At 36.0% G+C, this 121,896-nt stretch overlaps 12 protein-coding genes and 1 long non-coding RNA gene across 21 annotated transcripts in view; 1 reads left to right on the top strand and 12 right to left on the bottom strand.

Moving 5' to 3' along the window:
• Positions 1-4,761: 4,761 nt before the first annotated feature.
• Positions 4,762-13,056, bottom strand: LOC120327142 (HHIP-like protein 2). Its single transcript, XM_039393544.2, has 12 exons — positions 12,918-13,056; positions 12,449-12,611; positions 11,927-12,233; positions 11,332-11,419; positions 10,842-10,949; positions 10,617-10,743; positions 10,341-10,540; positions 10,066-10,241; positions 9,388-9,537; positions 6,728-6,854; positions 5,987-6,129; positions 4,762-5,059 (listed from the first exon to the last, which is right to left on the bottom strand). Exons 1-12 carry the CDS (start codon positions 13,013-13,015, stop codon positions 4,887-4,889), a joined length of 1,860 nt encoding a protein of 619 aa, XP_039249478.2. The 5' UTR covers positions 13,016-13,056; the 3' UTR covers positions 4,762-4,886.
• Positions 13,057-14,794: 1,738 nt separating this feature from the next.
• LOC120325794 (HHIP-like protein 2) lies at positions 14,795-18,580 on the bottom strand. The gene is made up of 8 exons (XM_039391960.2): positions 18,477-18,580; positions 17,680-17,806; positions 17,177-17,364; positions 16,781-16,959; positions 16,098-16,247; positions 15,753-15,882; positions 15,428-15,570; positions 14,795-15,159 (listed from the first exon to the last, which is right to left on the bottom strand). The coding sequence occupies exons 1-8, from the start codon at positions 18,557-18,559 to the stop codon at positions 14,981-14,983; spliced, it is 1,179 nt and encodes a 392-aa protein (XP_039247894.2). The 5' UTR covers positions 18,560-18,580; the 3' UTR covers positions 14,795-14,980.
• A 119-nt stretch (positions 18,581-18,699) lies between these two features.
• On the bottom strand, positions 18,700-20,354 carry LOC144421948 (HHIP-like protein 1). Its single transcript, XM_078111566.1, has 4 exons — positions 20,146-20,354; positions 19,661-19,826; positions 18,908-19,211; positions 18,700-18,809 (listed from the first exon to the last, which is right to left on the bottom strand). The coding sequence occupies exons 1-4, from the start codon at positions 20,241-20,243 to the stop codon at positions 18,700-18,702; spliced, it is 678 nt and encodes a 225-aa protein (XP_077967692.1). The 5' UTR covers positions 20,244-20,354.
• A 2,367-nt stretch (positions 20,355-22,721) lies between these two features.
• LOC120326703 (HHIP-like protein 2) lies at positions 22,722-30,206 on the bottom strand. Of its 2 annotated transcripts, none has more exons than XM_039393040.2 (12): positions 30,046-30,206; positions 29,562-29,727; positions 28,818-29,121; positions 28,587-28,680; positions 28,295-28,402; positions 26,571-26,697; positions 26,157-26,344; positions 25,361-25,539; positions 24,881-25,030; positions 24,492-24,621; positions 24,168-24,310; positions 22,722-23,767 (listed from the first exon to the last, which is right to left on the bottom strand). In XM_039393040.2, exons 1-12 carry the CDS (start codon positions 30,141-30,143, stop codon positions 23,589-23,591), a joined length of 1,866 nt encoding a protein of 621 aa, XP_039248974.2. In that variant the 5' UTR covers positions 30,144-30,206; the 3' UTR covers positions 22,722-23,588. The 2 variants fall into 2 exon arrangements, with proteins under 2 accessions (XP_039248974.2, XP_039248973.2); XM_039393039.2 differs by having other exon boundaries at positions 29,562-29,742; positions 30,046-30,158.
• A 4,770-nt stretch (positions 30,207-34,976) lies between these two features.
• On the bottom strand, positions 34,977-36,142 carry LOC120325813 (uncharacterized). The gene is made up of 3 exons (XM_039391976.2): positions 35,824-36,142; positions 35,539-35,744; positions 34,977-35,290 (listed from the first exon to the last, which is right to left on the bottom strand). The coding sequence occupies exons 1-3, from the start codon at positions 36,040-36,042 to the stop codon at positions 35,167-35,169; spliced, it is 549 nt and encodes a 182-aa protein (XP_039247910.2). The 5' UTR covers positions 36,043-36,142; the 3' UTR covers positions 34,977-35,166.
• Positions 36,143-38,137: 1,995 nt separating this feature from the next.
• On the top strand, positions 38,138-56,965 carry LOC120325812 (uncharacterized). Of its 3 annotated transcripts, none has more exons than XM_078112250.1 (3): positions 38,138-38,580; positions 55,819-56,024; positions 56,825-56,965. In XM_078112250.1, exons 1-3 carry the CDS (start codon positions 38,293-38,295, stop codon positions 56,949-56,951), a joined length of 621 nt encoding a protein of 206 aa, XP_077968376.1. In that variant the 5' UTR covers positions 38,138-38,292; the 3' UTR covers positions 56,952-56,965. The 3 variants fall into 3 exon arrangements, with proteins under 3 accessions (XP_077968376.1, XP_039247909.2, XP_077968375.1); XM_039391975.2 differs by lacking the exons at positions 55,819-56,024; positions 56,825-56,965 and adding exons at positions 39,057-39,262; positions 40,060-40,354 and having other exon boundaries at positions 38,222-38,580; XM_078112249.1 differs by lacking the exon at positions 38,138-38,580 and adding an exon at positions 54,797-55,083.
• Positions 39,763-46,713, bottom strand: LOC144422255 (glycoprotein 3-alpha-L-fucosyltransferase A-like). 3 transcript variants are annotated; one of them, XR_013475244.1, is made up of 5 exons: positions 46,442-46,713; positions 45,727-45,825; positions 45,301-45,374; positions 44,926-45,045; positions 43,049-43,185 (listed from the first exon to the last, which is right to left on the bottom strand). XR_013475244.1 is itself a non-coding variant. In XM_078112251.1 (4 exons), the coding sequence occupies exons 2-4, from the start codon at positions 44,934-44,936 to the stop codon at positions 41,444-41,446; spliced, it is 588 nt and encodes a 195-aa protein (XP_077968377.1). In that variant the 5' UTR covers positions 44,937-45,045; positions 45,301-45,317; the 3' UTR covers positions 39,763-41,443. The 3 variants fall into 3 exon arrangements, 2 of the variants coding, with proteins under 2 accessions (XP_077968377.1, XP_077968378.1); XM_078112251.1 differs by lacking the exons at positions 45,727-45,825; positions 46,442-46,713 and adding an exon at positions 39,763-41,486 and having other exon boundaries at positions 42,652-43,185; positions 45,301-45,317; XM_078112252.1 differs by lacking the exon at positions 43,049-43,185 and having other exon boundaries at positions 44,938-45,117.
• LOC144422256 (uncharacterized) lies at positions 51,752-52,924 on the bottom strand. Its single transcript, XM_078112253.1, has 3 exons — positions 52,601-52,924; positions 52,315-52,520; positions 51,752-52,066 (listed from the first exon to the last, which is right to left on the bottom strand). The coding sequence occupies exons 1-3, from the start codon at positions 52,817-52,819 to the stop codon at positions 51,943-51,945; spliced, it is 549 nt and encodes a 182-aa protein (XP_077968379.1). The 5' UTR covers positions 52,820-52,924; the 3' UTR covers positions 51,752-51,942.
• LOC120325811 (4-galactosyl-N-acetylglucosaminide 3-alpha-L-fucosyltransferase FUT5-like) lies at positions 56,528-66,658 on the bottom strand. Its single transcript, XM_039391974.2, has 6 exons — positions 66,186-66,658; positions 62,855-62,953; positions 62,419-62,492; positions 62,043-62,162; positions 59,304-59,837; positions 56,528-58,200 (listed from the first exon to the last, which is right to left on the bottom strand). Exons 1-6 carry the CDS (start codon positions 66,615-66,617, stop codon positions 57,972-57,974), a joined length of 1,488 nt encoding a protein of 495 aa, XP_039247908.2. The 5' UTR covers positions 66,618-66,658; the 3' UTR covers positions 56,528-57,971.
• Positions 66,659-71,369: 4,711 nt separating this feature from the next.
• On the bottom strand, positions 71,370-84,196 carry LOC120326461 (glycoprotein 3-alpha-L-fucosyltransferase A-like). 3 transcript variants are annotated; one of them, XM_039392759.2, is made up of 7 exons: positions 83,919-84,196; positions 83,186-83,352; positions 79,308-79,406; positions 78,534-78,607; positions 76,873-76,992; positions 72,717-73,253; positions 71,370-72,411 (listed from the first exon to the last, which is right to left on the bottom strand). In XM_039392759.2, the coding sequence occupies exons 2-7, from the start codon at positions 83,213-83,215 to the stop codon at positions 72,180-72,182; spliced, it is 1,092 nt and encodes a 363-aa protein (XP_039248693.2). In that variant the 5' UTR covers positions 83,216-83,352; positions 83,919-84,196; the 3' UTR covers positions 71,370-72,179. The 3 variants fall into 3 exon arrangements, with proteins under 3 accessions (XP_039248693.2, XP_039248692.2, XP_039248694.2); XM_039392758.2 differs by having other exon boundaries at positions 83,186-84,196; XM_039392760.2 differs by lacking the exons at positions 83,186-83,352; positions 83,919-84,196 and adding an exon at positions 81,612-81,809.
• A 4,358-nt stretch (positions 84,197-88,554) lies between these two features.
• Positions 88,555-99,834, bottom strand: LOC120326252 (4-galactosyl-N-acetylglucosaminide 3-alpha-L-fucosyltransferase FUT5-like). 2 transcript variants are annotated; one of them, XM_039392509.2, is made up of 6 exons: positions 99,537-99,834; positions 96,007-96,105; positions 92,186-92,259; positions 91,671-91,790; positions 89,521-90,060; positions 88,555-89,266 (listed from the first exon to the last, which is right to left on the bottom strand). In XM_039392509.2, exons 1-6 carry the CDS (start codon positions 99,774-99,776, stop codon positions 89,035-89,037), a joined length of 1,305 nt encoding a protein of 434 aa, XP_039248443.2. In that variant the 5' UTR covers positions 99,777-99,834; the 3' UTR covers positions 88,555-89,034. The 2 variants fall into 2 exon arrangements, with proteins under 2 accessions (XP_039248443.2, XP_039248445.2); XM_039392511.2 differs by having other exon boundaries at positions 89,098-89,306.
• A 5,045-nt stretch (positions 99,835-104,879) lies between these two features.
• Positions 104,880-112,960, bottom strand: LOC120325793 (HHIP-like protein 1). The gene is made up of 11 exons (XM_078111563.1): positions 112,843-112,960; positions 112,128-112,215; positions 111,765-111,872; positions 111,409-111,539; positions 109,228-109,399; positions 108,587-108,759; positions 107,273-107,413; positions 106,862-106,991; positions 105,912-105,967; positions 105,387-105,560; positions 104,880-105,244 (listed from the first exon to the last, which is right to left on the bottom strand). The coding sequence occupies exons 1-11, from the start codon at positions 112,958-112,960 to the stop codon at positions 104,880-104,882; spliced, it is 1,656 nt and encodes a 551-aa protein (XP_077967689.1).
• Positions 112,961-120,807: 7,847 nt separating this feature from the next.
• Positions 120,808-121,896, bottom strand: part of LOC144421872 (uncharacterized) — a 1,851-nt gene continuing 762 nt past the window's right edge. Inside the window, exons 2-3 of the long non-coding RNA XR_013475003.1 lie at positions 121,787-121,896; positions 120,808-121,589 (exon numbers count right to left, since the gene is read on the bottom strand). The exon at positions 121,787-121,896 is cut by the window's right edge and continues 71 nt beyond it. This is a non-coding gene — a long non-coding RNA (uncharacterized LOC144421872). The remainder of the gene's footprint in view (positions 121,590-121,786) is intronic.

Genomic DNA, 121,896 nt, shown 5'->3' with positions numbered 1-121,896 from the left:
TTTATTGAAAAGAATCAAACTTCAGCGATTTGTCTTCTTACCAACAAAATATTTCAGTTCTGAAGGAATACAACATTATGCGCCATTATGATCAGTTGACGCGCGTATTTCAAAATTTAATTCATACAAAAGTCAAACACACATGTTCAAAAAAATGTGAAATGTGTAACAAAACAAGCCATAAGTAGCCATTCATACAATGCCAGATGAGCAAGTAACCTAATTAGTCACTATCAGTTGCAAATTACTTGTTGAAACGTAGTAGTATATATATATTTACGGTTGAAAGTCGTGCTTGTTATCTATTTCCCGGGAATTCTATCAGCTAAATATTATAATTATTGATTTTATTACATAACAAACCGCGATGCTAGGTGTATCTAAAATCAAGCTTAGAGCCTATTTTGGTGCCTATTTCTCAAAATTTTCTTAAGCGCCCTGAACCCCAGCCGTGTCGTCTCGCACTTTTCCTCGCTCCCCTTTTCTGGCCCTACAATTTTATTCTGCTGTGGATTTTGGCTCGCCGTCAATAAACTTGGGGAGCCCCTCATATACATCGTTTCTTAAATACATACCATTTTTTTAAGAAAAAATAAAATAAAAAGCTGGGGAACATACTGGGTTAGGGTTGGGCCATAATTCCAGGAACAAATACTACGGGAGTCACTTGGCTAGTCCCCGAACTCGTAATATAACTAAAGTGAAGAAAATATGTATAAAATTATGGCCTAACCCTATCCTGGTACACATACTACGTTCCAGTGTCCGCCATCGTGGTTCACATACCTCGGGAATCCCCCCTTTTTACCAACAGCATTCAGCGGTCGGGAATGGTTGCACATTTTTACCAAAGGACCGAAAAGGCCGGTACAACGAATCAATAAGGTTTTCACAATAAGTAAATTCCGTCACCAAATTCAATTATTAAATAAGATTTCAGATATGCTACTGTGTCCATATACAAGGACTACATTACCTATTGTTTGGTTTGAAGAAACTAGATGAACTGTTTATGAGAAATTTTTATGAAACAATGCAATAATTTGACATCTTTGTGCGAACATCCAATATGATCACGATGTTTTCCAGCCATTCGATTGGAGTAGTGTATTCAATAACTAGATATCAATTCTCGATATATGTACAGATAAAACGACCAAGTTCAAGAGCCTGATTTCATATTAAAATACTTAACATTCAACGATAACTTGACCACACTTATATTTTCCATATGACGTCAGATTTATTCAATGAGACATTCATTTGAATCATGAGGCCGTCCGTATTCACCGAGTGAGAAATTTCCATTGGTACTCCAAGTTTTATACCTGGTGCGGAAATTAAAGTAAGTAAAATACGTCGCATTTATGTCAGGAAAGAAAGTGAAAAGAATATACTGTCGTTAGGGACCCATAAACCTAATAACAGATTACATTATTTTAGATGTCTTCCTAGCCATCTGGCATCTACATAGATTGAGAATACTCCATCTTCGGATGATGAGTCAAAAAAACGAAAAACTGCATATATTTTTTCAGCCTTTTAGCAGATTTCGCGAGTCATGTAGAGATATGGATAGTTCTCACACATTAACAATTTATAGTAACTTTATGTCTTACATGAGCTACATTTTTAGCTATTATATTTATAGCGATACCATGTCAGGCCAATTTTCATCAGAGTAGGTCAAATAAGAAGTGGTTCACGCTGAAATAACACTGCTTTCGCAAAACGAAATGAAGGACAAATGTCGGTCACCCTAACACGAAACGGCGCATATGGAAACTTCGAATCCAATTAGGAGTGAAATCTTGATATGCCCTGGAAGTAAATCTGATTGCAAGGAAAAGCGCACGTCGAAATCAAATAAGTACGCTTGTAATGTGACAGAATAAATTGTAAAGTAGCATCAAGCTTTTATGACCCAACTAAAGTTGTAGGCTACTGTTTCCTAACTTTCCTACACCTCCCAAAACACACTGTAGCAAAACCTGTTGAGAGAAATGAACAGATCAGTTGTATTGTCCTATCCTAAACGCTTTAACAGCCTGCTGGAAAGTATCTTTGCTGTAGCGGTTCACATACTGTTAGATGGTTTTATACCGTTTTTTTTTCATATCAATATTTTCACTTAAGCCACCCCTGTTCTCTGGTAACGTTGTGTGACGGGTGACTCTAAGTCTAAGATGAACGCAATTATGTGGCGTCATCAAACTTTTTTAATGAATTCCAAGATATATTTTATTGTCTGACTATTCTTTTTCGAGTTAATGTTGGTTATATTTATTCTACGCAACTATCTGTCCACACCCTGTTCTCATCCTTTTACTCTACGTCTATATAGCATATATGTCCCAACACACATTATGTCACATTACAGTTCAAATTTCTTGAAAAGAACATGATGAACTGACTACGTCTAAGGAACAATACATTAAGTTAATATCGGTATAAGCCTGATAATTCGTTTGGAACTATCCTAGAATAGGACTGTATGACTTATGGTTATCGCGCCCACTGATAAAAAATATAGTAAGAGCGATAACACTAAAAATTGCAGAATTCCTTTTTATAATGGAGAACAAATTCAAAGATATACAATTTTTCGGACCCAGGACAAATTGGAAGGAAATACTAAACGGGTATTCGTCGACGTAACATTTTGAACAACGATGACTTCTCTCCAGCCACCACAAATGGTAGACCGGACACAATGCCAAAACCGCCTGAAAAACACCCATTTTTAACCCTGTTAATCCAATATAAGCGGATGTGATGAATCGGGAGCTTCACGGTGGAAGTCATGCTGCGTCTTGTACGCGGTATGTACGGAGGCTGGGTGGCGGAAGTTGTACTGTGCCCCGTATGGCATAGACGGGAGGCTTGGGTGAAAGGTATGCTGTGTTACACATAGCATATACAGGAGACCGGGGCGGACGTCTGTGCTCTGTTGGTGCATGGCACGTACCAAATCCTCCAGAAGATGACTATTGTACGCAGTAGCATGCTTACGAAGCGATATACCGTTATGGATCGGATATGACGTGTCTTTAAGATACTGATCCGCAATTTGAAAAAAATACAAAAAAAATAACATAGCAGCCCCCCAAGCAAACGTATGAATGTTGCGTACGCGACAATATGCTTATGAAGCGTAATACCGTAATGGCTCGGGCATGACGTATTGTTAATGTTATGATACCTACCCCCCCCCCCCCCCCCCCCCTTGAATCTTTGTTTTATACTGCACTGTGAGGTTGCAAAAGCGTCGTTTAATTAAAATTGCAATATTGCCTCGGATTCGGTTTATTTCGTGGGTTGCGAAGTTTGTTCAAATAGTCGTAATAATTTTAGTTTTGTCATATTTAGTATTGGCTACTTATTTTTTGTTATTATACATGAATGGTATTTCATCGTTCTCCTATTGCTCATCTACAGTGAATCCGTTTTGTAATAAATTAGTTTCATCGCCGGTCTCCCCGTTTCTATGCTGTAGTAACCTTCTACTTGTTACTGGATATGAATGAATACAGTTAGTTTTCTTAGGATCACGTTGCCTCTATAAGTCTATACAACATTGGTTGTGCAGTTTCTAGAAGCTGGTAGATGGCGCGGGTACGAGTAAGACTACTAAACAGATACGTGATTTTCGCTAGATTCTGTATATAATATTCATGTGACATAAATTATTTATTACTTCAAAAGGTATGTCAGGAATTACTACGACGTCATTGCCGGCCCAAAGCCATGAGCTTCTAATTCACGCCGTTTAAGTTTATTATATCTCCAAGTTTCCAAAGTTCGTAATCATTTAAGACTCTGTACATGCTTAAAATGTACATGCTCCGTGAAACAACCATCTGTTTAGTGTGAAATTTTCTTAGAGGTAACACTGCCCAGTGTCCGCCGCCCAATGAAATTTAAAATCACGCACGGTTCGCCTGTCTGACACATTTATGTTAGAAGCAAACAATAGAATGAACTGAAACAAGTCGTCGTGTAATACGAGGATACATTTCTTTCCCGAATAAACATTAGCTGAATTGCGCCAGAACACTTGGTAAAAATGAGACACTGCTTAATCTAATATTTACCATCCAATAGAATGTTACTGCTATTCGATGGCAGGTTATACCTCGTTCTCAAGTCACACAGGTGAATATTTTCGGAAATCGTATTCCCTGGTATACAGTATAGAGTAAAGATATTTCAACTCCGGATGTTGCGTGTAATATCTGAGACACGACATTTCTTTGTGCGTTTTGACCTATTTCGCGAGTCCGGTTGAAATATATTTAGCTGCCGCGCACTTTATTTCTCAATTAATTCATCGCCGATTTGAGAAATTGGACACAAGTTGCAAAATTAATTGCAACTATTCATGACCTGCAAATTTATTTATCATATTGTGATAGTGGCGTTTATTTATTATCGAGGTCATGTTAGATGAATGAATCAAGAAATGAATCAAACTAAAACTCCTTGTAGTGGTTTAGCAAACTTATCATCTGTGATGGATCAGTTAATTTTATTCCGTAAATCGTATTCCCTGGTATACAGTATAGAGTAAAGATATTTCAACTCCGGATGTTGCGTGTAATATCTGAGACACGACATTTCTTTGTGCGTTTTGACCTATTTCGCGAGTCCGGTTGAAATATATTTAGCTGCCGCGCACTTTATTTCTCAATTAATTCATCGCCGATTTGAGAAATTGGACACAAGTTGCAAAATTAATTGCAACTATTCATGACTTGCAAATTTATTTATCATATTGTGATAGTGGCGTTTATTTATTATCGAGGTCATGTTAGATGAATGAATCAAGAAATGAATCAAACTAAAACTCCTTGTAGTGGTTTAGCAAACTTATCATCTGTGATGGATCAGTTAATTTTATATTGTATAGTTGACGTCCCTGCTCCTAAAATGACCCCTTTCGCTTTGGGATTCGGACATATATCAGGATCCCCTCTTCGTGATGGGTCTATCAGCCTGTAAATTCTTCCGGCGGTATTTCCTGGCGAGAAGTCATCTGTACCGATTATGTAAAGTTCGCCTGAAAAAAATTGCATTCTCGATAGATCCATTGTTTCAACGTTTGAATTCAATAGAAATCGTTTCACGCGCGCGGGCGGACTAGAGAGGAATTAAGCATAAAATGACGTAAAAGGCAAAGAAATGATGCAATATATGTATATAGAGGTCCTATACAACTTGAATCGCCATGCAGAGGTATTTCTAAGATATATAATTTAAAACAATCGTACTTGTTCTGAAGACAGATATATAATCATCATATTAGCTTAATATTCAATTGATTTATACTATATGATTTATTCTTCTTTTTAAAAACCTCATATAAATCGTATATTTTCTCACTTTGTTTGGATTTACATAAATTACGTGATCTGTTACGTTAACAATATATGCTGATTATCCCAAATAGTTATTCAACGCGTAAAATTTTTTGACGTTCAGTAAGCATCGTTTATCAACTGTGAAGTTCATTTATTTGGACAAATAGATTCAATTACTAAGCGCAGTATCGCTGGTATCGTATGGGACTGACGCGGGAATGTGACTGAGGACATAGTTGGTCAAATCGAAACGAAAGTCGCGAATGTCAGGTTTGACGGAATAAAAACAGTGCTGTCATGAGTTAAAACAAAACAGTGAAATTTGGAATAAAAATTTGTGAAAACATACAAGTAACTTTTGGCTTCCTGGCGTCTATATCTATTTCTATTTATTGAAAATTGAAATCAATTGGTCCATTAGTTACCAAGAAAACCATTTTTTTCGCACCAGTTCAAGCAAAAATGTGCAATTGCCAAAATATTTCATCTATGTTTAAAAAAAAAGCTTTTTTTCTTCTGATAAAATCTTTCAATTAATTTACGGGGCACATTCGATAAATACAGCGAAAAAGCGAGTTTGAAAATGTGGTAGAAATCTAGGTAAACTAGGTACATTATAAAATTACCATTTTCATCTTCCCCAAATGACAATATAAAGTTGGCGCGAGTACTTTGCAATCCACCATTTTTGCAAATATTTGCGGATCCAATACATATGGTTTCATTCATCCATTTCCCTTGAGAATCTTCTTCTAACTGGAAAATTTTCCTGAAGGGAATGCCAGTTGAGATTAATAAAATCAAAACTAATTGATTGTTGAGAGGTAGAACTAACGGATCTTTTGACCCTTTACTGATTTATTCAAAAATGTGTTTTGAAGTTTGCAATCTCATTGTCGAATGTTGCTCCGAACGACTGAATCACGTTAACGTATAACAGAGTCTGTTTGTTTGAGGAAATTTTGCTGCTCTACACGCCCTCTACCGCCCAATTAGAATTTTTGATGCTCCCGAAGTATGTGCACCAAGATGTCGCTCAAACTGAACATAGTATGTGTACCAGGTAAGAGTTTCAGGTTGTGCGCCATCTTGGTGCTCATACTTTGGGAGTACCGAATTTTTTTCAAAACCCGATATAGATTGTACGGCTGGTGTGGAGACAAATTAGGAAAAATTTGAGTTTGTGAGTGTAAATTTTTCTAATATACGTAGATGTTTCAGCCAAGCCGTATTTAATCAGCATAAATCGATTATTTTATCATCACTTACTCACAGTAACTGGACATTGGCGCATATTATATTGCTAAGCACTGGTTTGTATATATCATAAAAGAACATTAAAATGTTATAGAATATATCAGACGAACCCGAGCAGATCTCCAAATATATATTTTCCCTTCATGTTTGGCATCTGACATCCTCGGTATACTTGTCCTCCCATAACTGATATTCCAACTGTATGGTCATAGACATGGATAGGTGGTTCGTAATTTTCTAAGAATGAGGTGCAATAAAAAGAAAACTAAAAACAAACTTACTCACAAGTAGATGTTTCCATTTTTTTTGTTTTGATCGATAGCTTATAAGGCGTTCCGGAAGTATGTGTACCAAGTTGACACAAAACTTGAACCCTAACCTGGTACACATACTATTTTCAGGTTGAGCGCCATCTTGGTACACATACTTCGGAAGCACCGCTATAATATGAACAAGAGAGCACTGCTCAAATTTAGGGAGACAAAGGTCAGATAACTAATCATATGACATTTTCTACCAAGATTTCAACCCGTCACCTGATTATTCAAATCAAAATTACAAATACACTACCATAGCAATCCACGCCAGTAGTGGAAAGGTCGTAGATGAGCATTGGGTTTTGTTAGAAAAATGGCAAGGTCTATTGTAAAAATGTGTTTTTATGAAATAAAATTTATATAACTGCAACTTTAAGCAGCAGAAATTTAAGGAACGAATTAATTGCCTTCTAGCGACTTCTTTCATAATTTATTACTGGAATTCAAAGCTGATCGGTCCATCATTTGCAGAACAACCGATTACTTAACATTTCTGCGATAAAAATTGATAATAAGACCGGCCTTATTTCAATCTAACATTATGTGAACAGTGGTATGCCAGGATGCAGTTACTACGCTTGTTATACATAAAAAATAAATTCAGTTTTTGCAACTAACGTACAACGGAGATTTACTTGTGTAGGTGCACGAACCAAAGGGGGACCGTAAAATATTTTCGGAGGTATAGGCTACTTTCTACAATAACTAGATCAGGGATCACCAACCTTTATGAAGTCGTGGGCTACTGCCCGGGTACCGACTGAGCAAGAGCTACAGGTTTGATGAACCCTTCTGGCTTTTTAACCATTGCTATCAATCGTATTTAGCCACGAGGAGACAATGGTAATGTTAAAGATTTTTCATGAAATTATCAACAATTATAACAAAAAAGGCAACGAGAATATCGGTCAGAGACCGAAGACTTATCGATCGAAAGTTAGGAGATTCCTCAAAACAACGCTCTCACTCCATAGTGACACCTTGTGTCCCATCACTAATTAATTAATAACTCGCTAATTATACGGCATAATTCGCCCAAAATCAATAGGCTTCTGGTCCGGGATATGATGAATGCGCATGCAAAATCTGCTTCGTGAGATATCGCGTGTATCTAACAGACAGACAGACAGACAGACGAATACCTATCAACATACTTACCGATTAAAATCGATAAATCATAAAATCGATAGATAATGAGTTAATATCAGCGACGCTTATATTTTCAAATCATAGGAAATCATAATGTACCTTCTTTTTTAACATATACCCCACAAAAATCCAAGATAAAATAGACTTGGAAGTTATGCTATCAAATGTTACATTTATCAAACACATTTAATGAATCCTAAACATCTTGTTTTCAACCTGGACCACATCTGGTCTATTTTCATGTCAGTTATTGGGAAACCTGGTGTCGCATACTCTCCACCAGCGTGTTTTGCTCGGGTGTGTAACTTGATACTGCAACGCTGAGTTTGTCTTGTACGTTTCACGCCATCGGCAAGGTTGTTCTGTGTTTGTTCTTGATGAAGTTCATGTCAGAAAAGGCTAATTCACAAAGATAGATAGAACCAAGCAACCGTGCAATCTTCAAAGATGTACACTGTACACCGCTGTACTTTTCTGAGTCAACTAAGCCCCAGAAGTTTGGCACCTCCTAAAAGGCTTTGTAGTCTGCAGTGCCACAATTTCATGATATATCTGTCCAGTATCAAGGCTGAAATTTGATTAGCAATGTATGTTCATGAAAGAACTAGAAATGAATGACGTGCTTGACTCAATGTAACACAGTGTATGTGATATCATAACAGGAATCGTATTAAATGACGCGTAATATTACTGTGGTCACATATAGATAAAGGTTGATCGTTTTCTAGTTGTCCTATAAGTGTGGTTTGAACTTAAAACAAAAATAGCAAAAATAGAACGAGAACATCGGTCAGAGACCAAAGACTTATCGATCGAGAGTTAGGGGATCTCCCAGAACAGCGCTCTTACTCCATAGTGACACCTTGTGTCCCATCTAATTATACGACATAATTCATCCAGAATCAATAGGCTTCTGGTCTGACATATGATGAATGCACATGCAAAATCTGGAGCAGATTCAATCTCGCTTTCGTGAGATATCGCGTGCATCTAACAGACAAATACCTATTAACATACTTACCGATTAAAATCGATAAGTAATGAATAGATGCAGCTTACTGATGAACGCCGTTACAGCGACTTGGTACCCGCGGGTGTTTTAATAAAGTCATAAAGAGATCTCATCCCAAAACCTACTTAGAGAATCTTCTTATGATCCAGTCACCGAGTATACAAATTATCTTTGTTACTAAGAAGCTGAAAAGTAGATGTAGGATATTATTCGCGTATATATTACCGGCTGTAGCACATTACAACCCCTAACGATTGAATGGAAATATATATGCCAAAATACTATTTCTTACCTATGTTAATATTGTCACAGTCTCGATTTCCAAAGCAGGAATATCCTTCGTAATATTTCCAACCATAATTTGCACCTTTCTTTAAAATATTGACTTCTTCGTAATCGGCATCCCCAACATCACCACATATCACACGACCTCTGTTTTTACCTTGAGCCAGAACAAGAACGAGTTATGAAACGCAGATACCTACATGTTAAGCACCAATGCACATGAGAGCAGTACAGCAGCATGGGGATTTTCCTAGCCATAGTCAACGAATGAATCGGTGCGAAGTGATAGCCAGTCGTAGGCGGATGCTTTTCTTATTTAGTGAACAATCATTCCAATTAAGTAATAATGAAGTCAAACATGTATGATCCAGCAGACAGAATGACGCGGTGATGTGAAAATAGAAACGAAGCACCAAAGTGTCGCGACGAGTATAATTTAAGGAACATTGCATTAGAGATAGACATTTAGTCAGTACTGCAAGTCATAATGATAATAGACAATATAATATATAAATATAGATATTTGAATCTAAATAAAATGTACCAAACGGGCTTTACTGAACGAAATCTTTCCAGAATGTCGTAGTATTCATTTGAATTATACTGAATTCTAATAAAAACTGTTCTCTATGGATGAGATTTTTATGAAACTGCCTATTTCAGTTTCACGGTTTTTACAACAAACCTGTTTCATCGCCCTTGTCCATTCCACACCTCCACATATTTTTAACTCCCAGTGCATATATTTCTGGAGAATATTCTGCGTCATTGACAAAAGGATTGTCAGGGGGAATAGAGTAAGGACGACCCCGTGGTCTATCGTCAACATTTATTCGCAGAACTTTACCAAGTAGAGTTTTTCTGGAATGGAAATAAGCTTTCTATAAGCAATATTATTGGCGGATTGGTGGATATTTCGTTTCCTAACTTTTTTAGTGTATAATAATGTAGAGTACGAACTTGTTCTGACTGCTTCCATATTTTCCGTAAGGATCCTCTTCGGTCGATGTGTCGCCAACGCCATCACCATTGAAAATATATAAATATCCGTCTAAACCAAAACGCAAATGAGCCCCTTGGTTATTGGGCGATGGTTCTGGAACATTTAATATATCTCTCTGAGATTTCGGGTCAATTCGATTCATGTCAACATCAGATACCTTGAGCAATAAAAGTGAAACTCCAATAACTCTATAGCTATAAAATAATTGATGCCACTTTTTGTAAAATACATACCTTGAACTCGCTTATTGTGAGACTAGGATTTGTATCCGTGACAATAAGATAGTGGGCATAAAACAGTCCATTGCTTTTATAGTTCGGATGAAAAACAAAGTCAAACATGCCTCGCGAATCGAAGGTTCTGATAAAATAAATAATATAATGCAAAAATTAATTTGTGGAAATGTTTTAATGCTAATTAACAATTCTTCTTAGCAAGTTGTTTAAAACTTAACTTACTGATCATCAGCTAGCTTCAAATCACGCATATTGAAAAACGGATGGGAAATTTTGGATTTATCTGGCAAGTATATCCAGACTGCACCTCCTTGTTCTTGTACAAAAAGCCTGTAAAACAAAAAAAACTGAATATGCAGTTTTGGAGAATAAATTTTATAATGAATATAAAACAAAATGTTTAGGTTTATATGTTTTTTTTTGTACATTTATTTCTGCAAAGATATGATACCGTGTCCGCTGTAATCAAGCACCCCGCATGTTGAACCATTTATTCTTCATTTTGCTCAACGTATTTCAATGTACTGTTATAAATGCTTCAAATCTCGAATGATTCTCTAAAATTTTGAAAACTGAAATGATCGAAACGTATTAAATTATCACGCGAAATTGGACGAAAGTTCAGAAATCTTATTTAAAATATCGTATGTAGTCATTTTCACTGAGTTGGCATATCGGATTAAAATGGAATTACCGACCACAATCTGTTTACCTTTGAGTTCCATCGTTTGCACTTCTCACTTGAATCGGATTGGATAATCCGTTTGCAATCTCTTCAACGCATAATTTCGTGCACGATTCTTAATTTTATGCAAATAAAACAGTTCATTTCCAGTAAATATTATTGTCCTCGTTCGACAGGAATTTTTTTATTAACGAACTTATTTATCGGACGTTAAGTTGTCGAAGGAAAATAAAAATAATGTCAGCCGTACTTCCTACCATGGAAATACTCGTCTTGTGCATTTTATAAGTTGATGACAACGTTAGTTTTCATATTTGCCTAACTTTGATGAAATTGGGGACAAAACATTTCTGCGATTTGCAGGAAACCGTATCAAACTACAAAAACGTTAGAATTCGATGTTTTTTGAGTGATACGCGAGAAAATTGAATTCATCATATTCAGGTATTAACTAGCGAACAGTATTTGCATATACTTGAGCATCCAAATAATTATATTTATTAATATTGAAACTGAATCCTACAATTGTAAGTTTCCGATTTTTGCAAATTATTCCACTTTGGGGAAATGTCCTACGAATATTAAACACGGCTTGCTGGGTATTATAATAGGTCCTACTTACTTTTATCGTTAGACTGATCATTTGTTTTGTAAAATTCAACCGTGCCGATATTTTTCATTAACTCTTCGCTATTTGCAACATCAGGATAACAATATTGAGCATCGGGAATTAGTACAGTTGAACAAAATGTAGACGAATCTTCATTTTTCGAAAGTTTAATCAAATTTGCATCATCCGTAACCATTGGAATGAGGAACGAACATTCTTGCATGAGAGATTCACAGTATGATTGACAGAGACCAGGAAACGAGTTGGCTATTTGATCATCTTCTGCGTTGTAGATGTGAACTGCGTAGGGCGAACATTTCTAAAATTTATATGCAATATATGATCGTGAATTAGTTAGCCTACTTTAAGTCATAAACATTGCATATTATACAGCCCTGTATTTACCACTTTACCTGTGTATAGTAATATGTCAATACTTCGAATAGTAAGCGACATCATTTGGTACAGCTGATTGTTGGCTTACATATATGGCAGACAGTGAATTCGCTTTCAGTTTAATTTTACTTTTCTTACTTGACACAAGAGGGATGTTAGAAACTTTCCACATGTAGACAGCTGGCTTTCAGTCATAGCATTTGTTATTTCATTGTATTTCGTTGCAATTTCGGAATCATCCTTTAATGTACAACATCCGAACGCCTCATATTCCTTGCAAATGTTTAAATTCTTTGCTGGTCTAAAAAAAATTGGGGTCTTGAATTAGTACTGTGTAAATATTTTTATCGTAATGGCGGCAGTGGCTCTTTATATTGGCACTATACTGAATTCTATAAGTTGAGCAAGCTGTTATAGACAGAAATATATAATTTGTAACAAATACCAACAGTTAGTAAGTTCCGACACGAAAGTGAATCTGCTCTCTTTCGCAATACTAAATAGATCCATGTACCTATCAATAGCATTTCATACAAATTTGCTGTTTATCCTATAAAAAACGACATATTTTGCAAAGTGTTATCAAGAAGAAATATAGGTAACCTACTTAAATGGAGGCTTAAAATCCAAGCACTGGGGGTGGGATACGGTTTCTCGGGCAAAATTGAAGACCAAAACCAGAATAGCGCTCACTACAAATTTCATAATTGTTGCTGCAACCTATGTCCGCTAAGTCAGCCACAAACCACGATTTCGCCACACCTTCGGTTTATATACATATATGCGGTTGCCAGACGGATTAGGAACGGTAAAATGGCCATGAGCTATATAATATATGACGAAGCAATATTATTCAAATAGTAGGTCGGACGCTGTTTATGCGCGGAGTCTCATCCTATAGCAGTAAGGTATACAACATTTGAAGAGGATTTCCACGAGCGAGAGTCGTAGAAAGGTACCTTGAGGCGCATTAAGTAACTTGTTTGGACACAGAATGCTTGATATCTCAATAATTAAGAATGACGCACATCTGTGTGTTAGGCCAGTAAGGTCTTGAACATGTATCCCGTCTCTTTTATACCGTTTAACTATTATGCAGATACTGTTACATTTTTGAGGCAAATAAACATACATACATACATAGATTACAAAGAAAACTAGTGAATAATATGAAGTTATTTAGCGGAAGAAATATAATGATAATTTATACCAAACCTGCAGTGAAAAAGACAGTCTCCCCACCACCTAATTTACCAATCTGCTTCACTTATATTGAATCCTGATGTCTCATGAACTACACCAATTTAGGTATTTGATCTCAATGATATATATATATATATACTTTTTGGCACGCCATTATTTTCATTCTGCAGTTTGCAACATTTTCCCCCTGCGTTGAGTTATATATATTAGTTACTCACATTGGTAGAGTGTAGATGCCAGTTGAAGAACGTTTCGTTTTTTAATATATCCAATATTATTCTAAACAAGCAATGCTTGAAAATATGGACACGGACGCCAAAACGAAGTAGTATCCAATCTTTTACAGAACCGGAGTCTGACTACCAGATCACAAGGATGGGATCACGGTGCGCAGTTTTTAATTTTGATGACATTATCAAACAAAACTACAAACGAATCCCAGCATATAGCCTACAGATACTTAACAATAGTCTTCTGGCGACAACAACAGGCTTTAACAATTAAAATTTTTTATCGGTCTGGTAGATGATCGATTTTTTGCCGACGACAACATAATAATTTATCCACAATTTCCCCAGAAATCATATCCTGGACGAAGCTGTAACTGTGGAGCATCGTAACTTACGAGTACCGGTACCCGGACTCTTCTAACTTTACCATGTCCTGTGTTTACTTTTGCAGTGCGTTGTCGGTATCGAAAAAACATCCGACTTTCGCGTAGTAGGAGCAAAATCAACTCGAAAGACAGCTTCACGCTTGGCCGAATGAAAACGTGTTTTCATGAATAAAAATGGAACAGCGAAATTTTTGGGTGTAATATCAAACTGCATAAGATTAATTAATAGGAAAATTTGGGAACAAATAAAAAAAAATCTTCAACCACTAAACATCGATCTTAAGATCGATAAGTAATAACAAAACGATCCATATGTACACTTCGACTATCAAAGTAAGAGATGAGATCATTGTGGTCCGCAGAGTCGTTGTCAATAATTGGTTTACGTATTGCATTGCCATACTGTCATTATAGTATCTTCATTTCGAGAACAGTTTCGGTTTGAATTATCAACCGTTTTTTTTGTGAGCACACTGTTGGTATTTTGAAATGCATTCATGGCTTACGTCATTTTGGACCCCACAATTCGATGAAGGCTTAAAAAAGCGACATATATACAAGTATATATTAGAAATTATAGGCTGCTTACAATTAAAGATCAAAAATAGTTATTCTATCTGATGTTTACATGCAGGAAAATTAAACCAGAGTCAAATGTATTTTAAAATTTATTCGGAGATTTTATTTGCAAGCATTACAAACCCCATTGCATGATCACAATATTTGCACAAGAAAAATTTACTGATACTAAGGCATATACTAGTCTAAAGTTATATACAATAACTAGCGGAGTAGTTGTTCTTACAATTACTCCACAATTTTATGCTTTGCATGTATACAATACAAAACGTTCAGTTAAACTGTCTTTTGTATGGAATTGCTGCTGTTCCTTTGGCAACTTCGGTCTCCACTGGGGTAGGAGTTTTGCAGGCACTTGGTTCTCCTCTTCTTGACGGATCGACAAGTTTATAGATACTTCCTCCCGGCAAACCAAGTCTTGGGTTGTGAGTACTCAACACGTAGATCTCGCCTGTCATTGTCGAATATCAAGTTAGAATAGCAATATTTGAGATGTTGTTCGGAAAGAAAATGAAACCACAGTTACTAAACTACCGCTAGAATCTCTAACTTCCAAAATTATGAGCTTTTCGAGACTGGGACAGAAGAGCCCTATACTATGGCTATGTTGAATTAGAGGTCGTGAAAGTTAGATAAAATACAGTTGAAAACTCTAATATACATTTAATGATTAGACAGATAATTCACACAAGGTACGTTTGAGATAATAACAATGATACCTTGTTCATCTTCTCCAAAAGCTAAAATATATTTTGCAAATTGATTTTGTATTCCTCCATTTTTGCAAACATCATCACTTCCCATGCAAATATTTTGTCGCCTCCATTCACCATTTTTTTCTTCCCGGAGAAGAAACAACTTGCTATTATGGCAATACATACTTTCAGGATTACTCAGGGAAAATTGTATGTTATAACAATAATTGAATTCAATCAACGGCTTTCCCAATGCCGTTAATATGAATCCTGGTGCTCATAGATGAAGTGTGACAGGTGGAATGTTATCCAAATTATTTATTAGTACGTTTCTAATATGTTAACTCACCCATAGTGGTAATCTCCAAATATATATTTTCCTTCCAAATTAGGATTTTGGCATCCTCTGTAAACATATCCTCCAGTTATAGATTTTCCAACGGAGTGGGAATACGCGTGGATTGGTGGAATATAGTTTTCTGCAAACATTTTCTATGGTAAGTAAACTTACATATGTTGAAGTTGAAATCTTTGGTCCGTTTACCAGTTACTAATTATTCTCATATATTTGATTCTTGATTTGCATGTTGTAAAACCTTTCAATGATTCGACGTTAATATATAAGTTAATGAGTTTACAATGATGAAATATTAACCCAAACCAGCACGCCTGCGTGTTGAATTGTGATACTTACTAACAAAGCTTTCATTGCATATATTCGAATCATAACAATCAAATCCTTCGTACGCTCTCCATCCGTAGTTGCCACCTTTTTTGATTATGTCTACTTCCTCGTACTGACTTTGACCAACATCACCACAAAATATTCTTCCCTTGTTGAAACCTTTATTAATCGTTAAACACATTGAAATCGGTACACCCATGGTCGATAAAAATATTTAATCCCGTAATTGTCAACCAAACTTGGAATAAATAAAATTGTGGTTGAAAATATATATATTCACTTATAAATTTGCGACATGTGGATACAACAACCTGACTCTCCACAAATATTATATATTTACTGCTATGAATGCAAAATACACCGATCAGGCTGTGAGTTTAGGGAGATATAACTAATTCCTACAAATAGTATATATATAGATACAACATCGTAGAAATGTGTCATAAAATTATAGAAAGTGTTGTTTATGGCGGTGGCTTATTTTTGAATAAAATCCCAAACGGGGTCGAGTATAGTACTTCAAGTATGCATGGTGTATATGGAACCAACAATTTTTGCATATGTCATCAATTCTTGGTTATTAGAGATATTGTATATCTGGTACAGCTCAGCTGTTTAGCCTAAACATTATTTGCGATCAAGTTCGGCAAGTAATTTGCATTTCATTCCATTTCGGCAAGAACAAGTCTAACCTGTTGCATTTCCCCTGTCCATACTACATCTCCACATATTTCGTACCCCTAAAGCGTAAATTTCGGGTAGATAATCTTTGTCATTAACAAAAGGATTATTAGCAGGAATTGCGTAAGGTAAATCATTTGGTCCTTTATTGTTGACGTCTATACGCAGAACTTTGCCAAGCATTGTTTTTCTGAAATGTAGGTTAAAATATTGAGATTCTAAAATCAACCAGAAAACAAATATTTGCGCGAATGAAGTAATATAATATATTCATTTAACGTAAATATATCCCCTCCAAAAGAGTCGTTAAGGGAAACAGAATAAGAGTACCTATACATGATTGTAAATCGGGTATAAAGTTAATTGAATAAAGTAAAAGTAAATTAAATCTGTCCATGATTGCTCACTTATTTTGTCCGTTGCCATATTTTCCGAAGCGATCGCCGGCTCCTCCTCCATCTCCAGTAAAAATATAAAGATAGCCGTCTACTCCGAATATTAACTGTCCTCCATTGTGATTAAAAGCTGGTTCTTGCACCGTTAAAAGAGTCCTCTCTGTATCTAGATTTGCTTTGTTCATATTTGTGGCCGAAACCTGTTAATGATTGTATGATAGAGTCCATGATGATCAGATTAACAGTTTGATTTTTATTGTATTATCGCTAATTTGTTTCAGGTAATAGGGACATAGTAATACAATATTATTTAGTATGTCAGCATCTTTTATGTTATACTGCAACAACAGAAACCCGTAGGGCAATTAAGAAAGATTTCGATTTTTTTTTTCGTGGAATAGCTGTACTTTTTCCGAATGTAGTTACAGTTAATTTGCTAAAGTATTCTTTGTTCCTTTTATTTATATAATTTTTACCACACAAAGTTTGTGTATGATTGACAGAACTATGCCTACCTTCATTTCACTGATTTTTATATTGTGATAACCTTCGATTAAAATAGTGTAAAAAAGATAAAACAATCCATTTTCTTTATATTTCGGATGGAACGCGATATCCAACATTCCTCTTTCGTCATAGCCACTGTAATAAAGACAATGCAGTTGGTACTTGATAAAGATATTTGCTACTTTACATATTATCTATATATTATAAGTCTTAATATAATTTATTACTTAAGACGGTAATTTCACAAACGATAAAGATTCTGTCATTATAAAGTTGTTATTTATTAGCGTGTACACCAGATTCTAATGTAGATTTTTCTCCAAATTTTATCACAATTTGTTTATTTGTATTCATTTATGTATTATAGCACTTTAAAGATTGGATAACGCGATAAACTATGTCCTACACAAACGCCATAGATATAAAGCATGCCATGTTGATTATAAAAAACTTCGCCTGATTATAAGAGCGATTAAAAATTTGGGTTATGTGGTTTCATTTTTTAAGCTCGTTGGTGTTGTCGAACATCGTTTTCGTCTATGTGTGGGAAACATTTTCGACGATCAGAAATTGTCACAAATTTACCTCACAATCACGCGATATAATGGAATAAATACAGAATACAATAACAAATTACACTACAATAATGGTATAAGATTACTTAGTGCAGCTTAAACACATTTATAAAACTTTTAAACGTGTTTTAGCTGTTTTATTACCAATTCGGAACTCTATTCATGATTATGTTCCTGGAACACAGCGAAAGCGAAGCGCGGCAAAAAAGTTGATATTCTTGCATACTCACTATTCTCGTACAAGAATTTTGTCACGTAAATTCAAGAAAGGGGTCGAGAGACGAGAATTATCAGGAAGATATACCCAGACCATACCAATTTGTTCCACCACGAACCACCTAAAAGAATATACAGTATAATAATAATAAAAATATGGCAAACAGCGATATTTAGTGTCCAATCTGTGAATAGGGTTGAGGACGGAATTAGATATATTGTCGGTTTATATTCTAACTAACATATACCTTTGTGTTCCGTTCCATCGTTCGCATGCTTCATAGAAACAGGGTTGTTCAATCCGTTTGCTACTTCTTCTACGCACATTGTTAAGCACGATGTTTTTCCTGAAAATGAATTGAATTCTGATCGGAAATTATAAACAAACTACTAAAACAGAATAGAACTTTTCAATGCAGTAACCTGTTGTTTTATATAGGTATACCTTTATTAAAGAGATCCGTCTGACGGTAAAAATTCTCTGTACCGAGTCCATTAAATAATTTAGGATCTTTGGTAAGTTGTGGATAGCAGTAATCGATATCTACTGGCTTCACGGTATTACAAAATTCCGATGAATTTTCTTTTTTCGCAAGATCCAACAGTCTTTTCTTTTTTGTTAACATTGGAACTAGAAGCGAACATTCTTTCAACAAGTTAGTGCAATACGGTTTGCATAGTCCTGGAAATGTCTTCGCTTGCGGTCCATCCTCAGCATCGTATATATGCGCTGCATATGGTGAGCATCTCTGGACGAATTAAAAACAGTCCGTTGCCTGTCTATACCGTTTTCGCGAAGAAAAAGTCATCAAATGAAGCCCTCATAGTGATTTGGAAGTTTCAATTATATGTCCTCCAATAGCGTATCCCGCTAGTTAGCAATTTGGGAGAATTTCTGTTTAAAGACGACACCAATTTTATTTCTAAAAAGTCGTCACCCCGACAAAAATATCAGAACGAACACACGTCTTATTTATTATTCAAATTCAACAGATCAATTGTTATTCAGTATGCCGACAACAAGATAACTAAATTCAATTACGGGTAATCACACACACACACGCACGCACTCATGTTTTAAATGAGTTAAATAATAACTATTCGAAAACCAATTGAAAGTCCAAATATCACTCGTTCAACATATACCTTGAGCTTACCTCTAATGAAGCATTCAAATGAAATATCGCTATTTACTGACCTGGCATAACAAGGAAATAAGGTATTTGCCGCACGAAGCAAATTGTGCTAATGTCATGTTGCTGACAAGAGATGCATTTTCGGTTGAAATTTGCGAATCATCAGTTTCGTCACAACATCCGAAATTTTCATATTCTTTGCAAAATTTTATTGATTCTGCTGCAGGTCTGAATAAATTTTTTCTCAATTACATAAAAAAAAGCAGGAATGTAATTTTATGTATTTTTGACATAAAATGATTTTAATATAATGCAATAATAAATAAGATATATTTTAAGGACAATTCAGTAGTACAGTTTACCCAAAATACATAAAAACGGAACACCTATATTTTTATCTTAAGATGGTAATAGTGTAAAACCATCTTTGGTATATGCTTTGATATATCACCGACATATGGTTTTACATAAGTTAGTTTAGAAGTCTAATTTTCAACTAATACATTTTAAATTTCTTGAACTGAAATGCTTTTAAAATACCACTTACTTGAATGGTGATTTGAAATCCAAGCATTGTGGATGGGCTTCTGCACCAAATATAAGTGCAAAAATAAAAAGGATAAAACTGGTTGTCGACTGCATCATAAACTATTCTCTATTTGTTTTCAACGGGCACTTACATAAACCTGAACTAGGTTAGATATACCCTTTGGCGTTCAAAATCCGATATCTTTTTTTTCCGAATTCAACCACTGAACTGGAAATACATAGAACGATCTTCTCTCCACTAAACTGGAAATACATAGAACGATCTTCTCTCTCGTTTCGCGTTGTCGCAGCGCGGGAAAATTCGATCGCCGCCATCTTGGCATTTATGTTTCCAAAGTTTCTTCGTGTTGTCTCTTGTTTTGGCCAGTTTTCATCTATTTTACTACCCAGTGCGCCACATATGGATCCATTAAACGCAATTTGATTCGAGTTGGGAATTAATAGCCTGATGTGGATCTCGTTCTTGGAAAAATTCGGTTGTTCAGGCGATAAACAAGAACCCTGGGGGACCCCATGGATCACAGGTAAGACAGAGGAGCAGTATGAGCCGATTTCTACATATTGTGTTCTACTTGTTAAATAGATAGTAAGGAGGTGAAACCGAACTGTGATTTATTTAGTATGTCATGCTTTTTGAGAAAGTTCATAAGCCTTCTATGAATTAGAAGTTCAAATGCCTTTACCAATAGCAGATAGAATGAATATAGGTCTGTAATTTGAAATATTTTTTCTTATTACTGACTCTTCTAGCTTTGCCAGGTTCTGTGACGATGATGAATCGTGGGCTAGTGCTAACGTGAAATAAAATACCAGATGATTTGACTCACAACTGTAATATCAAATATTTTATGGTACTTTATACTTTTGCAGCAACTTACTTAGTCTACAGTGTGTTGCCAGCAGTATCGATAAATTATCCGACTTTCGCGTAACAAGAGTTCGCAAAATCAAAACAGAAGACAGCATCACGCTTGGCCAAATAAAAAACGTGTTTCCATAAATAAAAATTTTGGTGTATTATCAAATTTCATAGGATTAATAGAAAATTCAGTAACAAATAAAAATAATAAAATCTTTAACCACCTAAAATTTCGAAGCAATTGGTCCAGTAGCGAGTTCAGAAAAGCGATTTTTTCAAGTAGAAGAAATACTAGTACTAATAATACGATACGATGAAAAACAACAACACATTAACGAAACGATCCATATGTACACTTCGACTATCAAAGTATGAGATAAGATCATTGCAGCCCGCAGTGTCGTTGTCAATTATTGGTTTGAGCACTCATGCCCATTGGTTTGAATCACTAACCGCTGTGTTGTGACTTCCCTGTTGGTATTTTGAATGTATTCATGGCTTACGTCATTTTGAACCACACAATTCGAAAACGGTTAAAAACGCGACACAACAGTATGATCAAGTATACGCTGCTTACAATTGAAAGACCAAAAAATTCATTCTATCTAATGTTTACATACAAGAAACATTCAACCAGAGTCAAATGGATTTTAAAATTTATTCCGAGATTGTATTTGCAAGCTTTACAAAGAATTCAGCATAGGTTAGCATGTAGGTGATATTCACCAGTAACTTTTGTTTCAGTTATCAGCAAAATAACATCTGACAAACAACCAGCATTTTCTAAATCGACTGAAAATTATTATAGATACCACAAACAACTTGCTCTAAAAACCAAATCCCATTGCATGATCACAATATTTGCACGTAAACACTTTACTGATCCCTGTCCAACACATTTTTTGGCGTCCAAGGTTTCTAAGCTGATTTAGGTAAACTTTAGGGTGCTGAGTACGAAAATCATACTAGTTTTTTCTCATCAGATCAATTTGTTGAAATATTTGCTATTTTATATCTTTTTAGTGCTTGGGTAGTGTGTGCGCCAAGATGGCGCACAACCTAATAACCCTAACCTGGTATATATATATACTATATTCAGGTTATATATTGTATGCAAGCAATGTGTTGAGCATCTTCCACAGTGGACAAAAAGGATAGAAAGTCACTCCGCTTTGGTATTCCAATGGTCTCGAAAAAATATTTTAATGACTGCTACTTCTGTGCAGTAAACACGAAGGGAATCAATAGGGAGAACAGGAGATCGCTAGTTTATCCAAACTTCGAGTCTGCAATGAGGCAAATTCCTCAATGCAATGAAATTCATTTTTCAGTGTGTGTAGGCTTGCTCGAATTGGAATTGTCTGGCTCTGAAGAAGACCAAACCTCCGTTTTGTCCCCTGATAGTAGTGAATGCGCTGTTTCAGATGTCGGTTTTTCCTCTTCTTCACTTCTATAGTCTTTTTCTCATTGATAACTTAATGATCGGACTAGAGATTTCAACTTTTCCAAAAAATCTCTTGAATTTCCAGCTTCTTATTGAACTCTTGTCATTATTTTTACTCAAGAAAACGACTTAGTATATTGCAACGACGTTGCCGCCTTTTTATAAACAGTGTTTTTCTTCACAATTCTGGCTCCTCCTAGGGCTGAACGTTCCAAAATTGAGTTTCCTTCTCTTCACATAAAGCTTAGCAGTTTGTGAATGCTCTCGAGAAACAGGTTCAAGTATATATATTTGCAGGAAATTTCCAGGTCTAACCGCAGAAAAACTAAAAGCTGAAATTTTTGATGGAACCCAGATTCGAATGTTAATGAAGGACGAAACTTTCTGTAATTTTATGAATCCATGGACGTCGTTGACAAATGTGGTAAAAAAATTTTGGGGAAAATCACAGGCCAAAATCAGCCCAATTACAAAGAGCTTGTTTAAAAACTACTCACAAGTCTCCGTCAACGTGGTGCAAATATAAGCATCAAGTTGCATATTTTGCACAGCCATCTTGCCCGTTTTCCAGAAAATCTAAGTTATATGAATGATGGGCAAGGGGAGCCCTTTCATCAAGATATAAGCGGCATGAAAGTTTGCTATCAAGGTCGTTGTGATGCCATCATGCTTGCAGACAACTGTTAGTCTATCAAGCGCAATGATTCCGTGGCCTCCCATTTTAGAAAATCAGTAAAACGTCTATTTATAGCTGAGGACATCTATTAGTTAGCATTTATAACAACTTCCAGCTTTAATTGTAAATATTTTAGTGAGATTTCATGAATATGTTCAATAAAATTACAGAAAAATGTTGTGCCTATCTTTATTGTAGCTTTCGGCATCCTGCAGAGAGGTATATACCATAGAAGAAAAAATAGACCTGATAGTGAAAAGGTAACAGCATTTCTGGATCAGCGCCCTCAATTTGCCCAAAACGGTTAAAACATCTTAGGCACCATGAAAAAAAGTTTTTGGCGCCCAGTGTAATGCATACTAGTACTAGTCTAAAGTTATACAGTATACAATAACTAGCGCAATAATTGTCCTTACAATTACTCTACAATTTTACGCTTTGCATGAATACAATACAAAACGTTCAGTTAAACTGTCTTTTGTATGGAATTGCTGCTGTTCCTTCGGCAACTTTGGTCTCCACTGGGTTAGGAGTTTTGCAGGCACTTGGATCTCCTCTTCTTGACGGATCGACAAATTTATAGATTCTTCCTCCCGGCAAACCAGGTATTGGGTTGTGTGTACTCAACATGTAGATCTCGCCTACAAATATCAAGTTTGAATAGCAATATTTGATAAATATGCTTTATGGAAAGCAAATGGAACCACAGTTACCAGACTATGGGTTGCACCTTTAAATTTTCGATTCCAAGCTTTTCGAGAAGAGCTCTATATGTATATGTTAAATGAGAGAAAGTTAATGTTAGCTTAGTCATTGTGATATAAGATAAAAAAAACTATGAAATGTGAGCCATATTTCGTTCATGTCAGCTTTTGAGATACTTACATAATTTTTACCTAGATATTATGAGACTAAGTTTTTTTCACAAAAAAAAAATTCTCTAATTTCTAATTAACAAGTCTATTCTGTATTTCTGTGATATGCAGAAAATGACAATAATAATTCAAAAATAATATAGTTTTGAAATAATAACAATGATACCTTGTTCATCTTCTCCAAAAGATAGAATATATTTTGCAAATTGATTTTGTATTCCTCCATTTTTGCAAACATCATCACTTCCCATGCATATATTTTGTCGCCTCCATTTACCATTTTTTCCTTCCCGGAGAAGAAACAACTTCCTATTATGGCAATATATACATGTCAGACATATTCAGGAAAAATTGTGTGTTATAACAATAATTGAATTCAATCAACGGCTTTCCCAATCCCGTGAATATGAATTCCGGTGCTCACAGATGAAATGTGGCAAGTGAAATGATATCCAAATAATATTAGTACGTTTCAAATATAGTTACTCACCCATACTGAAAATCTCCGAATATATATTTTCCTTCTAAATTTGGATTTTGGCATCCTCTGTAAACATATCCTCCAGTTATAGATTTTCCAACGGAGTGGGGATACGCGTGGATTGGTGGAATATAGTTTTCTGTAAACATTTCTATGATAAGTAACTTTACATAAGTTGGAGTTTAAATCTTTGGTCCGTTTACGAGGTTACTTCAAGAAATATATTGAGAACTCTTTCCATGTATTTGATTCTTGATTTGCATGTTGTAAAACCTTCAATGATTCGATGTTAATTTTAGGACCAAATGGGTAAAACCGCAATAAAATTTAATGAGTTTACAATGATAAAATTGCAAGCAAACACAAGAAACGCTTGCGTGTGGAATTGTGATACTTACTAACAAAGTTTTTATTGCATATATTCGGATCGTAACATTTAAATCCTTCGTACGCTCTCCATCCGTAGTTGCCACCTTTTTTGATTATGTCTACTTCCTCGTATTGACTTTGACCAACATCACCACAAAATATTCTTCCCTTGTTGAAACCTTCAATTGTGAAATACATTGCAACATGAAAAGAATAAAATTGTGGTTGAAAATTTACATATATATTTACTTATAAATTTGTGACATGTGGATACAACAACCTGACTCTGAATATTATAAAATCCCAAACGGGGTCTGTTATAGTATTTCAAGTATATATGTATGGTGGATGTGGGAACAACAAATTTAGCATATGTCATCAATTCTTGATTGTTAGATATATTGTATATCTGGTACAGCTCAGCTGTTTAGCCAATTTTCATACATTATTTGCGATCAAATTCGGCAGTAATTTTCATTTCATTCCATTTCTGCAAGAACAAATCTAACCTGTTGCATTTCCCCTGTCCATACCACATCTCCACATATTTCGTACCCCTAAAGCATAAATTTCGGGTAGATAATCTTTGTCATTAACAAAAGGATTATCAGCAGGAATTGCGTAAGGTAAATCATTTGGTCCTTTATTGTTGACGTCGACGCGAAGAACTTTACCAAGCATTGTTTTTCTGAAATGTAGGTTACAATATTCAGATAATAAAATCAAACAAAAATAGAAATATTTGCTTGAATGAATTAACATAATATATATCCATATAACAAAAATACATTTCTTCCAAAAGAATCGTTAGAGAAAAAAGAATATAAGTACCCCGCCTATACGTGCTGGTTGTAAATTGGGTATATATATTAGGTTTGAAATAACTCGGGCTCATTTCGGAGCTAGTCAACAAACCATTTATTTAACATCGACTAACTCTCAGAGATATTTGACTTGAGACTTGAGGCCGAGCATTTGAAATAGCAAAATAATTAAAACATGATTATGACTTTATTGATGTTGTATCCAAATAATAGAAAGTTATCAGCCTGTCCAAAAATAACTCGTATAAGCCGTGTTGACCCCGAAAATCAATGCGACCAATATTTATTCATTTCAGTGTTGTTAATGAAATATACTGTATTTATTGGTTAGGTATACGGGGTTTAATGACTTTTACCAACCTTAGTCTCTATTCAATGTTCAAAATAGATAGTCTACAATTTGAATGGGTCTCTTTTAATATAAATAATTCAGCATTGGTTTCGACAGAAATTAATATTAAATCTGTCCATAATTGCTCACTTATTTTGTCCGTTGCCATATTTTCCAAAGCGATCACCGCCTCCTCCTCCATCTCCAGTAAAAATATAAAGATAACCGTCTACCCCGAATATTAACTGCCCTCCATTGTGATTAAAAGCTGGTTCTTGCACCGTTAAAAGAGTCCTCTCTGTATCTAGATTTGCTTTGTTCATATTTGTGTCCGAAACCTGTTAATGATTGTATGATTGTATGAGTCCATGATGATCAGATCAGCAGTTTGTTCTTTAGTATATAATCGCTAATTTGTTTCATTAGGTAATAGGATTTTTCGTGGAACAGCCGGACTTTTCCAAATGTAATTTCAGTTAATTTTCTAAAGTATTCTCTGTCTTTTTCAACAATATGATTTTTACTGAAAATATTTTTGTGTATGATAGACAGAATTATGCCTACCTTCATTTCACTGATTTTTATATTGTGATAACCTTTAATTAAAATAGTGTAAAAAAGATAGAACAATCCATTTTCTTTATAATTCGGATGGAACGCGATATCCAACATTCCTCTTTCGTCATAGCCACTGTAATAAAAGCAATGCAGTTGGTACCTGATGAAGATATTCGCTGCTTTACATAATACCTAATAATATGATTTAAAAATAAGGTATACTTTATATCCATAGCGTTTGTGCAGAACATAGCTTATGGCGTTATCTAACCTCTAAAATGCTATATTAAATTACATATAATTTAATTTACTATCTACACTAGAATCTGTTGTACGTGCTAATAAATAGCAACTTCATAATAACATAATCGTTTGTCATATTGTCGTTTTGGATATAAAAAACTTTGCCTGAGTATAAGAGCGTTAAAAAATTTCGGTTATATAATTTCATTTTTGAAGTTCGTTGGTGTTTTCGAACATCGTTTTTGTCTATGTGTGGAAAACACTTTTGACGATCAGAAATTGTAACAAATATACCTCGCAATCTCACGATATATTTGAATAAATACTAGAAATCAACAGAATACACTACACTAATGCATAAAATTACGTAGTGCAGCTGAAACACGTTTATAAAACTTATAAACGCGTTTCAGCTGTTTTATTACCAATTTGTAACTAGGGATTTGTTCAAAAAGAATTGTTTTAAAACAACTGTTTTAAATAAAGTTTTTTTTTTGCCTGTTTTGTTCAAAATGGCTGTACTATTCGATTTTTATGTATTAAATAGGTTGAAGAAAAATGGATGTAAAAACTTGCCGAGCGCTTCTTATTTGCAATACCTTCTTCAAAACGCCACAAATAACGATAGAGGCACATCATGCACACCTTTTCAGGCTGTGCTCAGTGGTTGGCGCAGTAGGATGCAACCAATAACGTAACGCCATTACGTGAACGACCCTGCGACGAAACCACCTTGCGAAAATTGAAATGCGATCTAATAAATGAGTTTGTATAATCTTGAAAAACTCTTTCACTTCAACCTTAAAAACAAAGCTTGCTAAGCATAAATTAACCGAACAGTATTAACTGTAATAATGCCTTCATTTTATGAGAAAAATGTCAATACATGAACTCGAAATCCACATCATGGCGTCATAACAGATTACTTGAGGCGTCTTTGCATCAGAGGACTCTTACAATTAACATAGGCCAGGCTAGCGTGACTCATCCGCCGTCGATGTAGGCATATTCTTCATTATCACAACCCACTCGTTTTGCCGAAGGCGGCCATTCCTCTAATTGATAATAGGCTTGTGAGCTAATTTTCTCGATTTTTCTTACTCAAAACTTCTCTTTGTTATCTCGGATAAACATTCCGGTTAAAATCTTTTGACTTTTGTGAAGATACGAAAATCGCGATAATGTACGCAATAGCAGTAAACGTCAAAATAGGATTTTTTACTTACATTTTTAAAATTATAATTCTGGCTGCGTGTACAGCTGCCCGAATACAACATTTTGGAGTAATTTCGCGGCGATGCAAGGGGTATTTCAATAAAAAATACAGATAAAATTTGATTTAAAACAAGCCCTTGTTTTAAAACACGATTTTTTTTAGAATTGATAAAAAAACAAAACCCTATTTGTAACTCTGTTCATGATTATGTTCCAGGGGCACAGCGAAAGCATAACGCTATACAACAATGCTAAGATATTTTCATACTTACTATTCTCGTACAAGAACTCTGTCACGTAAATTCAAGAAAGGCGTCGAGAGTCGAGATTTATCAGAAAGATAGACCCAGACAATACCAACTTGCTCTACCACGAACCACCTAAAAGAATACAGGTATTTCAAAATAAGGTCGGAAATGCAAGCAAATGTAATCATATTCAAAAGTTATAAAAACTCTGAATTTTCTTAGTTAAATACAGGAAACAACGGAATTTTGTGTCCAATCTGCGGATAGGAAATAGAACAGAGTTAGAGATGCAGTTGGTTCATATTTTAAATTATACCTTTGTGTTCCATCATTCGCGTGCTTCATAGAAACAGGGTTGTTCAATCCGTTTGCTACTTCTTCTACGCAAATTTTTAAGCACGATGTTCTCTCTGCAAAGAAATTGAATCCTGATTGAAAATTATAAACAACAAAACTAATCAATTACTATATCCGTATATCCCATTAATACTACAAAAACAAAACAGAACTTTTCAATGCAGCAAACTGTTGTTTTATATTTGTATACCTTCATTAAAGGGATTCGTCTGACGGTAAAAATTCTCAGTACCGAGTCCATTGAATAATTTAGGATCCCTGGTAAGTTGTGGATAGCAGTAATCGATATCTACTGGTTTCACGGTATTACAAAATTCCGAGGAATCTTCTTTTTTTGCAAGATCTAACAGTCTTTTCTTTTTTGTTAGCATTGGAACAAGGAACCAACATTTTTTCATCAAGTTAGTGCAATACGGTTTGCATAGACCTGGAAATGTCTTTGCTTGCGGTCCATCCTCAGCATCGTATATATGCGCTGCATATGGTGAGCATTTCTGGACGAAAAAAAACAATCGTTGCCTGTCTATACGGGGTTTCGTAAAGAAAATGTCAGCAAGTGAAGCCGTCGTCGAGATTTGGAAGTTTATCCTCTAACAGCGTATCACACTAGTTAGCAGTTTGAAAGAATTTCTGTTTAAGAATTTTTAGAAGACTCTAATTTTATTTTTATAAAGCCATCACCTCGACAAAAATATCAGAACTAACACACGTCCTATTTATTAATATAACTCAACAGATCATTATTATTCAGTATGACGACAACGAGATAACTAAATTCAAACACGGAAAATCACACACACACACACGTACGCAGGTACATTTGAATAAGTTAATAACTATTCGAAAACCAATTGAAGGTTCAAATATCACTTGTTCAACATATACCTTAAAGTTACCTCGAAAGCAATCAAATGAAATAGCGCCATTTACTAACCTGGCATAACAGGGACCTGAGGTATATGGCACACGAAGCAAATCGTACTAATGTCATGTTGCTGAATATGGATTTATATTCGGTTAAAATTTGCGAATCATCATTTGCGTCACAACATCCGAAGTTTTCATATTCTTTGCAAAACTCCAACGATCCTGCTGCAGGTCTGCATGAATTTTTTCTCAATTACATAAGAAAGTTAGGAATGTAATTTTATGTATACAGGACATATACATAATGACCTTATTATAATACAATATTAAATAAGATATATTTTAAAGATAATATAGTAGTTTAATTAACCCAAAATACATAAAAAACGTGCCAACGAAACACCTATATTTTTATCTTTAGATGGTAAAAGTTTGGAACCATTTTTGTTGTACGCCGTTTATATGGCACAGACAAACGGTTATACATAAGTTAGTTCGAAATTTCAATTCTTTAGCTAATTCATTTTAAATATTTTTAAAATATTACTTACTTGAATGGTGGTTTGAAATCCAAGCATTGTGGATGGCTTTCTGCACCGATTATAAATGCAAAAATAAGAAGGATAAAACTTGCTGGCGACTGCATCATGAACTATTCTTTATTTATTTGCAACGGTCACTTACATAAACTTGAACTAGGTTAGATATAGCCTTTGGCGTTCAAAATCCGATACCTGTTTATGTCGGATGCAACCAATCTCCTGTCACGTGATGGATTTTGCAGCGTCATGAAATAAGATTGAAGTTACATGTCAATTTTTGTACTCGAATTTTCTACTGAATAGAAATATTAATATGTCTACTTTTTATGTTCTTCAATCTTTATGCAACATATCTAGAGATCTGTTAAATACCTTCTTGGGCAATTTAAATTCAAGCAAAATAAATACATATGATTTAGTGTGCTGTATAAATTATAAATAAAGATACCACAATTTTGCTATGCTGATAAATCGTAATATAAACCTTGATCCAAGGTCCGTACTATTATGCAGAACATTATATGACCGCAAGTGTACAGGCAAACGTAATAGTGCCGACTAGCGGATTCGAACATTGAATTTTATTTTCTATCTGGAACTCTACATCCACAATGCTCTGAGGTTAATTTTGGCTTCGTTTAATTCATATTCATTTCAGTAGATCAGTGGTTCTTAAACTTTTTCGAGCGCGACCCAAATCTGAGTTTTATGAATACTCGCGACCCAATCCTAAATAACGCAAAATGTGTTTTTAATGTTAGTACAGTTTGACTCAAATACAGACAACTATTTATTAGAAACAGTCCATTGACTCAGTGAGATTGATGAAACTGAAATTTCAATACACAGCTCTATTTTACTTAACGCAATACGCAGGTTGTCACGGGTATCGAGGCGATTGCGAGCTTAGTTTTGATAACCGTCAGTGCCAAATATCCTCGCTCGCACAAGTGCCTTGTCGCGAATTGTAGCAGAAAAGGCGTCCGCTGTCCGTCGCAAACACGACATCTTAGCTGGCCTTCGGTATCTCTCGCAATATACAACTTTTTACTCATCAAATGTGCACACACTGCTTCGTTCGCGGTAAATGGTGCCTTGAGATGAAGTCACATTTTCTCTAGATATTGAATAATCTAATGTCGAGAAGCGAGCTTTTTCATTGCGTCGTCTATTACAATTTACATTACCAAAAAGACACCCATTTTTGGTTATTTTAATCCACTAAGACACCATTCCACGCGGTCAACACAACGACAAGCGACGTGCATGGTTACCGATACCGTAAAAATAATACGCGTGACTGGCATATCAGAATTGTGATGTAACAATGAGCTCAAGACAGTTCTTTCCGTGAATGAAATTTTATTTTTTATTATTTTTAAATACAGGAGTTTAGAAGCTAAATTGAAACATTGGGAAAGCTGAAAATTCTTCCTTCTCCTCTTAGATTGCCCTTGCATTGACGACCTCGTCGCGACCCATTTTAAACCTTCCGCGACCCATGTTTGGGTCGCGACCCATACTTTAAGAACCACTGCAGTAGATGATCATAGAGCACTGCTTTAAATTTATTTTAAGGTCAACGAATCCGAAAAATACATCCTCAGAAGGCAAACAAGTTAGTTTTCTAAACATTTGCTAAAGACTGTTTGGAACAGTGCTTCCCAGCCTGTGGGTTGCGAAGTATTTCTAAATGTTAAATATAGTTTACAATTAGATCGGGAAATTGTGCCATTATCTTCAAGTAACAACTACGAAACGATGTAACAGTTGGAATTATTCGTTGCGTCTCGTTAATAAATTCAGTACACCCCTACCTGTAGTAAACTGTAGGTAGACTTTTAGGCAGATTAGTAATTTGTTGAATTCGTGTAGTCAGTAGCAAAGACACCGATATATGTAATTGGTGAACTGTCCAATGAGTTGCTTTTTAAATACTGGCTAAACAGAGTTAGTACACTTTATTTCAACACCCTAACTTTGTTTGATATATATTTGTAAGCCACAAAATGAATAATTTTTTGAAAGAAAAGGTACGAAGTAGATGAAAAAATGAAAGAAAGTCCGAAAAGTAGTGAGAAAATATGACTCTGATTACAATAAATGTGGTTTCATTAAGGCATGAAATAACTTTGAGCCAAAAGCACAATGTATTGGGCGTTGATGCTACGTTGCGTGTGAGCTTGTCTCCTCAATACAATATGCAAGTTTCGCATTAATAGTAAATTTCTTGGGGATAAATTGTTTCTTTATTCATATATCAACATCTCATTGTGGGTATCACAAAAATGGCAATAAAATTGGGCCGCGAACTGAAAAAGGTTGGGAATCACGGGTCTAGATTATTTACTGATTTTTTAGATTGCGCGATTGTGGGCCTACGCCTATAGACACCCATAAACATCAGACCACTACTATATCTTGACACACCGATTATTTGCCATTGTATGGACAATTAAGATATTTGAGCTAGTTTCCCGCGGCTGTTCTTAACCTTGTTCTACTTGCCCCACTTGTCACACGTGTCCCACTTGCAATTCAGTAAAGCGTGTTTCCTTCCCTCTATTCCTGATTCAATCACTTTAATTATACAAATCACAGCGCATTGAAAAGCAAATTAGAATTTATTACCATTAATTTAGAACGAGTTACGTGTGAGAGTTTTTAATTTCTAATTTTGAATAAAGCGCGCCAACACCGTTTTTGTAAATTTAGAATTGTCGAACCAGATAAGTACGACTGGTGAATTTTGTATTCTATGGAAGATATTGGGGATGGGGAGAAATATTATTTTGACCACGTAGAAATGCCATTATTGCCGATTTATTCAAGTGTTTAGTATCAGTGTTTTATTTCAAAGCTGAGTTACGTAAATTCTCAACACTGAGTATTCAAGAGATTACGATTTTGCGGAGTTTTTAATTATTATTATTTAATACGAAAGTACCACGAACACGATATAAAATTAAAAGCATAAAAAATTCAACTATCAGCTTCACAAATATCGCATTCCGGGATCAGTAATACTGTTCGCTTAAAATTGGGACCTCAAATTACAAACTGTGATAAAATCCTACAAAAAAATTAACAAGCAGCATAAAATTAATTTGTGTTGTGAATGCACTCCTTAAAAATCAAATTTCTGTCCAAAAAAATAAAGGACAAACTACAATATCTGCCGTTGCATGAGAATTAATATGAACTAGTAAATGAAAAGTGCTTTAATATAGTTTATCATCATTAATTGGGATGTCAAGCCGCCGGAAGGATCGCGGTGACAAAAATATTTACTGCGGCCTTGGATTATGACAAAATTAGGAAATAAAAAAACGCGAAATAAAAAGTTTTCAGTCTTCAAGTAAATTCCGAAAAATAAAATTGTTGCGGCGATCGTTTCAGCGGCCGACATCCCAATTACGGTTGTTTGAAATGACAATACTCATTATTCGGTGTTGTGTTCGTTGAAAATATTCGAATAACTTGACTAAAAAAACTGTTTGCCCACCACTAATTACGGCGCATGTTAATTATCATTGAATGCCAATTAAAAATCAATTTGTCCAACATTAAAATTCAAGTAATAGTTTCACATTTAATGCATTTGATCGTTGCTACATGCGGGCGTGATTTTGTACTTATGAACGATTTTGACGCTACTGACATTCGCGAGTTGAACCTCCCTCCAAAATTAATTTTTACGATTTCTAATGTTCCATTTTCAAATGCGGGTACTGCTGACTACGGTCGATATTTGAAATAGGACTTGCAAAATATTCTCCATAAACCGCCAGGCAAAGAAAAAGAGGCGGGCTACACGTAACTGTGGAATTTTGCTGTGAACGACGCATTCTTTTCAGTTTATTAAACGCCTTACCTTACGTCGTCGTGAATTGTACTTTGTGTGCTCTGTTTTAATTTCACCACCAAAAATTTTGGCTGCGTCCATGTCGGTACCTATCCGATATCAACCCGGCTATATTCCGGCACTTATAAACTATGTTATAATTTGTTACCCATGTCATCAATAACCAAAACTTTTGTGCTTGCTATTACCAGAAAGCCTATGTTGAATGAAAGTGCGACCCGCGGTTTTACTCAGTTATCTTTATCTGGCCCTCCCGGGGAAAGTGGTACACGTGAGGCAAGTAGGACAAGTGGGACACGTGGTACAAGTGCGACATGGTTGAAGTGGGACATGCGGTACGAGTGGGACAGGTGGTGGAAGTGGGACATGTGGTACAAGTGGGGGTGTCTCAAAAATGTCGTGTCCCACTTGTCCTACGTGTCCCACTTGTGTCACTTGTCCCACGTGTACCACTTGTCCCACGTGTCCCACTTGTGTCACGTGTACCACTTGTCCCACGTGTCCCACTTGTACCACTTGTCCCACGTGTCCCACTGTACCACGTGTCCCACTCATCCCACTTGTACCACGTGTCAAGTGGGAAACGTAGTACAACGTTTCTCGTGGTTCTCATATTCCCATATTCAGGGAACAAACAATTGAGCGGTTTTTTTTTTACTTGCTATTCCGTGGAAAGAGATTATGTTATTCCAATTTATCTTTATAATACTCTCTCAGTCAAGCATCCTTGTGGCAACAGACACATGCGGATCCGAAATAGGAACAAGGAAAAAGAACAAAAGAACTTACAGTTCAGTACACAATACATCCGGATTTTTTATACCTAAATGAAGTAAGTGACTGGACAAAAGGTTTGCTATATAATTATACTATGTCTTGTCGGTTTTCTTCTTTTCTGGGAAGTATAACAATCCTATTCTACGAGATGCTTTTTCGATGACACTAAATGGCGGCTTGTTTGAAAAGTTTTTGCGTATTTTCATAAGGCCCTCGAAGGATGTAACACAAAACTTCGACATAAAGGCACGAAACATGTATTTTTGCATCTATCAATTGTCACAGCAATAGAAACGCATTGGATGCAATAGAACATTTATTTATAAACCATTACGGATATTGTTATATATAAGCAAGATATTAAAATCACCCAAATTTGATTTCTTTTCACAATTTCACAATAATATAACGGAAAGGTTAAGATATAAATTAACGCTTTGTTTCTATCATGTCAATTATTTTCATAGTTTATCGACATGTTTCTTTCTTTATCCAGACATCCAAATTGGTCCAGGACATGGAATACCATTGTTCGATTTCAGAACAAATTTATATTCGCATTCGTCGGAGCGTATTGCTTCACATTCTTCGGGGATTTCACTCGGATTCATTCTGCAAAAACATAATCGCGATACGTTAGAGTTTAAACAAAATATGATATTGTAGTATGAACTTGTAGTAATAGGAATCCTGTTTCACATTTTTGCTTTCTGAACTCCAATTTGCGAAGGTTACTATCGCACATGACGCTTGTCGGCGTCATTGTTTGTAAACTAAAGAATTTACTGTTACATATGTGCTTAGTAGAAAGTATTCATATATATTACATGGCTCAGTGATTTAATTTTAACATCACTCACCTGGTACAGCACGTTTTGGAAACTGTGTCAACAACTCGATAGACTATAAACATTTGAGATGCCAGATCTCTGTTTTCTGTTGTAATTTCGGTGAAACCAAACGGACATGATGTTGGATACACATTATCAATATTTATAAAATAGGATTCGGCTTCATCAGATCTTGCCTTTCCATTTTCCACTTCCAGCGAGCAGTTCAGGACAGTCTGCGAAAATTAACAAAAAAAAATCATCAAACTTTCTCATTTTCCAAACAATTATTAATATCATTGTAATGATACATACCTTGTAAGTCTCCGGACCGCAACTGCAATCAACGCACGGCCCATCTTTCCACTTTTCACCAGCTCGGTAAAACATTGTAGATCTCATTGTAGCGGTTTTTACAGTATGTTTACACCAATCGTCTTCGAATATGTCGTATTCGCAACTGGCGTTTATGCGAACAAAAATCGCGAATGAGATTATAGTTACGAAAACTGCGTTCTTGATGCAACTTTCCATTGTACTTGAAGTAAAAAAATCTAATACGTGCGAATTAATACAATGCAATTTGATATTACGACAAACGCTTCTTTTGACTGGTTTATACAGGACTGTTTGAAGTTATGTTTCGTTTGATGTGAACGCAGGTCTTTTATATATTTTCCGTGGCACAAAAATATGCGACGCGACGGTGTTTACGTTTGTTATTAGAACGAAAGTGACGATTTTTGTTTTCGAGACAGCCCGTCGTGAACACTCTGTTTTCGTTTTCCCGAGAATCAGTAAGAGTATTAATTAATGACCAAGATAAATTAGCTCAATTCGAATTTGTGAACACCGGAAAGATATTTTTAGAGCACAATATTTGGTATTTTAGGAAAAAGCGTCATCTTATGAGACCACAGAGCAATTGGGATTTTCAATGCGGAGAGAGTGAGCCACTTATGCTGCTTTAGTTTCAATTCATTACGTATGACTCTCGTACATCACATACGGCTAAACTATGGCCAGCACTTTTATTGCTGAAGTGATACCAAAAGTATTAAAAATATATCTCAGATCATTATTTTAAAAAAGAATTGCGGAGCCAATCAGGTCTATGTGGGGTTCAGTTGGAAGCGACAAGTACCATATTGTGCTAGGACGGACAAATTTGAAATATCATTTCCTCTACTTGATTTGCATTTAATCATACCAGCTTGCACTTCATTTGCTTTAAACACTTTCATGCAAACTTGTTCAAATGTGTAAGTCAAGTCAAATCATTTTCACAGAAAAATGTCAAGTGTGCAATTTTCAAAACAATCTAGTTATGTTATCGTTGTTATTGTTACCATGGTGGAAACTGAAATTCTAATTTATCACAAAATTAATATTTTTCTGGTGAAATTGAAACAATTATTCAAAACATAGACAGTGATTTATATGTGATATCATTCAGATGACGTCAAGAATTCTTGCAAATATTTTGCGACAAGCTTTACATGAAAACCTAACAAATAATTATGATCTATTTTAAGTTAGACACACTAATAATAAAGTACGATGTTTCTATTCTAAGTATGCACGAATAATGCCTCAGGTCTTTGTAGGACTTTCCCACTATATGATACATCTTCCATGAAGCTGCAATAAAAAGATTTCAGTTTAACATTAATTGAAGTTGGCAGTAATTTAATGCGCTTCCATTTGCATTTACACTTGAGCTAAGTCGAATAGTCGCTGAGGTCTGTTCAACCGAATTACATGATTGACAAATGGAAATACCGTACTCGGTTAATTTTGTTCTACTAATAATCTGATAAGGATGTTTATTCCATGTTTCCATGGAGCCCTAAGGGCCAGCTTAACTGTAACTCATTGCTAGCCAGTTAAGTGTTATTCAAGCCTTGCTTTGCAAAAACAAATACTATATAAAAAAAAAGACACAACGATTGAAGTATTAATTATTTCTTTCTTTCTATACCGAGTTATGAATTAATGCTATTAGGATAGCTGTGAAATAGTAACTATGAAATGACATTCATCGACCATAGTCATTCGTTCAAAGTCGTCCACCCGTAATAGTTAAAGCTTGGAATGATCAATCGGTTGACCGATTTTAGATGGTTCGGTCACTATTCATTTTAACCGGCATCTCAGGTACAAATCATCTTTATATTGTACAATTGATTAAAAAATGATTAGTTTATCGCGTGTTTATCTCCTGTGGCTTTCAATTCAAAAGAATATCGCTAACTGTATTGCTAAGCACTAAAACACAAAAAAAAAACAATTGAAGTACCAGTATTGCTGGTTAATAAAATTTGACAATGATAAATTCTAAATCACTTCCTGGTCAGAATATATCGTTCACGATTCTATTGCAAGAGCGTCTATTCAGTGCCTGTCCCGTTGAATACACTATTATCTGACGGTACACCTCGGCAGAAGAGCGACCAGGAAACTATCGGGAACTATATATAATTTCGAACAACACGGGGATAAGATCACGTTTGCTTGGAACCATTGGGACGCTACGAGCTTAAATTATACCTTGTCACGATTCGGTAAACCGAATTGGATCTTTCCAATTTTTGCAGAATGTAGGATTAAATTGATTCGTGTGTGAGAAGCAGTTGCGAACTAAAATTAGAATTCAGCAGAACATTGTTTACTAATGTGTTTGTGATTTTTTTATTAGCGTCGTCATAGGCACTTTCTCTTGTCTACGATTAATTTTTCTGTCGATGTGACGTAACAAATGGAAAAGTATAAATCTGCGTTGCAATGCATAACGTCTACATAATTGAGTTGGGTGCTACGGTTGATTGTATGATACAGTGTTCATTTTCATCAAAAATATCCAGAATGAAAAACTCCATCTTGATTTCTGTTTGGATTGTTACATTTGCTTGTGTCAACGCAGCATGCAATCACGGAGAAACTCAACTGGGTCAAGGGTGTTTGCATACTACAAAAACTGATTCAATGACGTTCACGCAGTTTCATCATGTAGGACAAAAATGGAACAGTGGTCCCTGCCTTGAATGTAGCTGCGATCCAGTAACGTATGAGGTGCGTATTTACAATTTTACATCAATATCAAAATGTCACGGTACTAACAGTGCTATAGTTTTATAACGTCGCGAAAGATTAGCATTCAAATCGACATATGCCATACGGGAAGGTTCGATATGTAATATTTATGTCTGACTTCCGCCAACTTTTACCGTTGCATTTGTTTATAAAAAAAATATTATATCATACAAAATGCCTCAGGATTTGTGGTGTTCTAAATCTAAACAACGATGCATGTGTATCGCAATAAGCGTAAGGACAAAATGAACTTTGGGAATGAAATTTTTAACTATTGCTAATCTAAGAAGAGAACTTAATATCGACCTTCCAGAGTCCCGAATCACGTAACTGTCATCATAAGATAGAACAACCATTATTTACATCGACGAAACAAGGATACTTTTATACTTGTGGAAGGGGACAATTATAGATACAACATGCATCTCATGTTTATCAATTTAATCGTTTTTCAGACTTATTTAAACTGCACTCTTCCTGTACAAAATACATTGCCAACAACCAAGGAAACGAAAACTTATTTTATAAATCTTGAAAATATCTACCCAACATCTTGTCCATTTGGCTTCACAACTGTAACTGATAAAAACAAAGATGAACGGTCTGAAGTGTTCGTTGTTTATCGAATCGTGGACTCTGTTGCATGGTCATGCTGTAACAAGTAAGTTGAATAAAATTGTAAATTACACTTTATGCAACTTCATAGTGCATTTTAATGAAATTTTCACTTGCGCATTGTTTTTCAAATTCCATAAAAGGTTGCAAAAAATATACATTTTTTTTATAAATTCACTGATAAACTATATTTAATCATAATGGCGATCGACTTTTTACTTTTGTTGTACGTTATCGATGAAACGAATTTCTGTTCTGAATCACTTGGAAAAGGCCAGGGTGACGTTTTGTGAAATCAGTGATTGTAATGCAGATTCCGTGGACTACAGTACTTCGCGGATTGCCGTACGCACGCGTTTACCAAAGTCGCTTGAAGCAACCCATATCACAAACTCTTTGGGTCGACCAACCACATTAAAATTCTTGCCCCTTACTTGCTAAGGCTATCAAGTTGCTCATATGGTTACAATAGAATCCAGTGTTTAAAGCTGCCACTTGAGTTCTCTTTCATCCAAGATTCCCTTATCTGCCTTAAATCACATACTGTATAATTACATAATTTATTTATTATAGTTTAAAGCGAAATTGAAGTCAATGCATTGTAAATTAATTGAACTCATGTCAAAACATATTTAAATAAGCTTCTCATAAACTTCATTGTTGAATCTTAAAAAGTACTGTTTGCCAATGGCCACATTAATAACGTAATTGCTATTTCTAGCATCTTAAAAAGTACTGTTTGTACCAATGGCCATATTAATAACGTAATTGCTATTTCTAGCATCTTAAAATGTACTGTTTTTACCAATGGCCACATTAATAACGTAAACATTCTATTTCTAGCATGGAAAATCCAACCATACCTGACGAGTGCGAAGCTATACTTCTGCCAAATGGGTGCCAACATGAATTTGTCTTAAAAGCTGACAATAGTTTGCCATGTCCTGGACCAGTCAGCGCAGTTGGGTAGAATAAATGAAATCGTTCGGAGGTTGAATTATAAGATTTAAAATGATCACTCACTCGGTCTGAAATGATTTATTTTATTTTGTTCACGTGTATATATGTATCTTTCCTACTGACGTCCTTCGAGTGCAAATCAATAGTCAATAAAAAATCAATCAAACCAATAAAAAAATCATCAATTAAAGATCTAATAAGAAAAAAAGCTACGCAGTTAATAAAAGAAGGCCACTTTGGCGGCATCTCACCGGCATCGCATTACACAGATATCGGGTGTAAGCTCCAGCCATGACTAAAACGGTCAGAACAATGCAAATAAGCCTATATTTAAACACTTATTTTCTACTTTTAATCCAAAACAATAGGGCACCACAGACATTTAATATTGTCACGTATAACGAGGTAAGAATTGAGTAAGAAAGTAAACACTTCCAAATAATCGTTTTGTCATTCGGAGCATCATTACATGTTTATATATTGAGTACATAGGAAACTTGTAATAACGATGAATATCTTTTGTTTTATTTAATGTCATCGTTAATAAAATCGTGCATAGAAATATGAAATCGTGGAAGTTTACTACAACTATTCTCATTGTCGTACATGAAGCAATAAATTTTGCGAACAGTGGAAGATATAATATATTTTACTTTGAGTATTGGAAAAGATGATAATGTGTTTCTATTAAATTTATGATGTGGGGTCTTCAATGCTTTCCCATGGGCACCTGCTGAAATACATCGATCCCGTCAATATTTCCCCGTCATATAAGCCACGTCGATTCGAGGCTTAAGAAACTTAGGGGACAATTGCATGTACCTGCCAGAAGACTCCAATCCTGCCTTATACACGAGTCAATATTACAACCTCGATAAAGACAGCTTGAGTTTTTGCATAGTGCATAGGGAGCCAGCAATTTCATCAGTGTCTCCGCCTCATCGCATTATTATAAGCCTTTGTAGAAAGCAAATAGAAATATTTGAATTATTTTCTCAACTCAAATCCTAATTATTCATCATTTTCAAGCAGAGTGTTCAAATCACCCCAATTTTGTAGCCAATTTGCCTGGTCTGTAACTTTACCTAGAAAAACACTCGGGATTATCTTCTCCGTAATACCAGTCTATTAAGTGTTCAACAGTTCTAGGGGCTACTCAGTCTGTAAATAAGGGCCTAACTGGGTTCGTCTTATTATATTTTGGACTGTAACTGTCATCATAGTTGATTCCATGCAAAGCTCTGCATATGGAACACCATTCTCTTACTCATCCGTACTGTGGCATGTCACTCGGCTCCATCGTCAACCACCTGAAAATAGGAAAATCAGGTGTCAAACTTACCTATATTAAAGACGTATACGTCTAACACCCTACAAGGCTACAATTGAACAGATAAGTATACGTATATACTAACGGCTAACTGATTAGAAACATGATTTTATGATGAGCTTCCATATGACTTTACGGTACGTTCTGGACGATAGATTTAAATGAGATAGATAAATGAGTAAATTGATGCGACAAGCCGAAGATATTTGCGCGCCTTTTATAACACAGTATCACAGTCAATTCTGACACTTCAAAAAACTTTTCTGAGTTTTTAACATATTGAAATAGTTTACTCTGGAGAATAAAGCGATGCGAATCCAAAAATGTAGTCAAATTTCGGTACTCCTGAAGTATGCGCACCAAGATGTCGCATAACCTGAACCTTAACCTGGTACACAACCTGAGTTCAGGTTGTGCGCCATCTTGGTGCGAATACTTCAGTAACGGAATTTACAACTGCATTGTAAATTAAGCAGGTAAAATTAAAGAATTCGTCTAATGAACCCTAAATTCAAAAATACTACTTAAATAAAACAAATATAGAAAATGTTGAAAAACGGCGAAAGTTGTATTCAATTATATTTCAAAATAATCGCGCGATAAGAACCACGAAAACCATTATGTTAATGGCTCGCATCGAATCATCAATATCTGATTAATCTCAGCAGCTTGTGGCAAGTAACAAAACTCTAAATAAATCCGGCCACAAAACATATCATGAATCGGCGGCCACCTGGACTTTCATCAAATTTTCCGTTGATAAAATTCATTACGGATGAACGGATAATTTAGTCAATTTATATATCAAAATTCACAAATAATAATGTTCTAAATACGGTCCTCCAGAAGTGTGTGTACCAATATGAAGGTAACTAATTTTGTTCGCCTACTTCACATCAAGTTGGGTGAAGGGACTGAAACCTACGGACAGGGGGTATGGTATATTCACTTGGCTAACACAGACAGCCCCCGAACTCGTAATAGTACCAAATATCAGAATAAAATTATGGCCTAACTCTAACCTGGTACACATACCGCGGGAGTACCCTAAATACACTATAGTTTTAAGCTTAGTTTTTTTCTCACCATCTCGTGCGTTAGAAAAACAATGTAGTAGAAATTATTTATTGATCGTAATAACTTACTTAAGATACTCTAGATATGCCGTGTCGTTCTTATCTAGATAATTGAGATAATCTGCTAAATCTTTCATAGAAGCAAAATCTTCAGCAAATATAAATGATCCTGGTGGGGCCACTGCTTCGTAATCCTTTTTATTTGCTCCCCATACAACAGGTACAGTCAATGTTCTGATGGCATTATTGAAAAACTTCTCAGTAATGTAGTCTTTGCAGTGATGAGAATTTTCAAACGAAAAATAGAATTTGTATTTTCTCACTTCAACGAAGAATTCCGGCTCGCCTCGGCCTTTACCATTAGCAAATTTACCACCTTTAAAGCATCCACCAAATCCTTCTAGCTTGAATCCCAATCCGATAAGCTCCTTAAGCATTTTTATTCGAGTGCGTGCTCCAGGAGTGTAGCCACAGTTTGAGACAATTGCTACAGATAGTTTGGTTTTCATAGCGAGCAGTTCTTCGGGTGTACGAGTGTTTTCCTCCAAGATTCTTGCCACATTATATCCGTGTTCATAACTTTGATAGAAATCCGAATCCCGCCTGTAAAAATTTGAAAATACGCAACTTGGGTGCTTCAAATTTACTTAGCTATAGATACATGAAATTAGGGATTTATTCTACACCCTGATGCGGTGATTTCGTTTTCAAAAAAATAAAATTCGATTGAGTAAATATTAATCATTTATTGAAAAGAATACCGTAACATTTCACATAATAATGCATAGGCCTTTCTTTGGAAGGCGTTATTTTGCAAACATGTTTATACAGGGCGATCCACGATGGGTTAAATATTATAATAAACTCTTGTTGATTAAACTCTTGTCGATGGAGTAGGAAAATTATGAATACTGACAAATATCACGTTTTCACCGCATGAAAACATGAGATATTTTTATTTTTGAGAAGTGCCTTTCAATAAAAAAGTATAATGTAAATATTTACAAATATAGCGCAATTTTGTGATCGCGAATTCGTAGGTAAACGCAATATGAAACAATCTTTAGACTCTAGACTAGAGGCTCTCACACCACATTCGTAGATGTGTGTTTACAGATACGCAAGCTTGTCCATGGGACATATCTTTCTGTCCCATCCCACTTCAGCCCTTAGCAATTTATGCCTGTCCTATCCCATCCCATGGCATTCCCATTGGAAAATATTAAATGTATGACAATTTGGGTTTGATGTCTACTAAATATGACTACATGCACAAAGAGACATGTAAATGTACAAAATTGATTGGTTATGTTAGGTTTAAAATTCAGAAGTATTGTCTAACTACTCTAATTCAGGACCACGAACCTCACTGCCAAAAGTATACTTGGAAGTTTGCAATGATCGGAGAAACGCTTTGCCATCCTGGAAAACGACGCTAAACCTCTAAATCACAAAGTTATTCGAGTGTGTCTTCAGTGACAGGTACCCGCCTCCAACTCACAGAAACCCCCTTCCTCTGGCCAGATCGCAATGAAATTTCCTGGGTTATGTGGACACTATCCAAGACCTACGTGCCAAGATTCCCATGAAAGCTAAAATTGTGTTCGAGCTCGAGAATGTATTATTATTACCTATCACTTGTCACTTAGGTAGAATTTTTTTCTCCCACATGTCAGTCACGCTCCAGTGATTTTAGGTCATATCTCGAGAATGGTAATAGATGGGGATGTCATATTTGGGCCACACAAGGTATATACAGTGAAGATAATGACAAAATAATTTCGTCACGGTTGAGTGAACACAGACCCTAAAATTGATAGAAATCGACTTCCATTAAGAGTGATCAGTTTATGACGTATTATTTAAACTACTTAATGGACTAAAGGGACTGGGCGCAACGACACGGTGCAACCATCAAATTCATTATATAACATCCGCTTTTTTATACTCAAATCTTTTCCTTACATTTCCCTCGCGGGTAGCGTAGCGACCTTCGCCTGGATTATGTTTATGAGCAAGATAAAATTGATTAACAATGAAGTTCAATATATTTGATCGATTTTTGAGACTTTAGACATGTTGATAAATTTATTGTTGATAATGTTCATGTAGCTGTTGAGCCACCGCGAAGTTTTGTGGGCTTTTGGAAAAAATGCGACACGGCAGAAATGGAAAGCTGACTCCCCACAAACGACATATGACAAAGATACATAAAGTAGTTTTGTGTCTATTAATTTGTGTGTTGATCTCCTGCAACATAGATATGACTAGAAACAAAACAAAAAACATATCTAACAGATTTCATATAAATTTTAGATTTGGCAATATCTAAAGGGACCTAACCTGTATGTCATGGTCCCATTAAAATGAAAATTGTCCTCGAACTGTAAGGAATGTCCTCTGACGACGCGCAGGGTTGCAGTCGATTCCAGGTCTCAGTATATGTAAAGTTGACTAAGGTTTCTGAAGAGAAATCCGTAAACGAATAAACATCACTGTATAATATTTTTGTAGCTATTTTGGGAAGAATGGAACCTGAACGATATATTTATAACTCAGTAAGGAAGGTTTTGAAACTTGTTAGTATTGGAAATATGAAACACATATCCCGTGTTAAAATGGCATTAGATGAAACACATAAGCATAAGTTGATCCTTCTCTAAGCCTACTGGCTTTCAGGATATTGAATTTCAACTAGCATTCAAATTTTGGACCTACCTCGTAGATGGCATGTTGTTAGCTCTAATTGCATCAAAGTGAAACACAACTGCCCCAGTTTGCTCGTCATTTATCTGCATTTGTGTACACAAATAGGATTGGGGTAAATAGTATCTCGCAGTCATTGATATTTTTTTTATATTACGAGTATATATCTATGATTTCCACCACTGAGAATTGTATATAATTCGAACACAAATTTAAACGATATTTCAGTTAAAATAATGCTACATAAACACATGCATTTGATTCAGTTCTGATATTTAAATTCAGTGAACATGGCAACATATTTCTATTACCACTAACTATGCTAAAAGATCAAAACCTTTTCAACTGTTTATGCGCAAAAATGTACAACCTGAAATTTTTGAAATAAATACATCAAGGTAAAAATATAATTTAAGACAGAACTTGAAAAGAATTCACCTTGTTTCTGTCATAAGTTACTTCACAATTCCCGCATTTATTAGCGTCGATGGGATGTGGATCCTTCACACCAAACATTGGAATCCAGACAAGTATTATCTAAAATAAATATTTGGTTAAAAAAATGACTATGCATCGGTTCTACTTTTCATTGCGAGTTCGATGACACGTTCACGCAATGAAGGCATGGCCCAGAAGTTTACCACACTGGAATTACACGTTGTACATACAGAATGTAAAAGTGAAATCACGAATGTCATTTCATAGTGCAAGTAGACGTAATTTAATATTTATGCTGCTTAACGAGCAGGGGCATCCTTCCCCTTGAAGTTCATTTTATTCCAAAATGTTAGATCCATATGTAAAGTAACTATAGCCAATCGTGTCCCGATGTTTAGTGACATTTTTGACAACATACATTTATATAATATTATTTTGTTGAGTATATCATTTTACTAGATGTTAGGATTATAATATTTCAATAAGGTAATCTAACTTTCATGTCAGTAATTTCATCTTTCTAATCCACGAAATGCATTTTTCAATCGAATAAGATTCCAAATACTAGCCGGTTAAAGTAGAAATTTACTTTTTGAATTTACTAAAAGGAATCTAATACGGAAGGCGACCTTGTAAGTGGATTATTTTGTAGTAATTTGGCTCATTTATTTTTGCTTTGAGCTACATATGAACGTAATAACAAGGAGTCACTAACCTTTCTGTCAGTCGAAGCCTTCAGCCTACGAATCAGCTCTGATTGTATGTACATCGAGTCATTATTAGTTGTTGTAAATGAAGAACGTATGGTAGTTGTTTGTGTGTGTGTTGCATCCTTTGTAACTTCCGGTGATTCATTTGAATTATAATCGCCACCTTTCATATCCAAAATATCATCTATCTCTTTTTTAATAGAGGGAATACCTCCGTTGAAGTCAATTTCAAGTTCGCGGAAAGAACTCTTTATATTCCATTTGTTCATGTTCAGTCTGCTGGTTGCTGAAGGATTGGTGGTATTTAATGGGTGTCTCAAAAATGTCGTGTCCCACTTGTCCCACGTGTCCCACTTGTCCCACGTGTCCCACTTGTCCCACGTGTCCCACTTGTCCCACGTGTCCGACTTGTCCCACGTGTCCCACTTGTCCCACGTGTCCCACTTGCTCCACTTGTCCCACTTGTCCCACATGTCCCACTTGTCTCACTTGTCCTACTTATCCCACTTATCCCACTTGTCCCACGTGTCCCACCTTTCCCACTTGTCCCACGTGTAACACTTGTCCCACTTGTCCCACGTGTACTACTTGTACCACTTGTCCCACGTGTCCCACTTGTACCCTTTGTACCATGTGTACCACTTGTACCATGTGTACCACTTGCACAACGTGTACCACTTGTACCACTTGTACCATGTGTACCACTTGTACCACTTGTACCATGTGTACCACTTGTACCACATGTACCACTTGTACCATGTGTACCACTTGTACCACGTGTACCACTTGTACAACTTTTGTCACTTGTACCACTTGTACCACGTGTACCACTTGTACCACGTGTCACACTTGAACCACGTTTCCCACTTGTACAACATTTCCCACTTGTACCACATGTCCCACTTGTCGCTAATACTGCGTGCATTTTGCTAAAATGGTCGATTGTTTTGGTATTATGGTTGGTTAGCGTTGGAAACCATACCATCACTTAAATAAAAAAAATAATTGCGCGTTGGATTTATCTTTTTATCCATTTCTTTATATTGCTGCCGAAAGTTTCAGTGTTATCATTATACAAAGTTGAAAACGCGACGCGGATTGTAAAGGTAAATTAATTATGATGATAAATTAATGAATCCAATCGACTTTCATTGTACTAAAATAGATTTTACGTCGTGGGATAATAACGGTTATATCTTAAAAATAATCCGAGTGGCAGAATTGCAATTGAACGGATCGTAGTTACAGGTACAGATTTCTCTAATCCGCAAAATTGCAAAAATACGGATTCCTAATGGCGATAACGAATTAACAAGATTGCAAAGATACCTATCAAAATAAAATATAATTAGACAGTTTATCTCATGTGTTTATGACCACATATTACATTTGTTTTTTTAGAGTATCAATGTATTTAAAAGTCGTAACGCGAGTTAAGTTAGACATAATTAAGTTAATTGCCATGGATTGAAAATTATACGCCACAGACAAGTCTCACTCACAAGTCGTTTTTTTTTAACGAGCGAATAATCACGACGACTGTTTTATGAGGGAAACGAAATATATATATCAAAATATCTGGTGAATGAGAAGTATGATAAACGGAATCATATGGACAAAATATTCGGCGAATGAGATATATGTGAACAAAACTTTTTTTTTCTTATGACGGATCAGGTCATCAGGATGACATTACCGAAATCCAGCCCAATGCCTCCATGACCGATAATGCCAACGGAAGTATAAGACTCATTCTTCTTTGAAAAATGGATCGTCTTTACCAAACTAATATGGTAAGCTTCCTTACATCAAATCCGCGATTTAGGATGGTATTACTTATATTTTTTTTAAATCCGCCAAATTTCGAAACAAATACATCGGCCAATTTAGCTGGTACATGGGTAGTTACAACAACCATTCGATGACCATGAGGCGATTTGCAAGCACAAGCTTTTTACACAGCGGTGCTGGCGTATCGGGCACTGATAAGATGAAATTCAGCTACCATTTGTGGTGACTGATGAGTTGGCTCCATGTTGTGCATCCTGTAGATTTGTCATTTGATGTCGCACGCTCTATATCATCCATCTAACGTTGATTTCCAGTTTTTGGATAGAGCGTACACATCTGCCGAACCATATCGGTCTATGGTTATAAAAATCCAGTCTTTAAATTTCCGGTAGACAGTTCTGAGTATTGAAGATATATCTGTTTGATTCACATATCTGTTTTCTCTATCCATAGTATATTTGAGAGTGATGGGTTTCAATTTAAGAATACTGTACATTTTCAGAATTGCCAATTTGTTTTCGCCTGAATAGGAATTGTCAAAAATTGATTGTGGGGGAACATCTAGTTTTTTGCCGCAGATTTTTTCCAGAGTCAGCCTAATTTTCTTATGTATTACTAGGTATTTTGGGCATTCAAGAAATATGTGTTTCGTTGTATCATTATTGTTCGCGCAAAATTTACAATTTAGTTTTAATGGTCGATATAGTTTGCATCTCGGCGGACAATTCTGTAACGCCACTTTCTATTTCCAAACAAAAACCCATCCAAGGCTATGAGGTATGCAGATTGTCGTTCGATATTCGTAAAGTGTTTTTTCAATGTGCGGTCCAAGAGATGTGTGGAGTGCCAATCACGTGCTACGTGTAATTTTGGTGGGTCATACGTTTTTAATCTGAATCTATCATATATGGACCTTAAGGTTGTAGTAGTCCGTTCGCCCGGTGTGAAATCTAAATTTTTGTGCATTTTTCCGTCCATGTGGGACTTCAGGTGAAGATGGCGCGGCTTCTGTTCCACTTGGTCTTGACGTAATAATTGGTCTCGTCGTCTCTTCCGTTCGTTCATTTTGTTTCCCAAAGTTGCAGTGCTTCTGTATGTGGTCTGGTTTTTTGCATGTTCGACAAACAATTTCGTTTCGTGGTGGACGTCACAATCCACAATCCTTGCGCTTGTTCGCAACAACACGTTTGCTGGTCGCGGGTCGCACTTTCATTCAGCAAAATAGAATTTCTGGTAATAGCAAGCACGAAATTTTTGTTTATTGATAACATGGGTGACAAATTATGACCTGGTCTATCAGTGCCGGAATATAGCCGGGTTGATATCAGATAAATACCGACATGGGCACAGCTAAAAAATTTCCAACGGGGGATGGGGGGTCAATTCACGACGACGTAAGGCGTTTAATAAGCTGAAAAGGATGCGTCGTTCACAGCGAAAATCCAAATACGTTTAGTACGCCTCTCTTTACCTGGCGGTTTATAATGAATATTTCGCAAGCCCTATTTCAAATATCGACCATTAATCCGTAGTCAGTTGTACCCACATTTGAAAATGAAAACATTAGAAGTCGTGAAAACTAATTTGGGAGAGTAGTATAACTCGCGGATGTCAGTAGCGTCATAATCGTACAAAAACAAAGTACAAAAACACGCTCGCATGTAGCGCCGATCAAAGGCATTAAATGTGAAACTATTACTCGGATGCCGCTCGGAAATACGGCAATAATGGCATTTCTACGTGGTCAAAATAATATTTCTTCCAGTCCCAAATATCTCGTAAAATTTCCATGGAATACAATAATTACCAGTCGTACTTATCTGGTTCGACAATTCTAAATTTACGAAAAACGATATGGGCGTGCTTTATGCAAGATTAGAAATTAAAAATATGATAGGTGCAAAAAGAAAACAAAAATAAAAATACTTGCATTTATCGGTTCAACCTGTTAGCGATAGCCGTCGGTTAATTCTTACCTGTACCTGATTTGCTTTACAATGCGCTCTGATTTGTATAATAAAAGTGATTGAGTCAGGAACCGAGGGAAGAAAATACGCTTTACTGAATTGCATTCAATAATAGTTACAAATTCGTATTTATCAGCGATAACCAAAAAAAAAATATGGTGAATACGAAAAAAGTCTGGCGAGGTTTATAGCGCTACAGTGATAACGCACAGAGTAACACGGCCGATACCTCCTCCCCCGACCGATATCGGCAATAAAAATCGATGGGACAAGTGGGGCACGCGGGACACGTGGGGCCCGTGAAAAAGTGGGACAAGTGGGTTAAGTGTGACATGTGGGACAAGTGGTACAAGTGGTACACGTGGTACAAGTGGTACACGTGGCACAAGGGATACAAGTGGTACACATGGTACAAGTGGGACACGTGGGACAGGTGGGACTCGTGGGACACGTGGGGCAAGTGGGACACGTGGGACACGTGGGGCAAGTGGGACAAGTGGTACACGTGGGACATGTGGGACGAGTGGGAAAAGTGGGACACGTCGGGCAAGTGGTACAAGTGGTACACGTGGGACAAGTGGTACAAGTGTTACAAGTGGGACAGGTGGGACACGTGGGACAAGGGATACAAGTGGTACAAGTGGGACAGGTGGGACAAGTGGTACACGTGGCAAAAGGGATACAAGTGGGACATGTGGGACAAGTGGGACAAGTGGCACAAGCGGAACAAGTGGGACACGTAGGACAAGTGAGACACGTGGGACAAGTGGGACACGTGGGACACGTGGGACAAGTGGGACACGTGGGACACGTGGGACAAGTGGGACAAGTGGGAAACGACATTTTTGAGACACCGGTATTTAATGTCTACCATCTGTTCACCATTGTAATCTCCATGTAATGTCCCACTTGTATCACTCGTCCCACGTGTACCACTTGTCCCACGTGTACCACTTGTCCAACGTCTACCACTTGTCCCACGTCTACCACTTTTCCCACGTGTACCACGTGTCCCACATGTCCCACTGGACCACGTGTCCCACTTGTACCACGTGTCAAGTGGGAAACGTGGTACAACGTTTCTCGTGGTTCTCATATTCCCATATTCAGGGAACAAACAATTGGGCGTTTTTTTTTACTTGCTATTCCGTGGAAAGAGATTATGGTATTCCTGTTTATCTTTATAATACTCTCTCAGTCAAGCATCCTTGTGGCAACAGACACATGCGGATCCGAAATAGGAACAAGGAAAAAGAACAAAAGAACTTACAGTTCAGTACACAATACATCCGGATTTTTTATACCTAAATGAAGTAAGTGACTGGACAAAAGGTTTGCTATATAATTATACTATGTCTTGTCGGTTTTCTTCTTTTCTGGGAAGTATAACAATCCTATTCTACGAGATGCTTCTCGATGACACTAAATGTCGGCCTGTTAAAAAAGTTTTTGCGTATTTTCATAAAGCTCTCGCAGGATGTAACACAAAACTTCGACATAAAGGCACGATACACATGTATTTTTGCATCTACCAATTGTCACAGCAATAGCAACGCATTGGATGCAATAGAACATTTATTTATAAAACATTACGGATATTGTTATATATAAGCAAGATAATAAAATCACCCAAATTTGATTTCTTTTCACAATTTCACAATAAAATAACAGAAAGGTGCAGATATAGAATTAACGCCTTGTTTCTATCATGTCAATTATTTTCATAGTTTATCGACATGTTTCTTTCTTTATCCAGACATAAAAATTGGTCCAGGACATGGAATACCATTGTTCGATTTCAGAACAAATTTATATTCGCATTCGTCGGAGCGTATTGCTTCACATTCTTCGGGGATTTCACTCGGATTCATTCTGCAAAAACATAATCGCGATACGTTGGAGTTATAAACAAACTATGGTATTGTATTATGAACTTGTAGTAATAGGAATCCTGTTTCACATTTTTGCTTTCTGAACTCCTATTTGCGAAGGTTACTATCGCACATGACGCTTGCCTGCTCATTGTTTGTAAACTAAAGAATTTACTGTTACATATGTGCTTAGTAGAAAGTATTCATATATATTACATGGCTCAGTGATTTAATTTTAACATCACTCACCTGGTACAGCACGTTTTGGAAACTGTGTCAACAACTCGATAGACTATAAACATTTGAGATGCCAGATCTCTGTTTTCTGTTGTAATTTCGGTGAAACCAAACGGACATGATGTTGGATACACATTATCAATATTTATAAAATAGGATTCGGCTTCATCAGATCTTGCCTTTCCATTTTCCACTTCCAGCGAGCAGTTCAGGACAGTCTGCGAAAATTAACAAAAAAAAAATCATCAAACTTTCTCATTTTCCAAACAATTATTAATATCATTGTAATGATACATACCTTGTAAGTCTCCGGACCGCAACTGCAATCAACGCACGGCCCATCTTTCCACTTTTCACCAGCTCGGTAAAACATTGTAGATCTCATTGTAGCGGTTTTTACAGTATGTTTACACCAATCGTCTTCGAATATGTCGTATTCGCAACTGGCGTTTATGCGAACAGAAATCGCGAATGAGATTAAAGTTAGGAAAACTGCGTTCTGGATGCAACTTTCCATTGTACTTGAAGTAAAAAAAATCTAATACGTGCAAATTAATACAATGCAATTTGATATTACGACAAACGCTTCTTTTGACTGGTTTAAGTTATGTTTCGTTTGATGTGAACGCAAGTCTTTTATATATTTTCCGTGGCACAAAAATATGCGACGCGACGGTGTTTACGTTTGGTGTTAGAACGAAAGTACCGATTTTTGTTTTCGAGACAGCCCGTCGTGAACACTCTGTTTTCGTATTCCCGAGAATCAGTAAGAATACTAATTATTGACAAAAATAAACTAGCTCAATTCGAATTTGTGAATAACCGCGGAAAGACATTTTTAAAGCACAATATTTGGTATTTTAGGAAAAAGCGTCATCTTATGAGACCACAGAGCAATTGGGATTTTCAATGCCGTCTGAGAGTGAGACGCTTATGCTGCTTTAGTTTAAATTCATTACGTGTGACTCTCGTACATCACATACGGCTAAACTATGGCCAGCACTTTTCTTGCTGAAGTGATACCAAAAGTATTAAAAATATATCTCAGATCACTATTTTAAATAAGAATTGCGGAGCCAATCAGGTCTATGTGGGGTTCAGTTGGAAGCGACATGTACCATATTGTGCTAGGACGGACAAATTTGAAATATCATTTCCTCTACTTGATTTGCATTTAATCATACCAGCTTGCACTTCATTTGCTTTAAACACTTTCATGCAAACTTGTTCAAATGTGTAAGTCAAGTCAAATCATTTTCACAGAAAAATGTCAAGTGTGCAATTTTTAAAACAATCTAGTTATGTTATCGTTGTTATTGTTACCATGGTAGAAACTGAAATTCTAATTTATCACAAAAATAATATTTTTCTGGTGAAATTGAAACAATTATTCAAAACATAGACAGTGATTTATATGTGATATCATTCAGATGACGTCAAGAATTCTTGCAAATATTTTGCGACAAGCTTTACATGAAAACCTAACAAATAATTATGATCTATTTTAAGTTAGACACACTAATAATAAAGTACGATGTTTCTATTCTAAGTATGCACGATTAACGCCTCAGGTGTTTGTAGGACTTTCCCACTATATGATACATCTTCCATGAATCTGCAATAAAAAGATATCAGTTTAACATTAATTGAAGTTGGTAGTAATTTAATGCGCTTTCATTTGCATTTACACTTGAGCTAAGTCGAATAGTCGGTGAGGTCTGTTCAACCGAATTACATGATGGACAAATGGAAATACCGTACTCGGTTAATTTTGTTCTACTAATAATCTGATAAGGATGTTTATTCCGTGTTTCCATGGAGCCCTAAAGGCCAGCTTAACTGTAACTTATTGCTAGCCAGTTAAGTGTTATTCAAGCCTTGCTTTGCAAAAACAAATACTATATAAAAAAAAAAGACACAACGATTGAAGTATTAATTATTTCTTTCTTTCTATACCGAGTTATGAATTAATGCTATTAGGATAGCTGTGAAATAGTAACTATGAAATGACATTCATCGACCATAGTCATTCGTTCAATGTTGTCCACCCGTAATAGTTAAAGCTTGGAATGATCAATCGGTTGACCGATTTTAGATGGTTCTGTCACTATTCATTTAAACCGGCATCTCAGGTACAAATCATCTTTATATTGTACAATTGATTAAAAAATGATTAGTTTATCGCGTGTTTATCTCCTGTGGCTTTCAATTCAAAAGAATATCGCTAACTGTATAAGCACTAAAACACGAAAAAAACAATTGAAGTACCAGTATTGATGGTTAATAAATTTGACAATGATAAATTCTGAATCACTTTCTGATTCATGTGTGAGAAGCAGTTGCGAGCTAAAATTAGAATTCAGCAGAATATTGTTTACTACTAAAGTGTTTGTGATTTTTTTATTGCCGTCGTCATATGCACTTTCTCTTGTCTACGATTAACTTTTGTGTCGATGTGACGTAACAAATGGAAAAGTATAAATCCGCGTTGCAATGCATAACGTCTACATAATTGAGTTAGGTGCTACCGTTGATTTTGTGATACAGTGTTCATTTTCATCAAAAAAGTCCAGAATGAAATACTCCATCTTGATTTCTGTTTGGATTGTCACATTCGCTTGTGCCAACGCAGCATGCGATTACGGAGAAACTCAACTGGGTCGAGGGTGTTTGCATACTACAAAAACTGATTCAATGACATTCACGAAGTATCATCATGTAGGACAAAAATGGAACGCTGGTCCCTGTGTTGAGTGTAGCTGCGATCCAGTAACGTATGGGGTGTGTATTTATATTTTACATCAATATCAAAATTTCACGGTACTAACAGTGCTATAGTTTTATAATGTCGCTACAGATTACCATCCAAATCGAAATATGACATATGGGCAGAATGGGAAGATTTGAGATCTATATTTATGTCTGACCTCCAACGTACCCTCTAAGAGCTTGCCTAGTTGCGCGAAATAGAAGGCCATGTGAGGTTCAAAAAAGTCTGCGCGAAAAAATAAAAAAGAACACAACATTTTAAACGAACACAGAATTTATTTATAAACTCCAGTGCGCGGCAGAACGAAAGTACTGCGCGGGGATTATCGGCCAGCTACGCGGCGGCGCAGCTTGGAGGGAACGTTGCTGACCTCTGCAAACTTTTGGTGCGCGACACTTTTTTTATTTTTGAGAACTTTTGCCGTTGCGTTTGTATACAGAAAAATTATTTAATACCATACCAAATGCCTCAGGTTTTGTGGTCTTTAATCAAACGACGGACGATGTATGTGTATCGCAATAAGCGTAAAAAGAAAATGAACTTTGAAATTTTTAACTATTGCGAATGTAAGAGGAGAACTTCATATCGACTTTCCAGTTTGCAGAGCTCCGAATCATGTAACTGCCCTTATAAGATAGAACAACCATTATTTGCATCGACGAAGCAAGGATACTTTTATACTCGTGGGAGGGGACAATTATAGATACAACATGCATCTCATGTTACTCAATTTAATCGTTTTTTAGACCTATTTAAACTGCACTCTTCCTGTACAAAATGCATTACCAACAACCAAGGAAACGAAAACCTATTTTATAAATCTTGAAAATATCCACCCAACATCATGTCCATTTGGCTTCACAACTGTAACTGATAAAAACAAAGATGAACGGTCTGAAGTGTTCGTTGTTTATCGAATCGTGGACTCAGTTGCATGGTCATGCTGTAACAAGTAAGTTGAATAAAATTATAAATTACACTTTATGCAACTTCATAGTGCATTTTAATGAAATTTTCACTTGCGCATTGTTTTTCAAATTCCATAGAAGGTTGCAAAAAATATACATTTTTTTATAAATTCACTGATAAACTATATTTAATCATAATGGCATGGCGATCGACTTTTTACATTTGTTGTACGTTATCGATGAAACGAATTTCTGTTCTGAATCACTTGGAAAAGGCCAGGGTGACGTTTTGTGAAACCAGTGATTGTAATGCAGATTCCGTGGACTACAGTACTTCGCGGATTGCCGTACGCACGCGTTTACCAAAGCCGCTTGAAGCAACCCATATCACAAACTCTTTGGGTCGACCAACCACATTAAAATTCTTGCCCCTTACTTGCTAAGGCTATCAATTTCTCATATGGTTACAATATAATCCAGTGTTTAAAGCTGCCACTTGATTTCTCTTTCATCCAAGATTCCCTAATCTGCCTTAAATCACATACTGTATAATTACATAATTTATTTATTATAGTTTAAAGCGAAATTGAAGTCAATGCATTGTAAATTAATTGAACTCATGTCAAAACATATTTGAATACGCTTCTTATAAACTTCATTGTTGAATAGTAAAAAGTACTGTTTGCCAATGGCCACATTAATAACGTAATTGTTATTTCTAGCATCTTAAAAAGTACTGATTGTACCAATGGCCATATTAATAACGTAATTGCTATTTCTAGTATCTTAAAATGTACTGTTTTTACCAATGGCCACATTAATAACGTAAACATTCTATTTCTAGCATGGAAAATCCAACCATACCTGACGAGTGCGAAGCTATACTTCTGCCAAATGGGTGCCAACATGAATTTGTCTTAAAAGCTGACAATAGTTTGCCATGTCCTGGACCAGTCAGCGCAGTTGGGTAGAATAAATGAAATCGTTCGGAGGTTGAATTATAAGATTTGAAATGATCACTCACTCGGTCTGAAATGATTTATTTTGTTCACGTGCATATATTTATCTTTCCTACTGACGTCCTTCGAGTGCAAATCAATAGTCAATAAAAAAATCATCAATAAAGATCTAATAAGAAAGAAAGCTACGCAGTTAATAAAAGAAGGCCACTTTGGCGGCATCTCACTGGCATCGCATGACACAGATATCGGGAGTAAGCTCCAGCCAGGACTATAAACGGTCAGAACAATGCAAATAAGCCTATATTTAAACACTTATTTTCTACTTTTAATCCAAAACAATAGGGCACCACAAACATTTAATATTGTCACGTATAACAAGGTAAGAATTGAGTAAGAAAGTAAACACTTCCAAATAATCGTTTTGTCATTCGGACATTATATATTAAGTAAATAGGAAACTTGTAATAACGATGAATATTTTTGTTTTATTTAATGTCATCGTTAATAAAATCGTGCATAGAAATATGAAATCGTGGAAGGTTACAACTATTCTAATTTTCGTACATGAAGCAATAAATTTTGCAAACAGTGGAAGATATAATATATTTTACTTGGTATATGATAATGTGTTTTTATTAAATTTATGATGTGGGGTCTTCAATGCTTTCCCATGGGCACGTGCAGAAATTCATCGATCCCGTCAATATTTCCCCGTTATATAGGCCACGTCGATTCGATGCTTAAGAAACTTAGGGGACAATTGCATGTACCGGCCAGAAGACTCCAATCCGGCCTTATACACGAGTCAATATTACAACCTCGCTAAAAACAGCTTGTGTTTTTGCATAGTGCATAGGGAGCCAGCAATTTCATCAGTATCTCCGCCCCATCGCATTATTATAAGCATTTGTAGAAAGCAAATGGAAAGATTTAAATTATTTTCTCAACTCAAATCCTAATTATTCATCATTTTCAAGCAGAGTGTTCAAACCACCTCAATTTTGTAGCCAATTTGCCTGGTCTATAACTTTACCTAGAAAAACACTCGGGATTATCTTCTCCGTAATACCAGTCTATTAAGTGTTCAACAGTTCTAGGGGCTACACCGTCTGTAAATAAGGGCCTAACTGGGTTCGTCTTATTATATTTTGGACTGTAACTGTCATCATAGTTGATTCCATGCAAAGCTCTGCATATTGAACACCATTCTCTTGCTCTTCCGTACTGTGGCATGTCACTCGGCTTCATCGTCAACCACCTGAAACAAGGAAAATGAGGGGTCAAACTTACCTATATAAAAGACGTATACGTATAACAACCCACAATTGAACAGATAAGTATACGTATATACTAACGACTAACGATTTTACGGTTCGTTTAACAGCATATGCTAGCTGGCGGAGTTGGAGTCAAATGAGTAAATTGATGCGACAAGCCGAAGATATTTCCGCGCCTTTTATAACACAGTATCACAGTCAATTATGACACTCCAAAAAACTTTTTTGAGTTTTTAACATATTGAAATAGTCTACTCTGGAGAATAAAACGATGCGAATCCAAAAATGTAGTCAAATTTCGGTACTCCTGAAGTGTGCGCAACCAAGATGTCGCATAACATCAGGTTGTGCGCCATCTTGGTGCGCATACTTCAGTAACGGAATTTACAACTGCATTGTAAATTAAGCAAGTTAAATTAAAGAATTCGTCTAATGAACCCTAAATTCAAAAATACTACTTAAATAAAACAAATATAGAAATTGTTAACGAACGGCGAACGTTGTATTCAATTATCTTTTAAAATAATCGCGCGATAAGAACCACGAAAACCATTATGTTATTGGCTCGCATCGAATCATCAATATCTGATTAATCTCAGCAGCTTGTGGCAAGTAACAGAACTCTAAATAAATTCGGTCACAAAACATATCATGGATCGGCAGCCAACTGGACTTTCATCAAATTTTCCGTTGATAAAATTCATCACGGATAAACGGATAATTTAGTCAATTTATATATCAAAATTCACACATAATAATGTTCTCAATACGGCCCTCCAGAAGCGTGTGTAGTGTGTACCAATATGAAGGTAACTAATTTTGTTCGCCCACTTCACATCAAGTTGGGTGAAGGGACTGAAACCTACGGACAGGGGGTATGGTATATTCACTTGGCTAACACAGACAGCCACCGAACTCGTAATAGTACTAAAAATCAGAATAAAATTATGGTCTAACCATAACCTGGTAGACATACTGCGGGAGTACCCTTATACTCTATAGTTTTAGGCTTATTTTTTTTTCACCATCTCGAGCGTTAGAAAAACAATGTAGTAGAACTTATTTAATGATCGTAATAACTTACTTAAGATACTCTAGATATGCCGTGTCGTTCTTATCTAGATAATTGAGATAATCTGCTAAATCTTTCATAGAAGCAAAATCTTCAGCAAATATAAATGATCCTGGTGGGGCCACTGCTTCGTAATCCTTTTTATTTGCTCCCCATACAACAGGTACAGTCAATGATCTGATGGCATTATTGAAAAACTTCTCAGTAATGTAGTCTTTGCAGTGATGAGAATTTTCAAACGAAAAATAGAATTTATATTTCCTCACTTCAACGAAGAATTCCGGCTCGCCTCGGCCTTTACCATTAGCAAATTTACCACCTTTAAAGCATCCACCAAATCCTTCTAGCTTAAATCCCAATCCGATAAGCTCCTTGAGCATTTTTATTCGAGTGCGTGCTCCAGGAGTGTAGCCACAGTTTGAGACAATTGCTACAGATAGTTTGGTTTTCATAGCGAGCAGTTCTTCGGGTGTACGAGTGTTTTCCTCCAAGATTCTTGCCACATTATATCCGTGTTCATAACTTTGATAGAAATCCGAATCCCGCCTGTAAAAATTTGAAAATACGCAACTTGGGTGCTTCAAATTTACTTAGCTATAGATACATGAAATTAGGGATTTATTCTACACCCTGATGTGGTGATTTCGTTTTCAAAAAAATAAAATTCGATTGAGTAAATATTAATCATTTATTGAAAAGAATACCGTAACATTTCACATAATAATGCAAAATGCTTTTTGAATAGGCCTTTCTTTGGAAGGCGTTATTTTGCAAACATGTTTATACAGGGCGATCCACGATGGGTTAAATATTATAATAAACTCTTGTTGATTAAACTCTTGTCGATGGAGTAGGAAAACTATGAATACTGACAAATATCACGTTTTCACCGCATGAAAACATGAGATATTTTTATTTTTGAGAAGTGCCTTTCAATAAAAAAGTATAATGTAAATATTTACAAATATAGCGCAATTTTGTGATCGCGAATTTGTAGGTAAACGCAATATGAAACAATCTTTAGACTCTAGACTAGAGGCTCTCACACCACATTCGTAGATGTGTGTTTACAGATACGCAAGCTTGTCAATGGGTCATATCTTTTTGTCCCATCCCACTTCAGCCCATAGCAATTTATGCCTGTCCTATCCCATCCCATGGCATTCCCATTGGAAAATATTAAATGTATGACAATTTGGGTTTGATGTCTACTAAATATGACTACATGCACAAAGAGACATGTAAATGTACAAAATTGATTGGTTATGTTAGGTTTAAAATTCAGAAGTATTGTCTAACTACTCTAATTCAGGACCACGAACCTCACTGCCAAAAGTATACTTGGAAGTTTGCAATGATCGGAGAAACGCTTTGCCATCCTGGAAAACGACGCTAAACCTCTAAATCACAAAGTTATTCGAGTGTGTCTTCAGTGACAGGTACCCGCCTCCAACTCACAGAAACCCCCTTCCTCTGGCCAGATCGCAATGAAATTTCCTGGGTTATGTGGACACTATCCAAGACCTACGTGCCAAGATTCCTATGAAAGCTAAAATTGTGTTCGAGCTCGAGAATGTATTATTATTACCTATCACTTGTCGGACAGCAGCCTACATGAATCAGCGCCAAAAAAGGCCCAGCTCATGAACATATTCATACCCGAGTATTGGGAATTTATACAAGTACTATTAGGGGTGGGGGAACTGCCATCGGTTTTTGGGCAAAGTGATGGATAAATATCGAAGAGACTAATTAATAGAATATTTCACCACCTGAACTTTGGGGATTCCCCTTCCCCGTAAAGCTCCAGTGACTTCGGAATGTTGCGCTTCGGAATTGTGATATTGAGTAAAAAAAGTATATAGGTAGGTTGAGAAAAATTAGTTTAATACTTTTTTCAAGGAATTTTTTTCCTCCCATGCCTCCGTCACGGTCTAGTGATTTTGGCCGTTTGCCGGCTTCAGAGAGGTCTTATCAAGAATCTGAAGGCATGGGCATGATCGGAAAAATTATTCGAATCAGTTTTAGGTAGAATTTTTTTCTCCCACATGTCAGTCACGCTCCAGTGATTTTAGGTCATATCTCGAGAATGGTAATAGATGGGGATGTCATATTTGGGCCACACAAGGTATATACAGTGAAGATAATGACAAAAAAATTTCGTCACGGTTGAGTGAACACGGACCCTAAAATTGATAGAAATCGACTTCCATTAAGAGTGATCAGTTTATGACGTATTATTTAAACTACTTAATGGACTAAAGGGACTGGGGGCAGTGCGCCGGACGACCATTCGTCCGGCGCAACGACCCGGTGCAACCATCAAATTCATTATATAACATCCGCTTTTTTATACTCAAATCTTTTCCTTACATTTCCCTCGCGGGTAGCGTAGCGACCTTCGCCTGGATTATGTTTATGAGCAAGATAAAATTGATTAACAATGAAGTTCAATATATTTGATCGATTTTTGTGACTTTAGACATGTTGATAAATTTATTGTTGATAATGTTCATGTAGCTGTTGAGCCACCGCGAAGTTTTGTGGGCTTTTAGAAAAAATGCGACACGGCAGAAATGGAAAGCTGACTCCCCACAAACGACATATGACAAAGATGCATAAGGTAGTTTTGTGTCTATTTATTTGTGTGTTGATCTCTTGCAACATAGATATGACTAGAAACAAAACAAAAAACCTATCTAAAAGATTTCATATAAATTTTAGATTTGGCAATATCTAAAGGAACCTTACCTGTATGTCATGGTCCCATTAAAATGAAAATTGTCCTCGAACTGTAAGGACTGTCCTCTGACGACGCGCAGGGTTGCAGTCGATTCCAGGTCCCAGTATATGTAAAGTTGACTAAGGTTTCTGAAGAGAAATCCGTAAACGAATAAACATCACTGTATAATATTTTTGTAGCTGTTTTGGAAAGAATGGAACCTGAACGATATATTTATAACTCAGTAAGGAAGGTTTTGAAACTTGTTAGTATTGGAAATATGAAACACACACCCCGTGTTAAAATGGCATTAGATGAAACACATAAGCATAAGTTGATCCTACTCTGAGCCCACTGGCTTTCTGCATATTGAATTTCAACTAGCATTCAAATTTTTGGACCTACCTCGTAGATGGCATGTTGTTAGCTCTAATTGCATCAAAGTGAAACACAACTGCCCCAGTTTTCTCGTCATTTATCTGCATTTGAATAGAAGTCGGGTGAATAGTATCACGCAGTCATTCATATATTTTTTATATTATATACCTATGATTTCCACCATACTGAGAATTGTATATAATTCGAACAAAAATTTAAACGATATTTCAGTTAAAATAATGCTACCTAAAAAAATGCATTTGATTCAGTTCTGATATTTTAATTCAGTGAACATGGCAACATATTTCTATCACCACTAACACTAACTATGCTAAAAGATCAAAACATTTTCAACTGTTTATGCGCAAAAATGTACAACCTGAAATTTTTGAAATAAATACATCAATATATAAATACATCAAGGTAAAAATATAATTTAAGACGGAATTTGAATAGAATTCACCTTGTTTCTGTCATAAGTTACTTCACAATTCCCGCATTTTTTAGCGTCGATGGGATGTGGATCCTTCACACCAAACATTGGAATCCAGACAAGTATTATCTAAAATAAATATTTGGTTGAAAAAATGACAACGCATCGGTTCTACTTTTCATTGCGAGTTCGATGACACGTTTACGCAATGAATGCATGGTCCAGTAGTTTACCACACTGAAATTACACGTTGTACATACAGAATGTAAAAGTGAAATCACGAATGTCATTTCATAGTGCAAGGAGACGTAGTTTAATAATTATGCTGCTTAACGAGCCGGGACATCCTTCCCCTTGAAGTTCATTTATTCGGAAATATTAGATCCATATTCAAGGCAAAGTGACTATAAACCAAGTAAGGACATGCATTAGTAACGTTATTAAGCGCACGTGTGACGTCACACCAGCCATTTTGTGTCCAGAATTCTATCGCTGTATGATCCCAACTAAGTGATTTAAACCTGCGATCGTTAAACAGCTGAATAGAAAAAAAGATGCTCAATAACTTGGACCAAACTTTCGCAGCGGCAAAACGAATGAACATTATTTTGAAAAATTAATTATCCGCAGATGTTTCTCGGATAACTCGGCTCGGCGGTATGGCCAGCATATACGAAGTTAAGGTTAAAGTCATCCAATTTCACTCGATAAATCAACACCCAATGAGACCTAAATATTAAACAAAATATACACATTTTATTATAAAATTCCTAATTGCACTTGCACAAAACCTATTTTAACAAACTGACTACAGAAACTTGCACTGTTTTTGCGGTACATGTCAGGATATTAAAATATATATGTGTATCGCAAATTTTCAACAAGGTGTACATTGCCAAAATAATATTAAATAATATGCTACATGCATGGAATGAAGGATAACGGCGTATATCAATCAAGTTCACAAAAACATCTAATAATCTGGAGTGTATGAAAAATAATATATTATCTATTTGACTTGAGCTCTTGTTGCAGGTCTACTAGAATACCGTTTTTCAATAATTTTAATTGTCTCTTCTTTCGCGTGAAGATTTAACCTTAAATTGAGAAAACGTTTCAAAGTTTTAAAAGCGATATTGTGGCAAGATGGGAAATTATATTTCAAGCAACTTTATCTGTCAGAAAAGTAACAGGCGAATATATATATATTATGAAAGGCATTATTAATATTGGTGCGAAATATAGTTTATGCTTCGCGCAAAAATACGATTGCTTTTTTTAATTGTCGGTATTTATAGATGATTTTTTGGGTTAATTCATATTTCTCCTTCATAGACAAATCCGTCTCCAGCATTCAAGAGCCATGCCTCAGTACGGTAACTTTCATTCAGTCACAATCACAACTAGCCAGCGGCATCCAATGCCTTTATTAGCTATTTGAATTATCCGTCCTGTAGTTGCCATGGTTATCTGCCTGTTGTCGCTCGGAGTTGTTTTCTTCTAGTGATACCGGAAATATCCGGTCTCGCAAATATATTCATATGCTATTTGTGTTAGTATTTTTACTCTTATCATGATTCAATGATTTTTTCAATCCTACTTTTACTTTTGTATAATTTAATGGTAGACTATTTCATTTCACGGGTGTCGCTGCTCGATAACCACTACTGGTTTATCGCGACTCCTTTCACCGCGGAATGCAACTTTTCATCTTTTTTTCTGCTCTCGTGTAAAAAAGTGTATTTTCGATGTGGTGATAAAATTAACTACTGATTACTGATTAAATGGGTGGCATAAATATTGGGTAAAACTATCAATTTTCAAATATTTATCATGTGTGTAAGACCTAAAAAGAGTTGGTAACGATTGTGGGCATTCATCGGGATTGACACTTTCCATGGAAACAAACAAACAATTTGAACCCCGTGTCTTTATGGGGTTCCTCCGGAAACATCAAGGCTTAGTTACAATTAAGTTTTATCAACGAGAACGTAGAAGACATGATGGCGTCGCTAGATCACCTAGTATTTATTCTACATTTTCCGACGCAAAGAAATCGAAATATCCTGCCAATAATAAATTGATAAGAATTAAAAACTGCAACACCATTCGCGGCGGCTGGTTTTTAAATTGTGTACCTTATAATGTACATGCTTTGATGAAATTGATGAGGCCGCACAATGTGCTAGCCATGAGATCGTTTACATTCTATAATTTTTGGAGCAACTGTTGCAACACCTCGTTAAATTAAGGAAAATTTTCCCGAGAAAATTCATTTCATCAGTTTCTGGAATGATTAATGTAAAACACAGGCTTTAAACTTTCGCGTGGTGTGAACAAGTATCATATTACCAGTTCAAGTAGTACCTGATTTAAACGTATGCATTAGGTTAATGACGTTACACACTTTCGAAAGAAAGCGAAATGTGTTTTTCTTTCATACGGAACGTTGCCACGTTGCGACGTAATTGCGTAACAAGTAATTAGGGAACGTTGTTGTTTAACTCAAGTTGGCGCAGTTGACATGTTAAGAATTGGATAACATTGAATAAAATAACTTAAACAATTTTACTGGTGCACGATAAATTCTATCTAATTTCGAAAGCTATATTTAACCTCTGCAAATGTGTCGATGTCATATTAGGTTATAACAAGAACAAATCGAAGTTTTTGTTATTTAATTCAAAAGCTTTCCAAAAAAAATCCACGCTTTTCAATTTTGTCAATTTTTGTATAATAATCACTACATTTTATCTCCATCCCATAATTATAAATAGTCTCCTAGATTGTCTCTCAAACAATATAAAACTTATCTGCATATAATATAAGGTTCGTGAGATACGAGGTTTCAAAGTTGCATAACTCACACGGGATGATAAGATACCTACCGGAACTTTCACGAAACCGAACGATACCAGTATAAAATGCAAAACATTAAAAAATCTTAGAACAAATTGACGAACGAGAGACCTTCTGACGAAGCTAAAACAAACCAACGCTGCCGAGTTCCCCCGATTCGCTGGACACAAAATGACGTCCGATATGCATCATTTCACACGGTGTCTCCACTTGGTTTATAGCCACTTTGATTCAAGGTGGCTATAGCCAATCGTGTCCCGATGTTTAGTGACATTTTTGAAAACATATATTTATATAATATTTTTTTGTTGAGTATATCATTTTTCAGTCAAATAAGATTCCAAATACTAGCCGGTTAAAGTAGAAATTTACTTTTCAAATTTACTAAAAGGAATCTAATACGGAACGCGAACTTGTAATTGGATTATTTTATAGTATTTTGGCTCATTTATTTTTGCTTCGAGCTTCCAACGAACGAACGCTATAACAATGAGTCACTAACCTTTCTGTCAGTCGCAGCCTTCAGCCTACGAATCAGCTCTGATTGTATGTACATCGAGTCATTATTAGTCGTTGTAAATGAAGTACGTATGGTAGTTGTTTGTGGTTCTACCAGTGCTTGTGTGTGTGTTGCATCATCTGTAACTTCCGGTAATTCATTTGAATTATAATCGCCACCTTTCATATTCAAAATATCATCTATCTCTTTTTTAATAGAGGGAATACCTCCGTTGAAGTCAATTTCAAGTTCGCGGAAAGAACTCTTTATATTCCATTTGTTCATGTTCAGACTGCTGGTTGCTGAAGGATTGGTGGTATTTAATGTCTCCCATCTGTTCACCATTGTAATCTCCATGAATATAATAACCACCGTTAAGAAGGCTAGAATTCTGCATCTAGTTGAGAACATCCATGGCAAAGTTGCCTGATCCATAGCTTACGTTTAACCCAAGATAAAACAATATCGTAATAAGAAAACAAGAGTAAATATAAATTTTTGTTTTCAGCGGAATAAAACAGGCCTAACAGGGGAAACTACTCAATTAATAATTCAAACCCAAACACAAATTACGCTTTATCTACCAACTCCATTACAGATAACCTCGCTCAACAAACAATCTTGCTTTATTCAGACAAGTGTTTCCTACCAAAGCTAGCCATTCTCGCCTCGTACAGTACCTAAAGTAAATACAGTCGATAGAAGAAGGCCGGGTCCATTGTATTGAAAAAGTAGATCATTCATGCGAGACAAACGTAGAACCTGAAGAGCTCACACTCAAATACATTAGGACGACTTCGCTTCGCTTCATTCGCTATGTAATAGCAAAAACAACTCTGTGTATAGAAAGACAGAATCACAATAGTTGTAACGCCAGCCAACAGTAGCTCCAGCAATAATATTTCGTTAGTGCGTGTGTGTTAGGCCGGTTTCCGACGAAAATAGATAGAGGTAACGGCTACACTTTAAAAATGTTAGAGTTTCAATGCGCAAAAATAAATTTAATGTTGCGCAAGACTAGAACAAAGATCAAATAAAGTTTTAGCTCATTCTTTTATATTGTAAAAATATAGACGAACTTTACGCCTACATTGAAGGAAGTCAGCACGCATTTCCTTTTAGCCGTACAATTGCTGGTCCTGGTATATTGATTTTACAAAAAATATAATCGAATGCATGCTGAATTATTCAATTTATTCTTATGATCAATCTCGCATCAACGACAAATTCCGCATGATCAATATAGCTAGGCTTACCATACGTCCCGCTTTGTAGCATGTTGAACATTACCAATTAACATGTTTTCGTTACTGTTGTTCCTGTGCAGTGCAGCGCAGCGCTAGCCCACTTGCTGGAGGTAAATGCGTTATTTTGTTTGTTACGTTGTTTCCCGTAACGTATCACATGTAAAATCAATAGTAATTGGTCTTGTTCTGACGTTTACATGAATGTAACACTGAATATAGTCTTTTTGACGAAGGCGCTATCTACAGAAAAGCATGCTTGGGCGAATAAGTAAATTCTCAATGCTTGAAAACGGCAGGGTATCTTTCTTCCTTTTGCTGTACATAAAAAAATCTAAATTCGAATTATTTGTATCATTAATGTCAATTCCTTTCTATTTTTCGAACTGAACCCGATATTTGGACAGAGAATGTGCGCATGAACTCTCGATAGCAATAAGGTCAATGAAGACAGTCGGGATGGCTTTAAATGTAGGCCTATGCAGTAATTGGAAAATGTAAAGTCACAAAATCACAGCTAAGGGGTCGTTGTCTTTGGAGGCGTCCCGCTTTGAAGTCACAAAAATATGGTAACCCTAAATCTAGCAAATGTTTGTAAAACATGTATTACAAATAGTAATATCCTTATAGTAGTCATATATACGGTATTATCCCCGGAGTGTCTGTGTGGTTTGCTGAGCTTGAAATTTGTATAGTCCGAAACACCAAACTTGACGTTTTCACGACTTTTACTATATCCAAATATCACTGAAAACGCAATATCAGTGTCGCAGTTCCATAACTACTGGCAATCCTTTTCAGGTGTGAGATGTAAGCTATGACTAGGGGTGAAAAGCAAATAATAATTCTCTCGCAGCATAACGGATAATGGCAAAATAATTAGGTCACGCGTTATAAAACGGAAACTGTTAGTCACGAAAAGTTTAGATTATGAGTGCCTAAATATAATCGTCTTTGTTTGTGACATTAACCACCTACAATCCCACATTGACTCTCCGCCCTTGTGCCAGTGGATCTTCATAAGAGTCGTTCTGCACACTAACTTAACTGAACAGACCGGCTAAGATATTATTATAAGTAACACACAACCTTCTAAAATGCAAATGAATTTCACGAAAAGGGCGGCAGACTACATAAATATTTTACAAATTAAGACTTCCATGTGCATGACATTTTCATGGAAACTCGCTAGGCGCGATCAAGCAAACTGAAGTCCAATTATATTTCTCAATGCTAAATCTAGATATATGAATCCAGTTATACAATTTATCTAAAGAGAGACCGAATAAAAAATTTGTCTTTCTGTAGCATATACTCACGGATGACAGTGATGGTAGACGAACACTTATCTACTTCAAAAAAAATGGAGAAGTGTATATGACGTAAAGTAAAGCGGTTAGAATTCCAATGGAGCGTATCAATAAATATACCATAATTGAAATACAAATAATTCTGCAGCGTAACCAGCAGTAGAAGTAAGCCAACCTGCGAATTTCCTCGTCTTATCCCTATAACTGAATCGCGCTGGATGGATATCATCAATCGATATCAGGAATCGACCGAGATATAGGATCAACATACTCCGCATTCCTTTTCGGGGTGTAATTGAATTATTTAAAACTAAAGATTGCACATGCATTCAATCCGTTTTCGCTATTTCTTTGCAAGGTTGTAGGACTCAAGACCACATTTGTCAATTATAAGTATAATCGATTACCCCAATCTTGTCATTTCTTTCTTTTTGATCATAATACCGCAGTGGTTCCCAAAGTTTTTTTTTTATATCGCGGCACACTATTGAGCACTTCAAATATTCGCATCACACCTATCACAAAACCCAACATTTCCTACTTATAATGCCATTTTGGTATAAAATAATAATAATATAGAAGATCAGATGAACGGGAATTTTATTCAAGTAAACAAAACATCCCCTGTATTTAGTGACAGGTATAGAATTATAATGATGCATGTAATTGTTGTGCTAGGTGCTTCTTTACCACTGCTGCAATTTGTGAACGAATGTGAGGGAGACACAATCGTAACGGCTTCAGTTTCAGTTATTAGGCAATGAATTTGGGATTTTATTCCGATTTTTATCTTTTGTGCCGGCTTTGATCTTATTCCTTGGTAAAATTTAAAAAAAAATTCGCACAACAATTTGTTACTTGTATGACATTTTCAATTATACGAAATGGTGCTGGCGCGCTTCATGCAAAATTAAAAATTGAAACAATACCCAAATATGACTCCTCAAATTTGGTGTTTGTTAGCAAGAGCCGTGGGGCAATTCTCGCGGCCCGGTGGATACCACTGCAATACCGACACATTCTTGAGTAGCGGAATCTCATTTATAAATGTTGATGCACGCCATTGTTGCACAAGCTATATATATCACGTTACATATAGGATATAAATTCAGATTTACGCCAATTTTATCCTTGTCTTTACTTTGAAACAATGACGCCCAATAATGTATTATTACGAAATCGTATATAGTTAGGCTCAGAGGACATATATATATATATATTTATAGGGCAAAAACAAAACTCTAGGACTAGGTATACATATTATAATAGCGTGCTGGGTAGTCTTCTCGGAATCAGTAGTCTACATACTTGTGCTGATACGGGCAGTACTCTTTGTGCGTTTTATGTATGAAACGTTTCAGTTATATTATATGTTTACCCCCTAAAACACACTTCATTTAGAATACGCCAGACCAAAGATTATACTGCAAAAATAGAGAAACAGCAGTAATATATCTGAAATTAAAATCCGGAAAATGTTTTCCCATTTGAGTTCTGTAACGTTTCGACCAAAACTATATTGTGATAATTATTATTATGTGTTTCAAGTAAGATCCCCCCTTGTATTGCTATTAATCGTAATTAAATATACAACGCTATTGGTTTTTGAAACTGAACTAACAACCGGCATGCAGGTTGGTGCGCACTCAAACAAAAATTCTCATTGCAAATTAAAACGTGTTTATAGTCCGGCAAATTACTCAATTTAATCTTCATTTTAGCCCGCCCGCACCAATAGAATAGAGCTAATGAGACTACAACGTATAATAGCGTAGAAATTACGCGTGCAGTAAATACCGATTGCACGAAACAACCATGAGGTAGCGAACTCCACGAAACAGGAATTCTTCAAAAATAAAAAAAACTTTGGGCATAACGGTTTTTTCTCGTCTGACACACTGACAGTGAACAGATGAAAGATTACCGAGTTTGACGACTAAAAGTCAAAAAGGATCGAAGAAGATAATGCTATATAGCTATTTAGAATAGACACAGCGACGCAACATTTTGTCGGTGAGAAAAAATATCCAATTTGGTTGCCAATAAAAAGCCAGTGATATTCGCTATTCAATTTTTGATTCCGTCTAACTTTCATTGACGCCTTAATGTTATACATTCAAATACGTGGCGGTAATGAGATCAAATTTAGTTACTTCAGGTAGAGTCGCATTCTCAATCTCCCAGGAGTCGAGAGTGAATTCTGTCGAAATTACGATATGCATACAAAAGTGATCATTTGACCTGCTTTCACATGTGAAACACTCTAGTATTTATCATTTTCATCAGGAGTGAGCAAACTGCGGCCCGCACAGAAAAATTGCGCGGCACGCGGGGAAGTGGCGATTCTGAATAGTGTGCCCGCCTAAAGAGTTGTTGTTTAGTTGTTCTGGTACGTGCGAGCAATTCCAATCTCTTTGCATCGCGAAGCCTATACCAGTGCCTGAGTGCCACTAACATAGTAGTAAAACAAGCTATCAAAATCTTGTTGCAAAATACACTATGTTATAAAAACATCTCACTGAATTCGTTTAACGTCGGTGTGACAATAAATTCGAATAGCTGTTTTTTTTCAACATTTATGCGTTTCAACTCAACATTTCTAAAAGAACCCTTCAACAATGCCGTAAGGTCAATAACAAAAAAAATTGTGCTCGCCACTACAGTAGAAACTCTACCTACAAAATTAACTCGTTTCGGAAGCCCCTTTGTAGATACAACATTTCGTAAGTAGGGACACATTTTACCAGTAAATGTCCTAATGTAATCCATTCAAAGCCCCCACAAAACTCGTTAAAATTAGGTTACTGCGTAGTAAATAGAAAAGGTACACATCAAAAGAACAGAGAAATACCGAATACAAACTAATAACGGTAGGTTTTTTATCTTTGAGTTGGGCGACTCGGCTACGCTAAACAAAGACCGTGGATAGTGGGAGGAGGCGGCAAAAGTTGGGTGCGGCCCGCGGCTCCACCTACTTACTCGTATCTGGTCCAACTGTAAGAAAAGTTGCACACCCCTGATTTATATTATAAATTTCTTTCTTCTATCGGCGTATTCTTGGTTCATGTATTAGCGGTTTCTCAAGAGGAAAAACGAATTTCAAAATTTTAACCCAGTAAACGATATAAACAGGAGTAGAGCAGTGGCATCGCGATCTGACCTATAAAATGAACTTAGTTTTGTTCGTATTGAATCTGAAAAACAAGGAATATGGAATCTGTAGTCACGTCCACTTGAATATTGCAAATATTTGTATATGTCGACAAAAAATAGGTAAGGTTTTTGCTCATTTATTGTCCGAGGTGAACAGCATTCAGTGTGAGCAAAAATAGTATCGACTGCACAATCGGCCCGCTACATAGAATGTACAAGGACAATGAGTAATCAAAGGATGAACGCTTATCCTGGAATTATAAGACCGAATTCCGCTAATTATCTGATTGTCAATATTTCGAAAAACACTCGGGATTATCTTCTCCGTAATACCAGTCTTTTAAGTGCTCGACAGTCCTCGTTGCGACGCCGTCTGTAAATAATGGTCTAATTGGGTTAGTCTTGTTGTATTTTGGACTGTAGATGTCGTCAATGTTAATTCCATGTAGAGCTCTGCATATCGAACACCAATGTCTTGCTCTTCCGTAGTGAGGCATATCTCTTGGCTTCATTGTCAACCACCTGTAAACGTACAATTTTTATAGTTGCAGAATATACCAGCCATTTATTTAACACAAAAAATTCCCCCTGAATTAACAGGCGAACTAATTTAAATAAAAGCGAAACAAAATCAAATGCGATAAAATGCAAGGATTCTTTTGAGTTTTCTAGTAAAAATGCACGAAACTAATTTGTTAACAGTGACAATGTTAAACGAGGCCACCATATATTGTACTAGCATTCCTTAACATGGCATCATCTTCAAACTACGATCGAATTTGAATTATTAGGCTAGAAATATTACGAAACCAGGATGGTTTACTTACTTGAGGTATTCTAAATATGCCGTATCGTTTTTGTCTAAATAATTAAGATAATCGGCTAAAGCCTCCACGGAATCAAAGTCTTCAACAAATATAAATGATCCAGGTGGTGCGACTGCTTCATAATCCTCCCTCGTCGCACCCCAGACAACAGGAACAGTAAAGGATCTGAGAGCATTGTTGAAAAACTTCTCAGTAATGTAGTCTTTACAGTGATAGGAATTTTCAAAAGAAAAGTGAAATTTATATTTTCTGACTTCCGCATAGAATTCAGGTTCGTCTCGGCTGTTACCATTTGCAAACTTGCCACTTCCCCAAAAGCATGCACCGAATCCCTCCAGTTTGAATCCTAATCGTATTATATGCTCCAGCATTTTCATTCGAAAACGCGCTCTAGCATTAGCACGACAGTTTGAGACGAATGTGACTGAATGCTTGGTTTTCATCGCAAGCAGTTCCTCTAGTGTGAGCGTATTTTCTTCAATAATTCTTGTCACACCATATTTGTGTTCATAACTTTGATAGAAATCCGAGTCCCTTCTGAAAAAGATAAAAATATAATGACGAAGTTTTTCAAGCTTGACAAAATTGCATTTCCAATAAGGAGTGTGTGTTTGTATATGTCAGGGATGGCGAACCACTGACGCGCGGGTCACAAAGTGACCCACCGCGTTTCATTCGTGACCCGCCAAGGCACGAAAAATGCTATCATATCAGTGATATAAAAATTGATGAAACAGGCCTTAAATTAATCTAACAATAACTAAACTTTTATAATGTGCCGTCAGTTGGGAAGTAAGAGCTGCGATTGCTCATATACAAAATGTTAATTTTCGGGCCGGTATGGTAATTTTCAAAACCCCTAATCTTGGACGCATGTCTGCACCGCCATGTACCGTTATTCGGCTATTTGCATCGTTTATGACATAACAATGCAATTAATCTGTTCAATTCTCGCAACGTCTTATCGCTTTCGGAAGTGTATCTGCGGACTGTTTTAGGGGTTATACAAGAACTAGATGCTACTTTGCATTTTATTAGTTTCTCGCTTACAATGGCGTTGAGAAAACGAAATCTTTCATACTTGAAATAAAAATCTAGTAATCTGAAATAACAATGGGGCAGTGTAAAAGTGCCTTGATCGAAAAATATAACAATATCAGAATGGAATTTTCTCCAAACTCTTTGGAGCCGTAAAATAATTTTCCGCATGATTCTACACGTTTTTGGTAATTCACATGCGTGTTTTCGTACTCTAATTTCATAAAATCGAGTGCCATAAGAAGTACCTGAGAAAAGTGCTGCATAAATAAAGCCCAAAACTACACCAACACCAATAAAAGCTTGTAAGATTTGTTTCAGAAGTTTATTATAGATACAAGCATTGACTAAATATCTGTGACCCACTCTCTTCTGTTCCACGATAAAAATATAATTTTTGACCCATTCATTGAGAAAGGTTCGCCATCCCTAGCGCATTCTTATAAGTGCCAACTAGACCTCGACACCGCCCCGTAGCGACCTCACTTCAAATTAGCCGGATCATTTGATTAGCATTCTCTGCTGGTGTACAAAAGAATGCATAAAATACTAACGTAACATTTAAGTAATTATGTAAACAATAACTTGTACATTGTAAATATCACTGAATGAGAACAAGCCTAAGTAACGAATTTGAGTTTTGAGAAAGCGCAAAAAAACAATTTTGATTTTCATAATTTATTCACACTTGGTACAGAACTCAGCTCTTCTTATTTCTATGTGGGTGAGAATATCTTTGTAATCAATATTTTTTGATACTTCAGATTTGATTCGTTACTACTTTTTTACCCCCGTAAAGAACTTAGGCCCAGGACGTTGTCAACAAGTTTTGAAATTTTTTGTATGGACTGCTGTAATACAAGACTTCCTAGGCCTAAGTTGCACTGAACAAATTCGCATGGGTGTAAGTTTACAGCACATAGCCTTTCTTGCAAACAATAATGAGTTTATTATGATAATTTGCTTTTAGAACTGACTTTTAGAATTCTTGTACAAATGCTCTTTCTGATACAAGTCAGTTAAATGTGGTTCAGTATCAATTTGCTGTGATTTTATAGGGAGAAAGCCTTCAAGTGAAACATCGCAGAATTATGTTGAATGACGAATAAATACCTCACAATGTTATTAAATTGAGGTTCTAAAAGGAAGCTTATAAAAAATATATTTGTAAACCCAGTACATTTTTTGATTAGTCGAAAAAAAATTGAGCGAAACCATAACTACAACCTCAAGATTGTTATGGTTTGTCAAAAGCTGAGAATGCAAGAAAAATATTCGAAAAAGCGTTCTATCCGATTTTTTAGACGTATTTTCTGATTTGCTTCGAATCAATTCGAATTTATGTTGATTCGAATATTTTAGTTTAGAAATTCTAAAACTTACATTCATAATCAGGACCTGCGCTCTGTTAACTTAACCCCTTACTACCTATTATTACTAACCTACTTCAGTTTTGCCACACCCTTATTGTGTTTTGGGTATTGTGTATTTAATCAATACAACAGAACTTAATATTACAAAACAAAAAATTAATATTTAAAATTTACCAATTCTTACGAAGTCGTAAACGTAACACTAGAATGATTGATTCAAATCCTTCAATCTTCGAAAGCACGAGGGATTGATCTAAATATTAGTTTGTCTCTCAGAGAGATTTATTGTCACTGTTTTTGGGAAAATTTGAAGAATTTCCAGCAACTGAAATAATTGAATTGTCAATTAAAAAGAGTGAATACAAACTACCACCAACTAACTTTTAGCAGTATCTATTTTTATATGATAAATTTGTACTATATTTGCTTTGTTCATTACCACAATATGTAGCAGAACGGAAAACCTTTTTCTGTATATGTAAAGTTTGATTCTAGGTGCTCATTAAATTTTCGGAACTCCTGAAGTATGCGCACCAAGATGGCTCAGGTTGTGTACCAGGTTAGGGTTCAGGTTATGCGACATCTTGGTGCGCATACTTCAGGAGTACTTAATTCTGTACCATGGCCCATGGGTAGTTCATATTCCAATCCGAATATTGCTTCAATAATATGAAATGAGCTAACACATTTTCAAATTTTGAAGGCTGAAAATGAGCACTTTTTAAAGCATATACAGTTATAGCTGTTCAATCCGTCTAGGTTCTGCCCGATTAAATACCAAAATTCCTCCAAGCTAGATCTTTGTTTCATCTAAACTTTTCTTATTAGTATGATTGCAGTCTAACTCATTATCAATTGTCTGCATACCAATTAATTAATTAGTCAATCAGGGCAATAAGATTTATTTTTCCTCTTGTTTATTGGGATTATTTGAACCTAAATTTAAGTGTAAAATCGGCCTATTTTGATTTTGACTGCAGATATACGGGGCCGAAAAGGCTAATGTCCATCAAATCGGAACTTAGGTCTGTTTTGTTCTCAACTTCTATAAATTAATATATTCCAGCTAAAATTTTTATCATTGAAAAATTCAGGTTTTCAAGACCACCATCTTGTAGAGCAGTGGTTCTCAACCTTTTATGGTTCGTGTCCCCCTTCCGGCGCCTTTTTGCTCTCGTGGCCCCTCTGTACGTCATTCCAAAAACTAAACGTGTTGGATTGTATGTTTTTACGTCTTTTTATGGAATGCAAAAACAAACCAACGACAAGGAAGACGAAGCTTTTCAGTATACAACTAATGGGTATCTTGCGCTTTGAATTGTCTGACGAGGTTCCTAATTCTAGGGACCGTCATTTGTATAGCCAGACGAATGTCACTGTCAAACTTGAGGCAGTTTTGACGCTAACAAAATCAGAAAAACCTGATTCGCACAAATATAGGTTTTGACAAAGTCATAGGTATACATATGGATTGTTGTTGTTTCTGTTGAGGTGACATTTGTTGTTGGGTTGGAAGGGCAAATCATTAATATGCGTACCACGATGTAGCAAAATTCCAGACAAATGGTAAAAAACCTATTGAATGTCATATGAAAGTGTGCACAAGACATAATAAACCTTGTGCACGAAAGCTATATAATCGATTGGTCGATTAGTGGTGAAAGCGATTTTTTTACAACAACATGAGCAAGAACAAGAATTAACACAACAATCTATAAGTCGACTTTGTGTTCAATAAGCCTAACCTGTATGTCATAGTTGCATTAAACTGAAAATTGTCCTCGAACTCTAAAGTATCTCCTCTGCTGCTGCGAAGGTTTGCAGTCGATTCCAGGTCCCAGTATATGTAAAGTTGACTTAGGTTTCTAAATGGAAATCGAGAAAAATAACACGGTATGTTTAGTGAGGATGTAGCTAATCGTTACGCTAATAACGAAGGTGCGTGTCATAAGTCATTTTTTATCAGTTTCGAGTACAGAATATAAAAACGATATTATTAAGTTAGTAAGAGTAAATATTCCCTCATGATTCCATTTTTTAGCCGTAGCCAGATTTAAATTTATTAGTAAGACGCAATCGTGTGACGTCGTTATAGCGCATTGTAACTTACAAATAATGTGCCTATGACTGCAGAATACAAGCAATTTTGCAACTTGTATCTACGATGTTCAATCCTGAAATAGAATATCTGTTTTGATAACCTCAATTTTTATGTTTGAAGTATATATTTAATGATGCGTTCTGCACATTATACTAAAAATCAGATTTTCCATAAATTTTAAATACAAAGAATAAAATATCATTAATGCATTCTGGTATAAAGGCCGTTAAATATGAATTGCACAAGTTGGTTATGAGAGTGACAATATAGTTGGTTCGATAACATTGGTTGATATTTGGACATTTAAAACGTTTTTTAACTAGAAATTATTTCCCCCGGGAAACCAAAACAAGTATATAAAATGACCACTGATTCGGAAAGAGAATGAACTAAAAAGAGAGAATAACAACAACAGCTAGGCATGCAACAATTTGGATTCTCTTTGGCTGTCAGTCTGTTTTGAACTGTTCATTTGTATTCGAGAATATATACTATATATATATATATATCAATACGTCGGAAACCGGTCTATGCAATGTCATTGGCAGATTAAGAACCAGATAGCATATCATAAAGTTTAAGCCTTAGATATAAAGAGCTTTAGTGGTCAACTGAGTAGTAAATTAAGATAGTAGAGACACAGAGTTTCACCCTACAGCAGGCCAAAATGACTAAAAAGATTTGAATTTCTTGACAGCAAAGGCGACATCAAATGTCACCCTACAACTGTACCAGCTGATGACAATGTTACATTTAAAATTTGCCTTTTTTACACAGTAACGCGGCACGGTTGGATTGTAAACGTCCGTTACCAATGATAGTACAATGTGAACGACAGTGACTACATATGAGGGCCTGTTCGTGAAATCGACTAAAACTATAGTTGGAAATTTAGATAATATTTCTTTTCAATTCAAGACAATGTTATAATGAAAGTTTTACGATGTTTTATATTACAAAAAATGATTTTGGGGAAATCCCACCCCCCTTTTCACAAAACCAAATTGATAAAATTTTTCTTCAGTTTTTGGGGGGCAATCAAATAGTAAATAACAATCAAAAGCCAGGAGCAAAAACTGTGTTACACAGTGTAATTATCAGTCTAACTCAAGAACATATGCGTTATCACTTTAATAAGTTAATATTTCAAAGCAATTTCATTTTAAAGACATAACTTGTTTCCAACTCAACGTCAAAATTATACAAATAGTTTGTAAAATCATTCACACATACCATCATTGACAAAATATATCAATAATTGAACCCAATAACATGACACAGAAATTATTGTGTTACATTACTCACCTTGTCGGTGTCATATTTTTGGGACCGATTCCATCGAAGTGAAAAACAACCGCTCCAGTTCTTTCATCGTCTATCTGCATATATGGAAAAATACAAATCAAGAGACTAATACTTTTCATTTAAGATTAACAATCGTAATTGTTTCTCTACCATGCAGTCATTTCTTATCCGTTCTTACAGTATTTGATTAATTGATATATAAAAGTGAAACAATGGTTACGTAATGAGATGAGGATGAAACAAACAATAATAACATTGGTTGCAAATGCTGTTCATCTTCATCTACTCTACAGCAATCACAAAAAAGATGAAATGAGTAGATGGTGCGTAACAGTAACTTTTCATGTGAGTTTCAGCCTTACTTTCCAAATATTGAATAAAACCATAATGATAGCTGACAAAATATACAGACGCGAAGTTAAAAAGTTACTGCGTTTCAGGCAAACGGTATTAGTGTGACTTTAGTCAGTCATTTTACTCGAGTGGAATGATTCGAACTTTGACTCGACCAACTAGCAGAGGTTATGGACTTGAGACTCAAAGGTAATTTTGAGCGAATATCCGAAATAGAAAGAAGCGATCAGCGACGACTGGTCCTAACTAAAGACTCGAAAGTGCAGTGACTCGTCTCGAAGTTTGAGATTTACTGGGACTCGACTTTACTCAATACTCGGAAGGTCCGTGACTTGACTTGATTAACGACACGACTTCCAAGGTCTTAAACCCAGCACTGCAGGCAGAAGATTGTCATTTTTTCGATCAGATAGCGCTCACCTTTTCTCTGTCGTATGTTACTTCACAACTACCACATTTTTTTGCGTCGATCTCGTGTACCGGCTTCATACCAAACATTGGAATCCACACCAGTATTATCTGAAATATACAAGCAATGGAATAATCAAGAAATTGTTATTTGTTGCAAGTATGCGTTAATATGACAGTGAAACATGTAGAAAACTATATATCAACGGCTGAAAAATCAACATTTCGAATATTTCCCATTACCAGTGGTGGGATTCAGGGGCTTCGTGTTAATTCGATGTCCTGATACTCTCGTTACTCATCGATCTCAATCGGTAAGTATGTTGATAGGTATTTGTCTGTTAGACACTTTCGTAAGTTACGCGATATCTTACGAAAGCGAGGTTGAATCTTCTCCCAATTTTTACGCGTGTATTCATCATATCTCGGACCAGAAGCATATCGATTTTGAATGTATTATGTCGTATAATTAGTGAATTAATAATGAAACAGTGATGTGACGCGTGGTGTCGCTATTGAGTCAGAGCGGAAGAATCGAAACCGCAGTTTCTGTTTTGGGGGATACCAACATGCGGACGATCGATAAGTCGGCGATCCCTGATCGGTATCTCGTTTTTTGTTTTGGACACTTCATCAAATGTGTACGAACTAGGGTTGGGACGAGTCCGGCATTACAGAGATTCGACGAATCCGCGTAATAGGTCGAAGACTCGAATCTTCCGAGTCCGTGACGTCACAATGTAAAACCAGAAAAACACGTTTTTGACCATGCTAAAGCATCGTGTGCTCACAAACATACGTCGTAGCTCATATTTTTTGCATAATGCAGTGATTCCCAACCTTTCTACCTTGGCGGACCGGTAGAAATAAATTAAATGTACTTGCGGACCGGCCAAAATTGAAATGACCGGAACAGAAAAGCATAACATAAATTTGCGTAATATAATGGAGTGTCGGGCACTCAATATGCTTCTAGACAAAAAGGCACACTTAAAACATATCACACGAAAAAAAACTATCAAATAATGTGGCCAAAAATTGAAATGGGTGAAACAGAAAACAACCCCATAATTATATTTTCGTAACGAAATGCAGTGTTGGGCACCCATTATGCGTAAGAAAGACACACATGAAACATCTGACATAAACAACATGTACAAGCGAAATCATGTACAAACATTATTAACTCTAGTGATAATGATGATGCTGTTTCGTTTCCAATATAGGATTGCAAACGAGGCCTCAAAGAAGTTTCTGCAACACGTAGCTCTTCACCGGCGTGCAGCCGATTTCTTTGCTTCGTTTCAATTAAAGCTAGTGATGAAAATACTTTTTCGCATAACGCAGTAAGCAATCAAACAGTTTGATTGCTCGATTACTTGGCGATGGGTATTCGTTATCAAAAGATATCCTAAATTGTGACAGTGATTCTTTTTTTTAAATCTGGACTGTAAAGTAGAATTACAAATATTAATCAAGCTTTTTCTTTTTTATCGGGTTCATCATATTTATCCTCCTGTAGTTGATCGAATCGTCTCAAACGAAATAAAATTACAATGACAAGTCGTCGTTAACTTGGCACCAGGATCAAAATTCTACTGTGCCTGCTCAAAAAACTTGGAAAAATCTCTGCGGTCCATGCTTTTTGCGCGTCTCGTGACCACCTGCAGGGCTGCAACAAGTTCATGTCTTACTGGAATATTATACTGTTCTTGACAGTTTTCTGGTTCAAACAAAGATATATGCATAACGTTTTATGTGGATGGTTATATTAATCAGGAAAAGCACGCAGAACAGAAAAAGCATGCGTGCCGATTTTTAGGTTTCTGAATCTTGCGAGATTCGATTGAGCGCATTCGCCGAAAAAGCGAAAAGTGTGATTACTTGGCGCCAAGATGTCGCGGGGGACGTTGTCACAATGTCGCCAAAGACATCGCCAGTCGCCACAATGTCGCGAAAGACGTCGCAATATGACGGCGGAAGAGAACTTGCGTAATAAACCAACGCAACCGCGCCTTGGGTAAAGCGATTGAGGCGACATAAAAACAACTAAATTTTCTCTCGGACCGACAGAAAAGCTTCGCGGACCGGCACCGGCGATTGGGAACCACTGGCCTAATGGTTCCGCAGATAGCTGTTGAATCATATTAAAAATATATTTTCCCTCTTTTTTGGTGGCCATAATACAAACGTAATCAATTTGCGCATTGGTTGTGAACTGCATTTCCAACCAAAATTCTTACAATATGAAAAATAAAAAGCTTTAGACTACAATGCTTTTTCTATAATTGCAGATACTTCTAGCCATAAATTTACCATGTCACGTGCGCAAATGGTAGAGAAATGCCACTCGTCGTCAACAAAATGTGGTACATCTGCTTGTAATTTAGTAGTTCATTTGAACGTTCTGAAATTCTCCATGCTTTCCATTGCTCCCTTTTGGAGGAAAAGATTGCACGTAATAAACTCGATTTAAAAGACGTATTGATGAGATCCCCCATTGAGTTGATCCAGAGCATGTTCCATTTTTACGCGAATCAAAAACTTAAAAATATTGCGCTAACACATATTTTATCGTGTACCACACATGTATACCAAACAGGATAAATAGCTTGAAGGCGACTGGAGCAGATCATTGTTATATAAGCGACCAATAGTTTTATACCTTGCGTTATATTATCTGAATATCTGCCGTCGTTTCTATTAGGAGTGTTTATAATACACACGAGGGATGTTGTTTCAGATCTACCCTTGAATTTTAACTAGTTGAGGTATGTAGTAAGATTTATAGAGGCAAAATTACAAATATAGGCGTAAATTAGTAAAAACAGCATTGATTATAGACTCGGTAAAAATGACGTGGACTCGAGATCGAATCGGAGTCCAAGAAATGCGTGGATTCGACTCGAATCCTGGCCCATCTCTAGTACGAACGGCGTTATATTTGGTGTTTCGAATTAGGAATTTATATATCAATTTTTGTAACGCGTGCCGTGTTAATGTGGTGACATACATTAGTAAATATGACGTACAATTATAAAACTAAAACTTCGGTATGTTTTCTGAAATGAAGAAACCTGGTGTAAGCGAGTTCGGTTCTTAAAATTTCGAATCCCATCAGTTCCCTATTAATTATCAGCCAACAGGTAGCTCGCTCATTAAAGTATTAATATTTTCGACAACAAGATAACCGATTGTGATCACGGAACAAAAATAACAAATAGAAATCAGAATAGGATAATGTGTGAACATCATTTTGGAATGTCCTATTAAAAATACTTAAGTATTACTTCAGTATATTAGTGATATTATTGTTATACTGTTTGCTTTGTATTTTCTATTGGGTTTGTATTGCGAATTGTAACATATTCAGTACTGAAATACTAAACAAAATCGATAAAGAAATGCAATATGATGACTTAAGATGTACTGTTGCACATAGCGGTAGCGCCTTCTTCTACTTGTAATGTATATATATTTGCCAAATATCATACTATGTTGAATGACAAAATCTAAATATTGATACAACGTGGACTACAACTCACTGTCGTAGGCTGAAATGGGAGTAGAATTTTCGGTGCACAAAATGAATATTCTGCGCCCTGAATAAACGTCAAGCCTAATCGATTTTATATGTGTTCAGTAAAAGTGCTGTTTTCGTTTAATGGCGATGTTGTTGCCCCCAAATGAGAATTAGGTATTATATTATGCTCTCGAGGGTGTATATGAGAAATACCCCATGACTTTATTTTCGATTCTGACTGGGTTCGCACGTTTAGCATCCTAGTATAGATCATCATAACTTAAGATTGGATAATGGAATGTTATAAGCATACTTTTGCGAAAGCATTTTTACCACAAGGAATATTACGGTACAATGACATCCTTACCTTCATATCTGTAGCGTTCAATATTCTCATTTCAAGTTCATCCCGTAAACTATCGAATAAGGGAATTATCCAGTCGTTATGATGTTTTGGTGTGAAAGTGGTACGTCCTTCGTGCCAGTGGGAAGGTTTTGAAAAAGTTACATCAGTGGGACCGTTCCTTATATACACTAAAACATATATGATCAGCAACAATAAAACCAACATAAATCGACGTGAAGTCAAGTTCAATTCCAAATCCATACCCGCCATAATTCGCGGTAAATTTCATTCACCGAGACCTTTCATTAAGCTAAAGTTTTATCCTTCAGGTAAAAGAAGGTCATATATATATATATATGTATCGGCCTCCCATAAAAGTTTTAAATGTGACAGGCAGCTTATGCAGGGAGTAGAGACTGCGAGCTGTGTTTATATAAATATAGTCTAGTCTAGTATTATTATTTATGGTTATAAATTTATCTCTTCATTAGGCTATCCAGTGTTTCCCAAACTTTTTCGGCCGCGGATTTTGAATCTTATTTTTGACGGCCCCCCATTCTATGCCTAACAAACGAGGAAGAGTAATGTTTCACGAACGATATTATTGTGTTGAATGAGATTGCCTTTGACCGCACAATTTATCAATTGTCATGGCAATTTGAGACGAGCAAACTCGTAGGTCCGACTCTACGGCAATTCTCGACCCATATTTTTACATTAAATTGGTAAGAGATAAAAATGCTGCTTCACACACGTAGATTTTTCTAATTGCCCTTTCTGACAATAATTTTATCAGCAACTTCTGTCTACAACGTTCCAAAGAAAAGAATCAATGGCTTCAAATCAATCATTAAAGATCCATTAGACTTTTTTAATATCGTCGCGAACCGCCTGTGCATTCGTCACGGACCCCAGGAGTCCGCGGACCCCAGTTTGGGAAACCCTTGGCTATACAATACATATATCTCTGTCCTTGCTGTCGCTTAGTACTATTATTCTAAGAATATACAGTGTATCACTTATCCCTCCCTCGGTCGCTCCATGCACACTGGTGGGCAAACGGGCGCTTACGCGATCGATACTTTAACAATATATCAAAATGACCATTGTCTTACCATTGTTATACCACAGATAGTAAACGCTCGACCAGAGACAATGCATTAGATTGTCATGTAACATTTTTGGCTCGACTGATTTTCTCTTCCGACGCTTTTCTTGTCGTCGAACGCAAAGGAATTAATGGGTGAAAGGGCAACCATACTTTGTGATAATGTAACGTTTTGGTGCACGATAAGTGAGATATTTGATAGTAATAGGATTGTGAAACTTCTGTTCAATGATTAAGCCAATGAGATATCTTGATTGATGTTTACATTGAGAAAAATTGGTTAATTCTCAGATGATGGAGTGCTTTGTAATTTCCTTACCCGGAGGCTTGCAAAACACTCATTATATGAAATAACTATAATTTTGCATATTGTTCCGACAGAAATAGTCATAAATGTAGGTTCGATGAGACTTACGTTACAATACATGCGTTCAGTCGCACAGCCAAGATTTGCAAAGGGATGGGGGATGGAGGGCTAGAAGGTCAAATTCAGAATTCGAAAACTTCCATGCGTAACGGATTCTGAAACATTAGCTTCAATTACGCCACTCGGGAAAAGAGTCGAACTCTTTAACGAATAATGGTTTTTCTGTTATGTAAAATATCCAATGATCGCCGATGCGATCATTATAAGAGTGGACAGGAATAATTACTAAACTGGTCCAGGACCATATAAATAAATCTGTGTTTTACAGATATGTACGTGACCACGGAAATGATGCGATGGCTATGTATAAAGCACTTATGTAACGGATCCACAGAGATGCAAATACTGTATAGGCTCGTTTGGCTTGATAATACATTCTCAGTATCCACTCTTGATGCTTCCAATGATGGCGAAGTAACTTGTGATTGCTGTTGGATTGGTGGAGGTGACGTGACCGATGTGCTTGGAAGAATGAATAACATTATCATATGTTTGAAAAAGCATGTATACATGCTGAAATGAGCTATAGTTCATTTGTGTGAATGGTAATATTGGGCTGTATTGCTCTTTGGCCCTCAAAGTCCATCATTGAGCACCGCTCGCTCTGACAAACTCGAAATGTATTATGCGATAACTGGCGACGATTCGCTGATGATAATTATAGAAAGGAATTTGCGGCCTAAATTTCCAAATATATTCATTCTGATTATTATGTTACGTGTCGGCTTTGATTGCCCTTATCGCGTTCGTCAAATTAACAATATCCATATGACTGATCCTGGATTCGCTATCTTGTTCTGTTTGTATTTTTCTATCGAGTTTATGTTATTTTTGCTTCAAAACAAAACCTCTGGAATGTTGTTACTGCGTATCTGTTGAAATTTGATAGAATTGACCTGATGGTATTTTATATTCAAACTGATATGTCCGCTCGGAAATTTTTTAAATGTTACTTTTTTGTTATTTGTATTGGTGATTCAAATTTTACCAAATGACCAACTAAAAAGATGTGAAACCCATGCGACATTGGTGCACAATACGATCATTTAAAAATCGGAGCAATGGAGTTACACGAAACAAATAGATAAAAAAAATATAACACCCAATTTTAGAGGCGCAGTTTTTACCACTTCATGGCAGCACCTGCCACGAACGAACCGCGGCGTCTCTTGCCATGGTTTTATGGCGCTGTTATCGGTATATTCACAAAGTCATGTACCAGATTTTAGTTTATCCTGCAGAATTATATCTACTTAAACCTGAAACCTCACCCCGAATCTATCAAAACTATATCCACAAGAAAAATGTTCCAACTTACCCAATGTTTGTCACCCTCAGGGGCAGCCCTGTCATTACAGCCAACATGCTTGGTTCATGGCAGCAACATTTTTCCCGCCATTGGTTTTCAATTTGCTGCCGTGGTGCCCTTCTCACGCCATTGGTTTATGGCAGCTAAAAAATCAGCCGCCGTGGTTTGACCATGGCGGCCGTGGTTTGGAAATCCCGCCAAGTTTTTGCGACAGCTTCAGACGCCACAAAATACTTAAAACTGCACTTGCAATTTGAACGTAAGGGAAAGGTGCGCCTAGACCCGTGATTTTGTCAGAAATCCGCAAGTTCTTTGTGCAATTCATTCGTTTTATTCAGCGAGGCGCGATTGACATGTCATCAGGTATTCTAATAGTTTGCTGTTCGAATATTTCAACTAGCCCTACTCAGTAATCGGTAATTATTGACTGTTAATTATGTGAATAAACTTGCCTTTTATGTATTATGTAAATACTAACGTGAATGGCTGGTACTTCATTGCGTCTGGTAAAAACGTTTTCGCCCCGCAATGAATTTTGCGACACTAAAAGGGTTAGTGACCTACATGAAATATACTACTATAGCTTTCTGAAACGGTATTGCTCCTTGAGGACTCGTTCAAACGCCCCGCGGACTCGAATTGTGAAACACTGCTTCAGATAGAATTCTTGTGCGTTAGTTCTCCCTCCCTCTCTCTCCTATCTATTTTGGTTGTAAGTCATTGTATTTGAGGCGTTTCGAATTTCTCCGTTTTTACTGGATGAATTCTCTATCCTTATTTCTCACTCTTTCGGTAAGAAAGTCTTTTTTTTTACCAATCAGGGACTAGTTCATTTTAATTTTGTTAGGAAGAATTTGATGTGACACACGGTGTTTTTTCCGTTTTATACCATCGGCACAGTAATTAGGATCAAATATATTGTTAAATTGATGAAATTGAGAAATATCGATGATTTTATTTTCTTGTGAATATGATATCATTGTTTTATGCAGGTGGAAAATTACCGGTGTTTCTGCGAAGATTAGAGATTACAGTCAAAACTTGATTGGGTGCATATTCAATAATTTATGGGTGACAAATTGGAAATTTATTACAATGTGAAACTCAAAAAAAGCTGAAAAGATTTATGCTATTTTTGCTTTGTCTTTTTGCCGCAAAACGCAGTTTTGATGTTCCCCTACACTTTCGGCCTTTCCTTCAGTCCTAGTCCGAGTTACCTTCGGCATTACCTTGTCCGTCGTGGATTTACATCAACTAACCGCCTGAGTTTTTTTCAAGAAGTCTATAGCAGCATCAACCGTATTTGGTCATAGTTTATTATTGTATTTGCAATCATATCAATCTACATATTGTAGACGAAAATACAGAAGCATTACCATTTCACTTTGATGCAATATCATCTAAAAACATGCCACCTAAAAGGTTGGCTTTATAGCATTTTTATTTATAAGTACATTCTTCATTCTGTCTGTATATATATATTGAAGATATGTGTGCGGCACAGGAAGATTGGTCTCGTAGATCATTTTTTGAATTTGAGTTATATTGGTACTGCTGCATTATAAAACATATACCGGTAGGTGCAAAAATCACTCACACAGTCACGAACATGGGTTTTCTATGACTGGGTCACAGTTTGGCTCATTGATGGATGGTGGATATCCCAACAGGGAGTGCATAAGAAGATTGGACTTTTATGATCTTCCATCTTTTTATTAAGTGAAAGACTGTTTTTGTTGTTTAGGAATTTTAAACATTTATATATTTACTGGGACCTTGAGTAAACTCCTACATTACGGAATGTAAAAGAACATTTCTTGCAGTTTGGAAGAATCTTTTTAATTTTATGCAACTTTCACATACAGGTAAACCTGGAAGCAAACATTTATTTAACACGTTGTTTCGTCTTTTAATATAACAATTGTCGATGTATACGAATATATATCTAAAGTGTTGTACAATGGCTAGCGTGTAATCAGTCATCAACGTTCAAAATATTTCCTTATTACTAATGTAAGCTGGTAGCCAGTCTAAGTAGAAGTTGAATCCATGATCGTATATTTTGAGGTGAAGATTTTTCTGTTTGATAATACTATTTCAAGCACCTAAAAGAACGTTTTATGACAAACATTTTAAAGATTTCAATTTAGAAATTGAAATCTTGTTACAGGAGAGATTCTGATTTCTATGGAAGTTACGAAGGAGAACGTTTAATCAGTGATACACTCCAACAAAATAAACTTAACATTTGGTCAGTCAAGTCACATATTTGCCTATATCGTGAAATATCACTCAGTTGCCGATAGCCAAGCCAAGAATCATGTTAGTCATTGGCCTGAAGCTCAAAACGAAAGAATGCAAAGCTTTTGCACCTGTACCAAACAGAAGCATCTTTATGTAAACAAGGAGCATCTGTCTATCCACTATGTTCACATTCATCAATGTCGTCTTCACCTCCTTTGCAATTTAATTGTTAGAACCTAGCCATACCCACCCCGCACCAGACTCAGCAAAAGAAAATTCTCGTGCCTTCAAAAACCCAGACATACGGCAAATCATTGAAAGTGGAGATTATCACAGAAATGTGTATGATGCTATCGGTACAAAAACACAAATTGCATTTAGAACATTAGCACACATACAAGCTATATAAAATAATATTATCAAATTCTTATTTTTATTAAAAAACTGAAAAATAGGTAAAACAAAAAATTTGGAAAATTAGACTGTAATCGTAATGGCTACCGTGGGGAACCAAAGTTAATTATTATATACGCCCAATTTTATCTTAACAAAGCTGCAGTCGCGTTTAATTAGGTATTGCAAATACTTGTGTATGTCAATAAAAGATAGGTAAGGTTTTTGCTCAATATTTTGTCCGAGGTGAAAGGCATTCAAATCGAGGCAAAAATAAACAAGTATCGATAGGTATGCCTGTTGCATAGAATACAAAAGGGCAGTGTCTAATCAGAGAATGTACGCTTATCCTAAAAATATAGGGCGGAATTCCGCTGATTCTTTGATTGTCAATACTTTGAAAAACACTCGCGATTATCTTCTCCATAATACCAGTCTTTCAAATGCTCGACAGTCCTCGTTGCGACGCCGTCTGTAAATAATGGTCTAATTGGATTAGTCTTGTTGTATTTTGGACTGTAAATGTCGTCAATGTTGATTCCATGTAACGCTCTGCATATTGAACACCAATCCCTTGCTCTTCCGTAGTTAGGCATGTCTCTTGGCTTTATTGTCACCCACCTGCATACGTACAATTGTTATATATAGTTGCAGAAAATACCTGTCATTTATTTCCCACAAAAAATTAACACTAGATTAACAATATGAATGAAAAAATCTAGGCGAACCAATGTAAATGAGGGCGAGACAAACTGAAATGCAATTAATGAAATGCAAGAATTAAAATGAAAAAAGTCGAGTTTTTTGGAGTTTTAGTTTGCCGGTAAAAATGCACGAATCGAATGTGTTAACAGTGGCAAATATGGTTTACTTACTTGAGGTATTCTAGATATGCCGTATCGTTTTTGTCCAAATAATTAAGATAATCCGCTAAAGCCTTCATAGAATCAAAGTCTTCAACAAATATAAATGATCCAGGTGGTGCGACTGCTTCATAATCCTCCCTCGTCGCACCCCAGACAACAGGAACAGTAAAGGATCTGAGAGCGTTGTTGAAAAACTTCTCAGTAATGTAGTCTTTACAGTGATAGGAATTTTCAAAAGAAAAGTAAAATTTATATTTTCTGACTTCCGCATAGAATTTAGGTTCGTGTCGGCTTTTACCATTTGCAAACTTGCCACCTCCCCAAAAGCATGCACCGAATCCATCCAGTTTAAATCCTAATCGTATTATAGTCTTCAACAATCTCATTCGAGTACGCGCTCCAGCAGTAGAGCCACAGTTTGAAACGATTGCGACTGAAAGTTTAGTTTTCATTGCAAGCAGTTCCTCTAGTGTGAGCGTATTTTCTTCCATAATTCTTGTCACACCATATTTGTGGTGTTCATAACTTTGATAGAAATCGGAGTCCCTTCTGTGAAAAAAGTAAAAATAGGGTGTTCGAAGTTTTCAAGCTTAGAAAAATTGAATTTTCCATTCTAAAGTTTGCAAAAGAATCTACATAATACCAAGTAATATTTTATTAATTATGTACACAATAATTTTATCTGTACATTGTAAATATATTTACTGTTTATTGCGGGTTACTAAATAGTAATGGGTTGGACAATACAAATCCCTATAGCAGAGTCATTATTCCTTATTCCAGGAAGACATTTTAAATCAAAGCTCAGTTACGACTTACGAGTGACAACAGTAGTGAACAAGCTACATAAACTGTCAAATCACGATTTTATTCTCTGTATAAGTGGTTCACAAACTTTTGCTGAACATGAAATACGGCTCACACAAGGCCCAAGGATTTGAATGAGGACAAGGAAATTTGTGCCGATTTGTTGCTTTTTAACCAAAAAGCAATACTTCTTTTAAAGGATTTGACACATTCTTTGTCCAACATTCAATCCTAGGAATATGGCAATTTTGTGGAAATATGCACTTATAGGGCAACGTTGAATTACTGATATCAAATCTTGAATTTTGAAACTTCAATGAAGATAATGTCCAAGGGATAAAATAGACGCATGCATTGTCTTCGCATAGGCGAGCAATATTGACAAAAAAATGTCAGATGAGTTGCAACACCACGAGAAACTGTTAAAAATACTTATAAGCATCAAATTTTTGTCAAGGCCAAGTTTTTACTCCAACCAAGCTGAAACATAGTTCTTTAGCCGAAAAATTTAGCCAAGAACAGTTAATATAAAACATGGCGTATATGGCTGAATTCGCATATTCAATCGCGTGCGATGTGCTTGATTAATTCACCACTGTCATCGATCACAGCGCAAATATTACAGCATATTACAAAAAGCAATCTATGGAAAAGTTAAGTTCAGAAAGCAACGTCAATATGCGAGATACCAGCATTAAGCATCTTGACTCTTCAGCATTTAACTGAAAAGCTTGATCAATATTATGTTGATGTTTGATATTGTTGAGTCGGAAATGAATGCGGTTTTTCATTTTACGAAAATTAGTGGACGAGAAAAAAAGTTTGGTAACTTCTGCATTTTATCATTATCAACATATTTCGGTTAACACGGTGTCTCAGCTAAACAATGAATAAATCTAATTTAACTCGACGCTTGAACTACCTTCTCTGCGAGAAATATGCACAAGTCGAATGGACCTGCACAACTATTCGGGCATCTTGCTTGTGACCGTCGCGTACTAACATTCTTGTCAACCATTCTTGTCAAGGGAAATAAAGATATACAACCTGTAACAAGTGGTGTTTTGAACCTAATACTGTTAAACAAACTTCCATGTATATATTTGTTGACTTTACTGGACACGATGTATACATATGGATCGTTGCTGTAAAATTGTTTTTGTTGAGGTGACATTTGTTGTTGGGGTTGGAAGGTCAAATCATTAATATGTTTAATGTTGAAAAAAACATATTGAACGTCATATGAAAGTGTGCACAGGACATATAAAAAACCTTGTATAGTGAAACTATAAAGTCGATTAGTTGTTAAGAAAGACGATCTATAAGTTAATTTCGTGTCAAATAACTCTAACCTGTATGTCATAGTTGCATTAAAATTGAAATTGTCCTCGAACTCTAACGAATTTCTTCTGTTGATGCGAAGGGTTGCAGTCGATTCCAGGACCCAGTATATGTAAAGTTGACTAAGGTTTCTAAAATGAAGTTGGTATAAATAACACTGTGTGTTAAGAGAGAATGTATATATAACATATCGTCGAGCTAATAAAAGGTGCCATAAGTCATTTGTATCAGTTTCAACTTTCGAGTATAAAAAACTTTCGAGTTCGTAAAAGATATTGTTATTTCCTCAAGGCTAAATTATCTCCCATGGTTCAATTTTTTAGTTGTGACCGGCTATAAATTTATGTATAATGCGTAATCACGTGACGTCATAATTGCGCACTGTGAAAATGTGCCTATGGACTTGATACGTCATTTTGCAACTTGATTATATCCATCAGTCATGAATATGGCCAAAATAGAACCCAATACCATGATTTTTTTACGATTCCACACAGTAGGGTTATTATTGTTTTACATTATTTACCTTGTCGGTGGCAAATCATCGTCTATGATTCCATCGAAGTGGAAAACAACCGCTCCAGTTCTTTCATCGTCTATCTGCATATGAGGGAAAATATAAATTTAGAGACTGAAAATGCTACATTTTTCATTTAGGAATGAAAACAATCCTAATTGTTTCGAATCAATTGATATATACAAAGTGAATAATGGTTGCATATTAAGATGAGAATGTAACAAATAAGAATGAATGATATTGGTTAGAAATTATGTTCATATTCATCTACAGGTGACATGGGCAAACTACGGACCGAGGGCCAAATCCGGTCCGTTGGGTAATTCAATCCGACCCGCCTGATGCTACCACAGTCAAACTAATACCAAATTGTGATGTTTTAGCTAAAAATAGCTCAAGGAATTTGTTGAGATCGACGTTAAATTTGGTTTTGGCACGAGGTTCATTGTTTTTCACTTTTGCTTTTGTAACATTATAAATATTGTTCATAAAATGCAACTTTTTACGTCAAATTACCATCTAGGTAAGCAAAATTTTGGCCCCTGGTCCAAAAAACCTTGCCCGCCCCTGATACAGCAATCACAAAAAATGCTGAAATGAGTAGATGGTGCGTAACAGGTATTTGTGCATGTGCATTTTAGTCTGTCTTTCCTAATACTGAATAAAACCCTGATATTAGGTACCGGTATATTCACGGACAAAATAGATAGAAGATAGAAGCGAAGTTAAAAAAATTACTGCGTTTCATGCAAACGATATTAAGGAAACTAGAGTCATTGACTTCACTCGAGTGGAGTGACTCAAAGTCCGACTCGACCAACTAGCATAGGTTATGAACTTTAAACTCAAAAATAATTTGGAGCGAATATCAGAAATTTAAAAATACGATTACCATTTCGATTGTTGTATTGAAAAATGGAAGACATGCACGTTGATGAAAAACGGGAATTATGCAGTGTTGATGACAATGTAATTGTTGCTAGGTCATAAGAATGAGACTTTCATATTTATCCGAGTCGAAAGAAAAGCCAACATTACGACCTATATAATACCCTCCTCCTGTAGTGCATGGGTCACCAAACTTTTTTGACCGCGGGCCAGGCCGGACAAATATTTTTGTCAATACAATACAATAAATTCACAGAAGTTGGGAAATTCATTCAATTTATTCAACAATATAAATTCTACGTTCCTGAGACTTGAAGATTAAATTCTATATCGCAGAATATAGATTGAGAACCTCATAGAAAAACAAATATATATACAAGATTTCTAGACAACTATCCTGAGGTTAACTGTTAGCAAAACATTGCTGTAATGAATATATCCGCATGTGAGCAGTACAAAAAAGGTGACTTGTGAAGGAGTAGTACGTGAGAGATTACAGTACTATATATTAGCGCAAAATGCACGTTCGACGTTTATTTTGGCACAAGAAACGTACTTAGCAACAGTTTCGCCGAAAGCACGTGCCTCGAGTGTACGAGTGCATCCTTCGCAGAAAACGTTGCGTACCAGTAGAAAATTTTAGCCTATTTCATCACAGGTATTCATAGACTAATTTTTGGAAATTATTGCAATTAAACTACAAGAGAGCTACGCCCAAATATATGGACTCGTCTGTTCGCAGTACAGTATGGTTTACCGTACCGTCAGATCACAGTCTACAAATATATTCACACCAATCGAAGCAGTACAGTAGGACACAAAATGGCGTCCGATGCCCGCAGAACGTTCGGTGACGTCATAGCAAACAAAAACAAATCTCACAGAGCTAACAAAAATATTTGGGGGCTCCCGAAATATGCGAACCAAGATGGCGGACATCGGAATGTAATATGTGTACTAGGTTAGGGTTAGGCCATAATTTTAGGTATAAATACTACGGGAGGCTCTTGGCTAGTCTTCGAACTGATAATAGGACTAAAATAAGGAAAATTGGAAAAAAATTATGGCCTAACCCTAACCTGTTACCCATGTTACGTTCCGATGTCCGCCATCTTGGTTCGCATACTTCGGGAGCACCAATACTTGAAATAAATAAAAGTAATAGCCTTTTGGAGAAAAATTTCATCTTTCACCTCTAAAACTTTCAAAGCAATTGATCCAGTGATAAAAGAGAAAAGCGGAAAGTGTCAAAGAACAACAAGAACAAGAACAACATAACAACAAAACGATCGTTATGTCCACTAAACGTGTCCAATAACTCCTAAGAAGGCAATATGATGATGGACTTAATTCATACTTAAATTTCCGAAACATAACCAAAAACTAACGAATAGCATTCAAAATCACGAAAACGATGTATTCTTTACAACCATGACTAAAAATCTGTCTGAGTGACAAAAGTGTCTGGGCGGATGCGAAAAAGCCTATTGTTGCGTCACTTTTTGCTGATTGGCCAATGTTACGAAATAAACAAGGAAGTCGATGCTCGGGGAACATCCATCGATATCCATCGATTCCAAAAAAAAATCGATATTTTTTGTGTTATTGCGGGCCAGGTGGCAGGAGGCCACGGGCCGGATCTGGCTCGCGGGCCGTGGTTTGGTGACCCCTGCTGTAGTGTATGGTGATAGTCAGTTATTTATTTCGGGTGAATAGGTTTGATGCTGGTGGATCAGCGAATAGGTAACGAACGCTACGACGACAAAAAGTCCAACCAGCTTCTCTCCTAAAGTTGATTATCCCCATGACATCCGAATTGGCAAACCGCATAAAGCACTTTTTGAGCCGCGTCCCCATTGGGAAAATTGTATACACTTCGCCCCCACCCTTTTTTTGCTTTGAAAAAATGCTTTTGTGATGGGCAGGTTGCTTTATATTAAGATGTAAAAGTGTTGGCCTCATAGCGTCATTGCTCAGATTGTTTGGGCATAAAACGCATCGGAGAACAACTTTGCCATTCACTGTCCTTTGTATAAAGCCATACTTAATTAAATAGTGGTCTTCATACATTCTCTATTTTCCACTCAGTTTGCAATACCTGGTGAAGTCAAAACAAGTTATAGGTAAGACTAAACACGTAATAAACGTATGCTTTTTGCGCTTTCATGTATTTTCTGCTTAAACGTTTACAAAAGACAATCAAATTTCAATCAATTGTTCACTTCATTCCTATTGAACAATGCAAAAATTATTTACTGTGTGTTAAAAATACACAACAATTACAGACCTCTTGGCTTGCCTAACGTCTCCAAAATTCACTACCAATACCTTTGGACGACCACCAGGTTCAAAAATACAGTTTAGAAAATGGAGAAGTGCAAATGCATTTATTTACTCTTTTAGCATAAAGAAATAAAGTTCATTTTTTAATAGTTATTATGCATGTGGGCGTTTCCCCAGCTCTTGACCGCTGAAAAATAAAGTCGCTAATGACGTTTGCGATTGCATTTTGTTCAAATCTCCGGTTGTTTTCGTCAACAGGACTTGTTATTTAAGCCGTAAAGATCTTTATTTCGGTGTTTAACTACATTTACTACATTGTGCTAACAGTCGAGCCACAACTATATAACAAAATCGTAGTCTGTTTTATTAAGAATATCTTTAGAATTAAGACAAGACTGAAGTTCTAGGGTGTCTATATGACTCATAATCACCCATATTCAACTCTAATTATGCAATATACGACGAATCGAAATTGACTTGACAACGACTCGACTTAACTTGGACTCGGAGGTGCAGTGACTCGTCTCGAGGTTTGAGATTTACTGCGACTCGACTTTACTGGAGTCTCGAATGGTTCGTGGCGTCACGACACAAATGTTAGAGTCTTGAACCCAGCCCTGCTCAAAAAGATTATCAATTTTTAGATTGGATAAGCTCACCTTTCCTCTGTCGTATGTTATTTTACAATTACCACATTTTTTTGCGTTGATTTCGTGTGGTAAATTCATATCAAACATTGGAATCCACACCAGTATTATCTGAAATATACATGTAATGAAATAATCAGATAGATAAATAGATAAAAGTTTATTCATCATCCTGTTATTAGCCAACAAATCAAACAAAAACACAAATAACAACATTCATTCAATAAGTAAAAAGAGGATAATCGACTAACAACGGAATTGATAGGAGGTTGGAAGGACCATACGGTCACTAAATCAAAACAACTCTTCTGGCATTTTTATTTTTCAAACCAAAACTAACTTTATATTACCTTAAATGTTAAAAAAATCCCATAACATTTGACAGAGAATATTTAAAAAGCAAGGCACTGCCAAAAAATACATGGAATCGATATGCGACTATCCAGCTAATTTCGAAGAGTGGCAGTGACCAGCTGATAAACAAAATTCGTAATATGTAATCCGAAAAAAGAATATTTGAAAACAATTGAAATTATGCAATCGAACGATGCAAATGTGTGTTAATATGGTTGTGAAACACGTGGAAAACTATATCAACAGCTGAAGAATAAACATTTCGAATATTTCCCATCACCAGTGGTGAGATTCAGGGTTTCCGCACTCAATCCGTTTTCGTCATGTCCTGATACTCAGCAACGTGTTTTTTGTTTTGGGCTCTAGACTCCAGCAAACGTGTAAAGTACACCGAGCTTACGAACGGCGTTATATTTGGTATTTTTGATTCGAAAGTTATGTATCAATTTTTGTAAAGCGTACCATGTTAATGTAGTTTATGTGGTGACATGCATTCGTAAATATGACATACAATTATAGAACTAAAACTTCGGCATGGTTTCTGAAATGAAGGAACCTGTTGTCTGGGAATTCGATACAAAACAAAACGTGTTTCTCAATTTTTGAATTCCATTAGTCTCTAATTACCCACAAGACATAAGTATATTTCCCAACAAGTAGCTTGCTCATTATGTATTTCCGTAATATTGATTTTAAAGGTGTATTTCGTATTTCTCTTGTGTTTGTATGGCGAATTTTGATATATTCACTATTTAAAATACCAAACAAAATTAATAAAGAAATGCAATATGATGACTTAAGATGTTCTGTCATACACGTATAGCGGAAGAGCTTTCTGCTTCTTAAAAAGTATATTTTTTTCTAAATATCGTACCATATAGGATGACAATATCTAATATTGATACAATGTTAACTACATAAACTCACATAAAAATATAAAATCGTCTTCGAACATCGAAAAATATTTTTGGTGCACAGAATGAATATATAAACAAGTTTTTCCCCCCAGACAACGTCAAGCCAGGTTTGATATGTGTGTTCATCAAAAAAACTCTTTGCGTTTAACGACGATGTTGTTGCCTTTAAATGATATTTAGCTATTATATTATTATTACGTATATATAAGAAATCCCCCATGACTTTACTTTCGATTCTGACAGGGTTCGCACGTTCACACTCCTATAGTATATAGATCAGGGGTTAGCAACCTGCTTTTCACCACGATCGACTAAAATCTTCAAAATAGCTTGCGATCGACTGATCGGTAATAAGGTCATACACAAAAACGAATGGATACTGAATACGCAGATAACTGCACACACACAAACGAAAAATTTCACCACTGCCAATAAACTCGGCTTTGTGAGCGCATTTTTCATTGGAATCGACTCAAAATTTGCATTTTATTGTTCCATTTAAGTTGTTAATTTGATTATTTAATTGGACCTGGATTGAATGTTTTATCATTTATTTAGGATTTATTCAAATCATACAATTCAGATATATGGCCTCTCTAATTTTTAGTCGTGAGTGTTAACAATTCCTCAAGAAACCTTCAAAGTCGGAGAAAACCCAAAAGTGATCGAAATACCGCGAGTTTACTTACTTTAAATTTAAGCCTATTATTAGGTCGCATGGGTGGTGTTCTTATAAAGAAGATATATGAAGGGTTTAGTTATTTTAAAATTAATTACCACCGTATATCGAGTTTGGTTTTGTCAAACCAGACACTGTGGTTTATCGTTGTGGTGGGCAAGGAAGTCCCTTTCCTATCAGTTTTCCTCTGCCACATTTCTTTTGACACTCATTTTATTTACGTCAAGTATCAACCAAGTCCGTCTAAGTTGGGATTTCGGGACCTAGTTGAAAATAATGGATTGTGCGCTAAGTCAATTTTGCGTTTTGTCACTACTGCCACATGGCTCACGTTTGAAAACGGAGGAGTGTTTTTACTGAAATAAAGGCATTAAACGTCTCTTCAAATAAGACCTGTCGCGAGCTTAAGGTGCGAGTTGAGATGAGAAGCGTGACTCATCTAAACTGCTTGGTCCTATCTGCACAAGACGATTCATTCTCCTTGTACCGATCATAGCTCACAGGACGCCATTCTCATATTGGTATCGTCTTGAAGTTTATAGATATAGCATTGATATTACGTGATTTTAACAAACATCAGGGTTTGGACCACCTTGGCCTACCTTATCAAAAAACTCCCGACTTCGCTGACCACTAGATCGATCGTCCGCGACATAATGCGATACTTTTAATTTTGGTGATGTCGCCACACGAAACTTTTGAGTGAAAACAAATCCCATGGAGCCCAAAGAAACTTTTGAAATAAATAAAAGAAATAGCATAGTTTTACGGCTAATAATTGAAAAAAAATTTTGAAAGCAAAAATGCAACAAGGAAAATATTAGGATGAACAACAACAACAGTTTAGGAAAACGACTCAGAGGTCCATTTGGTGTCGAATAAAAAAGCTTCAGTGTTTATTTTTAATACAGAAAATTAATATGATACTCGAAGAGAAAAGCAAACATTCTGAAGTCTGATTCGTCTGATGAACTCGTAATATTTAAATAAACACCATTGAACATTTTGCTATAAAAATTTCTGGTGCCCCTCTTTGCTTGGTGCCCTAAGCACGTGCTCGTATTGTTTAATGGTTAATGGCGCTGAGCGCACTCTTTGGGAACCGCTGCTTTAAACCGTTTTTCTTTCTCAAATTATCCTTTCAATTTTTGGTGTTCCTCGAGAAAAGATAAAAAGCGTAAGTGTTCCGTGGCCAAAAGACGCTGGTCTAGACACGCGATATTCGGCACTTCATTTTTGAACATTGGCAGCGGAAAAACTTGCGTTTGATACGTAATAATATGCTTTATCGGGGTTGGCAAAACCTAAATACTATATGTGTATGTTGTATTTTGCACATGTAAAGTACGGTTTATCTTCGTGTTGTGAACACACAACTGGTTCGAGGCAATTTTTGGCGGTATTCCAATAAAATTCACTCAACATCAGATGCGATCGACTGTTCGAGACGTGGCGATCGACCGGTTGATCGCGATCGGCGTGTTGGCCACCCCTGGTATAGATTATCCTTGTTATTATTATACTTTGATAGTGGGTAACAGAATGTTAATATTTTCACCACACGAAATATTGCGCTCCATTGACATCCTTACCTTCATATCTGTAGCGTTCAATATCCTCATTTCCAGTTCATCCCGTATCTTATCGAGTAAATGAATTATCCAGTCGTTATGATGTTTTAGTGTGAAAGCGGTACGTCCTTCGTACCAGTGGGAAGGTTTTGAAAAAGTTACATCATCGGGGCCGTTTCCTATATACACTAAAACATATACGATCAGCAACAATACAGCGAACCTAAATCGACGTAAACTCACGGTGAAATCCAAACCCATGCCCGCTATAATTCGCGGAACATTTTTTTCATCGAGACGTTCAATTAAGCTAAAGTTTTATCCTGTGAGTGGAAGAAAGTCATGTGTATCGATCTCACATAGTATACATATATAAAAATGCAAATGTGACAGGCAGCAAACATAGGGACTGTGAGCTGTCTTTACATAATTAATCATCTCGTAGTATTATTTACGGTTATAAATTATTTATCTCTCCATTAAGCTATACAATACATACATCTGTCTTTATTATAACTACCGCTTAGTACTATTATTCAAAGAATCTAAATCACTTATCCCTTTATTAGGTTATACAATGCACACTGGCGGGCATAGCGGACGCTTACACAGTGCAACGAAGCTGATAATGCGCTATAGCATCGGTTCTGCCACCACGCGATATTTGTGTCCTCAATCAGTGACGTATATCACGATAAACATTAATCTGAGTAACAGTATCAATAAACTTCGTTATCCTTAGCAGCCGAGGAGCGCCTGGTATGAATAAGCTATCGAATTCCATCCCCACTTAAATATTACAAACTTTCATAAATCCGCTTTTCTTCCAGTCGTTCACAAAGCTGTCTCTCTAATTCATGGGTGTGAAACTATGGAATATGATTCATGATACAATTCGTTCAAACAAGCTCTAAAAAAATCTCTAACTCGATGATTACAACTGGCAGTAACTTTTCAGTAGCTAAGAATGTCTCTCAGACTATTTGAAAGTTTAGATGTGCAAAACATTTTCTTGCTGGTTGTTACCTTCATTTGTTTTTGTTTACATAATAGACTAATTATTATCAAATTTTTCGCTGTTTCTTCATCACTGTTGTTGTATTTCTCATTATCACGTGCTCTTCGCAGCACAAAATAACCTTATTAGTGGGACTTATTTCCTTTCTTTGAAAATGTATGCGTTTTAACTAACCATTCCTGCAAGGACTCTTAACAATGCCGTATGATCAATAACAAAAAGAAACATTTTTTGTGCCTACTATAAAGGCTATCTTAAATAAAGGTGCGGCCCGCGACTTTATCCAGTTATTAGTATCTGGCCTTCCTGTAATATAGGTTGCACACAGTAGTGGGATTCAGCTGGTTTGCACCGGTTCTATAGAACCGTCTCACGGAATTTTCTGAGATCAGCGAACCGGTTAGCATTACTGGTTACTGTCAATTATTTTTTGTAATAGAACCGGGTGAAAAATATGACTTTTGTGATGGAACCGGCTGACAAAAATATTGAATCCAACCACTGGTTGCACACCCCTGTTCTATAACACTGCGAATGGTAAGTTGATCGTTATTGAAATGGAATTTCAATTCCACAGAGTATTCTGGCTAAATTGCTATCTGGCGAATATGTGTCGTTTACCCGAATAACAAGCATCCAAATGAAATAGTTAGTTAGTGATAATACTCTTTACACAGAGACAACGTAGGTTGTCCACATACCAATAAAACAAACATAGCATTGTCAACATTCTCTTTCAAATTATATTTACATAGAGTGAAACATCCGCGAGGCTAATATTAGGTGAGTTTTAATGCACAGTAACAAGAATGTCCGTTGCCAATCCCCGATTTGGTCAGTAATAAAATAGCCTATTTCATCTCTCTCATACATTCTCAGAGATCATTTTCTTGTTAAATTGAATGATATTCTTCAACACATCACCGAGATAACAAAAAATGCGGATTCGAAAAGTTCCTAACCGAAATAATACGGCGCTTTTGCAAAACTGACTCCAAACCATGATGCCTATTACCCTAACAAATCTGGTGATTATTGGACCACCACGATTTTAAACCACCATGAAACCACAATCCTTGTATATGTCTATATGAGTCTATGATCCTTAATCTGCGTGCCCTATTCCCAGTACTACAAAACAGTATGGTTCTTAATCGACGCAAAATCCTTCCCACCGTCTGCCAAATGTATTCCAATATTATACCTCAATTGCACAATGTAAATTTTTTGTAAGTTTTATCTTCTGTGAACTTTTCCCCGAGCATTGACTTCCTTGTCCGTGACATTGGCCAATCAGCAAGATGCAAAATGTGACGTAACAATGCTCTCTTTTCGCATCCGCTCAGAAACTTTTCTCACTCAGACAGATTTTCAGGCGCGGTCGTAAACATTACCTCGTTTTCGCGTTTTTGAACTCTAGTCGCTAGTCGGAAATTCAAATATTAATCTGATAATTCAATGATCACTCTGTCGTTTTAGGAGTTTTAATTTAATGGCAGTAATAAAAATGAGTGTAGAAATAGCTATGATAGACTGGGCTAAAATTCTTTACAGGTACTTTCGAAAAACGGATTGTTGTATGCGATGAATCATAATGATGGTTTGAAACCAATACCTCATTTAACAGGCGCCCACTCGTAAAACTTCTCTTAAAATAAGTCCCGAAAGTTTTGCAATGATAAAGTATGGGGAGAATTTTTCGGGAGTCAAAGGTCGGGGAAAGGTCCATGGATGCGTAAACCAAACTTGGTCAGAGGTCCTACGCTCATTTCAAGTTCTGAACGGCTGGATGTTTTGTTAAATCTATGACGTCATAACGGCAAACATCATCACGGAGGAGTTCAAGAGCACATAAAAAAGTCAATAAGACGGCCAAATGATATGGCCTCTCGTCCGGTTACCAATTCACGTTGGGTATAGGATTATTTAGCATGATATTTGTTTCAAATTCATAGACTTGGTGGCGGAGGAAGCCGTAACCAACCAGTGTTTATGTGAACCACCATGTGGCGGCGAGGAGTCCGGTAATCCCTTTGCACATAATCATCCCCCACGGTATTCGAACCCACAAACCCACGCAGAGTAATCAGAGTTACGATGGTAAGCGTAATCCTAACGCTTAGCACGATGCGCCATAACGCCTTGTTAAAATTAAAACTGAATGAAAATCTCAGACGTTCCCTAATTTGACAGTATAATTTAGAAAAATTTGATAGCAACAGCAGCAAATTTGTCGTTAAATGAAATTGTCTGCTTTTGAATTGCAGTATTTTGTCATAATTACATTCGTTCAATTATGTTTCGTGTTTTTTCACATTTGGGGTTGATTTTGAAGGTTCACCTGTTCGCAAAATTAATTTTGAAATTGTTATAAAACGTACTTGGAGGAATAAAACCCAAATGACTCCTTCCGAGGTCAAATAAGCATATGGTCGTATATTGTACAGTTGCACGATCGAATTGAATTGTTTCAAATACCAGACAATAACATAAACACTTAAAACCTTACTTAAAAGCAACACTTGAACATGGGTGTGGAAATAGGTCATCGACTGTTTCGCATAAAACGTTGCATGAAAATAATCATTTAGGAAATGAAATCGGGCAGTGACATTGATGTAGGCATATAACATGCAATATTAACAGTAAGTGTTTTAGAACAGGGCTTCCCAAACTTTTGAGCTCGCACCCATGTTCAGAGGCGTAGCTTAGGGGGGTGGGGGGCCATAGGGTACATATGCCCTCGGGCGTAGAGTTTTGTTTTTTATCAATTCTGAAAAAACATCGTGTTTTAAAACAAGGGATTGTTTTAAATCAAAATTTTTCTGTATTTTTTGTATATTTTATTGAAATACCACTTGCGTCGCCGCGAAACTACGCCAAACGTTGCATTCTGGCAACTGCACACGCAGCCGGAATTATAATTTCAAAAATGTAAGTAAAATTTTTTATTTTGACTTTTATCACTAATGCGTACATTTGTCGCCACTTTATATCTCCACCAAAGTCATAAGATTTTACCCGGAATGTTTAGCCGAGATACCAGAAAGACGTTTTGAGTAACAAAAATCATGAAAATTAGCTCACATGCTTACTACAAAAGCAATTCGATCAAGTGTAGCCCTTTGACAAAACGAGTGGGTTGCGATAATGAAGAATATGCTTATATCGGCGGTACTCTACTGATATGAACGATGAGACACCCTAACCTAGCCTATGTTAATTGTAAGAATCCTCTGATGCAAAGACGCCACATCTAATCTGTTATGGCGCCATAATATGGATTTCGAGGTCATGTATTGATAGGTCATGAGCTCATGAACGAGCTCATGAACTCATTTATTCGATCGCATTTCAATTTTCGCAAGACGGTTTTATGGCATATTAGGAATGCCTACGGTATGGTTGACATTAATCAAAATGCAAAATATAACTTTCGTAGGTACATGCAATTCGCAGATGAAACAGGGGATTATTAACTGTGTATTATATTGCGGTTCATCAACATTTCTGAATCTCAGTGTGATATATTCAGGCATCATTGAAATAACATTCAGATCCGGATTGTTAGTAAATATTGAGTGAATATCAATTATCACATGTAACCTTCCGGTATGTATAATATTCATATCCGGAATTCATTATGATTATACAGATTGGTTATTGAAATCCGAAAAACTATGCATTTGATAACTTCAATTCGAAAATACCAGCCCTCTATTTATTGCATGTACCATAGTTTGGTCAACCATCAATCAATGTAGATCAAAGCAGAGAATATATATATTTGACTGTGGCGACTATACCTATATTTTCATCCCCGGCTAACTCATTTAAATTTAATTTTCTCCCTCTTTCAATTCAAGGTGGGGGAACATCGCGCCAAGTGAGATGCCACGATATAACAGAGCAGTGGGATTTTGTCAAATATGTCGAGATCTGCACGGTATCAATATTGATGACAGGTACAATCCGAAATACGATCCGTCAAACCACAAACGTCGTATGTTCACAAACAGTGTATCACCAAGAACAGTAGATCTTTTAGGTCAATGGTTTTATGAAGAAGATAATTCTGAGTGTTTTAACAAGTGAAGATTACTGTTTTACGTTTCTTTGCAATGGCAGCTAATTAGTTTTATTTTGCTCCAATGACTTTGTACCCATTTACGTATTTACCAGCATGTTATTTATACTCATGGCATTTTAATCAGCAAATTCGCATTTATTCGCGTACATTTGTACCCTTCCTCAGGGCCACGAGTAGTATGTTCGCAACAACGTACATTTAGAAAAGGTAAGACAAATGAATATCACTCAGATTGTTACCAGAGCCAAGACTCATGTTAGTCATTTGCCTGAGGCTCCTCAGAGAATATGAAGCTTTCGCACCAAACAGAGGCATCATCTTTATGTGAACAAGAAGCAGCTTTCCACCCACTATGTTCACATTCGTCAATGTGATTTTCATCGCCTCTGCAATTTAGATGTTCGAACCTAACCATACCCCTACCCGCACCAAACTCAGCGAAAGAAATTTCCCGTGCGTTTAAAAACCCAGACATGCGGCAAACCACGTGAGCGTTGTTCAAATTCCAGTTGTTGCCACATATGGTGCTCCATTTCTTACCGCGAGGTCTGATTTCTACTCGTCCTTTCGTGGCAATTCGTCCCTGTCCAGCTCCAACCAATCGCGTTTCTACCTCTCTATCTGCAAGGTACAAATAACTTTTAAAATCGTAAGTTATGTAGTGCTTTGATGATATTTTCTTTTTAACATTTGGTCTAGCAGGCTAACTAGAGAATAGAAGTAAGCAGTATAGTAGCAGTGTGCAACATAACTTCTAAACTACCTGGTGTAGGTTGATAGTTTTGTAGTCTGCTTCCCTGCCATAGTAAAACTTGGCTAATTCCCGGAGATTTGCAATCATCAGCGTTTTTGGTTTTGTAGGCATGTGACAGTCTATAAACCTTTCCACCCCGATGCCGGGGCTTCGGATTCATAGTCGCAGCGAAGTAAATTTCCCCTACAATCAAAAGTTATAAGATTCCTGTGAAATGAGTATTCACAGTTTTGATATATAGAATTCGTGCAATTTTATTTCTGACGGTATCTATATAGTTGATTGAATTTTATAGATCTATTTTCTCAGCTGAGTGTGTGTGTGTGAAAGAAGATGTCCTAATGTGGAGATATTATACGTGTGTCCGCAGGCATGATGATGGTAGATAAAAATTAGATATAATATATAAATAGAGCATACCGAAACTCAAAATTTAAACGAAATGCCTACCAGATTCATCTTCGCCAAAGGTCTGGATATGCCGAGGATACTTGTGTGCCTTCCCCTGCTGTCGGCATATTTTTTTCGACATACATACATTTCTGGGTCTCCATTTTTTCAATTTATTTTCTTTCAGAATAATCATTCGCCTACAACAAATATGAACAAGCAGTTTTAAAGCAGAATACAAATTATGGCCATATTTTACAACGAGGGAATTCAATCGAAGAGCGGTAATCGGAGCTATATTAAAGCGCTATGTCAGTGGCTCCAACGTTTGTTATTAAATTCCCTTTTTTACAGTTCAAGGAATTTATAATACGTTCATAAATAAGTATCAGAGTATGGCATAATAAAGAACTAACGAATATTAGCGATAGTACAGCAAATTCAAAGCCAAATTCCTTCCTTCTCAGTTGGAAAGCGTTGCGCTATATGTACACTAACGATGCGCTATGAACCTTTCCCCGACTTTTGACCCCCGAAAAATTCTTCCAATAATTTACCTTCGCAAAATTTTCGGGGCTATTTTAAGAGTGATTTTTTTAGATGGCGCCTGTAAAATGGGGTATGTGTTTCAAACCATCATTATGATTCATCGCATATAACAATCTGTTTTTTAAAAGTACCGATAAAGAATTTTAGCCTAGTCTATCACAACTATTTCTACACTTATTTTTTATTACTGCAATACTCCTGGGAAGACAGAGTGATCATTGAATTATCTGATTTATATTCAGTTTCCGAAACACAACTAAAAACTAACGAAAAAAGTTCAAAAACGAGGTAATGTTTACGACCACGCTTGAAAATGTGTCTGAGCGGATGCGAAAAATTAGCATTGTTACGTTACATTTTGCATCTTGCTGATTGGCCAATGTCACGAAGTAAACAAAGAAGTGGATGCTCGGGGGAAGGGCCATATGCGCTCCATCGTGGCTTAGTTGATAATGACTCTTTGAGATAAAATCTTCCACGTAAAATATCATGTTTATTTAAGTCTGACTCACGCAAATTTATTGCAGTCTGACCATATATTTTACCCCGACATGAAATCTCCAAATATGTATTTGTCTTTGAGTCCAGGATTCCGACATCCTTCGTATACATAACCTCCCGTGATTGATTTTCCAATTGATGTATTGTAGGAGTAAATCGGTGGAATATGGGATTCTAAAAACAGTAGAAAAAATGACTAGTCCTCAACTTAATAATTTTTAGGCTGGGAATTCAAGTTGATGGCTATTGTCAGATTAAGGGAGTTCTTTAATCTTATTTACAGCATACAAAAATTTAGCAGTTTCAAGCATAGGAACAATAGACGTTAACATATCGAAATGCTCCAGCAAGTATGATCGGGAATAAGCGATAACGTCGGATGCGTATTCGGATAAGTCATGGCGTAAAAAAAACAGCAAGCAGTCTCAAAACTCTCAAAATCGGCCAATTCTTACCGATAATTATTTGGTCTTTACATAATTTTCGATTGTAACATGCATTTGCTTCAAAAGCATTCCATCCGTAATTTCCTCCCTTAACGATGATATCCACCTCTTCAATTGCATTTTGACCAACGTCGCCGCAAATAATCCTGTCTGACAAAAGATGAAATATTAAAATTTTAATAGATGAATGGCTTTGAGTCTTAGAAAAGATGCAGTGATCTAGTAAATGACGCAAACAAATCAAGAACTTGAACGGCATATACAGCCGGGTAACGTCCGTTGGTATGTATGTTCTATAAGAAAAAAAAGGTTTATCCACGGTGTGAAACAGATATGTATTCGCATAACGACGTATAAAAGATTCCTTACAAGCCATTTCGCATAGTATTGCATTCTACAAAATCCATACAACCGTTTCCGATTGCAAGAGCATAAGACATTATACGCAAGAAACTCGAGAAGCGAAACGCCAAGCATGAGTGGCAGGACCGCAGTGTCTAAGCTATCGTTCGTGGTGGTAGACGTTAACACTGCACCACACAACACGCTTTCTAACATTTTTATTTTAGTATTAGAAGCATCCGAAATTATTTTGTAGAATATACTTCGGTAATAAATAACAAAACAAGCCGGTAGGCTCCAAAGATGGATCTTCAGTGACACTTGAGGTACACGGCTGTTCTTGATTAGGCCTACTTGCAGGTAATGGAGAAAATGGTATTTGATCGCTCGACGGCATCCTTGCGTTAAAAGTAAGCTGTGGCGTATAATTGAAAAATGTTCACTAAAATTTTCAATGCTTTCCCAATTTATAGAACTATCCACGTGAAAAATTTCATCCATGTAGGTTCAACCGTTTAAACCAGGTGTGTGCAACACTTTTTTGTCGGTGGGCCATATAGCCAACTTCATACGTCTAGCTGGGCCCTGGGCCACTTAAAAATTAGTTTCTCCATTTACACAACGAATTAAAAAATTCGAAACGAATTGAGCAATAAAAAGAATTAAAAAATTAAAATTACAGCAACAAAGGCACCGCGTAAAATGGCGAAAGATTTGGCGCAGCGACAAGACCAAAAACATAATGTATTTTTACCCGTGTGAGCTGCTTTTTCCACATAAACTGTCAGATTAGTATTTTATGCTCCATGGGGAGTGCTGGCAAAGGTCACACTAAATGACTTAGCTGGCCGGGTTGTGGTTTGCGGACCGCCTGTTGCACACCGCTGGTTTGGACGCCGCAGACACGCATACAGGCAGACAAACAGAACGATTGGAAAAAGGGTCTTCCAGAAGGTAGATCCAAACAGCGAATTACATTACCTTTTGAATCTATTGAACATCGCCAAGGATTTCTCAATCCATAGGCGTATATTTCTGGAGCCACGTTCGAGTCAGAAATGAATGGGTTGTCGGAGGGAATCGCATAGGGCCGATCTTGAAAAGTTGTATTCGAATCAACATCAATGCGCAGTATTTTTCCAAGAAGTGAAGTCCTGTAACGACATAACCTGATGTATTATCAAATAATTTTCAAAATATTTTTTAATACGTTATTATTTTAAGTATTTGTCGAGATTTGAATATTTCGAAAAAAAGGGATTTCATATAAAGTTTACCAACCCAAATTATTCGACTATTGTTTGGCGGAGCCTCATTCTGATATCGTTTTAGTAAAAGTTGACACAAAGCATAATATTGTAAATGGAGTCTTAAACGACGACTGACAAGCAGACTGCATATATATATATATAAAACCCTCGTGCTGTTCTCCAACGTTTAACTACCCGTCTATTGTTAATTTCGAGAATGATCAGAGGAAAATCAGCCATTGAAATAAATATAGTAGTCTATATGTCAATCAAGCTGAACACTTCAAATTACCCTATATTTTCGAGTTTTTATTATATATTATCCATGCATATCATATAGTCCAATTTATTAGTATTTTTTCATTAATATACATGTTCTGTGCAAATCCACGCGGATCTCCGGCATGTCCACCGTCCCCAACAAAAATATAAAGATAACCGTCTCTTCCAAATAACAATTGTCCGCCGTTATGATTTTCAAATGGTTGACAAACTTCCAAAACCACTCTTTCGGAATTAGGATCGGCTTGATTAATATCGAAAGCTGATACCTGCGATGATATAGATTTATTGAATAAACGATATCAGGTGTTTAGTGTGTAAAGTCAAGTCAAGTTTATTTTTTACAGCCAGTAAAATATCATTCATATATATATACAATATTGAAAAAAAAAGATAATCACACAGTTTTTCTTGATAAGGAAAGCCACGGGGAATCAGAGCTAGGTATGGAGTAGCGACACCCAGGGTATATTATCTAATTAAAAAGATAAGGAATTGTTTTTTTACGGAACTACCGGTATTGGACACGAAATGGACAAATGGATCGTTTTGTTAGTATGTTGTTGGTGTTTTTTTTTATCATTATTACCATATGGAAAAAAAAATTGCTTTTCTAATTAACTACTGGATGAATTGCTTTGAAATTTTTAGTGGTTGAACATTGTAATTTTCGCTAAAAGGCTATTACTTTATTTTATATCAAGACTCTTCGTGGGCCCTATGTGATTCGCTTTATTTTCGAAATTTTGTGATGGCCTTTTGATACAAAATATTTGTAGCGGTTCTTCTCTCGTTCTACTCTCTTGCTACGCAAAAGTCGGAAGTTTATTGACGGTACTCGTACCAAAAAAGGTAATGTAGAGTCTGTAGACGACTGCTCCTCTTTGGTCTTCGTGTCCATATATTTGAGCATCGCTCTTTTGTTTTCAGTGAGTTCCGTAAGGTTTTACCAATTCACTAACTAACATTTCTTACTATAGATTTTTAAAGAGCCATTCAGTCCACAGATGAATGGGGTATTCACCACTTCAACTGTATTACTCGAAGCCAAGATGATTCTGCATAGAAAAATAGTTTGTGGATTTTGAAGAGAACCTAGCTCTCGCGTGGTTATAATGGAAAGTGATGAATGACGCGCAGTGATAGAGAAAGTTAAGTTAAGTTGACGCATATATTTATATAATGAGGAAAGAGAGATTTGATCGTTACCGGTAGTCTACACGGCAACGGTAGTCTACACGGCAACGGTAGCATATCGGCAACCGGTACAGATGAAGGTTCCTTGAAATATTTTTATGCATAGAAACAATGCATCGGTAACAGATAACGGTATGAACTAGAAGTGGATTCACATTGAACTGATTGGCGATAAAATGTCATCATTCAAGAAAACAAAAGAGCGATGCACAAATATATGGACACGAAAGTCAAAACGAAGTATCACGAGTATGCAATCTGTCACAGTAGACTACCGATACCGCAGTTTTCACTACTTCGCCTGACCGGTGACCGTACATTTGAACCCACGTACATTTGAACCCATACATTTGCACCCGTATATCCGCGGGTTCAATCTGTATGAGGGTACTAAAATCCATGGGTTAAGGTTAGTACTATAGTATGCAGGTGCAATTGTCGTGGGTTCAAATTATGGGTTCAAATGTACGTGGGTTCAAATGTAATGGAACCCGGCTGATCACCAGATCGCGAACGCCGAACCGCCACAAGGTGCGCAATTTTTAATTCTGATAATCGCACACAAAAAAAGAATCCCATGGAGCCCACAGAAAGGTATGAGATATATAAAAGTTGGTCCGGGTCCTTATGGATGCAAATTTCTGCGAGTGCAAATATCCCACCGATAACGCCACTAACTCTCTGCCGCATTTGCGCGACACACAACAATAACATAGTTCCATAGGCCTTTTTTTGACATCAGTTACTGTAATATATGAAGCTTTTGTTGCGTATTCAGCGATATAGAACGTTAAATATGGAAATGTACAACGCGATAGGCAGTTGTCAGCACTTTTTTGGGTTACTCGGTTCGCTTTTATATTTGCTGTCATTTCTATTCTATTAAGGATAGTTCTATCCATTAAAGTTCGCTTTAACCTTCACCGCAATACATTCACAACAATACATTTCTGTTACATTCATTCCAATATTTTGTTGCATGCGCGTGAGTACATTTTATTTATTTACAAAGGTTAAGAAGACTGCGTTTATTATACGACAGATAGCCACATTGTAACAAAAAGATAAAGAAACCAACCTTCATTTCACTTATCCTAATGAAGTTTTTGGAATTTATCAAAGTGGTATAATATATATAAAACAAGCCATTGCTGGCATGTTCCGGATGGAATTCAATGTCGAGAAATCCACGTTCATCGTATCCACTAAAAATAAGAGCATGGTTTCACAATGAATCACGGAATATTAACTTGATTGATCTTTGTTTACCTAACTGTTAAAATGTTATTGTATAATTGAGAAACGCACCAAATGTCTAAAAAAATATTCAAAATTCATTGATTCAATTGTAGCGTTTCCAGTCGATTTCACCTAATAATGCCATCATTTAAGTTCGATACCATAGTTACCAAGTTGGATCACTCACTCACTTAATATTACATGCAACATCAGATGTCTTGTTAAGGAATGGTGGAAAGATTCTACTCATGTTAGTCAGGTACACCCATACCACACCCATTTGTTCAGCGATGAAAAGTCTATAAAAAAAAAACTTGTGCTAGTGATGCTTTTTCAGTGAAAGACCTCACCTGTCAAACAAACAGCATTTCAAAACACAAAAAAATGAAAAGCGAGAAGAAAATGGTATAAATACCTGTGGTAATATGTACTGTAAAATATGAGTTTGTGATCTGTCAATTAGAGAGTCAAATCACGCTTAATGAGTTGAATTTAGGCATCAGTACATCGAAAACACCTAAAGTAAAAATAGATTGCAGGCATTAAAACTTCACCTGTGTGTGTTATCTTTGCCATGTTTTATAGATATAGGGCTGTATAGTTTGTTGGCCACTTCCTCTACGCAAAGTTGAGTACAGGGTTCTGAAATTATTTAAAAAAATACGTGCATTAGACTGGTTTTCTTACATGTACGCACATGTACAATTAGAGTCTAAAACTTATTTTGTGAAAATCTTCCTTGAATAAAAATTTGAAACTTGATCACGAATTATAGTTATTTTCATATTTTTAGAAACGACCTCACATTTTTTTAGTTCATACCATTAACAAAAGTTTTCATTTTTTTGCTTCAGTCAATTTATTATCAGCACATTATGGAATTTTGAAAAGCTCATGTTTTAGGCAAATTCCAGTTGGAATGTTTGATTGAATTGCAATCCTCTGGGCCACAACCAGTGGGCATTTTGATTGTTTATCTGTGAGTAAATATATCGGGAGAGCATCTTTCAAATTATCAACCGTCAGGAAAAAAAGGTATACTTTGTATCTTTGCATTATGAAAGAGGCTAAATACTCTACAACCAAGATCAGGCAAAGACAACCAAGATAGCAAAGACGATACTACCAAAGACTTTACAGTGAGTTCAGCGATATTGATGATGAGCAACCAATTTGTTTAATTGTTTGATATATATATTTATTTGTTAGTAATATCTCGGCGCAGGGAATAATCTAAATGAGTTTGAAAACAAAACTGAAAGATTGTACTTTCATTTGTTAATTCGTAGAAATCCAAGTATTCCTCTGCATATTCGTCTTCCCATGGATAACAATAATATCTATCTTCCAATGCAACATCTTGGCAGAACATATGGTTATCGCCCATTCTCAAATGTTCAAGAAGATTTTCATCGCTAGTCAAAAGTTGTAGCGCATCTCGACATTGTTCAAATATATTTTGACAATACTCCCAGCATAAACCAGGAAAACTGGTTATTGTACCACTATTTTCCAAATCATATTGGTGAGCTGAGTATTCGGAACATTCCTGAAATGGATTCGAAATATGCCACTAAATGTAAGTGTATACATTTCCGAATCTAACTATCAATGATATCGAATGTGGAAATATAATTATTAATTATATCATATTCCATTGACAATATTCATTCCATTCGAAAAATAATTTTTTAGTGGTTTGGACGACAAATTGAATATTTCAGTCTCTCATCAAATTATCGTATTTACTTTTTTTTCTAGGTATTTTAAGTATCTTACACTTTGGCAGCAACCGTTTGAACTTATTGCGCAGCATGTTATATCTGGCCAGTGATGTAAACAAACATTAGCATCACCCTAAAACCTAACTGACTAGAAATTGTTTCATTTATATATACCTGACACATAAGATTCCTGACTACATCGGAACACTCTGTTTTATTTTCTTGTGGGAGAAAGTCCACGAGGACAGTAAATTTTTTATGCAACTCCTTATCTTTTTGTTTCGTACAGCAACCAAACTTTTGAAAATCTCGACACAGGTCAAACGTTTCATCCATACTTTAAAAAATAAAAAACGTTTTATTAATTATGCTTCTGATATACTGTATTAACTATTCATAATAATATTTTCCTTATGAGGCATTTAGCGATAAATCGAGTAGAAGCAGAAAGTCAGGACTTTGTTTTATGAAATAATGGTTCTTGATTATAAGCTCATGGATATTGTGTGAATTCTGTATCATATTTAGGTGTCTGATTCAACACTTCACAGTATAAAAACTATTTTGAATTCTTACATATTGTTGTAATGAAATCTTACGAGAACAGTCTATATATATGTTTGGCAAACGCATGGTATTTTTTGCATTGATTTCAATGAAATTCGATTTGTTCGAACTTTGTCAAAATGTTGTTGACGTCGATGTCGACAAAAAACTATTGAAACATATCTATCCCCATAGTGCATTTTAAATAAAAAATCCACTCACAACGTCGGAGACTCGTAATTCAAACACATTCGATGGCACATTGACTGTAAAAAGGTACTTGCCAGTATTCCCGACAAAAGCAGTAATGAGAACATGGTTGTATTTGTCTCCGAAATGTAATTACAAATCTGTGCCAAAACAAACATTCAATACATATTTACGTAGCGAGACTGTAAATGCTGTAGGTCAGGGGTCGGCAAACTTGTGATACATCTATTAAATAGAATATAGATTTATTTCCTCATTGCATTAAATCTCAAATTATTCCATTTGAATATTTTCGGCGCCAACCCTTTGCACTTAGCATCAACTTTTGTGCATTTTGTTACCATTTGTCTAATTATAATCACATTTTTGGCTCATTAAACGAGTAATTGTGAATTTTATACTTGTTAGATTATAATATAATTTAGTCTACACGTGTCTCACAATAAATTCTGTTACGTAAAGAATATAATCGTCAAAACAGATGTTTTGTTACTATAATCCAGTGAAGCGTTGCAGGCCGGATTATTTTACTCCGGGCCGTAGATTCCTCTGCTGTAGTTAGCATTGAGTTTGTTTTTAAATATTCTATTCATACTTAACTTCTAAATTTGAAACAGAATTTTTGAATTTAAAAAATAGACTTTATTCTAGTATTTTTCCGTACAAAGTTTAGGAATAATATTTTCATATATTAACAACTACTACTGCTTGGCTCAAAACTTACTGAGGCTCATCACAACGAGGCAGTTAAACCTATGTTTTGTTGAGATGACATCCATTGACGTTTTATTGTCACTAAAGGTTAACACATTTAATCTAATAAATCGCTTCGACTGTTGGCATCATTGTCTACCAACCACGACTAACTAACAATATTTCATTATACTGAACCATATTAGTGACAAAAAGTTCAAATAAAAACTCAAGTATTCATCATGTTTCTTTCAATTCCACAGTTCAAAGTTACGACCGAGTTGCTTTTTCTGTCTGAATATCACTGGGCAGTCTGTACAGAAACCAGAACCAACAGTCAATGGCCCCGATTGTTTATCCCGGAATGCAGGGCAATATATGGCTAACTTGATATTTATGAATTGGAACGGGGTCAGGATTAGGCATTGCGGGTTTATTTGTAAACTCGCTAAAAACACATGTTCTTTAAGATTTACAACCCGCAGATAGTTTTAACGTTTGTACAGTTGGGTTCCATTACATTTGAACCCACGTAAATTTGAACCCGTAATTTGAACCCACGACAATTGCACCTGCATACTATTGCAGCAATAAAAAAAAAAATTTTGCGGATATTTGAACCCATTCTAACCCTAAATCATGGATTTTATCACCGTCATATAGATTGAACTCGCGTATATAGGGCCGCAAATGTATGGGTACAAATGTACGTGGGTTTCAAATGAACGGTCACCGTACAGTTGTAATGTAGTAGAAGATTCAATGTAAATTTTCAGTACTTTTATGTATTACCATTCGATGGCGCCAAATAAACAATTTCTCAAAAGTAAATATAAAATTTGATCTAGCGCTGCCCCAATCTGAGTAATGTCATATGCGATCCGAATCAGTATGTCGCTTTTGTTTTCAATGACAAACATTACCTTCAAATCAACGGAACAGCAATGGGAACCAAAATGGCGCCTAAATATGCCAACACATTCATGATAAATTTAGAATCAGAGATGCTGCAAACAGCCAAGATCAAACCACTCTACTACTTCAGATATATTGACGACTGTTTTCTGATATGGACACACGGCGAAACCGAGCTCAGAGATTTCCTAAACCATGCAAATTCAATACACCCCACCATTAAATTTACTTTCGATTATTCAACGGAAAACATTGCCTTTCTAGACATAAAAGTTCATATAATAGACAACAAACTAGAAACTGAAATTTTAACCAAAGAGACGGACTCTAACCAATGCCTTCTACCCTCATCGTGCCACCCTACGCACGTTACTGCAAACATTCCCAAAGGACTATTTATACGCATAAGAAGAACATGTTCAACGGAAGAATTCTTCACCAAGCATGCAGAAATTATGAAAAGATGAATTATGAAAAAACACAATGATCAACAACTATTGTCATTCATTACTAATTACCATCCTAATCAACCAAACTTTGGAAAAATTTTCTCTAAATATCAATACATACTAGAGTCTAAACTAGACAACAACGAAAGACTGAAAAACATCTTCCCGGCACCCCCCAAAATTGCATAAGGAAAGTGCCCAACATTACGTGATAGACTAGTTCGGGCCAAGTTGAAACCGGAACCATCAAGAGAAGTAAATCAGGTTTCTATAAATGCAACAGGAAATCATGCTCAACCTGCAAATATTCAGAGGAAACTAAAACAAGCACTAGCACCATGTATGTGTATGTATGTATGCATATTCGTCTCGTAAAAGCAAAAACACAGGAGTTAGTAAATATCAACATTGAAGACGGGATGTATACACAAGACCATACTGGCCTGAAACACATTAACGTGCGGTATACACCCCTTATGATAAGCATAAAATGCAATAAATCGAAAAGGAATATGGTTCTTCATACAGACAGTTGTGCGGGGAGGGTGGATTAGGCAACATGGATAACGGTGGAGCCCAATTGTTTTTACAAAGGAGTTGGTAGGACAAGACAACATCAATAAATAGAGACAATACAACATGAAATATAATACATAATATATATACATAAGAATAAAATTTGGACATATAGCACCCTCGAATAATGATACCACATACTATAAATGGGAGAAATAGTCAAGTTTATAGGAGAATGTGCATACGAGTATATGGTATGTACCACTCAAGGGTGAGTGTCTTAAAGTAATAAATGGCTAATCTAGCAAAAATGCGTTCCTTCCAGGCTTGGGGAAATGTAATGTAATAAGTTCTGTCAAGTAATACGCTTTTTCAAGGTACTTTGTATTTTATAGTTCTGAATAACGCTAAAAAAGATCAGGATTCAAAAAAGGAGATTCAGGTTGCATTTCCATAAAACCTATCATGATCGTATTTCAGCCAGACAATTCAAAGGTATGAAAGTATATTGAAATAGAGAACAATAAATTACAAGAGAGCTATGCTCAAATATATGGACACGTAGAGTCACATAATTTTGATGACGTCATAGCGAAAAAAAAAGTAATAGCCTTCTGAAGAAAAATTTTATCTTCAACCACTGAAAATTTCAAAGCAATTGGTCCAGTATTCGAAGAGAAAAGCGACTTTTTAAAAACGTGTCAAAGAACAAGAACAAGAACAACAACAACAACAACAACATAATATTGAAACGATCGTTATGTCCACTTCGTGTCCAATAAAGAAAGGTATGAGATTGTTTAATTTGGTGCTGGGCGAGAATAATGGAATGAAGTTGAATAAAGCAGCATGCTACTTTAACAGTGATCATTGTCCCTATTGTTTGCTACATTTAAATTTAAATTTTGTTTCTTTGTCTGATTATTTAAGCATGGTGATGAAATTAGAATGGTGTGCTAGTTATTGAATCAGTCCATTGTTTCATGTTGAATCCGGGTGAAGTATCCTGTGGAGTTCTTGAAATTGCCATCTGTTCTATGGCGACTGAAGATTTCGACCGGTTCCTGATAGTTGTCCAATCAAAATCATGTACGGTTCTCCTTTTCAGTGTTGAATTCACCTTAAAAACCAATCTCAAAGACAGTAATATGTGCAAAGCAGAGAAATTTGCTAATATGACGAGTTTGGAACGAAATTCCGAGTTTGATTTTAACTTTTTGATGTCATTAGGTAGGGAATTCCAAGCTGTTGGCCCACATACTACAATTAATTCTTGTGAAATACTTTTACTGACGAATGGAATAAATAAATTATCTTTATTTCTGCTGTTTGAATTTGGGTTTGCTCGGAACAAGCTGTTCAGACTGGACGGGAGTTCTCCAATGTAGCAAGAGAACATCATAGTACATAGTTCGAAGTTAGCTAAATCATCTACTCGTAGTAGCCCATACTCTTTGAATAGGTCATTGACTTTTTCTCGATTTCCTCTATGGAAAACTCTTCTAATAAAACGATTACAAACACTTTGAATTTTTTTTAGAATGGAAGATTGGCGATGAACATAAGCTGAGGCACAGTATCGAATATGGCTTTCTATTAGAGAGTGGTATAGGAATATTAAACAGGAAGTTTTCAAATTGTTGGCTATTTTCGTAATGGTACTAAGAGACAATCTTGTTTTCGATAGCACCAGATTGTGTTGTTTCCAAGAAAATTTATCATCGATCGTTACACCCAGAAAGCGAGTCTGGTTAACCCTTTCTATATTTATTCCATTCAATTTCAGATTTTGTTGCGGTGTTGGACACTTTTGCTTTGACGCGCTGAATACCATATATTTTGTCTTGTCTACATTAATAGTAAGTTTGTTAGCAGACAACCAATTTTGAATATTTTCTAAGTCAGTATTTGCTTTGGTCAAAAGTTCAGGCAAGTCTTTGCCTCGAAGATATGGTGTTGAGTCATCGGCAAACAGTATGATATCAGAGTGAAGAAGAGAATTTGGAAAGTCGTTAATAATGACTGAAAAACACAATGAAGCCAAAATAGAACCTACAGTAGTGTATATATATAGTGTACTCTTCATATCATGCCCTGATGAAGTTTTTCTGAATAGAAATTCGAAACGTCGGCAAATTATATCGTTTTGCTATACACCGGTGGTGCTTTATTTATTTTTGACATGAATATACCTGGTGGCAATCATGTGCTGTAGAAAGTATGGCATGCAGTACGTCGGTGAAACAGGCAGACATTTAAAATACAGAATTACAGAACACATTAGAAGCATCAATCAAAAAAACAAAAATCTTGCAGCTGGCAAACATTTCAATCAATCAGGCCATTCCATCAACGACTTTTTGGTAATTGGAATAGAAAAACTATATCGAGATCAAGTATACCGGCAAACGAAAGAAACCTATTTTATTTCCAAATTCAAAACATTAGAACCTCTAGGGATGAATTTAGGAGATGAATAAATTCACAATTTATGCTAATTTGAACATTACATTTCATTGTCACTTACACTTGATTTCTATTTCGCGGTTTAAGTCATTTGCTTCCATTGCAGCCATGACCCTTAAATGAACTTAGGCGATACCATAGTCGGAGTTACGGGATAACAGCATGAAATTGTTTAATTTTCTTTTTAATTGTCACTCACTACACTGTGGGGTATCTATTGATTTTAAATCAAATTTAGCTTTCCTATTGTTCTGGCACTGTCCCAATTTTATTTATATCTCTCTATCGCAAACAGACCTCGGCCAGACGAAACGTTACAGAAATATATATGTGTTCGTGTGCAGCAAGACTCTTGAATTGAATAGAATATTAATTTGCTAAACTCGAAAATGTATTTATTTATTCATTTCTCTACCTGGAAGGAATTTCAAGTTCATATACATCATTAAATTCACAAAGTGCGCGCTACAAAAGTTATAACATGATTTTAAATATCTACAAAAGGATTAGAAATACCGTTTTTAATGTTGTTTGATCCAGTGTGAAAAAAGATAAACGTAAAATTTTTGTACAGTAGGAATCAAATTATGCAACTTTCACATAAGACATACAGGTAAAATTGAAAGCAAACATTTATTTAACACGTTATTCCGTCTTTTAATATAACAATTGTCGATGTTACTAAAAAATGTTGTAAACAGCTAGTGTGTAATCAGTCACCAACGTTCAAATTATTTCCGTGTGACTAATGTGCGCTGGTAGCCAGCCTGAGTAGAAGTTGAGTCTATGACCGTACATTTTGAAGTGAAGGTTTTTCTTTAATAATACCTTTTCAAGCACCCAATAGAACGTTTTACGGCGAAGATTTTAATTTAGAAATTGAAAATTATGAAATCTTGTTGCAGGAGTGATTCGGATTTCTATGAAAGTTACGAAGGAGAACGTTTAATCAGTGATACAATAAAATAAACTAATATTTGGTCAGTTACTCACTTATTTACCTATATGATGAAATATCACTCAGTTGCCGATTGTTAGCATAGCCAAGAATGATAGAAACTTAAAACAAAAGAATGCAAAGCTTTTGCACCTGCACCAAACAGAAGCATCTTTATGTTAACAAGAAGCAGCTGTCTATCCACTTTCACATTCGTCAATGTCGTTTTCGCCTTCTTTGCAATTTAAATGTTAGAACTTAGCCATACCCAGACGCGCACCAGACTCTGCGAAAGAAAATTCCCGTGCCTTCAAAAACCCAGACGTACGGCAAATCATTGAAAGTGCAGATTATCACAGAAAATGTGCAGGATGCTATTGGAACAAAAACACAAATTGCAATTAGAACATTAGCACACATACAAGAAATAAAATAATATTTACCAAATTCAGTGAGGTGTGAGCATTACCAACTTTCATAACCTTTGACCGATGCTGCTAGCTACGTTTTTTGTGCTGTTTAGGGGGACGCTCGTTGCTCGTTGCCGAGCACGGTGCGTCAGTTTTATACTTGTCGGCGTTGCGCTGCTTTGACTTGTTTTAATATCTCGCTGTGTGTTAGCGTTTTTCAACAGTCTTTTTCTCATTATAGATTGTATACAGACTAGCTTGTATATCTGTTATACTTTTGAGCTGCTTTGTTACACAGTATACTTCTAGACAAATCTACTTCAAAAGTGATGGTACTGGCAGACTGGATTCCTAGGCAATGGATTTTCTCATTGCACTGGAGTACACCGAGCACGATTTGCCTGATATTTGGAAGGTAAACTTTCCAGAGAAGAAGGATTATATACCTAAGGGCAATCTACGAAATAAGAGTAATGAACTGCAAATGAATGTAACTATATGGAGGGAGAAAGCAGCTATCAGGAAAAGGAAATTTCACCCTTGATCAGTACCAATCATGTCTTAATAAGAAGAATACAATTGACAATTAGGAAAGGAATGACACCCAAGTGTTTGGGACTCTGCAGAAATGCCCTACTGCATGTGGAATTTGGTTACTAGATGATCGAGGTTGAAGACTGGATAGCACTTGGATGCATTCTCAGCATGGTAGACCAGAGGATGTCAAACTTGCGCCCCTCGAACACTCGACAATAATTATAATATTTTTTATTTTTATTAAAAAGGACAATTTGAAGAAGTTGATTTGTATAAATTGCAATAATGGTGATATGCAAGAAATTGATGTGTAAATGGCATTTGAAATTTAAGGTAACTTAAATTTTTGAAACAAGTTATGTCTCAAATTTACAATAAATTGGGATCTGGTCTTATTACACTGGCTTTGGATGCAACAGAAATAAAAAAGAAACAGTTTCTTTATTCAAATTTGAACACAATAATATTTTGCTTCATTTAGAATTCCCAACATAAGTAGGTTCAAAATATATTGCAACAACATGAGAACACAATTCCCAACCAAGCATGCTTAGCAAGGGTACACTTTGTTTTAACTTTACCACAGCCCTTTTTGTGATTGTATCATAACCACCTGCAATATATTGAGAAAAACATACATGATAAATAAGGTTCAATGCAAATTTTTGAATATAATACTTATGTAAAAAAACAGATTTTAGGAATGAATGTGATAGAAGCTTTTACAGTCGTGATGAATTGATTTTGCTTAATTAAATATGACATACCTCAAGCAGCTTATTCTAAATTTTCTATTACTTATGTAATCACCTTTAGACTTATAAGGTTGAGTATGTTGCTGTTCTCTGGATTTTTGATGACACGCAATGGCCGGCTGACATTTGTTAGTTTTTGGCAAAAAGTTCACTGAGACTGTTTTC

The sequence above is a fragment of the Styela clava genome, chromosome 4 (assembly GCF_964204865.1).
Source record: "Styela clava chromosome 4, kaStyClav1.hap1.2, whole genome shotgun sequence".
NCBI classification, from domain to species: domain Eukaryota; kingdom Metazoa; phylum Chordata; class Ascidiacea; order Stolidobranchia; family Styelidae; genus Styela; species Styela clava.
This window is presented reverse-complemented; position numbering and strand designations above follow the sequence as displayed.

What these genes read in the sequence shown, in the direction of transcription:
- LOC120327142 (XM_039393544.2), bottom strand. Translation starts at nt 13,015, where the DNA reads ATGAAATTTGTAGTGAGCGCTATTCTGGTTTTGGTCTTCAATTTTGCC. An exon ending in TTGAAGCTAGCTGATGATCA is followed by an intron (nt 10,744 to 10,841) that starts GTAAGTTAAGTT and finishes TTATTTTATCAG; the next exon opens with AACCTTCGATTCGCGAGGCA. An exon ending in CTGTGACAATATTAACATAG is followed by an intron (nt 6,855 to 9,387) that starts GTAAGAAATAGT and finishes CCTCATTCTTAG; the next exon opens with AAAATTACGAACCACCTATC.
- LOC120325794 (XM_039391960.2), bottom strand. Translation starts at nt 18,559, where the DNA reads ATGGTCTGGGTATATCTTCCTGATAATTCTCGTCTCTCGACCCCTTTC. An exon ending in AAAATTCTTGTACGAGAATA is followed by an intron (nt 17,807 to 18,476) that starts GTGAGTATGCAA and finishes TCTTTATTACAG; the next exon opens with TGGCTATGACGAAAGAGGAA. An exon ending in TTTGGAGATTACCACTATGG is followed by an intron (nt 15,571 to 15,752) that starts GTGAGTTAACAT and finishes TTGCCATAATAG; the next exon opens with CAAGTTGTTTCTTCTCCGGG.
- LOC144421948 (XM_078111566.1), bottom strand. Translation starts at nt 20,243, where the DNA reads ATGATGCAGTCGACAACCAGTTTTATCCTTTTTATTTTTGCACTTATA. An exon ending in GATTTCAAATCACCATTCAA is followed by an intron (nt 19,827 to 20,145) that starts GTAAGTGGTATT and finishes AAATTTATTCAG; the next exon opens with ACCTGCAGCAGAATCAATAA. An exon ending in TTATTTCCTTGTTATGCCAG is followed by an intron (nt 19,212 to 19,660) that starts GTCAGTAAATAG and finishes TAATTCGTCCAG; the next exon opens with AGATGCTCACCATATGCAGC.
- LOC120326703 (XM_039393039.2), bottom strand. Translation starts at nt 30,143, where the DNA reads ATGATGCAGTCGCCAGCAAGTTTTATCCTTCTTATTTTTGCATTTATA. An exon ending in GGACAGGGGAAATGCAACAG is followed by an intron (nt 25,031 to 25,360) that starts GTTAGATTTGTT and finishes TCACAATTGAAG; the next exon opens with GTTTCAACAAGGGAAGAATA. An exon ending in ATGCAATAAAAACTTTGTTA is followed by an intron (nt 24,622 to 24,880) that starts GTAAGTATCACA and finishes AAATGTTTACAG; the next exon opens with AAAACTATATTCCACCAATC.
- LOC120325813 (XM_039391976.2), bottom strand. Translation starts at nt 36,042, where the DNA reads ATGGAAAGTTGCATCAAGAACGCAGTTTTCGTAACTATAATCTCATTC. An exon ending in GCGGTCCGGAGACTTACAAG is followed by an intron (nt 35,745 to 35,823) that starts GTATGTATCATT and finishes TAATTTTCGCAG; the next exon opens with ACTGTCCTGAACTGCTCGCT. An exon ending in TCCAAAACGTGCTGTACCAG is followed by an intron (nt 35,291 to 35,538) that starts GTGAGTGATGTT and finishes ATGTTTTTGCAG; the next exon opens with AATGAATCCGAGTGAAATCC.
- LOC120325812 (XM_078112250.1), top strand. Translation starts at nt 38,293, where the DNA reads ATGCATAACGTCTACATAATTGAGTTGGGTGCTACGGTTGATTGTATG. An exon ending in GCGATCCAGTAACGTATGAG is followed by an intron (nt 38,581 to 55,818) that starts GTGCGTATTTAC and finishes ATCGTTTTTTAG; the next exon opens with ACCTATTTAAACTGCACTCT. An exon ending in GCATGGTCATGCTGTAACAA is followed by an intron (nt 56,025 to 56,824) that starts GTAAGTTGAATA and finishes TTCTATTTCTAG; the next exon opens with CATGGAAAATCCAACCATAC.
- LOC144422255 (XM_078112251.1), bottom strand. An exon ending in GCATATCTAGAGTATCTTAA is followed by an intron (nt 41,487 to 42,651) that starts GTAAGTTATTAC and finishes TCCTATTTTCAG; the next exon opens with GTGGTTGACGATGGAGCCGA.
- LOC144422256 (XM_078112253.1), bottom strand. Translation starts at nt 52,819, where the DNA reads ATGGAAAGTTGCATCCAGAACGCAGTTTTCCTAACTTTAATCTCATTC. An exon ending in GCGGTCCGGAGACTTACAAG is followed by an intron (nt 52,521 to 52,600) that starts GTATGTATCATT and finishes TAATTTTCGCAG; the next exon opens with ACTGTCCTGAACTGCTCGCT. An exon ending in TCCAAAACGTGCTGTACCAG is followed by an intron (nt 52,067 to 52,314) that starts GTGAGTGATGTT and finishes ATGTTTTTGCAG; the next exon opens with AATGAATCCGAGTGAAATCC.
- LOC120325811 (XM_039391974.2), bottom strand. Translation starts at nt 66,617, where the DNA reads ATGGATCAGGCAACTTTGCCATGGATGTTCTCAACTAGATGCAGAATT. An exon ending in AGGCTGCGACTGACAGAAAG is followed by an intron (nt 62,954 to 66,185) that starts GTTAGTGACTCA and finishes TATTTATTTTAG; the next exon opens with ATAATACTTGTCTGGATTCC. An exon ending in TAACTTATGACAGAAACAAG is followed by an intron (nt 62,493 to 62,854) that starts GTGAATTCTATT and finishes ATTCAAATGCAG; the next exon opens with ATAAATGACGAGAAAACTGG.
- LOC120326461 (XM_039392758.2), bottom strand. Translation starts at nt 83,434, where the DNA reads ATGGCGGGTATGGATTTGGAATTGAACTTGACTTCACGTCGATTTATG. An exon ending in AAAAATATGACACCGACAAG is followed by an intron (nt 76,993 to 78,533) that starts GTGAGTAATGTA and finishes ATTTCCATTTAG; the next exon opens with AAACCTAAGTCAACTTTACA. An exon ending in AATGCAACTATGACATACAG is followed by an intron (nt 73,254 to 76,872) that starts GTTAGGCTTATT and finishes TATCTTTTTCAG; the next exon opens with AAGGGACTCGGATTTCTATC.
- LOC120326252 (XM_039392509.2), bottom strand. Translation starts at nt 99,776, where the DNA reads ATGGGTTTGGATTTCACCGTGAGTTTACGTCGATTTAGGTTCGCTGTA. An exon ending in TAACATACGACAGAGGAAAG is followed by an intron (nt 92,260 to 96,006) that starts GTGAGCTTATCC and finishes CCTCATATGCAG; the next exon opens with ATAGACGATGAAAGAACTGG. An exon ending in GATGATTTGCCACCGACAAG is followed by an intron (nt 91,791 to 92,185) that starts GTAAATAATGTA and finishes ACTTCATTTTAG; the next exon opens with AAACCTTAGTCAACTTTACA.
- LOC120325793 (XM_078111563.1), bottom strand. Translation starts at nt 112,960, where the DNA reads ATGGGCGATAACCATATGTTCTGCCAAGATGTTGCATTGGAAGATAGA. An exon ending in ATGGAGACCCAGAAATGTAT is followed by an intron (nt 105,561 to 105,911) that starts GTATGTCGAAAA and finishes TTTTGATTGTAG; the next exon opens with GGGAAATTTACTTCGCTGCG. An exon ending in AAACTATCAACCTACACCAG is followed by an intron (nt 105,245 to 105,386) that starts GTAGTTTAGAAG and finishes TGTACCTTGCAG; the next exon opens with ATAGAGAGGTAGAAACGCGA.